This window comes from Ammospiza caudacuta, chromosome 3 (assembly GCF_027887145.1).
Source record: "Ammospiza caudacuta isolate bAmmCau1 chromosome 3, bAmmCau1.pri, whole genome shotgun sequence".
NCBI classification, from domain to species: domain Eukaryota; kingdom Metazoa; phylum Chordata; class Aves; order Passeriformes; family Passerellidae; genus Ammospiza; species Ammospiza caudacuta.
Window position 1 is genome coordinate 77,520,550 of NC_080595.1, and position 143,134 is coordinate 77,663,683.

General features: G+C 41.4%; 5 protein-coding genes across 6 annotated transcripts; 4 read left to right on the plus strand and 1 right to left on the minus strand.

Moving 5' to 3' along the window:
* The first annotated feature begins 4,479 nt into the window (after positions 1-4,479).
* LAPTM4A (lysosomal protein transmembrane 4 alpha) lies at positions 4,480-17,700 on the plus strand. The gene is made up of 7 exons (XM_058801104.1): positions 4,480-4,658; positions 11,184-11,304; positions 13,388-13,464; positions 13,558-13,680; positions 14,820-14,915; positions 16,294-16,392; positions 16,922-17,700. The coding sequence occupies exons 1-7, from the start codon at positions 4,560-4,562 to the stop codon at positions 16,994-16,996; spliced, it is 690 nt and encodes a 229-aa protein (XP_058657087.1). The 5' UTR covers positions 4,480-4,559; the 3' UTR covers positions 16,997-17,700.
* A 2,603-nt stretch (positions 17,701-20,303) lies between these two features.
* Positions 20,304-34,560, plus strand: MATN3 (matrilin 3). Its single transcript, XM_058802688.1, is given in 9 exon segments — positions 20,304-20,433; positions 22,158-22,727; positions 25,296-25,418; positions 25,834-25,956; positions 26,792-26,920; positions 29,490-29,537; positions 29,540-29,599; positions 32,172-32,279; positions 34,117-34,560. Coding segments are annotated over 9 exon segments (1,347 nt in total). The 3' UTR covers positions 34,173-34,560.
* Positions 34,561-39,436: 4,876 nt separating this feature from the next.
* WDR35 (WD repeat domain 35) lies at positions 39,437-82,318 on the plus strand. Its single transcript, XM_058801499.1, has 27 exons — positions 39,437-39,808; positions 40,066-40,183; positions 41,014-41,085; positions 42,407-42,499; positions 43,574-43,702; positions 43,920-44,053; positions 45,679-45,844; positions 45,939-46,084; positions 48,087-48,212; positions 50,705-50,890; positions 53,519-53,579; positions 62,035-62,179; positions 63,458-63,527; positions 64,277-64,330; positions 66,119-66,228; positions 68,178-68,388; positions 68,972-69,052; positions 69,178-69,314; positions 71,550-71,753; positions 73,979-74,125; positions 75,267-75,399; positions 76,062-76,172; positions 77,614-77,778; positions 78,779-78,919; positions 79,694-79,850; positions 80,459-80,699; positions 81,623-82,318. Exons 1-27 carry the CDS (start codon positions 39,437-39,439, stop codon positions 81,771-81,773), a joined length of 3,861 nt encoding a protein of 1,286 aa, XP_058657482.1. The 3' UTR covers positions 81,774-82,318.
* A 1,687-nt stretch (positions 82,319-84,005) lies between these two features.
* Positions 84,006-85,573, plus strand: TTC32 (tetratricopeptide repeat domain 32). The gene is made up of 3 exons (XM_058802656.1): positions 84,006-84,127; positions 84,202-84,362; positions 85,136-85,573. The coding sequence occupies exons 1-3, from the start codon at positions 84,015-84,017 to the stop codon at positions 85,261-85,263; spliced, it is 402 nt and encodes a 133-aa protein (XP_058658639.1). The 5' UTR covers positions 84,006-84,014; the 3' UTR covers positions 85,264-85,573.
* A 4,945-nt stretch (positions 85,574-90,518) lies between these two features.
* Positions 90,519-107,455, minus strand: LOC131556142 (zona pellucida sperm-binding protein 2-like). 2 transcript variants are annotated; one of them, XM_058802559.1, is made up of 23 exons: positions 107,348-107,455; positions 107,189-107,247; positions 106,960-107,052; positions 105,206-105,333; positions 103,702-103,848; positions 102,631-102,702; positions 101,108-101,275; positions 100,919-101,015; positions 99,854-100,071; positions 98,370-98,523; positions 97,312-97,520; positions 96,003-96,120; positions 94,943-95,148; positions 94,189-94,306; positions 93,946-94,112; positions 93,721-93,821; positions 93,508-93,629; positions 93,339-93,389; positions 93,061-93,244; positions 92,856-92,979; positions 91,698-91,794; positions 91,413-91,514; positions 90,519-90,893 (listed from the first exon to the last, which is right to left on the minus strand). In XM_058802559.1, the coding sequence occupies exons 1-22, from the start codon at positions 107,374-107,376 to the stop codon at positions 91,432-91,434; spliced, it is 2,745 nt and encodes a 914-aa protein (XP_058658542.1). In that variant the 5' UTR covers positions 107,377-107,455; the 3' UTR covers positions 90,519-90,893; positions 91,413-91,431. The 2 variants fall into 2 exon arrangements, with proteins under 2 accessions (XP_058658542.1, XP_058658541.1); XM_058802558.1 differs by having other exon boundaries at positions 92,856-93,244.
* Positions 107,456-143,134: the final 35,679 nt, after the last annotated feature.

Below are 143,134 nucleotides of genomic sequence, written 5' to 3' on the forward strand. Positions count from 1 at the left end.
CTTCTGCACCAGTTCTATAGATTTTTCTAAATTCTGCTAAGGGGATACAGTATACTTTATATTGCAGTTTCTATGTAAAGATACTACTTTCTCTGTGATGTTGAAAAACTTTGGTTTTTTTTAGTCTAAAAATGTTTGTTCAGCATGGAAAATAACCGAATTTGAGGACCTAGCTAACCATTTCTCTCTTTTTTTCTTCGGGTTTTTTTTTTGTGTTTCGTTTTTTTTGGTTTTGGTTTGGTTTTGGTTTTTTTGTTGTTGTTGTTTTCTTTTGTTTTTAGTTTTAGAATGCAGAATAGCAGGCACATGCATAAAATTATAGGAAAAAAAATATTTAAAATAGCAGTAGCTTGTTCCTGCCCTCACACTCAAGTGCCCTCCATTTGGGATGGAGGAGGTCCAACATGTCCTGCACTGCACCTTCTATCTCCTGGCAAAGAAGCCAGTGGACAAGATGTTCCTGTAACTTTGACTGACCTGTAGTGGTGTTGGTCAGCTCAGTTCATGTCACTGTGCCTCAGTTTCTCAACCCCCATCAGGACAATATTTTCACTTAAGTGATATGAACTCTGCCTGACATTGCATATGATTATCAGTTCAGAGTCTGTACGTTTCCATTCACCCAACACAGCAAATGCTGAAGCAGAACAGCACCTTATTCTTCAAAATATTGCCATCCTGGCTATAGTTCAGTGTGTGGTTACAGCATTCAAACACCATCTTCTAGCCAAGGATAGGCATAAGAACAGCACAAGAGAGAAAATATGGTATTACAAAAATTAGCAGAAAACAGTCTTAGTGCTGCATTGTTTTGACATCTTGCAAGTGCAGGACTTGAAATTTTGGAAGAAGTTGAAGCATGGTCTCTCATTTACCTGATCCTAGCTCTTTTGCTGTCACCTTATTAAAATCTGATTATTCAAAACTAATTTGTGTTTGGTAAAGCATTGTCAGGCTCTCTCAAGACAGAAGTGCAAATCTCCTGTCTAGACATGGGTTTGAAAGCCCGACTAGTTTGGCTAATGAGGAACACCTCGATATCAATCCCTCCCTACCTGCTGAGAGGGAAGGAGTTAAAACGTCATGCTGGTAAAGGAATCCCAAGCATTCTTTTGCAGCTGCTTCTGGCTCGAAGATCTGTGTGTGGCTTCCTGCTCTTACTGCTGTGGATGCTTTGGTCCTGCATGCCATGGTCTGCTTGTGAGGAAGTTTTATCACTAGCACTCGCTGATTCTCTGAGAGTTTGCTCGGCCTGTCACGACTGTAAGCTGAGCCCAGAGTTTTTAATATATTTAGCCTCAGAAATCCTCTTTGAACTAGCAAAAAGGAGAGAATTAAGGCTCAGCGAGAAGGAAGTCTCTTGCCTGAGGTCATCTGGGCGCTTGTGGCAAGGAAGAACTCGAATCTTTCACAGAGGGTAGGACTAAAATCATTACCCTATCACCTCTTCCCTTAAGTACAAGAAATAATGTCATCATTCTCTTTAAATCGTTCTTTTCCTTTTTTTTTTTTTTAGGGAGGAGAAAGTGGAGAGGGTTTTTTTATGCAAATTCAATAGTTGCACATCAGCTTTTCCTGCTGTGGAAAGCTTCTTTGTGATGTTAAATGAGATTCACATTATTCTTCCCAGTATCTTTGTTGCTGAGTATAACAAGCAGCGTTTGCAGAGTATAACAAGCAGTGAAGCTCAAGGGAATCACATCAATTTTTATTCTGAGTCTGGCTGACAAAGATATGAACACTTAATTAAGATTTCTTTCATCTCATGAAAATAGCCCTGACAATCTGAGCCTGAGGAGAGCTTGATCTTAGCGAAGGCAGTGTCCAACTGCAAGCTCTTAGCTGCAACACTTGCCCTCACAAATCACTTCAACTGGGAGTGGGATCTAAAGGTTTCCAAGTGGATGTCCAAACTTTGAGGGAAGGGCTCCTCCTTTAATTTCTAGCTCATTCTAATCCTGTGAACTCCTGCTTCACACAGGGAGAGACCAACAGGAAGGAGAATCTCTCAGCCCCGCAGAACAATGCAATCAATTCAGGCATGCATGCAGCAGGAACGATTGGTTTAGGCTTCCCAAAGTGCCATCTGTGAGAAAAACGACTTTTTAAATGACTGATTACAACAAAATATACATTCTTTTTTCTGTTTTTTTTTTTACATGGACACGTGTATATTGATTAAAATTAGTCCCTTCTTGCTACATTAAATCAGAGTGTTGATAATTATGCATCTGTGCACAGGGCTGAGAACATCACAGCACTAAAGAAACAGTAGTTTGTAAGAGGATCATTACAGCCATCTTAGCAGCACTTACAACATGTTTATTCAAAAATGAAATATGCCCTAAGGAAGAAAAACACCAACTATGGAACCCTGGGGATTTAAAATAAAAAGGTCACTTTTAAAGCCCTTAAGTAAATAATTTCAAACAACTCAGCAACAGCTCACATTAAAAACAGACTAGGCAGCTAAAGCAATAAAATGTGTTAATTGTACAATCTGGAATGTATCAAAAAGACAACCACTGTCACCCCCATTACCTTCTCATTGTTCAAAGTGAAAAAACTCAATACTGATGTGCATCTTGGTGTATATAGGCACAGCAAATATTTATGGTTCTGTGTCTCAGACTGTGCACTGCCAAGAAGGAAATACTTGCAGCTGCAAGTAGAAGGTTAAATAAACTGTGTGCACTTCTGCATCAACAGCTCAGGTCTCTCCAGAAACCACCGGGTCAGGAGAAGTATACAGGTCCTGCTCCATGTGGGAACAGGAGACTGTGTGTCGCTAAGTGGTGGTGAAAGATATCACATACACAAATGAAAACAGCACTTGGATTTACACACATTATTTCTACTTAATATATTCAAAAGTGCAGCACCCACAGGTTTCAGTGGAACTAATGAAGTATTTCCATTACCCACTCACCAACAGGGGCTTGACTAGGACTTGGGGTCACCAACAAAGTAAAGCACGTCTGTGGACTAAATTTCACCTCTTCTGTTTTCCCTCTAATGGCATATCCTCTTAGCATGTAACACAGTCTTAATATTATTTTTTAAAATTCCTTTAATCCAAGGAATTAAAAGAACAGCGAAATGGTTCATGTGAGCTAAACCTTCAGCAGCAAAATTCAGCGAAAGCCGGGGGATGTTGGCAGCACCTCAAAGCAGACCTCCGCATGCTCTGCCCAGGTGTCATGGTTTAATAATGGTACTTCCCAGTTCAGGACCTCCACTGAGACCTTCCCAAACCAAGCACTGCTCTATCACTCCCCCTTCCCCTCATCTTTGCCGCTGCGTTGGGATGGAGTTGAGAATTAGAAGCACAACAATATAGTGGGGAAATCAGAGAGATAAGAAACCTGTCCCCGCTCCCAATACACAATACTAGTCGGCTCCCTCCTCCACGTTTTCTCCATAGGAAAACCCTTTTCCCCTGCTCCTGGCAATGATCAATGATGTGAGCTGGGACAGAATAACCTCCACATCCGAGCCATGCTCCCTCTTGGCACCTGCAAAAGTTAACACTGCCCCAGCTGGAATCAGGACATCAGGAGACATTACTTACTCATTACTATATTAGAATTAAGGGCTGTGCATAATCACAAAATCAATTAGGTTGGAAAAGACCTGTGAGATCATCGAATCCAAACCATGACCTAACACTATGTCACCCAGACCATGGCACTAAGTGTCACGTCCAGCCTTTCTTTAAACTCCTCCAGGAACACTGACTTCTGTTCCAACATCTAATCACCCTTTCCATGAAGAAATTCCTCCTGATGTCCAGTGTAAACCTCTCTGCCGCAGCTTGAGGCCGTGTCCTCTAAAGCTGTTCCCAGCTGCCTGGGAAGGGGCAGAAGAGCCCGACCCCCACCTGGCTACAGCCTCCTTTCAGGAGTTGTACAGAGCGGTAAGAGTCTCTCTGAACTTTCTTTTCTCCAGGCAAAACACCCTAAGCCGTTCCTCCTTCTCCTCCAGCCGCTTCACCAGCTCTGTTGCCGTTCTCTGGACATTCTCTACAATTTCCATGTCCCTCCTGAACTCGGGGGCTCAGAACTGAGAATTCGAGCCACCTCTCACCCACGCTAAGCACACGGGAACGTCTCTAGACAACGCAGCTTTCCCCATAGGTTTTTCGCTGCCTCCCCGGCTGCCAAGTTCCGGCTCTTCGAACGCCCGGCGAGCTGCTCCCCGTCCGCCAGGCAAGCAGAGCGGGGCAGGACAGGACTTTTCCCCGCCAGACCCGCCTGAGGGCCGGCGGCAGAGGCGGCCAAAGCCCAACATGGCGGAAAGAGGACCACCCCCACCCCAGGTGCGGCCCCCGCCACCGCAGGTGAATGCGGGGCGTCGGTACCAGAGCTACTGTGATTGGTCAGCGGTGCTGTCAATCACCTGTCACCGCGGCAACAAAGGCCCGCCCCACGACACTCTCTCGGCGGTTGATTGGTCAGGGCGGCGGTGACGTGCGCCGGGGGTTTTACGGTGTTCGGTGTCGGGAACTGCTTGGAGAGGGCGGGTGGCGGGTTCGGCGGTTGGAGCTGCGCGCTGCCGCCATGACGTTCAAGCGGAATCGCGACCGCTTCTACAGCACCCGGTGCTGCGGCTGCTGCCATGTGCGCACCGGCACCATCATCCTGGGCACCTGGTACATGGTGAGAGGCGAGGGCGACCGGCCGGCGGCTGGAGGGGCGGCGGTGGGGCCGTGCTCAGCGCGCGTGCGCGGGGTGCTCGGTGGGGCGGGGGAGCGGCGCCCGCGCGGCCGCTCTGAGGGACAGCGCGCGTCCCGCTCCCGTCCCGGGCAGCCCTTCCCGGGCAACCCTTCCCTGTGCCGGGGCGGTCGGGGGACGCTGCACCCGGGGATTTCCTGCGGTCACCCGCCGGGGCTCGAGTCCCTCGTCTTTCCCGAGGTCTCCTTCGTGCTAACGAAGTCCTGCTGCCCCTCGGCAGCCTCCCTCGTCGTGTTTGGAAAAAGAAAGTAAAGAGAAAGTTCAAAGTGTTTTAATCTACGTTTCAGAGAGATTGTGTTACTTTTCTCTTTCTTGGTTTGGAGGGGTTGAGACTTTAATACAGTACTGAGCGTGTAAGGGAGGAGATCGGGGTGTATAATAGGGGGATAAGGTGAGGTACCCGTGAATGCTGTGTAACCTCTGAGAGGAAGATGAGTGTCCCCCACTTTGTGGCAAGGGAAGTTCCTGGTTGTTCCAGATTCTGTTCCTGAAACAGTGATTGAAAAGCAGTGGAAACAAATTTGTCTCCCTAAACACTTCCTTTTTTCTGACTGGTGAGTGCTTTCTCTCCGAGGAAGACCTGTGGTAGTGCGGATGAAATGCTAGAAATAAAATTCTGAACTAGGGCGAAGTAGAAAAGTGAAAACAGTAGCAGCAAGTTAAAGGCCTGGAGCCCTGACTTCCCTTGGTTCGCTTAAAGGGGGCCTGAACTCCCCTTTATTGGAGTAATTTCCTCATCCTTCCTTCCCCTTAACCCTCGTGGGCAGTAAAAATGAGAGGATAGTTTACAAAAGTTGCATCATAGCTTTTCTGTTCTCGTGAAGCTGTAATCATAAGCTGTGTTCTCCTTTGGCCTTCTGCGAATTGTAAGAAACAAAGAATGCCGAATTTTTGTGTTGATATGAAACCATGAAGCCATGCACATAAACTGCCCTTAGAGGCATGGGGGTTTAATTTTGGGGAGTTTATGGTTTATTTCCAACAAGTATGGGGAGATCCTTTATTTTTATGCAGATTGATCCCTCAGTTGGCAAAAAAAATAATGTACAGGCAAAACAAAGTGGCTGGAGAGACAGGACTTGAGGAAAAGGGAGGGTAGGGCGTTGGAAATGTAACAAAAGTTTAGGGAACAGGTATCTCTTTCAAAACGAAACTGGACAAAAGTCTTGGTGCTGATTAAGTTCCATTATTAGTTCATTTCAAAGGAAAAGGTCCATTGTAGTTTTGAGAATCAAACTTCTGGAAACCTGCAAACCAGCCTGTGCTGATGAATGGAGTTCAAGAATGTGCCTCTGGTCCCTGAAGGAAAAGCACAAACCGTGAACGGCGAGGGGGACGGTGATCCTTGTTCCAGAACAAAAGCACCTCGCTGCCTTCCGCACTGCGATTCCTGTTCGCGGGAGTGTCCCTAAACCCAGGAGCTTGCTGGGGCGGGGAACAGGAGATGTTTCCGTGGCCACAGACCTGGTAGCGCTTCCAGTTTCCACCTCTCGTGCTGTGCTTATGTTTCCCCGCGTTGCCTGGATGCGGCGCCTCTCTCTTGTCTCTCAGTGGGTGCTGGGCCGGCGGCGGCTGCCCCGGGCACCCGTGGGGCTGCGGCTGCGGGCGCGGACGGAGCGCGGCTTTGATCTCGTGTTACCGCAGCCTCGGTCGCTGCAGGGAAAAGTAGAGCTGAGGTCAAGGTAGCAGGGGGCATGCAAAGTGCTTTAGAGGTGCGAGTTTTTATTAAAAAAATCCTGTCTATCGAGCACTTTGTTAAGCCGTGCGTTGAATATTTTTATCCAGTTCTCAGCTGTCACCTGGGTAAGGGTGAGAACTTTAAAGTCTGGCAACAGCTGTCTGTTTGAGCTGGAAAGGTTATAACATGGTGGTCTTCCCTAATGCTTCAAAATCAGAATTCAAATATAAATTACTTTTTTTGAGGGTAAAATACACTTTTGACAGTGAAAGTTAAATTTAATTGCTTTCTGCCAAGCTTTAAAAAATTGTCCAGAACATGTCAGATTTTTTAGACATGTTAATTAATGCCCCATTTAAGAATAGCTCTAACTTAGTCTTTCAGGTTCTTATGAGAAGTATTTCTAAATCAATTAAGTAATCTCTGCTTTTAAGTTGCAGTGGGACAAATAGTAATAACTTTATGTGTAGGGTGGTGTTCTTTGGTTTGTGGGTTTGGTGGGGCTTTTTGTGTGTGTTTTGGTTTTGTTGGGGTTTTTTGAAGGATGTAGCTTTTTGGAGGGGGAGAATGTTTCGTTCAAGAATAGTTTTATGTTACTGAAAATCTTGCTATTTACTATATAAACTTTGTTCTCGTGCAGTGCAGTCCTGAAGGAATTTGCTATCAAACTTAAAATGGAGTCTAACAGCAATCTACTCCAGATGTTTTAGTAAGATAAGACTTCTCTACTTAATACATGTGTTATTTTTACATAACCATTTCTTTAGGCATTTTCCTATTCTTTGCTTATTTGTGTACTTTTAAATCATTCCTGTAATTAACTTTGCTCCTCACTGGAACAGTTTTATCACTGTCCTTGCTGTGTGCTTCTGCAAGTCCAGAGAGAACCAGGACTACTTTCTAAAATGTCTGCTTCTGATGCTGTGTGAGCAGAGTGTCTCAAGCACAGTTCTGTCGGTGTGCTGCTGCTGTTTGTGTACATATCAGTACATAAAAGTGTATTTACCAAAAGACAAGTTAAGAACATTTCTGGCAGAATTGTACTTGGGTTCCAGGTCTGATAAAGCTTGGTGAGCTCTGCAACACCCACTGCTGTTCTGTGTAGGAAGGAAAAAGAAACCTCCTGTTCCTCTCTCCATAATTGCAGTCGTGTTGCTTTGAAGTTTGTTTCTTCCTGTGAAGTTTCATATTGGGCACTGCGCTTTCCAGAGACCGGAAGCAGGAACGCTGCCCTGGCAGAAATGGGATCAGAGTTCAGTAAACAGCATGGAAGCCAATAGTATTGTTCTGGAGGGAGGGGCTGCTGCCTTCAGGGCTGCAGGCAGTGATGCAATTGCTGCTGCTGAGCAGGAGCAGGAGCATGAGGGGGATCTCTGCAATTGTGTTCGCTGAACCAGAGCGAGCCTAGTTACACTGGCTCATTTCTGTCAGTCTGGTGCTGGTGCTGCTAGAGGCTCTGAAGTACCCTAGTTAAAATTACTCTTCTTCAGTTTTTACTATTTCAATATGTTAATAAATCAAACCAAATCAGAATCTCCATCTTGATTGTCTTATTGTCTTTTTTTTTTTTTCTTTTTTTTTCCCCGTTTAGAAACATGTCTAGGGAAAAAATACTGGAAAAGTGAAAGGAAAATGAGTGTAGTAGTGCAAGGGAATTTCCCTCTTTCCCCTCATGAAAGGATATAAGCAAATTCTAAGTAGGAAGTCTTGGTTTTGCCCAAGTCCCTCTGAGTGCTTGGGGAAAACTTGACTTCATGTTCGGGCCTCCAGAGAGTTGAAGCACTTACCTGATGAGGCATAAAGTGCACACTGTGGAGATAAAACTCTAACTAATTAAAAAGCTAATGCTGCTTAAGAGTTCCACAGTCTTTTGAGTTCTAATCATATGGGGAGCTCATATTTCTGTAATAAATTATGACTTTCTACTTGAGAATTGGAAATGTCAGCTATTTGAATCTTGATACAAGCTACACCAAACTATTAAACTTAGCTATTCCAGATATGAAAATGTAAAATACACTCCTTAAACTACTACAAAACTAAATTAAGGTTATTTTCATCTTAATGGGATTATTTTTTAAATAAGAACTTGAACATGCATTTTGCAGACTTTTTTTACTACTATTTTTGATTTCTTAGCAAAAAAAAAAACCAAAATGAGGCTGCTGAAATTTCTGAGGTGTTACTTTAGGGTGCTGCAGTATCCACTGAGTGCTGCCTTGCCAGGCTTGGGGTTTTTTTGAGTTTGTTTGTTTTTTTTTTTTTGAGGGGGAGATGGTGATGGGTTTAATCCTCATATTATACTGAGGCATACATGAGTTACATTTTTTCTGACTTCTCTATGTAGACATTTGTGGACATACATTTGATTTGCAGTGAGTATATACTTAAAATCTCTAACAATGTTCTGTGGTCCAAACCATATTCTTGCTGCCTGTTACACTGATTATTTTGAAACTAGTCTTGTGGTCTTGCTGCTGTCAAGCTTCTGGGAAAGAATGAAGTAGTTAAAATAGAGGCTCTGGCTCTGTAGGTCTTGATCACGTTTAATATACGAGTTTCAATTAATTGCTCAGTGTTGTGATGGATTTGTACACGGTAGTAATGGAGCACTGGAAACTCTGAGGTGTTAATTGGTCACGGTTTTGGTTTGTTGTTTGTTTTTGTTTAGATTTGTTTTGGTTTGTAACTATTTTTATTTGGTCTCATTGATTCTAATAGATTGGATTTTGAATGACTCTTATTTTCTGTTTTACTTGGATACCAGTTCAGGTTGAGAAAATAAACCTTTAATACTTGAAACTACATTCAGTAACTAGTGAAATTACCAAAGACTTCGGTACGCTGAATTAGGACAACAGATAAGGTGAAAATAAAAAAGAAAGTGACAGATGGAGAATTACAATCTCAAAATTCTGAGGCATTCAAGTTCTTCAGTACTTCTGTAGTAATTCAGGTGCTGCTTGCTCCTTATCCTGAGGCAGATAGCCTACGATGGCAGTCAAACTCATGACTATGTATAAACAAGAAATGATTTAGTTGTAATTGAGCATGTACTTTTGTGCTTTATAAAGTAGAGATCAATATTTCAGCTGCCAGGGGCATGAACCTTGACTTAGGCTTTTTGAAACAAGTGCAGTACAGAAAGGTATTTTCCAACATTCTCAGTTCACTCACTGAGAGGAGGGAAAAGAGGGTTGAAAATGCAGAGAGCATTGAGAGCAGAAGGCCAGAGTACAGAAGGATGAAGCAGGTGGGAGATGAAAGTGTTCCATATTTTTGATGAATAGTGAAGCAAAATAAGATTTGAAAACAAGGCAGGTGAGCAACTTGACAGTTTGCCCCTTAAGAAGTATCCTGTGAGGGTGAAAATAAGTGCAGTTCTAGGCTAAAGATATTGATGGTTCAACAGAGTTCTTCACTGCCAGCTGTTTTGGCTACAGTGTTTTATATAAAATGCCTTACAGAAATACAAGTGGCTCAAAATAGCTGGAAATTCTAGAAAATTTGTGTAATACATGATGAGATGATTGCATTTCTACAAAGTGAAATGCACTACCAGCTTTAATTCCACTGAAGGGTTCTTTTAGCAGAAAGTGCAAGCAAGCTTATCACCATTTATCTATAAACCCCAGGGGAAAAAGAAGAGAAAAAATTAATAAAAACAATGAGGGGGAAAAAAAGTTATAGGAACTGTGAGTCTCAACATTTTATGAGATTCAGATTTTTTTTTTCCTTTTTGAAATCCTCAGTAATTGTACATAGACTTGCCACCATCATTGACTTCTGGAACCATGCCCATAGAAGAAGAAATACCTGGCAAATATTTTAAAGTTGTTAGAAACTACAAACCAGTTTTCTTTTTATTTTGAGGCTAATTGGAAGGGATCCTGCTGCTGGTGGTGACAGTACTGAATACTGATTGGAAAATGTCTGCAGCTAGAAAAGACCATCATGAGGGGTTTTTTTGTGTGTTATGCAACCTTTGGCTTGTGTCTCCAGATACTAGTAACGGAAACTATGTCCCTGTAAACCTTGGGTACTTATAAATGCTGTCAAGGCAATTTTACTGAGACTTCAGCTACTTCTGATTCTTTGAGATCTTACTGAAGACATTTCTGGTGTGTACCAAAATGGGGCAACAGAAGGAGTCTTTAAGTGTCAGCTTGAGGGAGGAGAAAGACTGGTGAGCACACACTGTGGGGGTTGATCGTTGTGTGAAATTTTTAACTTCCCCTGTGCTTGTGTAGACCTTTTTGATAAGGTGAGGTTTCAGTAAGTGACCTGGGAAGCAGAGGAAGATCTCTCTGGCTTACTAAGGCTGAACTGTGGCAGAAACCCAGTAATTTATTTGTTGTAGAAAGCAGAAATTCTTTCAAAATATTCCTCATTCTGTACCTTTATCTTCCTGACCTTTTTTAACTGTTTCCAGTTTTTCAGCTCACAAACCTGTACATTCATCAGGCAGCGTCAGCTTAATTATGTTATTTGAATCTCTAGGAATCTTACCATCCCCTCAATTTGCAGAGTTATTCAGTGGTGATTCATTGAACCTAGCAAGTGCCTCACACTCTTTGGGTTGTTTTAGTAGTCATTTAATTAAATGAGCTTGAAATTTAACTGTAAGTTGTTCTTTTTTTTTTTTCTTCTTCCACATACATGCAAAGAGAAGAGTTTATTTTTAACTGAAATAAAGTATTATTAGTGGTCATTAAAAAACATCTCAGCTGTTGCAAAGTAATTAACCTTGAGGTAACTGTGATCTCTCTCAGGTGGTGAACTTGCTGATGGGCATCTTGTTGACAGTAGAAGTGACTCATCCAAACATGGTGCCAACTGTTGATATCCAGTATGAAGTCATTGGAAATTACTATGCTTCCGAGAGAATGGCCGGTAGGTTTAGAGCTCTGCTGCCTGATGGGAATATATAGCATGCACTGCCATGGATTTGTCTTACACCAGGTTGTAATATATGCATATGACTTTTCATAAATATGGTTATCTTGTTTTCTGAATTTTTCTTCAGTTACTCTGGGATTGAATTCTTCTACAAGAATAAAAAGAAAGCTTTATGGGTTATAATAATAACTTCATTTTATACTTCATTTTATATCTCAAGTGATGAGATTTCTTGGCCATCTGATGCTTTGAGTGTTGAAGTATGTGTGGGACATCTCTGACTCACTTTCTCCATAAACGTTAATTATCTTTGCTGACTCAGTAAAACAAGCAGCAGAAAACAAGTTTAAAGACTTTTCTTCAGAGTTCTTGGTCATCTTCATAGATCACGAAATACCTTAGAGCTCCTGCATATGAACTTACTGAGAAGAAAGCCATGATACCTTTGAAGAAGAGAGGAACAATTGGGATGCCAAGTATTTGACTGACACCAAAGTGTTTCTCTAAGTTTCACCTGCAGAATAAATGAGAGAAAGCACCATGAGCAGAATTATGCCCACTTTTCACTCTTCCACTAAGTGTATATGTTTACAGCTGTAATTGGTGTCAAGCTTTTTAATTATTGTATCTGTGAACTTGAGCATATGCTTTGCTTCTCTTGGTTTTAAATATGCAGAAATGTGTAGTATGGCACTTCTAATCTACCTCAGTCTGTTGTATTACATGAAAATTTAGGGAGGGTCAGGTTCAGCAAAACAGAACAGCACAAAACTGGTTTGAGCATTTTGGATTAATTGTTCATGACCTGAGTTGAGGATGTGTCAGTTCTGACCTGTGACTGTAACTCACATTTGCTACTAATGAAATGGGAGTGGGAGCAAGGACCAAATTCTTCGTGAGGCTAAGATATTAAATAAAATCACAGCAGAGGTCTGTAAAATGTCATATGATCTGTAAAGGCCCTTGGGGTACTTGGTAGCCTTAAGCTTATATGAGTGAAATATGAAGCTAAAGGTGCTTTCTTCACTCTTTAATGTAAAATCTATCACATTTTACACTATCTATCACAATTTTTTTACCTAAAAATTCTTATTCCTTGTGTTGGGATCTGGGCTGGAGGGCTTTGTGTGTGTGAAAGAACCTTACAGGTATTCTTGTACTAGTGTATATTGTGAGTAATAACTCCTCAGAAGACAGCCACACTCGCTGGTGATTGCTGAGACTTGTGTCTGATCAACACATTTCAGACATGGGGGAGCTCTTCCTTGATGCCATCTGTGTATGTAGATAGTACTTGCAGAGTAGAAAGGGTTCTCAGATAATCTTTTTCAAGCAGGAAAACAAAAAAATTTTGGCTTCAATACTGCTAAAACCCATTTATTTACCATGTCCATAGACTCTCAGGCTGGTTTCTTTGTGTTTAAAAAAGAAGTTTAATCTAACTAGTGGAAAGCAGCTCTGCTTCTGTAATCAGTAACTGTGATGTGCAAGGAGAATCTTTATCATGCAGCTTCCATGAGTGTCCTGGATTTTGCTACAAATTGGTTTCTGTTCAACTGCCTTTTCTTGTAAGTAGTGGGATACCTTCCACACAGTGATTTCCTGTTTTCCTTAGTGTTACTGAAGGAGCAGTGCTGCTCCCACTGCCAATGACCAAATTATGTAACCAAACCATTTTCAAGTGTAAAGGTTGATAGTGTGTTAGCTTCCCTTAAGATTCTGTCCAGTTGTAAAGTTAATCACTCACATAGTTTCAGCACTGACACATATTACAAATCAGCATCATTATGGTGCATTACTGTCAAACTATGTCAGGGTTCTAATTGGTGTTCCTGGACTTCAGTCAGGCTTTTGATTAAGGCAGAGGGATTTTTCCAAGCAGTAGTAGGTTTTCTTGAACCAGATCTTTTTTTGTAAGGAAGGATCTGAATTACTCTATTCTGCTACTGATAGTTGGCATGGATGAGTCAATTGAGAACAGATCATAGTAATGGACAGAGCTTGGGTACCTGTCAGCTGCAGTGTGACAACTCCAGGAAATGACTGATTCTTACTGGTTTTTGTTTTTTTAATGCAGAAAATGCCTGTGTTCTGTTTGCTATCTCCCTCCTCATGTTCACAATCAGCGCAATGATGGTGTATGGTGCCATTGCTGTAAGTATTTTTATAATACATGGTTTTAGAGTTGCTACTTGATTTTTTTTAAACTAAATAATTTATGTACTGCTCCTTTTTTCTATTTTTTAGCATCGTGTAGGCTGGCTGATACCATTTTTCTGTTACCAACTCTTTGACTTTGTGCTCAGTTGTCTGGTTGCCATCAGCTCTCTAACCTACTTGCCCAGAATCAAAGATTACCTGGATCAGTTGGTAAGTATTCAGCTCAAATTGATATTTTACATTTGAAATTAAAGTTTGTTTTTATTGGATCAGTGACCAAGTTACACTTCCCTTTGCATAAGAAAAAGGAATTCAGCCTGCAGCAGCCATAGGTGGTTATTATGGGCATGGTAGCTCATCAGAGGTGGAAGAGTTAAAGTTGTCATTGCTCCCTAAAAGGAAAGCCAAGGAGAGTAAGGAAAGAATTGTGATGGGAACTACTGGTTTAAACTGTGTTGACTACATTTGCCTTGGAAGTGTGTTCTTTAACACACTTAACTGTGCCTTTTAAGCAGTGGAGCTCAGTGGCAAATTTGCTACTGCAGATTAAAAATGTGTTGACTCTTATCTGGTAGGGGACAGGAAGAGAAGTATAGGTGAGGGTTCCCATAGCATTACACATGGAATCCGAGCTTTCCTTTTTACATTCTGTATGTCTCTTCTCAAGTTGCAGCAGCACTTTCTAAGGAAATTGCAGTGGAGTTCTCACTAACACTGCCTGTGTTTTAACTGCAAGAAGAGTCAATGCATAGAATGTAGTGTCTGCATTGACAGACCGTGAGCTCTGGCTGGCTGGTGCTGTGATTTGTTCAAGTAGATGTTTAAAAGCAAGTCCTTTTTAAAACAGATGAAATCTTAGATCGATGTTTGAGAGAGGCTTTGTTACTGTGGTCAGGGAAGGAAGAGAGACAGGTTTGGAGAAGATCTGTTTTTGCTCCCCCAAGTTTGGGGTGACATCTTACACTGCACACCAGTGTGTTACAGGTTGGACTGACAGGATGTAATTAACAGTAAGTCATTAGGTTGTAGAGGACCGTGAGTACAAACACTGTTCTGCAGCTGTGAAGAAGAATCTGTGTTAGCATGAGACTGATGAAGTGACTAGGGACACAGACTGTACTGTAGTGATCTGTTCTTGTGGGACAGAGACAGGATAAATACTCTGCTTTGTGGGAGGATAAAGAGGAAATTTATTAGAAATAGAACTTCTTGTTTCAGAGGAGTAGTTTACACAAGGGTTTGTTTCATTTGGTGTGAAGTTTGGATTTTTTTTTATCATATTTGATTGTGCAGTGTTCATTCTTATCTCTTCCCTTTCTCACCCTTCCCCCATGTTTTTTTTTCACTAGCCGGATTTTCCTTACAAAGAGGATCTCCTTTCTTTGGACTCCAGCTGTCTCTTGTTTATTGTTCTGGTGTTCTTTGTATTATTTATCATTTTAAAGGTAAGTTAAAACTTAATCATGTGTCTGTTGCAAGAGTTAATAAATATTAAGATGGTGTCAGTCTGAGTTAATTCTCAATGCTGAATTCAGAACCCAGCTGCTTTCTTAATGCTGAGGTAAGAACTTCTTTGAGCACAATTGTTGGGATGTTCAGTTCCAGTATGACTTAGGTCTAATCTGTTGTGTACTGGTGTCTTCACCTAACTTGTGTGTGTGCAGTGGGGTGTGCTTATGCAGCTCTGCCCTTCCTAAGTAGAAAGGAGGAATGCAAAAAGACTTTTTGTCTATGTGGGGATAATTATAATATTTGTAATTAAGCTTGTAGTGAAATAATATTGAGTTAATGTATGCAAGTTTCTAAACAAAATGTTTAAAATCTCTCACTAAACCAGATGTTTGAAATCTCTCACTGTGCCTAACAAACCAGAATGCAAGTTTTGGAAGGAAGATGATGGAATGAGGAAATGTATAAGTTAATTTGAGATCATCCTCCCTTCTGAAGAGTAGCAGTTTCTTTCTGAAGATCTAAATAATGAGGCGTTCATTTGGGTTACAAAAACTCTTGTGTAGACAAAGCATATTAGAGAAATGTATTTATAATAGACGTTGGCCATGATACTGTTCCTTTATTGCATTCAGGTTGCATTTCAGAAAAAAATAAAGAATGAAAAATAATTTTACTGATTTTCTATACTTTTTCCAAGAGGAATGTTTAACTGGGGAGAGTGAAAGCCTAATACAGTAGGTAGCACTTGTGTATTGATTGGGAAATTTGGTACCTTAGGTACAACAGTGCTAACTTGTCAGTGAGAGATTTGGAAAAGTTAATGTTACACAAATTAGTAATAAAAAACCCCTAATCCTCATCATATCATGATAATGTTTCTTTCTGCAGCAGTCAGTGTTGACTCGAAGTTCAGGGTTCACTGCTCTACCCTCTCCCTGCTGCCTCAGTTGTGTGTCTGAGCCCTCTCCTTAGCACTGGCAGTTAGTTGGAGCAATAGTGCTAACTGGGGGAGGAGTGGGATTCTACTGTTGGCCTCTCCTCCTCCTGGCAGGCTTGGACTGAGATCCACAGAAGCATCAGCCAGTTGGGGATTAATTTGATTAGCACTGCTCAGGCAGACAGAGATTAGTTGAATGGATCTGTGAATTCTTTTGCTAAAACCTGTGTGGTGCATCCTCTATGAGTCACTGTGAATGCAAAATGGAGAGCAACATAGGTATGTGGCCAGGTCTGTGAAATAGCAACCATTCCTCAGATATGTGTTGTCTAAATTGATGTATGCTCCTCTTTATCATAGGAATGTCATACAACATCTAATTTCTGAATCAGCCAATGCTTATGAGGTGTTTAAAAGAAAAATCTCTCTTTCAGGCATATCTCATTAACTGTGTATGGAACTGCTATAAATACATCATCAGCAGAAATTTGCCAGAGATTGCTGTGTACCCTGCTTTTGAAGCTCCTCCACAGGTAAAATCTTGTTTTAAGATAAAAGGAAGCAGTATCATTAATTTTGAAGTAGAAAATCGCCATATCCATGTATGTTTCCAAGCCTTGTCCATCTTTCTAACGAAAGACTGGAAAGATAAAAAATTATAAAGCAGCTAATTTTATGGTGGGTTATTTCTTAGCTAAATTCTGAGTGTCTAAAAGGAGGGTCTTTAGAGAGAAGTCTTTGAATGTTTTTCTTGTGGTAGAGGGAAGTTTTGATTGCACCAGTCCAAACCTTCCTTGCTGCTTTGCAAAGTCAAGATGCAGTGGGGTGTGGAATAAAGGACCAAGGGTTAGGCTCAGCAGAGCAGTAAACTGCTCCTGCACCTTCTTTCACTTCCTCATTTGCTTACTAGGAACAGCAGTAAATTCTTAAAATAACTTTGCCTGCAACAGAGGATTAAGTTGCTGATGAGCCATGTATGCTTTTGTTCTCTTTTTTCTCTTTTTTTTTTTTTTTCCCTTTGAAATCTCCTGCATTAATCACTTCAAAATGTCTTCTCCTTAGTATGTTCTGCCAACCTATGAAATGGCAGTGAAGATGCCTGAGAAGGAACCTCCACCTCCCTACATACCTGCCTGAAGCAATTTGTATGTTCATTAACGTCTGTACCAGCTTCCTGGGGGTTTTGTCTTTTAATCTTGCAAAACTGCTTAAGTAATAGAAATATTCAGGGCTTTAGGAGCAAACTGTTCTGTTTAAAATATGTTTGATATAAACTTACTAAGCAACACACATCTGAGAGTGATTTCATTCGCTTTAATTTTTGTTCTCCCTAATGCTCTTAAACATTTTATTGCCTTAGGGCCTTACACCTGCAAGAACTTATGCATGTGACTAACTTGTGGCTTTTAATAATACCAATTGAGCCACTCTCATTGAAGTTAGCTGTGATTATAAGTGTCTGCAGGATTATGCCCTTAATTTATATTAATTTTTTGTAAAGTAGTTCATAAAGACAATCTGATCGTGCAGCAAAATGACAGTTTGCCTTTATCCATTTTTTGGAAGGGGAAGGGTTTGAATGTGGTATATATGTGACTTTTTTACTTTGCACTTTTCTCATATGTTATCTTACCTTTTATTGTGGTTTTTTTGGTTATCCTTTGTCTTGAAACAGTATTTTTGAGGAACAAGTGAGGGTGGCACAGGAGTTCTATTACAACGAGCTGGGAATGCAAGAAATATAAACAGAAATGTGGAAGATGGTTGCATGCTTCTAATCTTCTATGTATTTTCCTCTTTGTGATAAATGATACTTAAATAAATCTTTTACAAAATGTTTACCAGTAGTGTTGGTTGATCTTTTTAGTGACTTTTTCATTTAAGTGCTTCAGTGTGCTGCAGACAGTCCAGCATACTTAGTTGCAGGTTTAGTGGTTGATCCATGCTTCAGTAGAAGTCCTTATGTGGCTGGAGAACTTGGATTCTCTCCAGCACACAGTCCTGTGTTAAAGCCTTTGCATTTCAAGTACTTGAATGACTTCCCCTTGTCTGATTGGTACTTACCCATGAACTGGGAAAAGGGAATTGTACTGGAGGCTTAGCCCTTGGGGAAATCTGATGTCTGGTCAGCTCAGGCATTAAAAGCAGGACAGACACCCAGTAGGACTGCAACATTTACATTGGAAAATGTCCAGAGTTGTTGGAGATATGCCATAACTTAGTGATGTTCTTCTACAATCAACAAAAAAAACCAAACCAAAAAACCAAGGTACAAAAAACTTTCCACTCTTCCTCTTTTGTAGCAAGAGCTGTAAAAAGGTAAAAACTTATTTAACGATTCAGTATGGCTGAAGAAATAAAACACTTTACTGCTTTGGAAGAGAAGAGCTACCTGGTGTTAAATTCTGGGAAAATGGATTCAGATTGTTGCAGTGTATAATTTCCGGGGTTATTCCTGTATTTTCAATATGTATCTCTGTACACATTTAAAAATGCTCTGTTAGGGCTGTGCTACCAGCAGTAGTTTCCCCTTTTTAATTAACTCAGGTGCCACCTGTGAGAGCACTTTGAAGTGCAGTGGTCTCAGAGCCTCTCTGCCCTGTTCTGGCAGTGCTGTCCTGGTGGTTACCCCGAGGGGGTACCCAGGGTGGGCCCAGTGCTGCCAGCAGCTGCACTCCTATTTCCAGATTCTGAGGAGCTGCCCTGGATCTGAGCTCCCACAGAGGCTCCAAACCCAGAGCATCTTTAGATGCTGCCACGGCCTGCTTCAGTGTGACTGGAGTGGGATGTGTGTGAAAGACCGCTGTGGTTTCATGCTGTATAAGAAACAGCTGAAACTGGGTATTGCTCAAACGTGGATTCCAGCACACTCTGCTCTGAGTTCCTCTGCAGTGAGGGAGTGTCTGTGTGTCTGATCATGAGTGGGCAAAGAGCTCATGCCAAGGGCTGTTTACTGAGACTGTCCTAGTGGGTGGCTGACCATGTGTGTGAGCAGTATGTGACAGCAGCAGGCACTGCCTGAAATTTGTCTGGGGTGTGTGTGCATGTGCTCTTGCTCAAAAAAGCCGCAGTGTCTTCTGAGAGAGAAAAACCATTATACTCCCCTGGAGCCCTGCCCTGTGGGTTTCTCCTGCTTCCAGGGTGGTGGTCCCTCTTCCCTGCCACTGTTTGCAGCCTTTGGGAATGTGATGGTCGTCTCTTCTACTGTGCGTTCATGGTAGAAGTAGCTGAAGAGAGTCAGTGCCTGCCTGATACTGTACAGCTGGGGGCTCCTCTAGTAAATCAAGGCTTCCTGTTCCCCTGATGGAGGTGATGGCAGAAAAGATGATCCTGCATGTGAAAAATGCCAGTCGCTTGTTTTTAGAACTTTAGAAGTTTAATAGTAATAAAATGGTTATAAAAATAGTAATATAATTAGAGTAATAAAAATTTGAACAATTGGGATTAGGACGAGACAATAAAAACAAAGTTATGGACAGTCTGGCTACCTCTTTCTGGGCAAAATAAGCCCGAAAAAGGACACTTGTTAACTGAGGATTAACCCTTAAAAGCAATAGCCTGTTGCATATTCATACGCCTCATCCATGATGCATAAATTCCATTCAAATACAGGATTCAGTCTGGTCAGTGTCAACTTCTTCCTCTTAATCCTGACGGCGTCTTCATGGCTAAGCGAGGCAGGAAGAAGTTCGTTTCTTCTGATAAGTGAGCAATAAATTCTTTTTCTCTGAAAGATTTTGGTGTCCTGTGGCTATCTCGGTGCGAGTCCTTTCTTTAAAAAAGTATCTAACATAGCATAGTTTCTAGTTTAACATTATGTTATAACTTAAAACTGTATTTAACACACTACTTAAGAAAATTAACACAACATAACTTTCTAACATAGCACATATAATATTTATTTTAAAATTTGCGAAAAGCCAATAATAAAATACGTATTTTTCACACTGCAGTACAACGAGATACAGATTTGGCAAAAGCATCTTCTAAAGCTCTGTGCTGGATATGAGGGTGCCTTTGAGCCTTAAGCCGTGCTTTCCCAAAAGCTCAGTGCAACTTCCTGCAGGAACTGGCCAAAATGTCCTCGGCCACATTTGGCAACAGAGCGGGCAGCTCCTCGTGCCTCGGTGGTCACATTAGGAGCCTTTCCCCACTTCTTTGCAAATACTGTCCTGGAGACCGAAATGCTAAATTAGCCTGGAAGGAGGAACGGTGTGTCAGCTCCCCCTGCGCCCAGGTTTGAGCCCTGCTCGGCCCGGCCGCCCGTTCCCAACGTCTCTCTCCCCGGGGCTGAGCGCCCGTCGGGGCGGGGGAGCGAGGGCTCCCGGCCCGCCCTGCGGAGGAGGGAGCGGCCGATGCCCCCTCGCTGTCCGCTCCCCCTTCCCGCTCCCGGCAGGTTAAAAGGCGGCGCGGCGGGCGCGGGGCCGGCGGCAGCAGCAGCACCATGGGACGGGCGCTCGGCATCCTGCGCTGCTGCCTGGCGCTGGCGCTGGCGCTGCCGCCGCTGCCCGCGGCCCCGCGGGGCCCCGCGCTCCGCCCGCGCCGGCAGCCGCGCCCCGGCGGCCGCTCCGCAGGTACCGCACCGGGACCGGCCCGGCCCGCGCTCCCGCTGCCGCTCCCGCTGCTGCCCCGCGCGGCTCTTCCCTACCTGAACCCCGCGTAGCTGTTCCCTACCTGCGCTCATTGCTCGAAACATCTTTATTTCAGACTCGTGCAAGGACCAGGTTACTGAAAAGGTTTTTTTCCTTTTCAATCTAAAAAAGGGAAGTTTTCTGCCTACAAATACTGCACTGGCTCCACTGGCTCACTGGCTCTTTTTTCTTTCTTATCTTTCTTTTTATGTGGTTTTATTTTTTTTTTTGGACAAACCTTGCTTGTCTTTTTTTTGTCTTTTTTTTTTTTTTTTTTTTTTTCTTCATGTCTTAAGCTATGCATGTATGCGCTAACATTTCTTCATGTTTTTTCAGCTTCCCAAAGGCGAAACTGAGTGAAACTGTTACAGGATGAATATAGAATTATATAGAATATAGCTGGGTGGGATCCTAGATTTGTCTGATCTATTACTCCACCCAAAGGCAAAATAAACTATGCTGCTGTGCTTCCTGAGGAAATTTGTGCAATTTCATTTTTTCCCTCTCTTTTCACTTGAATTAGAGAAAAAAAGTTTCCAGTGCGTTGGGGGCGGGGGGGGGAAGTGCTGTTTTCACCTCTACTTTTAAGATACTTGTGAAGATGTTTTTAAATTTCAGCTGGAATGGAATAATAAAAGTCAACTTGATAGTAGTCAGGAGAGGTGTGTCGGGTTCCCAAAACAGCCCTCAAGGTGTGAATTCAAACTGAACACCTCATATTATGCTATTTAATGCACTGGTGAGCCAGGATGTCTCTTTTATAGAAATACTCTTGTTTTGGGTTTTCCATTTTTCAGCTGCAAATCCAGCCTTGATGATATAAATTAAGTACAAGGTACTGTCTGTGTCAGGATGTGGTATATCAGGACAGGGAGGGGGCATTTCAGTTGCCTGCTGTCACTGTCTTGATTGGTTTTTGTCTTCTAGAAGTGATGTTTGTCTCTGATCTAAGCTATGGCTTTTCTGCTTCTGTCTAGATTTATATGGCAGTGAGGAATTTTGGAAATGTGTGTATAAATGTTTATTTTTACATATAAAATTACTTCATGAGTAATTTCATTTTTCTTTCTCTGCTCTACAAGCCATAAACAATAACAATTTCCAAAGAAGCCTTTTTACAACATCATTTGTGTCTTTATCCTTGTTGGCCTTTATTTGTTCTTGTTGTGTATTTTGGATTGTGATTTACAAACAAGGAATAATTCCTGATTAGCAGTTTATATTGTTACTATCCAAAAATATATAACGATCCATTGCCTATATGATCTAGTCAGATGTTTTGCCATTTTATTTCTTTTTCTTATAAAAACTGGAATTCAAGCATTATGAAAATAAACAGTAAATACATTTATATATAATCGTTTCATCTCTTTGTTGGCTGTTACATGAAAACCACCACCCTTTGTTTCAAGGACAGTTAGACATTTTGAGCGCTCAAATGTGCACCTATCTATTAATGCTTAGAAAAACCCAGTTATTAATTACTTGTCAAAATTAATATTTATGGCCCTCTAATATGTTGCTCACTATAATGTGAAGCCTCTTCATAAAGAATCAACCAGCTTTATGTGGCAGGAGTAGTTTGCCATGACAGCACTCGCTGCCCTTGGGTGAAGCTCCTGTCCCGTGTGGGAGGTGACTGAAGCATTTTCCTTCTCTCTTGGCAGACACTGCCTGTAAGAACCGGCCTCTCGACCTCCTCTTCATCGTAGACAGCTCCCGCAGCGTGCGACCCGAGGAGTTTGAGAAAGTGAAACTCTTCCTGTCAGAAATGATCGATACCCTGGATGTTGGTGAAAGAACGACGCGCGTGGCCGTCGTGAACTACGCCAGCACCGTCAGGGTGGAGTTTCCCCTCCGGACCCACTTTGACAGAGCCTCTCTGAAGGAGGCTGTGTCCCGCATTGCGCCCTTGTCTGCTGGCACCATGACCGGCCTTGCCATCCGAACTGCCATGGAAGAAGTCTTCACAGAGGAAATGGGCGCCCGGCCAGCAACCTTCAGCATCCCCAGGGTGGTCATTGTGGTGACGGACGGGCGGCCGCAGGACCAGGTCCAAGGTGTGGCGGCGAGCGCGCGGACGGCCGGCATCGAGATCTACGCGGTCGGGGTGGGCCGGGCGGACGTGCAGTCCCTGAGGATGATGGCCAGCGAGCCCCTGGATGAACACGTCTTCTATGTGGAGACCTATGGCGTGATCGAAAAGCTGACATCCAGATTCAGGCAGACTTTCTGTGGTAAGGGGAGCAGTCCGAGAGGGCAGTGTAACTTGGCTCCTTTGGACTGCTGCTGTGGTTGCACTCCTTAAGAAAGACGTTTTTCAGAAGTGTTATGTATCACATCTAAATATTTCCTTTACCATCCATTGGGCAAACAAGCCAACCCGCTTTTTCAGTGGAGGCCAAGTAACAGCCTGTCATTTTGAATAGTGACCTCAGTGTAGGTAACAGACCTGACTCGAGTGAACCTCCTTGAGCAGTTGGCCAGATTTAGAGAGAAAGAGAAATTGCAGCAATCTGGACAAGGTTTAATTGTATATATTTACTGAATTACTGAAGGTACACCAGAGCTGTGCAGGCTGCTTGTTTCTTTTTCCATCTCACTGGGAAGCAAGGAGGGTGGGAGTGTGGAGCTGAAGGGATTCCCTGTAGGTTCAGAGTGGGACAATCGGTGTGGCAGGTAAGCCACCACACTGGCTTGAGCAATCTGGTGCAGGATAAAGTGCCCAGATGCAGCAGCAGATCATCTCAGGACAGGCTTTCACTCCTTAGGCACTGCTGGGCTTTTCCAGTGTGCCAGGCTCACATCTCCCTCTGTTTCTCTGCAACTTGATTTAGACAAGGAACTGTGGGATGGGAATAATTAGCTTTGCTTTTTCAGCGCTTATCTTCAAAAAATGCTGTATTTGGTTTAGGCTAGAACTCCACTGACAATGCTAGGCCAGAGTGGGCTGTTACTGTCATTAACAAGGAAAAAAGGTCATCTGGAGTATTTAGAGCTGCCTATAGATAGCTGTGACACAGCCCTACTCACAAAAATCAAATGACAACTTTCTGACAATTAAAAAACTTGTGCAAAATAGATTTTCCTAGTGAATTTCTAAGAAATTTACTTTAAAATAAGTCTCCAGCGGATCATGGGTAAAATAGGTATAAATGACATTGTAAAAGAATGAAAATAACAGCCACTTCCTTGGGAACATGGTTGGCAGTGTGTTACTTTTGTTATTTCAGAGCCTTACTAAAAATTACCACCACATCTTTGGAGTATGTTTAAAGTGAATAAACCTCTTTCTCTAGGTATGAAGTAAACGTGTAAGACCATCTGCAGACAGGACACTTTGCCAATAATTAGCATAGGAAATGCCTTGAGGTTTGGCTTGACAGCACGCTCACCAGATCCTCACAAGTGCTCACCTGGCTGGACAGGTACGTGTGCTGTGAACACAGCACTCGTGTCCACTCATGTTCTCACCAAAGCAGGCCCTTTCATAGCAGCAAAGAAAAATCTCTTGTTCTTAGGAATAAACTGTTTATTGTGCTGAAGCATAGAAATTAGGCCCCTGCAAGGCTGGAGGGTAAATCAGAGAGCTCACACATGTACACTTCCAGTGGAACTCTGAGTTGCCTGCATGCAGTTTGCCAGAATCTGGGATTCATGAAAATAACAGGTTGAAGGAAAACAGTCTTTAAAAAGACTCCTATAAACCAAATGAATCTAAGAGGGTCTTCTAAGACAGTGTGGTAAACTGGGTCTCTTTACAGCTCCAGACTGCTTTTGGTCAGAAATCTGGACTCACCAGTGGCAATTTGGATTTTCTTTCGCTTTGACCAAGGCAATTAATTTATTTGCAGGGTGAACTATAAACAGGGAAAGTAATGTTCAGGGGGAAAATAGTTGGCTAACACCAAGTTCTTGATGCACTGAGAGCATTATTCAGCATGAAGCCATCCCAGAGATGGAAAAGTCTTAGCCTTGAGTAGCTGTCCAAGTCAGTGGACGTTTGACTTTCCTACCACAAAAATCTGACTATTTGAGTCTGAGCTTCTCACTTATGCTTGAAAAGATCACCCAGAGATTTTGTTAATGTAAAATGTAAACACAAGACAATTCTATCAGCCTTTTTTAGAATAATTCTAAATCTTCCTTGTTTTAGAAAATGGGAATGTTGCCATTTTGTTGCCACAAAATTGCCTTATTTTCAGAAACACCTGAGAAGGTTTAAGCACTCTTACTTCTGATTTTTTATCTCACCGGTATTGCTTTGGAGATTGATTTTACCAGTAGTCCATATGCACAATAATACTAATTAATGACTACAAATCTAAGTAAAAATCTCAGGTAAAACCTTCCCCTTCCCCTTCCCCTTCCCCTTCCCCTTCCCCTTCCCCTTCCCCTTCCCCTTCCCCTTCCCCTTCCCCTTCCCCTTCCCCTTCCCCTTCCCATGACAGAAAGGAACTGCATACAAAGAGCTGGAAGAGCTTTTCATGGCTGAGTTCTCCTTTCCCGTGTAATGTTACTGAATACTTAATATCTCTCCTTTTGAACCATCTCATTTTCAGTTCATCTTTTCTCCTGCCACCTCAGGTAATGAGTTATTTCCGTGCCGCTTATGGCCTCTCTCTCCTGGCTATGGAGTGCTGCAAAGGAGGTCTGTAACTTGTTCTGACAGGAACACTGCACTGACATTCACTACCAGTAATCCAGCAAACAGTGCAAGATGTCCGTGTGTAAGCAGGAATGAGTAATGCCTGTTGCTCTCCTCCGGGGTGGCTGAAGCAGCTCTCTGTCACTGCCCTTTGCAGCTGTGAGTGTGTGTGCCCTGGGGAGCCACGGCTGCCAGCAGCTCTGTGTGAGTGCTGGGGCATCCCACCTCTGTGACTGCTATGAGGGATACACCCTGAATCCAGATAAGAGAACCTGCTCAGGTATTATTCCTTTGGATAATGAGTTCAACTAGGAAAAAAACCCCACTGTTCATGGATTTGAGATGCTACTTGTTTGCTTCTGTTGAAACAACAAACATCTATATATTTTCCAATAAGAATTCTAGAAATGAATAATAACTAAAACTCAGCTGCAAGTAATGGTGAGATGTAGTTTGATTCTATCACTGTCCTTTTTATTGTGCCTACGGATCCATTCATTAGGGCCAGATGCTGAAACAAAGTCCTCAGATGTAGACACCATAGATATTTTCTCCTACTTGTTCTAATTCCTTCAATTACTATTGCCATTTCTGAGCTGATTCCAAATCAAAATATATTTAAAAATAGGAGTGTGCACTCCATCCCAAACTGCTTGTTATTAACAATAGGTTGTTTCTCTAACATTCTTACCAAGCTGTGGACCCATGTGCACCTGGGAGGCACGAATGTGACCAGATCTGTGTGAGTAACAACAGCTCCTATGTCTGTGACTGCTATGAAGGCTACACCTTGAATCCAGACAAGAAGACTTGCTCAGGTAATAATTAAAGGCTACTTGAATACATGAAACTCTTGGAGATATGGACATGTTTTCTGTGAGTTACCCTAAAATGAGAACTCAGCTGTCATCTTTTCCTTGTTTCTAATTGTCACCCTGGTGTTTTAAGATTTTCTAAGCCTTCTGATGTTGACATTCTTGTAGTGAACTTTCTCACATACCTTCTGTAAATAACTCATTGTTTTGCATTCCTTTATAGAAGAAGAGAGAGTTAATAGACTGTTAGTTTAACCGGTGTCATTGGAGAGATGTCACTGTCACCCTCCAATCCGCTGTCACTTTTGTAAAACTATAAATATTAAAGTCAGAAAATAAACTTCTCTTTTTTCCTTCACCTTGAAAGCGGTAGTGTGCTTATGTTCTTTCGTATCCTATAGCAACACCAATAACAGTAACATTGCATTTTTCTTTAAATTTGTTGATTAGAAAATGCAGTTTGGCACTTATCTACCATTTTATTTGTTTAGTCTTCACAGAATTCCATAAACACTGTTTAGCGGCTTAGTCTGACACAGGGCAGCTTATTGCTCATCTCATGGGGGTTTTTAGCTTCATCCTTACTGGGGATGTACAAGACTCTTGGGATTGCTGATGCAAGACAGAACTGCATGAGATGTGGTGTAGTCATGTCTTGCAGTATCTGCCTCCTTCATTAAATAATTAATAACTGAATTCACTTGTCTGCAGCATAATATAATAATGCAGTAGGACACTGGTTAAATTGTAAGGAAATTAAAATTTAAAATGTTGAGCATTTAAAATAGTATGTGGGAGGGATTAACAGGTTTCTTTCCTAAACCATGGCTCACCACAGCCATGGACATGTGTGCACCTGGGAGGCATGACTGTGCCCAAGTCTGTCTGAGGAATGATGGATCCTACAGATGTGGCTGCTATGAGGGATACACTCTGAATCCAGACAAGAAGACTTGCTCAGGTAAGATCTGATTAAGGAAAAATTATGTTCCACTAAAAGCAAGCGGCTTTTAAAAATCTGGCTAATTGATGTTATTTTTTCTTATAAAATAACAGAGTTTTTGTACAACTCCTCAAAACTCAGGGCAACTTTGTTTTTCCATATGTACAGTAGTAATATGAGATCCTTGGCTCTTCTGCAGTAGTGTGAAGCCTGTATTTGGTTAAATTAAAATGCCATTTGACATTTCCTTGAGGACTTCACAGTATTTTCACACCCATGGAGAATGAATTGCCATATCCAGTATGTGATGTGGACCATTTCTGTCAGAAAATCTTCAGTAAAGCAGTACAAGGCAATGAGATGAGGGAGAACATGGACTGTGCTGGAAGAATGATTGTTGTCTGTATCATCCTGAGTATGATTGCTCTTTCTGGTGGATGTGTTTGGACCTTAAAAAATATTCCAGCTTTAAAGCTGTAGAAGATGGAGGAAAGTGTTCCTTCTCAGTGCTGAGATGTAAGAGCATAGATGTAGCTGGTACTCAGGGATGTACACATAAGTATATATTATCTACAAATTGTTATCTATTCTATATTATCTTGATTAGGGTTTGATCATCACTCTGAATTTCTTTGGATGTCTCATGATTTATTTAGGCAAAATCCTTTTTTTCCCCCACTTCCACTATAATCCCTTTCCTCACTATATTTTGTGTGACAAACTGTTGAATTTAGGCTTCCAGTTCCAGGAAGCTCCTGGGCAAATCTCTCAAGGTAAGTCACAGGTCTCAAATCTCAAAGAGGTGAAGCCAGAGGGTCTCAGTATTTCTTCCTGCCTAGCTTAGGAGCTGATTTTGTAAATATGGTGCTTAGGATTAGCTCTTAGCTGGCATTACAGAGAGGCAATAAACATATGATGGAATGCAAATTCAGTTAGGCCTCCCCTTTGGGAGTCTAATCCCAAACCTCATTTCATAGCACTGATTCTCCTTCTGCTTACTCAAACTTTAAATTATGTTCTTCACATGCTTGCTTTTTTCCCTTTTGAATCTCATTTTGCAGTATCCTGCTAATGATTTCCCAACCATTCAGGTCTTTGTCTCAATTATATCACAAAGATGTGCAAAACATGATGCAAAAATAGTCTAGGTCTGGGAGAGGGTCTTTTTTTCCTTTTCTTTTACCTTTTCCTTTTTTTCTTCTTTTCATTTGGTTCCTTTCCCTTCTCCTTTCTTTCTCTTTTTCTCACTCTCTTTTCTCTCTCTCTTCCTCTCTTCCTTTCTTTCTCCACTCTATTTTTTCTTGTGCCTTGCTGGGCTCTCTTACTGCAAAGATATCCAAATATAGGAACTCTTTCTCAGCTTGGCCTTTCAGAATTGACGTGTTAAATTTGGCAGAAAACAGCAGCCTCACACAGAAAGTGCCCACTTTGTAACTGGCAGTGGGTGTCACATCTTTTTTAGCAGCCACATATACTTTTCTGTTTATGATCTTTTCACTCCATAAAACAGTGTCTTCTCCAACTCAATTAGAGTTGAAATAACGCCAAATAGTCTCTTAAAATCAAGATATTTGTTCTCTGAAATTCTGTTGGATAATTGTTTTGTAGCTTCTTCACTTTCAGTTCCATTCCTTTTGCCATCTGTTACAGCTGCAAAAAAGTGTTGCCAGCATTCCAAAATTTCCTACTAATTTTGTGATGTTGATAGTCAGATAAAAACACGCTCTGTGCACCCTGCTCTGGTTAGCAGCACGCTGACATGCAGTAAAAACATCCTCATGTGAATGCAAATGAAGATGCATTTGCTAATGGGAATCACTATGACCAGCTCTAAAATCTGGAAATGGATTGATATTCTCTAAAGTTTGGATATGGGTTGATATCGTCTAAAGTTTGGATATGGGTTGATATTCTCTAAAGTTTGGAGCTTTCACCTGCACTCAGTTGTCAAAAAACAGTTCTGTGTCCTCTGCCTCGCCCACTTGAGCAAATGTCAGAGACACAAAGAACTTTATATATAATAATGTTAATAATACTCCCCATGCAGTCTTTGTCAACTTATAAATAAGGCCTTCCCTAATTTATGTAATATTCAGCAAACCCAGAACTGACAAATTGTTGAGAAGAGCTGGGGTTAGTCACACACTTTGCAGTTCTGTGGAATGTGTGTATCACCATGCAAGACACTTTGAGGTGATGTCCTCCCCTCCAGCTGAATTTCATCTTGCTGTTCCTTTCTTTAGCTTCTCAGTGACTTTGTGTCACTGTAAAAATACAACAATTTCAGAAGTGTTTCTTTCCTTCCCAGTCTGCTTACTGTAAAGTTATTGTGTACTGGAAACCTTTCCTAGCGTGCCTTTGGAGCTGATGTGGCACCTCACATCTGGTGGGGTTACACAGCTGGCTCAGAGGGAGCAAGCTCTGAGGTATCCCTTGTATGAATTAATGTATTAATCCCCAGTGAGACAATTGCTGCTCCAAGGTGAGACCAGTTACACATCTCAGCTGTCCCTGATAAGATTCATAGAGGAGAGGCTCCCATCATGGAAAAGCATTGCCATTGGGGAGCATTAAAAATGTTATCTTGGTTTTGGTGTGTGTGCACCAGGAACCTATGGCTGGTACCAGGTCTGTGTGAGTGATCACAGACCTGTGACTGCTATGAAGACTTTATCTTAAATTCAGATGACAAAACATGCTCAGGTAATAACTTAATGTTTGGATTTTTTTCCCTGAATATGTTTATTTATTGAAGCACCTCTTTTTAATGTGTTAAACATTTTTAATCTGTTTGAGAAATGGTCTATCAACTCACAAGCTCTCAGGATGTATAATCCCTTTTCATTATTTTATACCTCTTTCCAAAATATGTTGAGCTAGTTTGGTCCTTCTTCTTTAGTTATAGCAGTTACTGTATTTAAAACTAGTTTAATGTTGTTTCTTATCTGTCATCATACCTTGAAGGACTCACTGTATTTAAAAATACAATCTGTCATAACCTGCATTCCTGAAAGGGGAATAACTGGGGGTGTTGGCAAAGCAGGGTTCTGGGGCACCTGCCTCTGGGATGTGAGTCTCCATTGCCTACCAGCATTTGGAGAATGGCTGGGGGTCCCCAGGGGAGCAATGCTCAGGTCAGAACTGCTGCAATGCTAAACCTTGCATTCTTGGTGTCTCCTCTGAGCTCAGTGGGGCAAGGATGAACTCACCAACTGTTTTCAGATGGGCAGTACTGGGATCAAGTGTTGGCAGAACCTCTCCAGTTTGATGTAGAATGCAAAGTTAAGTTGGGTAGGAAGGGACCTCAGGAGCTGCCTAGCTGAACCCCTGGTTCGGAGTGGCAATAACTTGCCATCACATCAAGTGGCTGAAGATGCTGTGTAAGAGCAGAGTTATAAAATTGGTTGATATAGACAAACACCATCTGCAAAAATAGTTTTTTGTTGGTCTGGACATGACCACAAAGGCAGTGTAAAAACACAGCTTAGCATGCTTTGTGTGTCTTGTTGGGCATCCCAGTGGCAACAGGAATGCCCCAAATTTTGAATATCAAATACTGGAACACTTTCAATTTCACAGTAGGACTGTAGAAGAATTCAGAATATCTTTGGACAATTGCCAGAGCTGGTTGGAAAAATAATTTTGTTAAAAGAGACAAAATCCAAGGAGGATCTGTATCTATCATTGGAGAATTTAAATGCAGACATAAAATGTTAACTGGCAGCTGGTTGGAAACCAACCATGTTGGTGTGATGTTCTGAACTGGCCTTCCTCCAGCTGACTCTTGAACAGCTCTTCTTTGTACTTTGACCATAAAGCCAGTGGAATGTTCCAAAGAGGGGAGCTGAACAAATACAGCCTCAGTGGAATCAAGGAGACACCAATTTCAACATTGGCTTTAAGACAAATGAGTTTCTGCACTGTCAGATCTGCAACCTCATAGATTTTGCAGTTTCCTTTTAAAAGGGGAGTATTAATGGCATGATTAACAAAAAAAAACCAAAACCAAAAACCAAAAACCAAACCAAACCAAAAACACACACACAAAAAAAAGGAGCCAAAACAGTCCAGGAAAAAAGAGAAATGTGCTTTTGTATAATTTACTGTTTGTATAATTTACTTTACTTTTACAAATGCTCACACACATTGTTTGACATTAATCAGCTATGCATTTATATATCAAGAGAAAACAAAATTTATTAATATGCTATTGCTGCCTTTGCAAGTAATGTAAAAAAAATACCAAGAGATGGGTATTTTATACACATAATACTACTTGGTAAGTTATTGAAAATGTATTTGTAGGCTCTCTTTTAAGAAGGCTTTGCTTTTGGAAGCTTATGATTCCAGTCTCAGATATGGATGGTGAACTCACTACAGTACCTGTGCTGCAGTAGCTGTTGATACATTTGTTCTCAGCCTCCAGCAAAGTGGTGCAGCCTTAACTTATTTACTTTATGGAGTAGGTGAGGTTAAATTGCCTTTCATGCAGCCAAGATCTCACAGCCATCTACTGATGCTTGACATTATTATACTACAGTGAAATTGTCATCATTGCTGGTTTTTTCTGTGAATTATGGAGAAAAAGGAATTGTTGAGGACAGCTGAAGCTGGTCCCCTGTAAGTCTGGAAGACTGAGTTCAAGACTTAGGAACAGATTTAAGGAAGCACTCTGGAGTATAGCAATGATCACTTTTCCTTTCTGAAGAGACTGGTAACTCCTGTCATACTAACTGGCTCCTCCAGTTAGATTGCTGTGTCTTTCTGCTAGATGATAAATTCACTTGGGCCTATTTGAATGATGCCATTCCCTCCATCTATATTCATGTGACATTTGAATGGATTTGTGTCCATACTCCCTATGCATGTCGCCAATGTCAGAAACCAAGAGTACTTGTGGGGTAACACAATTAAAGTTGAAGGGGGGGCTGGTTGGTCTCTGCAGCCAGGCCTTTTTTATATTTTTATTTTTTCTCAGTAATGGTCTAATTTAAAGAGTGTAGAGGATCCAGGTAGGCAGGTGAGGAACATCCTGCTCTGCTTCCTTCTTGGTTCGAGTTGAGCTCTCTCTTCCCTGTCCTGGAGTCATTCACACCAGCCCCTGTTCACTGCTGCCCCTCCTTCCCACCTGGCCTGGCTTGCAGTGCTTGCTGTAGTCTCACAGCATGGGTTTGATCCTTCCACAGGATCAAGCATTTTCTTGGGATTTAAATGTTCTAATGTAGTTTAAATGTTCACATGTAGTAATTACAGTAAATGCTGTTTTCTCTCTTAGGAGCCATAACAAGCAGTCTTGTAACTGCTGAAGAATCCTGTAAGTGTGAAGCCATAGCTGCCCTCCAGGACTCAGTGACCTCACGCCTCGAAGCTCTGTCCACAAAATATATCCTTTTTCTGACATGATCACCTTCATTCAGCACTTTCCTGGTATTTTTGAGGTAGCTTCCCTATTAACTAGGGAAGAAATATCCAGGGAAGAAAGTATTTTCAGGATGATTTCAGAAATATTATGGAAAAAAAAGATAGGTTGTTGCAAACACCACTATGTTTTCACATTTCATTGAAGAGCAACATGACACATAAAATAAATGCATATGCCCACACCCCCTAGATTATATCTGCTATGTTGAACATCAAGAACTGTTTATCAAGCTCATAATTCTTCTGGCTGGCTTTTACTGTTACATCAGACACTCAGTTTTGAGTCCTCCTATTATGTCCCAAAACTTTAGGGACAACTTCACAGGCAGTGTGACAACAGTCCCATTAGCTGTGGTATTCCTCAGCATCCCATCTCCATAGGTAGGCACTGTCCCAAGTGATTTTCCAGCACCTTCTTTTCCCTGAAAACGTGTGAGCTTGTTAGTATGCAGGCATGCAGGAGCATGAGGGGGCTGCAAGGCAGGGTGCTGGAGGCTCTGGGCAGGCTGGGTGCCCGTGGAGGACCCAAGGTCCCGGCTGGGGTGGGATTTGCCGGCCGCGTTTGCTGCAGTGCCGTGGCTGCAGCCGGGAAGGGAAACGTGGTCAGCCCCTGGATCAGACATTCCACAAACATGTGGGAGAGAAAAAAACCCCAACCAATAAACAAATAGAAAGTGGTGATCTCTGTGGTACCACAGCAAGCCTGAATGCTGAAATAAATGCCCTCAGATGACATGGCAGGAACTAATAACTGGAAGCTGAAGTTGGACAAGCTGTGGTACGTCATAAGGCATGATTTTTAGAAGTGAGAGTGGTTGATCACTGCTACAATTTACCAAGGAACGTCACAGATTTTCTTCACTGAAAATTTTTGAGACGGAATGCTTTTTTCTGTCAAAGGTGCTCTTATTCAAATAGGAATTGATTTAAAGGAGCATTATGTCTGTGGTTATCATCCCAATCTCTGAGGCTTCAGAGTCAAGGAAGAGTGGATTAGAAAGGAATCAAGGAAGAGTCTATTTAAGATTAAAAAAAAAGGAGAGCAAAGTAGTGATATATATATCACTTATACATCATTTAGATAGATACATGAATTTTTCAGTTTGACAAAGTTTCTGAAAGTCAAATAAACACTTCTGCCAAGGACACAAAACTTTCCCAGTTTTTTAATAAATTCAAAGTTATTTTTATGAGGTCTAATTGCACATCCCTCTTCATGCAGTGTGCTTGGAGTTCAGTTTATCTGCCTGGGAAAAGCAAAGGGAAGAACTCAGATTTTCCTGGATTATAATGTATAATTCTAGGGAATGTAATTAGTTAAATCTGAACACCAAGACATTTAAACCTGTAATGTCATCTCAGTAGTAGTATGTCCTTCAGAGATCAATCTTTCTGCCCCAAGAGCTCATGTTGAACAAGAAAATGTTCTGGGTTTAAGTTAGGAATAGACTTTATACAAAGAACTGAGGCTTTCTTTCAAAGTTTTTCTTTGATGGGCCATTTCTATCCCCAGCATCCTTTCAAGACAATCTGGAAAACATAGCAGAGACCATCACATTGTGCTCCTTGTCCCTGGGTATCACCTGATCCGACACATTATAAGAAATTAGGGTTGTTGAGATTATTTGGGAAGATGCCAAATCTTGACAGAGCTCTAATATGTTTGGAAATCTCTGTTTCAAGCATGTATTGACCTCATCCAGAAACCAGACTGTTTTTTGAAAATGCAGCAATATGAAAGACTGTAAATAAAACAATCCTTATAGTCATCTATGTTATTGCCCTTAACACCTGACCACTAGATGAAGTGTCTGAGAAGCTGCAGGCATATCAAGACAGACAGCAGATTGTCTGAGCTATCATTTTGCTTTATTTTAAAATAATCTTTCAGAATCAAGCCTTTTTATTGTTTTCAGGAAGCTTTATTTCATTGCACAGCTTACAAAACAGCAGTGGTTTATGATTATTGACAAACATGGAGAAGACTTCAGGAAGACAAGAGTCTTGAAAATACAGTGACACTAAGGATCTTCATGTACAGTCACTTTATAGCCATGAAGCTACTCATCCCTGCTGTGCTTCAGTTTCTACTGCAGATACTGCTTTTCTGTAGTAACGGCATTTTTTATTCTCTTACTTCAAAGTAAATGCAGAAAAAAAAAGAATGGATACAGTATATCACATTATATAAAATTTTGAAGTGGCAAGGCAGAATGAAAAAATGTGCCTATGTCTTCTGTCAATTAAATGGGGAAGTTGGGATTGTGTAACTTATTGTAATAAAATATAATATGATATGCATGTTGATGTTGGAAGTTATTTTGTATTCAACCTAAAGGACAGGTGTGATGAAATAAAGGGTTTAAAAAACCCAAGGAAACAAATCTTTAAGGATGAAGGAGGCATACATGGAAGAAATAAACAGAATACTACCCCAAATCAAATGTTTTGAAAAAGAAGTATTTGCTTTTAAAATCTAAATGTTACTGTAAATACAGATAAAATATTGAACAGTAATTTCAAGTATTAATAATGTTTAAAATGTAGAAGAACAAAAAACATCCTAGAATTTAGTATTTTTATCCTGCAAGATTTACTTATGTTCTTAGTTGTTCCTGTTGTCATTACAGACTTTACTGACACTTGTGTCAATCAGGCTTTTGGGATAAAACACACAAGCTAACAATTAAAAAAAATTGTTAAAGGAATCCAAATATACACACTTGGCATTTATAATCCAAATTTTATAGAAATTATATTTAAATTAGGAGTCAAAATGATGTGTTTTTTTAATGGAAAAATCCCATATATTTTCTAGACCCTTGCAATATAATTGCACAAAGTATTCTATGTGGTAACTGGTTTGCCAAGGATGTATGAAACAACATCTGTACTTGTTTCACACCCTGCACACACCACATTCAAGCACATTCAGTTATGTTCACTGCACATGGGAGTGTGACTTCAGGTATGCCTGCACAGTAATGTGAAGCTGGAATATAACACAAAACAGCACAAGTGAACATGGGACACAGCTTCAGCTGTAAGGGCTAAAAATGAGACTATAAAACCTCCAAGAATGCTGGATTTGGCTGTGCTTGGTGTTTTGTGGTGTGTCCCTGTACTGATATTAATTTGCTGTAGTACAATTAAAGTTAGCATGGCACATCCTGGCTATACTACACTTATTTCTTCAAAGTGCTGTGCATGCATTTTTTTTTTTTTTATTTCTTCAAGTCATGGAGTTTTATATCCAGCACTTTACTTTGCTTACTTTCATGTCTTCTGCTTAGGCATGAGTATTATACAGGCATTTATAGGGCCAGAAGTATGCCTTGGCCTCTGTAATTGGTAAGAATAAGCAAATTGTAAATCTAATGCAAGACTTTACAAGTTCTAGGCAATGGGGAGGGGATGACATCAGTCCTATTTACACTAAGGCCAGTTTTCAGATGAGATGTAAAATTTTATAGGATAGTGGAATATTGTCCTGGAGGCCAGATGTATCTTGCAAGCTGTCAGCTGGGCAGGCTTTGATTCATGCACTAGTATTCATAACTTCATTTTGCATTATAAATGATAATATTTACATGCAATTCCTCTGAGCAATCACCTGCCTCACTTTGTGAGTACCAAGTAAAATTCCAAGATTATATAAATGATTTGTTTAAAATAGGACATATTGTTGTTCAGAAAAATTGGATTTATTATCCAGTGTGCTACAAGCCAATAATTACACAATCAAAAGAGACTTGATTGTTCATTTCAGAGTTGTGCACCCAGGTCTGGGTGCTCAGTGGTGTTCTAAAAATCAAGCACATTGCCTATAAAAACTTCTTAAACTTAGTAAAACACAAAAATATAGTAAAATTTCTTCTGAACACAATAAAATTGCACTACAGATTCTGTTTTTGTCCATGTGCACTTCATGAGTCCCAAGTCAAGTTTCAGTTTTGGGGGTCCTTCTGTTAAGATCACCACAAAGTTGGAGGAATACCTTTGGTCTGTGTAATGAATTCATGAGTCCAGTCATTTCAATTCCATGGCTCTGTGTGTGGTTAGCAGTACCTGAAAAGGTCCTTTCCACTTCTCAGCTAGTGGAGATCTTTCCAGGTTTTCAGGTACTCTTGATCTCCATGCTTGAAAGAATATATTGGTGACTTGATTGGGACTGGTGTTCTAAAGAGCAAGTACCTGTGTAATAATTTCAGGTTTTTGTTTAAAGACAAGAGATAATCTGTTAAAGCTTTTTCTCTTACCACATCACCTGGTCAGTTTTTCCTGTCAGTTTCACATCATGTGGTGTACCATATAGAATTTAAAATTTTTCTCAAATTTGTTTTTACAACCTGGCAGACTCCTTCCAATGTATCAAATCAGTGGTTGAAAAGGGAACTTTTACATATACAGGGTTTTAGTGTGCCCAAATTCTGCCTGCAATTGGAATAAATGCATCCCTTAATTCAGTCTTACCATCAGTACTTTCCTGGTCCAAATTATCACTATCCTGATTCTTTCTCAGAGAAACCAACAATTGTGCCCCGTTTTCTTCACTATCCACTTTCAGACACCTTTTCTCTATACTAGAAGCAGAACAGCAACAAGATAATTTCTTTTTCTCTTCCATCATCATTAACACATTTGAATCAAACACCAATTACCTGCATTTCTTTCTTGTTTTATGACCATTTCTCAATGAGAAAAATGAATCCACACACAGGATTTCATCCCACTTATCTAATCTTCTGCAAAATAACAGTTGTAGCATGTTATTATAATTTAATGTTCCCATTTCTGGCCACTTTTTATCACCATCCAATTTATATTTTGGCCACCATTGAGTACAGTATTTATTTAACTACCACTTTGTAAGAAGTTCTCCACCAAACTTGTCCCAGTGATTCAAAATACATCCTAATGGAGAACAAGGAGAAGGTTTAACTGATTGCCCCATTCCACATTGTTACCCAAAAGAGAAAGTTTTTTAACCATTACTTCATACACTCCACTTGTCACTCTCAAGCATGTAAGTGTGAGTTTTCCAAAATTCTACTACACAACACCAATTCCACAATATTACATCAATCCCTCTATTTACTTTATACAGTCTCTTTTCATGTGTTGCATCTTTGTGTCTCTTATCCACTCCTGGGTGAGGAGATACTTGCACAGTCTCTGACCAAAAGGCCAATGGATGCTGGAGTTACATAGTGCTACAAGTTACATAGTTCTTCTGTTAATTAGTGTTCTACCTTCTGTTGGTCAATGATTCTCTTTCTTCTCATGTTAATTACTCCACGTGCTCAGTCTTTCTTTTCTTTTGGGTTGGTGGATTTCTTGGGTCCGATGGTTGCAATGTGCCCCTGCCAGAATTACCTTTTACCCAGTATGAGCTGATTGCCGCACGATGCTGAGTTGACTTTGTTTCTTTCTTATCTTGGGAGTTCTGCCAAATGTGGGCCTTGTGGCCCATAAATTCTCCATTCTTTGTGTCCATTATCAGTGTGACATCCTTCTCCCCAAGCTTTATTAACCTCCCCCTAGGTCTGAGATCATCAAAACTTGTCCAGTTGTAAATTTTAACATGGCAGTATTAGTGAGTAATTTATTTTTCTAATACCTCAGCATCACTGAGAACTTGGCAGTGTGAAATACAACGCTGTGTTTTGTCTCAGGTACATACCAGGCAATGTGTGTATTTGTGATTGTGATATGTGTGGAAACTGACCATGAGACAGTTATAAAGACGAATTCTAATAATAACTGAGGAAAGTAAAGCATGGAAGAAGGCCTTTGAACCTATCTTTTGTTTGCAATTAACCTTAGTTGATTTAGGAACATTTGAATTAAAGTGTTAAGGATGTTGCTCTTTGCTTGTAGTTAAGCCTTAAAGAGTTTTGCAATAATAACCTTCTGAAGTACAATTTTAGAATATTGCTTGTATCCTTGAAACAATAGCTTTGGAATATATATAAAGGAAACATGCTTATCTCACACCTTAACAAAACAGAGAAAAGCAGGTTGAGAAAGGAAGATGAACATCAACTCAAGGATTTATAGTTTCGACCAAGGGAAGCTGGACATCACTGTTATGAGATTTATAGTCCTTGCAATTAAAAGGTGGGCCCACATCTGGGGGAGCTGGACTTCACCAGATGGGATTCTTCCTTCTTTCGGAAACTGCACCACCACCATCTGGGGATACTCCTTTCTGGGATACATCCAGAGAAAAACTAAATCACAACAGTGTATAGAACTGTGACGTAAAAATTGGGAATAGAAACTGATGATGAGTAAAAAGTGTGAATAGAAACTGCTAAGAAAGCTTATAAGTACCCCTATAAATACCTGTAAGCCTCAACTATCGGTGTGCAGTTGGAGGGAAAACTTCCCCCATTGTACCCAGTGCTGTATTGCTCATACTGTACCGTATTAATTAATAAATTGATTGCTGCTTGAATATTAGCCTAGTCAAGCTTCTTATTTATAACATTAGCTGCTCTTTGTTCCAATTAAGTCTCCTTCCTTTTTGATTGGGAATGCCTTTAAGCTGAAGAAGGGCAGGTTTAGGTAATATATTAGGAAGAAATTTGTTACTGTGGGGGTGGTGAGGCTCTGGCACAGAGAAGCAATGGATGCTCCATCCCTGGAAGTGTTCGAGGCCAGGCTGAGTGGGGCTCGGAGCAGCCTGGTCCGTGGAAGGTGTCCTGGCCCATGGCAGGACATGGCAGGGATCTAGATGGCCTTTGGAGTCCCTTCCAACCCAAACCATTCTATGATTCTATTTTGATGTAAGTTACACTACAAACACCGTGCGCAGACAACCTGCGGTTCACAAACTTGGGGATACTTCTTCGTGTAAAAGCAGCGTGACCTTTATTAAGGAACGGGCAGTGCTTTCTAACCGAGCCGAGCACTCCCGAACAGCCTGGGCCGGTCGATGCCCTCATGGCCCAACGCGGGAATCCGGGCCCGCTGCCGGAGCGGGCACACCCTTAATGGCGCCGGCCGCTCCCCCGGAAGCGGCGCCATTTCCGCGGGCGGTTGCCAGGGGGACGCAGCGCCGGCTTGGGCGCGCTGCCGTGAGGGCCGGCCCGCCGGCTCCTGCGCTCCGCCGCGATGTTCATCTACCTGTGCAAGAAGGTGCTGCTGGGGAGGCGCGGGGCGGCGGAGGGCAGGCTGCTCTCGGGCAGGGAGAGCTGCCCTGGGGAGTCCCGGGGATCGGGAGCGCGGAGCCCGCGGGGGCTGAGGGGACCCTCGGGGCTCTCCCGCCGCCCGCGGCTGCTGCGGCACTCCCGGAACGCTGTCCCGCTCTGTCCCGCTCTGTCCCGCTCTGTCCCGCTCTGTCCCGCCGGTTCCCCTGGCCTGGCTTGGGGCTTCTTCAGTGTCCCGCTGCTCCGGCAGCTCCGCAGTGTTTTCCCCGGCAGGCTCTGGACGCGGCTTTTCCGCTGGAGGCCGAAGCTCTGTGCACTGTGTGACCCCTGTCACCTGGTTTTGTTGCTCAGCACACCTTTGCAGGTGTCCTGTTATTATTATTTACTGCATAAGTTCAATTGCTTGAGGGTGGCACAGTTTCTCTTATGCTTACAGTTCTGTCTTCTCTCTTTTTTTGCGTGTACAGGTCTGTTAATAGAAATAAATTTGTCTCTTGTGCTATTGTAGATGTCTCTGAGGTGTTCAGATAAGACGATGTAAAATAAAACGTGGTTATTGCGACTGTGTAGAGATACAAAATACTTCTTTTTCAGATTGCAATTCCCGGTAATATTCGATTAAAATGTATTTCCTGGAATAAGACCCAAGGTTTCATAGCCTGTGGTGGAGAGGATGGATTACTGAAAGTAATAAAATTAGAAACACAAACAGGTAAGTGGGAGAGGTGTGTTAGTTTGTTAGTTTTTGTTTCTTTTTTTTAAAATTTTTTAATTTGTATTTTAACAAAACCTACCACACTTAAGCATAACTTCTTCCCCAAGTTACTTGACAATATTGCATATGTTTTAAATCTGTACATAACTATTATGTATTTCTTGTAACATCAAATTTTTTCATCACTGTCTTATGTGTACAGTTTTTCTCCAGCTGGTCTTATTTAGCACACAAATAATTTGTCTGCCCATTATATCTGCTGAAGTTTTCTTCAGTGCTGCTTCCTTTTTTTTTTTTTTTTAGGGCATATAATTAATTATTTTTGTGTAGGCTCCCTCTTTATTTTGAAACTTACTTTGTTATTTCTTAATTTTATTTTAATGTTTTCTACCATCTTAATTATTTTACAGAGAAAGCTGTGTATTTTCTTTTAAATAAATGTTCCAGGAAAAGTAAAATCCATTTTCAAAAATTTTGAAACTTTTTTTTCTGAATGTAACAAAATGTGATAACCATATATATTGTTGTGGGGTTTGGGGTTTGTTTTTCTTTGGTTGTTGTTGTTTTTCTTTTTTGTTTATTTTGTTGCTTTTTTTCTCTGAAAAACTGCTAGACCATAAGGTGTGTCTCAATTTGGATGACAGATGTGAATGGCAAACACATGGAACTGAGGGGTGGAAATTTCATCCTGCAGTTACTATGTACTTCTTTTTAAGTGGTTCAGTGTATCTATGTAAATTGTGATTAGAGCTTCAGTATTCATAGAAACATGATAACAGGTATGCTTTCTAAGTTTTATTTTCATAGTGAATTCTATTATTTTTTAGATGAGGCAAAGATAAAGGGACTAGCAGCTCCTAACAACATTTCTGTGACTCAAACTCTAGAAGGTCATAGTGGTAAGTGTATTTGGGCATTTGGTCTGCTTTTTGTTAGAATAGAAATACAATATTTTGTGAAGCTGACAGAGTAATTTTGGTATAACTTTTTATTGTAAACCCAAAATAAAGTTTGTGATTATTCAGCATGGTATCTAATAGCTTGGCTGTATATTTTTACCATGACATCTTGGATAAGGCTGTTTGGCTTTTCTTTTTAATAATATCTGTGAGATTACTGTTACAGTAGTTTTCCATTTTCTTCTGAAGAAATGAAAATTGGTTCAGTAAACTTGATTTCTGTGTTAAATATATGACAATTTTCCCCTTTATTGACAAATAACAGAATGTGTATATGCATAGACTGCACTGTACAAAGTTTAGAGAGGTTAGAAAGCAAGCTGGAGAAGTATAATGTGTGAAAGTAAAAACTGAATGCAGCACAAATTAGGGAGGACTTCTCACATGAGAAATGCTGGATGGTCATCAGCCATGGACAATGGGATATGAAGAGGATGCTAAAATCCTTGCATTATTTGAGGAAATGGACTTCTTTGTGAGGACTTGCAGTTGAAATCTGCCAAGAGTCAGGGTATTTTAAGGGCTTAATTAAATAGGATTGGAACAAATTAATTGGGAGCAATTGATTTAGCTGATACTTTGAATGGATGTCTTCAATTCTGAAATAGATTCCTATTACCCTAAAAATCTCTGACAATCAGAATATCTTTGATTGCGTCTGTTGATAATGTTCTTGACTGAAGCACTAAAAATGGAAAGGATACAGAGAAAATGGGTACCCAGCAGTGAGGGGAGGAAAAAGTGTGATACAATTTGATCTGCAGTATGGAACTGATAAAATTTCAAGTGTGTATTTGTGAGTGGGATCCCATATGAAGCTTGAGGATCTGAAGGATTTGTGTGTAGAATGCTCTTTTGGGTAATTGTCAGGGAGATTATGTTTTAAAAGTGCAGCAATAGTGAGGATCAGACTACTAAGAGGAGGAAAAACCCCAAACTTCCTACAGCTGCAAAATTTTGTCAGTGACCCAGAGTGTCAGACGTGGTCAGAAACTGCAAAACCATGATTTGGGCTTTGGGTGTGGAATCAACAATGAGCAGGATTTGGAGAAGATGTTACTCCAGTGGGTGAATACAGAAGCAAAAGGAGCTCTTGAGCAGAATTTTGAAAGAGGAAATAAGTGACACAGAAAGAAACCTACAACTAAATCCAAGTCAGCAATGTAAATTTCTAAAAAGCTCCAGGTTGATTAAGTTAGATGTTGTATTTTTTATTAACTACTTAAATAATGCCAGTAAAAAGCTTTTTATCACTTTCTAGGTTTTGTGCAGGTTGTGACATGGAATGAACAGTATCAAAAATTGACTACCAGCGATCAAAATGGCCTCATCATTGTGTGGATGATGTACAGAGGTATTCTGCAGGATAAACTTGAGATGGCATAATATTCTGTGTCATTAGAAATATTTTTATCCCTCACCTGTAGTTTTTACTGTTGTTTTTCAGAGTTTTTATTTTGCAGATTGTATAGCTCAAAATAGTTTTAAAATTACTTTCAAGTTTTATTGTAATATTTGTCTGTAATTTTATAGTGTAGTCACATGACACAAGGCATTTGTCCTGCAGAGCTACCACAGATGAAGATATCAGTACTTAGCCATGTGCTTGATAAACTGCTCTAATTTTTTTATCTCTGTTGCTTGGAATACAGCATGAAAAATATATTGTGCAGTGAGCACAAGCATATTAGTAGACTACAAGAACTTATCAACACTGCATAAAGCATCAATTAATTACTCTCATAAAACCTATCTTTAGAAATGTTTAAGGTAGTGAACCAATATGACTAACCAGTGTATGACTATAATTATCTTTTATTGCTCTTGACCCTTTCACACACACATATACTGTGGTTCACTGGAATTCATTTAAAAGCCAGCAAACCTCACATCAAGGTAACTGCTTTCCAACACATGTGGGAAAGAAAAAGAAAATAAAAGGATTTCCTATTCTCTTGGGAATTTTAGTTTAATGAAAAATGGAAACAAAATCTTAGCTGTTCTTCTCATTTCAGGAGTAAAGAATAAGTCTTTCTGGCTGATACATGATGGCTGCTGTCACATAAATAATCTGTTAGTTTTGGAAAATAATCAGTAAATTACTTATTACCTATTCCTAGCGAAACCAGTTGTTCCTTCTGTTTATGTTTCCTATTTTATTGTCAGTTCTGAAATTCCTGAAGCACAGAGCTCTTTCTGTAGGCCCCTCTTGGACTTTGGCTCCCCTTTCCGAGTCCTCATTCATCACGGTTGGCTTTGGGAATGAGCAGCTCCCATGGGAGCATTGGGTTTCACAGTAACTGTGTCTGTGCCTTCTGGGGACACTGTGCTGTGGTCTTGCTAGGCTTTTACTGCAAGGGCAGCTCAGTGACTAGCATGTACCTTGAGTCCTCTAGAGGTAACTCAGTTTTTCTTTCACTTCTTATAGGTTCTTGGTATGAAGAGATGATTAACAACAGAAATAAATCAGTGGTTCGAAGTATGAGCTGGAATGCTGATGGCCAGAAGATTTGTATTGTATATGAGGATGGAGCTGTGATTGTTGGATCAGTGGATGGTAAGATTTTAAGCCCTACTAATTGTTGTGCTGGCACACAAATTTGTTTGTAGTGTTATATACACAGTGGCTCTGTTTCTCTAGGTAAATATAATTAATAGTTATTTACTAATTGTTGCTTTGACTTCAGCTGTGTTAGTTTTTACATTGGTAGCTCGCATCCTGTTTTTAAATTTTTGTGGTATATTTTTTAAGTGCGGTCATTGTTTTGTTCCAGGCAATCGCATTTGGGGAAAAGACTTGAAAGGCACCCACCTGTGCCACGTGGCTTGGTCCTCCAATAGCAAAATTTTGCTCTTTGGAATGTCAAATGGAGAGATTCACATTTATGACAATCAGGGAAATTTTATTGTAAGTTCATTGTGGTATAATTAAGGATTATAATTATAATATCAGGGTATAATAATAATAATTATATATAAGGATTATAATTTACTTCAATAGGCATAAAAGCTCACTTCCTTTTAATTTATTAATGTTTATTTAATTGGTGGACATCAGTACTGAGAACTGGACAACCTCCTTGAATAAAAGCACAGAGCTTTTATTCAAGAGTTCTGCAGCTTTTTATTATAATTACTTCTTTTTTGGTAGCTAAATGATTATCACATCAACTAATGCCTTTCAGCCTTGCCATAGTTACTGAAAATGCAAAGTAGGAATGGTCAGACTGGTGAAATGAAGTTAAACTCTTAGGGGCATCTGAAAATCTTTACTTTCAAAGATGTTTGTGGTGATAGGTCAGATTTAATATTTTTTAGCTGTTGTTTTTTTCCTTCTTTCATTATTTGGAGGAACTAATGCTGGCTTAAAGGATATTGATTTATTACAGCTTCTGCTTCCTAAAGTATTAGCACGCTTTTAGAAAAAGCAATAGTTTATTTTCCTATTGCTCCTATCATTCTTTAGAGAGATCCTGGTAATGAGTAGAAAAATAAAAGGAAATAGCTGTAGTATATTGCTGAATTCCTGCAACCTAGATTTATTTATTTATTTATTTATTTATTTATATCTACTTACTTAAAGTATTGGAGTATGACTATAACAAAATGCTAAGTAAAACAATGACTTTAAAATCCGTGTATTTGAGACTGTGTTTTTAACTTTTAGATGCTTAATATGGTGAATTTTCTTCTCCTTTTCATTACCTTCCTAAGAAAGGATCTGCTACCGTTCCCATTTTCTTTTCTTTATCCTCCCACTGTATCTTTCTCTCTTTCCACTGTGTGAGTCATGGTATTTCCAACTGCTACAAATGACTGAAATTCTTGAAATAATTTGCTGTCATTTCCCCCACCATATCAACAATATGCATGGTTGTGCTTTCTCTCCCTCTCCCCCTCTCTCCCATTACTTACCTGGCATTCCTCTTGGAATTCATTCAGGAATTCCCTTATCTTTCAGACAAACCCTTACTTGTGTTACCAGGTGTTCTGGGCTAGTTATTGCAAGAGTTCTCTTAATTGGTGTTCTAATTTGGACATTAGTTTTTTCCAATTTTTTTAATATGTTATTTAGTAAACTTTAGTCAAGAAAAAGCAAACAAAAGTTTTTTTGTTATTTTTGTTGATGTTGTTGGGTTTTCTTTTGTTGCTTTTTAAATTTTGTGCCTATGAATGGTTTGAAACAATGATTATTTTTTGCTGTGTTCCAGGGGGTTTCTCATGGTTATGTACATGTGTCAGTGGTGGCCTTTTTACGTTGCTGGTTTTCTTGAAGTTACTTTTCAAAGAAGAAAAATGCCAACATTGGGGTACTTCTTTGTAGTTAAAAATATATGTTTTTTGTATGTCTGATCTGGCTTTGATTATATAAGGAAGTTTTTCAAACCCATAAAATTCTGAGAACTTCAACATTTTTCTTGGGACAGGAAATCAATTTTGCTTTGACATCTTGTCTTGCAACTGTCAGTAGAGATTTAAATTATTCTTTAAATAACATGTTTTATATTACTTGAATTAACCATTCCTGTGCAGGTGAAAATGAAGTTGAGCTGTTTGGTGAATTTAACTGGAGCTTTCAGCATTGCTGGGATACACTGGTACCACGGTACCCAAGGCTACATTGAGCCCAACTGCCCTTGCCTTGCTGTCTGTTATGACAATGGGAGATGCCAGATCATGAGAGATGAAAATGACTACAGTGAGTACAAAATGTAGAGTGCAAGTTACTGAGCTTCCCTTGACCCAAAATGTCTACTTGTGTTGATATTCTATGTTTATTCCTTAAAAACTAGATCCTGTTTTGATTGATGCTGGTATCAATGTAGTGTGTATTCAGTGGAACTCCAATGGAAGCATTCTGGCACTGGCAGGCTCCCTCAAAGCAGCTTCTCAAGATAAAGATATCAATGTTGTGCAATTCTACACTCCCTTTGGTGAGGTAAAAATATTTGATACATAGCGTAAATATTTGGGGGTTTTCTTCTTTCTAAATTTTATGATGTTTTGCTACAGGGTCATTACCAGTGGAATTTGGAAGCCAAAATGTAGGTGTTCAGTGCTCTGAGCTATCCATCTGGGATATCCACATGGATCTGGGAACTGGACCATGTACCCTTTTAGAACAGCAGCATAGTGGCCAGTGTGAAAATCCTCTCTCAAAACATTAGTGATAGGATAAGTGTGGTGTCTGACTTTGAACACCAGATCTCTGAGATGAGACTATGGAAGATAAGCAGTTTGGAGCTCAGGTAGCAGTCCAGATCTCAACATCTGTGTATCAAATCCAGAAGTAGTTGTCTTTCTATACTGGCTGTGTAAGAGACCTGGGCATCTCTAGATTAGAAGCTGAAAATACAGCAGTGAATGAGTATTGATATTAAATACTTGATATTTGCTCTTTTATATGGAATCAGTAAAAGTGGCAAAAAGGCATCTTGTATCAGTAAAAGCAATGGCTCAGAAACCTCAAAAAAGCTAATTTTTTTTCTAAACTTCTTCATTTCACTGTTGGTGCTGTTGTTTTGTAAATGGTTTTTGTCCATCCTGGCTTTTTATAGTAGATTAAATGTTTGATAGTTGAGAGACAACTGGTCAATTTTATTTTTTTTTGTGCTATTTTTACCTTACCAGGTAATCTCCTGTCCCCTCTTGGTAATACACTGAAAATCAGTGAGTTAATGTTGTGTATCAGAGTGTAATGAAGCTTGTCCCTTGTGCAGAGGAAGTACTGGCCAGCTCTGAGCTGTGCTGTGACAGGGGTTAAGATCCAACATCATCTACAGGGGTTGCCTTAATTGAAAGGATTTAATGAAACCAAAGGTTTTGGCAATAATGTTGCATCTCTGGTTGCTGATGTCCTTTGGATTACCTGAAACTAGTGTTCCAGATTTTCTATTTAGTGTTTAAAGTTTTCAGGTTTTAGAATTGTTTTGTACTCTTTCTGTACTCAGATATGGACTTAGCTTTTTTGGAAGATGGTATTTTCTGTGAATAATGTGTGAGCAATATTTTGACTTGGTATGTGCATCTGATCAAAGGCATGAAATAGGTACTCAAAAGGAACGTTAGAACTGAGCATCAATGTTCAAATATTTTTTTAAAGCCTAAGATTATTCAAAAATGTACAGTAAATAGTAGATAACTGTATCTTTTACTACATACCTCTATATTATTTGCAACTAAAATGGTACCCTTTTAGAAGGATACCCGAAGAAGTGCTCTGTAGGACTTAGGTTATACTTTTGAAAACAGTATTTTTTTTCTAATTGTTTCCTTCATTCAATTTTAATTCTTCAGCAATATAAAATATTTGAAAAAAGATGGAAAGTGTACCAATTGCCTTTCTTAGATTCTTTTGGGAAGGGGATAGAGAAGAGGAAAATGTCCATTGCCTCACTGAAAATTGTGTTCCTTTGCAGCTAATTAATTGCCTGCTCTTGACATTGAGTAGAGATATGTTTTTATTTGTTTAAGCTATCAACTGTAGTTTAGAGTGTTGTATGTGAACTGACTGATACACTGCCAGTGTCAGTGAAACTTCTGAGGCATGTCAGGATCAGTGCTACTGCTGTGTTTTTATTGTGACTGAAATCATAAAGGTGATTCAAATTACCAACCAAACGGAATAATATTTATAATGTCATTCTCTATCTACTGTTTATTTCTTCAAGCTTGAACTATCACTGAGTCCTGTTGTTTCTTTCTCTCTTGAGAAATAAAGTGCAAATGAAAAAACAAACCAAGCCTGAGGTGAAAGAACACATTAGGGTGTACACCTTAAATATCTCTCTTTCTTTGCATATGTATTGCAGTTTGAGAATTGTTATGTAAAGAATATCTATAGGGCTTTTTTCAACAACAATCAAAACAGTAATTTATGTATTTTAGAGTGGCTTTCCTGTGATAAATTCAAATCTTTTTCTTTCCTTGTTCTAACCAAGCACTTACGCACACTGAAGGTTCCTGGCAAACAGGTCTCTTCCTTGTCCTGGGAGGGAGGTGGACTGAAAATTGCCCTGGCTGTTGATCATTACATATATTTTGCAAACATTCGTCCACATTACAAGGTATGTAGTAATGTGAAACTTCATTGTATTAATTAGTTTCCTGTTACTTATTCTCTTTCTGATCAGGCTGAAAAAGTAGCTTGCTCTATTATACGCACATATATTGTGTGTGTATATGTATATATATGAAACTAGTGCTTAACTTATGATTGCAGCTTGATCAGCACTACTGACTTGCAGTTTTAATAGAATGTGGGGGTCTGTCATGGTGATGCAGTGGCTTGATATTGTAAAGCCATTGCCTTTACAATGCATTTGGAGTTTCACTGTCACAATAAGGAAACAACTGGGCATGATTCTAAATTTGGTAGGACTTGAGGATGCCATTAGGTAAGGCTGCTGTGTTTTCAGTGCTGTTTGGTTAACTAGGTTGGGCTGAGTCATATGATGGGAATTGTTTGAGCCTTACTTTATTGCCATTTTTTTTAGTGATGAATTATTCATTTGAGACTGGAAAGTTGAGTAGACACCTGAACAATAGGAGTGAATGCAACCTGACAGATGTACTTCCTGCTTACGTTTCAGTTCCCAATATACTTCTTACAAGTGTGTCTCATCTAATTCTAAATAATGTTTTATCTTGTTTACCCCCTGAGTTTTTTCATTTGTTGTCTTTTTTTTTTTTAGAGTTAGAACTATTTCATTTAAATTTACAGTTTAACAAATAATAGCACTTACTGTCCAGTATAGAGTATTGTATACTTCTTTTCACAGCACAGGATATGTTCTTTAATCATCGGTGTGTAGCCGCTGTAATTACAGAGAGTGCAATGTGAGGAACATCCTGCAGCTATATTGAAATGTATTTTGGTCAGGGAGTTGTAAACATAAGTCTGCTAGGAAGCATTTTCAAATAGTTTGTTGTAAATATTCTGGAAAAGACTTTGGAAATCTGAGCTGGAAATTAGTCTTGCAGGAAATGCTACCTAATGTTTATTCTGGGAGATGTGCAACAGCTGGAACACAGGCCTGTTGCTTTTTCTTAAACTCATCAGTGTCTAGGAGACCATGTGTGTTTCAAGATCTGGCACAGTTAGCAAATTAATAATACTTTGAAACTTTAGTTTTAGGAACTGCATATGTAAGCTCATTTTTTTTCCATTTTGCACAATTGAAAAGGAAAGAGATATGTTCAAATTAATTTATTCCTGCAGCAAATAAACTTAATATGTTGGCAGTATGCTCTATTTCAGTGTTAAATATTTTTATGGTGAATGATAAATGTTTTCCTTCAGTAAATACTTCTGCTGTGTTTTGGTAATATAAGTTACTCCCTTTTAAGAGCTACATATTCGAAAAGGTGATGGTCATTAAATGGGAGTGATTCAAAGCTGTAATTATCTTAGGCTGAATTGGAATTAATGACCTGGAGATGTAGAGTTAATATCACATTACCAATCTACTGAATAATCTGTTTTCTTCTATTTTTCAATAAGCCATAATAAGAGAAAGGGGGCTTTAAATGAATGTGACAGTGAAAACTATGAATTGAGCTGATCTTTTTAAAACTATTCATAGTTTGCATGGAGTTGTAGTACTAGTTTAGAGTCTGTGGGTCTACTCTAGAAGTTCTTCTGTTGATGCTGTAGTTCATCGCTTTGGTTTCATTTCCTGAGGAGTGTGGGAGCCTCTCTTGCCAACACTAATAAGCTTTTTCTTCTCCCTCTCTAGTAGATGCTGATGCAGAGAATTCTATTAGGTTTTCTACAATTGCATCATCATCTTTTGCTTTATGTCTCATTTATTTGACAGATTCACCTCCTTCCTATTTTCAGATTCTGTTGTATTAGAAAGGATTTTCATATTATATTTTGTACTTTAAATCAGTTGAATGCAATAAAATGCATCCTCATGTATGTTCTGTTTCTTTTGCCTTTTTGCCCTTTCTTTTACTTGTTACAGGAATAATTACATTCTTCTGGGAGGAAGGGGGGGGGTTTTCCATGGTACTAATATGGAAGAGGTCGTGTGAGTTATTACAGTGCTCCTGTATAATTGCTTATTTTTGTCTGCCTCTGGAATTGCACTGTTTAAGGTATTTATTGTATGTCCTATGGGAAATGAACTTCAGGTTTCTGAAGTTCACAAAGTAGTCACAAAAGCAAGCAGTAGACACAAAGCAAGCATTTTCATGGCAAAAACCATCATCACTGGCTATTTCTGAATACCTGCTGAACTATATAAATATACTTATATACCTGCTGAACAAGGAGGAAACAGGGCAGAGTGAGATCTTGTCAAATTTTAAGGGTGATCCTTCAGTTCTGATGGTGATAGAAAAAGCTTGCTGTGACAGAAAAGCTACTTTGTCAGTTTATTATTCCAGTATCTTATTATGTGAGCTGTGTTCTCATAATAAATCAGGTTGTCACTTGACAGGTAAGAAGTTTTGAATACTAATTGTGTATTAAAACTCTTTCATGGCTGGGACCATTCATTATTGAATTCTTGTGGTTTCTGATTGGTTTTACCAACATTGTGTTTCTTGGCAGTGGGGTTACTGTTCCAACACCGTTGTTTACGCCTACACCCGAGCAGACCGCCCAGAGTGCTGTGTTGTCTTTTGGGATACAAAAAACAATGAGAAATATGTGAAATATGTCAAGAGCCTTATTTCCATAACAACTTATGGGGACTTCTGTGTTTTAGCAACTAAAGCAGATGAAAATCAGCCTCAGGTAAAATCTGTCTTAATTTTCATTTGAAATGCTCTGTTCCACGTGTCAGTTCTTTACAGCCGGAATACGATGAAATGTAAAAGTTTGAATCTGCCTTAGAATTGTGTCAGTTGTCATTTGGCAGAATGGCATAAATGAGCTCTGTGTTCAAAAACACACAGTCCCAACAAACAAAAAGTAGCTGATTCAAAGTAACTGCATCTACAGATAACTCCTAGCAGCCATTAGTAACCTAAGAAAAACTGCAGACTTCCAGATGAATGTTTCTTCAGAAATATTTGGAACAGTTCTCCAGAGACAAGGTTAAAGCATGAGAAGGGTAATGAATATTTTGTCAGTCAGAAATGGAAAAAATGGGGCAATTTTTTAGTAAGTTACATTTTACTGCAAACTTCTTTGTTTATTAATTTATTTTATGTGTAATCACAATTGATAAATGTATTCTTTGGTTAATGAATGTTCTGTTAGTGTGATACTGTTACATGATTTTTCCTGTGTAATCATTTCAGTATTATTTTCTGTATCACTTATATATTGCTTACAAAGGAGGAGCAGGAGACAGAGTCATTTGGTGCCATGGTAAAAATCCCCAAATGTGCTGTAGTGTTGCTTTGCTTCATTGTGCTATAAATGGTATACTCTCATATGGATTGAAAACATGGGATTGTGGCCATTTGCTGAAGTTGAGTGCTGTAAAATAATTTTTTTTCTGAATTGTAATTTTAAAGGAGGAAACAAACAGTTGAGAGACTTAGTGTAACTCTATTGAGCATAAATAAGAGATTTAATTTTCTCACCTGAAAATTACAGACAGTAAGGACCACCTATCATTTGTTTTGAAATGGCTCCAGTGTAATTATTAACACTGTGAGTTGCCAGGTTTTTGGAAATGAAGTGCACAGGTTTGTGGGTAGCAGTTATTAGTTTGGTTTATAAGAGATTTTGGTCATTAGAATTGTGGTTTCAGGATGGCAGAATTTAAGCAATAGCTAATGGGAAAAAATTACTTAATTTCAGCAGGACTTGTTTAAAGATATTGCAAGTAGATGTGTCAGTAAATTAAGGACTTCGTGTTGATATCCATAACAAGGCTGGATAAATCAGCCAATGGAAACTTCTTTCCCTGGCACCACTGTGTGTGGGTCATGCAGCCTGTCTTGGATACTTTTACTCCATTACTCCTTGACAGGCTCTGATCTGCTGACTTGGAGTCTCAGAAATGACCAGAAAGGACATAAAAGAGAAATTTATTGTAGACTCAATGTGGTGATAATTTACCAGAGAAGAATTAATGTAAACATGATATAAATAAAAAACAAGAGTTAAAAAAGCCATGTGTGTTTTCCTACACAGGCAGAGGCAGAACATTTTTTTTTTTAAATAGAAATCTGAGAATGCTGGTGAAAAGTTTAACTTATGAACAAAGAAAGAAAAGTACTATTTTTGTGAGGTACTTATTGGTGGCCAAACCAGAAAAAAAATAATCAAAAGAAATCCACTTTCAGCTCTCTTTCTTTGGAAGAATGAAGTTCACACAGTAGATGAAAAGCTAAATTGAGTTGCTCCCATGTGATGAATAAGATGTTAATCTATCAGTTTAAAAGGGTAGCTGTACAGTTACTGTAGTCTGCTACCACAATTACATGGATTGTTCAGGAGGTGAAAGAGCCATGAAAAACTAATTATCTTTCATTTCCAAGAGAGTCAGGGTAACAGCTCATGGGTAATTCACATTTTGGTAACCCAAAATATACATTTTGTATATTTTACTTATTTTAAATTTAAAAACTTTACAATAAAAGTTGCTCCTTAACTTCCATACTTCTCAGTCAAGGCATTTCCCTGTGCAATAACCATTCAGATATTTAATCCTTGATTTAGACCTGAAGAAATAAATGCATAAACTACAACAATAAAGCATTATTGTCAAGTGAATTTTTATGTATTTGCATCTTCCTGAATTTAACAGCCCAGTCTCTGAGGTAACTGTGCTATTAAAGCCTTCCTGAGTGAGATTACAAGAAGGGAAAAACTGAAAAAAACCCCCTCATCACTTCTGTAGTACCTGTGATACTGCAGGGCAGAGGGAAAGCCTTGTTGACAATTCTCCCCAGACTGTTACCCTCTTGGAAGTTCAAGGAGGTGGAGATCTGCAAAGCATAGAACAAAGATCCTAAGTTCTGGGAGTTTATTAGATTGTCTTTTGCATGAGCAGCTGATGAGAGCTAAATCCCTGAGTCAGGGCTGTATCATGCCTGTAAATGCTCTCAGTGCAGCCTGTGCCTCACACAGCAGCAGGGGAGATGCTGCCTGTCTTGCCCATGTGTTGTCTTTGGATTTTGCCTGGTAGATTTGCTCCCATGCATAAAACAGCTGGTTACTTGCCTGTTTTGTGCTAGTTCTTAATTTATAGTGCTAATTGGCAAATAGGTCTCATTTACTCTCAATTGCTCTCGTGCTTATGCTGCTTTATATTTGCTACAGTCATGGTCTCTGTGTTTTCTGTTTCTGATGACCATTAAAATGTGTGCTGTGGGTTATGAGATGCACCTCCACAGAAAACTGTGTGCAGCTTACTGATCTACAAAAAGTGTGGTACTAATGACACTTGCTTTCATTTCCATACAGTATGTGCTGGTTCTCTGCAATTCTATTGGCACACCCTTGGACCCAAAATATATTGATATTGGTAAGTAACTTGCAATAGTCTTATTCTGTAATCTGTGTTGGAATTGACCTGTTAGTTATCTTTTAATGAAGATAATGGCTTATCAAACAGCAACATTCCTTGTCAAATTGGCTCAACTTAAACTGATTCTTCCAGTTAATGCAAACTATGAATAACATAATTTAAACATAATTTAAAAAAAATTGCTACTTTTCTTTATTTATTTTTTTTTTAATGGATGTCTTTTGGTACTTCAGGAAAATAGTGGTAATTCAACTTCTTTATAAAAAAATGTACTTTGAACAGGGTCCAGTTGTATCAGAAGAATTGAACTAATTAGATATGGACTTTCATTTAAAAAAACCTTGTTGCTGCTTTCCATATAATTTAAGCATCAACTTCTTGTGTTTCACTGTTGAAAGTATAGTTTCCTTATCTTCATCACAATTGTTTTATCTAAGTAGTTTCAGATTGTAAATTAAAAGTCTATTAAAAAAAATCAGTGGATTATAAGACAAGTATGAAAACACTCCCAAATCCTTACTGGTGCTGAATTCCAGGTTTTCCCTAGTGCTTGTTTGCTGCAGGTGTGGTACAGAACATTGCCAAGTAATTGCATGCCACTGTTTTCTGTGATTTTTCCTTGAGAATAAATATCATTGATTATTTTCCCTTTAAACAGATGAGGGAATTGTAGTCAAACTGACAAATTAATCTTTTTATTTGACAAATGAATCCACTTTTATTTGTTCTAGTTTTTGTTTTATTTTTGGTTTGTTACCCAAATAGATCTGAATTTGGATTCAGAGTAGACACTATGAACCCTGTTTGCAGTTTTCTTTTTGAACCTTGATTCTTTGATTAACTCTGCTGTTTTGTTGTAAGGCTAAATAACTTATTTAAATTTATAAAAATATTTATTTGCTTTTGAATGAGAGGGAAGACTCTATTATGACAAGAAACCTCATGATTTTTTTTTAATGCCTTCTATAGCCGTTTTATCTTCTCTGCAAAAAGAAACTTTTCTGGCTAAATTAGTCTCAGTAGAGAAGTTTTAAGTCATAGTGCTAATACTTGGAGTTAATATTAAACAACAAAGAGCCATTCTCTCTGATAAAATTGATGGGTAAAGTGTCTAGCAAAGTTTTGGTAAGATAGAAATGATGAGGAAAGTAAGGTGAAGAACTACTGGACAAGGAAGTAACAGCAATTTACAGAAGAATATAGGTAGGAAAAAAATCTACCAAGGACTAGAAATAATCAATATCTTAAATGATTATTTTCCTTTGGTCTAAACAGCTTTATTCTTTGTTATATATAAATTAAATTCTAAGTATCATTTTCTAATGTTCAGTTTTTCAGTGATAGCAGGAGGAAATCAGCTTTGAGTCATACATATATTTTGAAATTCGTGCCCTATATTGTAGATCATAATTAAAATTAAGAGTATGCTCTGATGAATGAGTTTGACTACTTTGTCATATGGAAGGTTTATGAAATATTGTGGTAGTTTTAGTCTTGTGAATTCTGGTTCTGTCCCTTTGATGTCCTCTTGCCACCTTTTGCAATAGGGGGGCCATATCAGAGTCTGAAAGACTAACATGTCCAGGAGCTTCAATACCAAAAAGTTTATCAAGACTGGAAGAAAAAACATCAATAAGACAATGTAACAATTCTCTCCACTGCCAAAAAACCCATACAACCCAAAGCAAAAAACCTAAGCCCAAACCAGAATCCCATGAAGTAAGATGATGTGATGGGTGTTAGGGCTGTGAGTTGGGTGCCTGTTTTGTCCCTGTCCCATCTCTGCTCCTGATCAGATGTCTACACTGTATGTGCCCATTGGTTTCCTGGATTTGCTTGGCAGGCAGGATTGGGGTGGTGGGAGAGGGTTCAGGGACTTAGAGGGAGTAGGTCTTCTCATTTCTGCAGCTGACATCTAAAATAAGTTGGGTGAATCATTGATGAAGGGGGTCTTTTTGCTCTCCACTGGGTATGAAGAAGCCCAGGGCAGCCAGCTCATCTCTGTCAGAGATGTCTAAAATTAGGTGAGATGAATCCCACTCACTGTTAAAATTAGCTTTGCATATACATGTCTAACTCTGCATTTAAACTCTTTGCTTTGCATTTTTCTAGTGTTCAGTTTATGTGAACTTTCTGAGTCTGTGAGAGTTTAATAATTTTTTTTAATTATTATAAACAAAGGTTTCTTTATGATTCTGCGAGTAGGACCCATCTCCTACAACTGCCTGTACACAAGAAAAGAATCTTTTTCAGTAACTGGGAACACTTAAAAAGAAAGTCTATTTAATTGAAAAATGCTGTTGTTTTTCCAACTGTACTTGAATTGTCCTGATTAAATAATTTTTTCCTTTAGCATAACGAAGCTTTCTGCAGTCCGCTGCTGTTCCCTCCAGTACTGGAGGACCAGTTTAGTGCATAGATTTGCTCTTTCCTAGAAGTGAGTTCATTTGTGAAAGTGCTGGCATTGTAATGTTCAGCTTCATGGATGGACAAATACCTGAGGTTAGGAATATTTACATTTTTGAGTCCTGAAAAATTTCTGTAGCCTCAATTATAAGCGAGTCTTTCATTACTGTATTACACAGCCAAAGATTCAGCCTTTTTTTTTTTTAAATATATGCATCCTGTAAGACTCCTTTAAATTTTGCTCTCCAAACTTGCAGAAGGATTGAAGGTAAAAATGAAAAGCAAATGCCTATGAATGCAACTCTTTTGGAACACATTGTGCTGGTTTCATCATAGTTACTTTCCTCTTTTTGTAACATTTGAAAATGCAACTTTATAGAACAACTAGAAATATTTACAACATAAGGTCAGTTGGTGTGAGAGGTTGACAGCTGTACATAGTCAAGGTCCTATTGTACAGTATATCATGCTGTTTATCACAGTTGGAGCTTTTTGGCAGTAGGAAGTGTAATTGTTCCAGTTTGACAGCATGCTGAACTTAAGCAGCTGTCTGGCCTTGCAGAAGTCAATAGAGAGAGAAGACCTTGTAAAACCTTAAGGGCAGAAGACCTTTCTGAAAGTTCTCTAAGATTCTGGTTGATACATGATTTCTAACAAAATCGTTGTCCTTTTGTTCTGTTTATAAATGAGGAAAATCAGCATTAATTAAATCAATTATCTGATGAGAGTCATTATTAATAGTTTAAGAAATAAGCAGCTAAACGTTAAAATTAACTTCTCTCTTACACAAGATAATTGGATGAGTGTTACTGACTTATGGAAAATGCTATTATCTGTTTCTAAAATTCTTTTTCCCCTCTTCTTTCTACTAATACAAATTTTCAGCTAATTTCCTTTTAGTAAACTAATAAATTGTTGCATAAAGTTCTGTCAATAAAAAGTTAGGTAATTTTTGTTTTGAACTCTTGCACTTGTTTCAGACTTCTAAGTGCCATCTTTCAGAGTGGCTTAAATACACTTAGGTTGTTACTTTATTTGATTTTCATAAATGCTGGTGAAAAATGATTTGAACATTGTCGAATGTCCTCAACAGAGCAGTTGGTATCTGTGTGCTCCTGCCTTTTCTTGAGTGTGTGCTCTTCACTACCATGAGTCTGAACTGTATTTTTTGACTGGCTGTAACTGTGGTTTCTAGCAGACTGCCCCTTGTTGGAGCAAGAATCACCTGGAACTCTACTGAACATAAAGTGTTTACTCCTCTTTGAGACTTAGGTGCCTTGCAGGGCTCTAGGGCAAAGCCTCTTGGATTTTGTCCTGGTAGGAGATGAATAGTGAAGAAAAAAGGCTGCTCATGTAGGGATGCTAAGTAGCTGACCGAGCATTTAAATAATGTATCTGAGAATGTGTGTTAAGACATAGTTTGTCTGAATTGTCAATTTATAATATTTTATAATACTGTTTCAACAAAGCACTATTAATCTCATAATGACAAAGAAATTGTGACATTATGCAATGTTTCATTCACCCTCAGGAGATGTAAATCTTGTGTTGTTGGGCTCTAAGCCAGTAGCTCAAGTAAGGCTCAAAAAAAGAAGAGCTTATTTCCTTTATTCTGTTGATTTTTTAATTATGTCATTAGCTTTCTAATGTTTGTCTCTGTTAATGGTGGCAATAAAAGATTAATTACTCATTATCTGATGAAGAGCCATCACTTTAGCGTTCTTTAAACATTGATGGGTGGTTGCACTTTCAGCTGTTCCTCATACTGCTTTTTATTTTGTCCAAAGGCATTTTGCTTCCCTTGCTTCCTGTGCCTTGTGTTTGAGGTCCTCCACAATAGCTCGTGTTTGCTAGCCCATAAATTACTCTTTTCTTCATTGTCTAACATTACTGCATTCCATCCTACTCTGGGACAAAAATTAACCAGCACAGTGTCTTGTGTGCATGTTTTACAGGCTCACAGGCTTTCTGTCAAAGTCCTTTGATGAATAACTAAATATAAACTACAGAAGGTTAAATATCTTGTTATATAATATCTTTTTAATGGAAACACAACAGATGGTATCTGCTAAGAAAAGGTCACTCAGGCTGGATTATATCATCTTCTTACATGTGCTTAGGAGCACTGACACAGTGATGTGTTATCTTTCAAGTGTGTGTTAGCACCCAGTGAAATTAATACAACAGCTTGACCAACATACAGGTGGATTAAAGGCAGAGCTGGAGTCCTGCCCAGGTGTCTTGCCTCCCTCCTGGATGCCATAACAGGGATGACTGAACTACATGTGAAAAGCACTTGAATTGCTGTTACTTACTTGATCCTTTTAATGTAAATTGTAATGGATTTTGAATATTTATGTTCTGTAAACTGTGGTTGTTCATGAGTTGTCCCACATGTCCCAACATGTTCAGTTGTCCCTGCTGTTGCCTGACATTTTTTTCCCTTTGTGAGCCAACACTTGTAGAGATATTTGAATCAGGCTCTAAAATAAGGTAGATTTATTGATTAGACTAAGTTCATTCCAGTTTCTCAGGAACAGCCTGTAACAGACTTGTATGAAAACAACAGTTTAATATTGTGTCTGTCAGATTGCTTCCTTTCCATCAGATTTAGGTGGGATCACTCGTCTTTCTTGTTTGTGTATGCTATCTCATAGACTAGAAAGCGTCTCAGCCTTTTCATGTGGTGAACTAATGTAGTCATGCATTAAGTTTGATTTCTGTCTATATTTTTACAAGAAGATTAGACACTGAAGCAGGTGTTTTCTAGCAGCTTTGAAGTGAGATGGAGTGTGTGTGGATGAAATGCAAACGTTGTAGAAGGTTATTCGAGATTCCTGGGTATATAGGAAAGAAAGTTTCTTTCCTTCAGGGAGGAGGCTTTATGAAGGAATAGTGAAGAGAAATGAGGTGAGAAGAGAAAGGAGGGCCAGAAAAAATGTAAAGGGCAGTTATTTCACATGTTGGAGTTGTTTTGATGCGGATGGTGTGTTTACCCTTTTCAGTATTTGGTCAGCATCTGAAAAGTGAAGCACCTGTTTAAATGTTTTTCTCTTTTAAATTAAGTATTAAGACATTAATACTGAAGTTGAGTACTGGGAAAATCAGCAGGAAGAACTCAACAGTGTAAGAAGTTTACATATTGAGCATGGAAAGCTGCTGTGTAGTGGAAATGCTGAGAAGTGTCCAAATTTCTTGCCTTCTTCAGACTTGAGGTGCTTGCATTTCTGTCTGCTTAATAGTCAGAGCACAGGTTCTGTGAAGGGCACTGATGCTCAGCTGAGCAGCACTTGCTGGCAAATCAATGCTGCTGTATAAGATGGTATTTCCCTACCCTAAAGGAAACTTAAGTAGTTAAACCAGCTGCCTGGGAAGGGATTCTAGGTCTTCCTCAGCCTGAAGGGATTGAAATGAGCATATTGTCTTTCCTTCTCTGCCCAGCAACAGCCCAAACTTGAAGAGGCAGGGACATTCTTCCCTCATGTTGAGTTTATGCCATCATGCAGTCAAGAAGGAAAACATTTCAGGAACAGACCATAGCCCAGTGTGGAAGGCTCTGAGGCGAGAAGGTGGAATGGAATACTTTCAGTTGGAGGGGACTGACAAGGATCATCCAGTCCAGGATCACTCCAGGGCTGACCAAAATCATATTGCTAAGGGCATTGTCCAAATGCCTCTTAAACACTGACAGGCTTGGGGCACTGACCACCTCTCCAGGAGGTTGTTCCTGTGAGTGTCTACCCCCTTGTAAAGAAATGTTTCATAGTGTCCAGACTTGCATTTGAATTGCTTTTTCCACAGATTTTTCTGTTTGTGATTTTTTTTTTGTTCAATGACTGACCAATATAAAAAGCTAAAACAGTCCTACAAAAAATGCCATGTGTCCTACTTTTATGTAATTGTTGAAGTTATAAAGGCAATTCTCTAAAAGCATCAGTTACCATGTAGAAATGCTGCTCTCTCAGATGTGGCTCTGCATGGATCTGATCCTGATGATTGTGTCTCTGTGCTGTGCCCTGCAATTTCACATTTGGCTTAAATCCAGTCATTGCTGAGCCTGTTGTTGCAAAGAAGGGAAGGCCCTGCCCTCCATGCTGGCTGCTCATTCCTGCCTGCTCCAGCATTTGTGATTTTCTCTTTAATCCAACTTAATGTAATCTTTTATTTATTTAATTTTGAGGTCAGTTAGATGAATGAACTGATCAAATTTGCTCTGTTGTCCAGCTGCTGCTAGAGCTGATATGAAAGAAGTGGCAGGAAAATGTGTCAGGGGTTGGTGCGTATGTGCTTTTTGGCAGCAACTGTCAGTTTAGTCTGAGGCATGTTCATAACACACCTAATTGATTGTATTCTCGTGGATAAAGCATGGATACTTTGCCATCTTCTTTCTGGTTCACAACAGACCATATGTGAGCAACTTTTTTCCCAGATTCAGGTATTTCAAGGTGTGCACAAATAAGTTTAGGCTCCATGGAAGTTGTAAGTCAAAGGGGGAGTCACCTCTTGAGTGTGAGGAATGCCCATGGCTGCAGAGGTTGGCATGGCATGGCAATGGGATTTAACATTGTCTTGGACCACAAGAACTCAAATGTTGATGAAGTTAAGTTCAAATATGAGGCTTAACACAAGTGTTGTGATTTGAGCAAACCTTATTCCCTCACAGGTCAGGACATTCTCATGTTTAATTTTTAAAGGATAAAAGCATTAGTTGTTATGGCACATACAGCTGGAAGTTAATAAAAAACCAGAGCAAGCACATAGAATTTGTTAATGTTTTTGATGAAACAGGAGACTGTATCCTTCAGTGACTAATTATTGAAATGAATGTGTTATAAATACACGAAATACATGAGTTGCATATAATGAGTAAACAACTATGCTGCTCATGTTAAGCATCATCACTAAGCCTTCTTGCCCAGTATTGTCATTTTTACTAAAAAGTGTGCTGCAGCCATTGGGTAGCTTATATAATCCTCTTGGTTTCAAAGAAATGAAATCTGTTCAACCAATCTTCCCCCATCTGTCTCTTGTAGCACTGCTCTTCTATGTGGCAGGCTTAGAGCTCCCTCCAGAGTTCTGTTCTGTGCTAAAATTAAGAGGAGAAAAATTAAGAGATTCACTGTAAAAGAATTGTATTTTCTACTCACATCATGTTATTTGCATAACTCAGTGTTCCACTACCAGGCTGGTTTGCACAATTCTTTGGAATTTATCTAGCTTTTTTTTTGGTATCATAATGATTTACTTATAGAACTTAAAGACATTGGCTGATTTGCATACTAGGTTTCTTTATTTTTCTATGCCTTCACTGTTTTTTTTTTTTGGGTTTTTTTTTGGTTTTTTTTTTTTTTTCACTGAGCATGGACAGCAGGAATGAAATACTCAATTTGTGCACATATTCTAAGTGGGCTTAGAGCTGAAGTAAAGAAAATGTCCTGCATTCCTACACTGTGATTTTTTTTTGGTATAATAAAGTAAGACTAAGTATGCAGTTAGCTAAATATTTAATTTATTGCCATTCAGATAAAGATTTTATATTTGGCCCAACTATTAACTAAGGTACAAACAGCATTTCTAGGTCTTGTCTAATTTAAAATTTATGAATTTTTTTTAAGAAAAAGAATCTCTTCTATATTGTCAACTTTTGAATAGCCTTAAATAAGTATTTAATGGATCTTGTTAAGGAGATTCAAGATGCTCCTGAGCTGGTCATTAACCTGAAAGTTTGTCTATATGTATTTGCTGTTTTCTGCATCAGTGCATGAAGATTTGCTGAAACAGCAGGGAGCAAAAAGTGTTAATGGTAAAGTCAGAACTGGTAAAGAAGTTCTCTGCTCTTCTGGACAAGTCCACAAGGCCCCTGTGAAATTTGCTACCAGCTTATGAAAAATGCTGTTAGGTTGTGTGTGGGCAGATTTTTTGGTCATTGTTTTTTGCATTTAATGTATGGGTGTATGTTTTCATCCATCTTGGGAAAAATGTACAAATCAGCATCTACTCCAATGCTTGCTGCTGTAATTTTGCAACTCTTTGGGTTTTGTAACAGAGCCATTGTTTGTCACGATGACCAGAACTCATGTGATCGCAGCTTCCAAAGTAGCGTTTTACGTCTGGCAGTACCGGGTGGCCAAGAAGCTCACAGCCATGGAAATCAATCAGCTGGCACGCACCAGGAAAGAAGGCAGGGAAAGGTTTGTCTTCAGGCTTTGTCAATTTTCTTCCTCTGCTCTAGTGTCATTGATAAGGTTGATTCTGCCATGTCTAAAACGCAAACCCTTGTCTTCTCATTTTTCTGATCAGGTTTGTTGAATTTCAGGCCTGTAAGATGATATACTAGTTTTGTATAACAACTATGTGTTTGTTATTCACATCCCTGAGACATTTTTGGATTAGTTTCTGTTCAGTGTCTCCATTTGGTTGCTGCATGTTTTCCCTTATGGAGCTGTGTGTCTTGATGCCTTTTTACCCCTCTGCTGTTTCCCCTCCATGCTGTTAGTTTCAGGCAGTTCCATTCCCTCTCATAACTTGAACTGCTTCTCGTCTGTCATTGCCTGTAAGAACTTAGTCTGTCCAGCTGGCCCTTCTCTAATACACTTGTGTCTGGTTGTGGCTTTGACAACTAATCCTGTATGGACTTTTATCCTCTCAAACTAAACAAGCCAAAGTCAACACCGTTTTGCTTCCAAAATATTTCTTTCCCAGGTGCTCATTTGTGGCATTAACTTTTCTGTCACCTCCACAAAGCTTGCAACTTCGTTATGGCTTTCTTTTTAGTTATTTTGTGTGTTCTTCCATATAATCTCTACACTATATCATCTTTCTATAAACCTACCATCTCCTGTCACCATATATCCCTAATAATGAGTAATTATTTGTGCATGCTATAATAACTTAGATTGTTGTAGGACTTGGATGTCCTAGCCTTGGACAAGATTGTAAATTGATAAAAATATCAAAAAATGTAGACACTTGTAATTCAGCCTTAATGAGGATTTTAGCATTCTAAAATCTTTCCTAATGCTACTTTTTAAGGCAAGAGAGAAGTTATAAGTGTTGAAGAGTACAGTAATACATAAGATTTGTGGATGTGAAGGTGAAGTGCTTCATAGTTATGGAGAAGACCCTGGGGAGATATGGAAGTGCACGTTTGAAAAGGACAACTGAGTGGTTGATGGTTTTCAGCAGGACACTTAACTGTAACAGCAGAAACTTAATGTTACAGGATGAAAGTTTACAGTTCATAGGGAATAGGCCATCAGGGCATGTGAAAGTGAAAGCAACTGCCATATCTGTATATCAATATAAACCACATTTATCAAAGGGGATGCTTTTGAGCGTAAGAACAGGCATAGCTTTTATTCTCTTCTCCAATTCCAATGGTTTCTTCTCCAAGGATGGAACATACTGATGCTACCAAAGCTGATCCTTTCTTTGGACTCACTTTTTCTTCTCACTCTCCTCCTCTACAGGATCTATCATATTGATGACACCTTTTCAGGGTCTGGAGACACTCACCTTGATTACAGCAAAGCTTTTGAAGTGAGTGATGTTATGAACTAGTTTACTGTGGTATCACTGGTAGCTTGAAAGAGCAGTAATTAGTGTTGATTTATTTATTTTCATAAATTTTCATTAGTAGAAGTGGTTGTACTTAAAATTTCTTTTACTTCTACCTTGTTTATGTGTTATGTTTCTTCCCTCTGGTTGGTGTTGTTACTGTGTCATTGTGTATTACTGGAAATACATTGCAAACTATAGTGAACATGGAAAAAGTATATTCTGAGTGTGTACAGTATATTGACATCTGCTGTCTTCCTGGTCAGAAGCAGCTCCCCTTACTTCAACAAAACATAACTTTGTTGAAACTCAATAACCTTTATGATCTTTTCTAGTATTTTTGGCCATTTTCACTCCATGTGTGTGTGCAAGTGCTGTCTGTCCCTATTAATGTACCTGAAATTAATTACTTAACAACCCTCACAAGCCAGGGATTGTTGCTTTCTTGTGTTTTCTGGTGAACACCTGTTACATTTTGGATTTCTTATTTTTCTGGAGGGAGGGGCAGGAAAAGAAAGGAAGCTGTTAATATTATTGTTATGATTGCCATAGCAAAGGCTACTGATACCATCTACAAACTATCCACAGACTGTATGCTGACAAGGTTTGATAGCCTCTTTTCATGTGGATACTTAGCAACACTCTTGTTTATTTAAATAACCTTCTTTCTTTAGCAGGGCATGCTTACCTTTGCAGTAAAACTGATACTGATATCACTTGTTTGCTTTCAGGGAACAAGAGATCCAATTTGTGCAATAACAGCATCTGATAAGATACTGCTTGTGGTAAGCTACATGATTAACAGAACTCCTAATTGCCTCTTGTGCTTGTAGGTATAAGATTCTTCTCTCTATGTTCATAAGCAGTCATAATTTCAAAGCATTTCTGACTTCAGAATTTACACAGACAAAACCTCTTTCCTCTTCTTCAAAGATAACTTTAATGGTTTCTTCTGTTAACTTGGATTCTTTCTTTAGGAGGGCTAATTCACTAAGTACTTGCAATTTAATTATAGAGTAGTTGCCTGAGTTAATACTTACGCATAGGATTTTATAAAGTCTAGATCAGGACTTAATTCTGTAATCTGAGTCCTGAGAAGTCTCTTTGAGACAGTATTTGAGACAGACAAAGGCTTACAAAGTTTGTCTGTTTACATATGAATGGTATAATGCAGAGTACTGTACTATATACAGATGAATACTTTTGGATTATACAGTTGTGTGAGGTATTGAATCATGCCAAAGAGCTGGTGCATTTTTTTGTTCTAAGCTGGAAAGTGATCTCATTAGATGAACAAACTTATATGTGGGCTTTAAAGCAAGCTAACTGAACAGAACAAAGAGAGAGAAAGAACAGTGTTTCTTCATGATATCCACCTTCTAGGAAAGATCTTGTTTTGTCATTTTCTGATTCTGGTGTGGATTTTTGTTTGTTTTTTTTTATTTTTTTTATTTTATCCTTTGACTGCATTTTACAAAATCAGAAGGTCATGGGAGAAAGCATGAACAAATGAAGTTTGATGGTTAATAGGGGACTATGGGATTGTTGCTGCTTGAAGAATATGAAAATGAACTTCTGAAAATAATTAATCTGTGACTTTTTTTAAAAAGGGAAGGAATGAGAGGAAATGCCTTTGAGACCAGATCTGGATAAATGTGATGAAGCTGAATCCAAATGATAGTGGTTCAATTTTCTAATACTTCTGAACTGATCTGCTTTTTAGTCTATAGGGTATGCATATGTGAAAATGTCAAAGATGGTAATTTATGCTGAGGATGTTAGGGACAGCTTTGGGGAAAGAAGGAAAACAAGGAATAAAGTTTTCACTCCTTTGAAATTTAATGTTGACTCATTTTCAACATAAGAGTTGAACAGTAGGCAAACCAAGCTGGATATGTTATTCATTTTACAGAAACCCCATGAGAAAATAGTGGCAGTGATCATTTCATTTCAGGGATGTCACTCCTTTCACCCTGATGGCCTGATGCTGTCTTGACACAGGGAATTGGTGTTTCATTCAGCAAAATAAAGATAAACCACACTGGTACTTAGATTTCTTTCCTGTTACTCAAGGCTGTGAATAACCAGTGTATTTTATAGAATTTCCTTTTAAATCTAGCTCTGGTCTTGCAGTAAGTGGTGAGACTTGTTGGTATGGAGACAGCCCCACATGAGCAGAGCTGTCCTGCTTTCAGACCTGGGCTGGTGCTGCTATTGGAACTCTTTTAGGGGATTTACCAGTGTGGGACAAGAATCTTTTCACACTTCTCCTGTTTTATTGTGTAGACCCTCTCTGGATGGTCATGGCTCCTGAGATTCTGTGTGCTGGATGTGGACTGTAACTGTTTGTTTTAACATCCCTGATTTAAGCAGATTTGTCAATTGTAGCATCTTAGAGTATCTTGTTTGAATACCAGAATTCAGAACTTTTAGGGTGATGATTCTCTCTTTTCACTCATGCTCTGTCACTTATCCCAAGGCTCTTTTGTCTAAACCAGCATATAAATAAGACCATTTTAAAGGGTTTACTGATGGAGAAGTTCTCTCACTAAGGCAGCATTGCTTTCCTCTAGGGAAGAGAATCTGGCATTATTCAGAGGTACAGCCTCCCCAGCGTGACTGTGGTGCAGAGCTACTCCCTGGACCGGCGTGCCTATCAGCTGTCTTTGAACTGCAACTCCAGGTAAGCACAGACCTGTTTCTAACACAGATATCCAATTTCAAAGTGAAGCACTAAAATTTGTGAAAATACTAATTCTGTGAAATCTATAATTCTATAATCATTATGTACTAATTTTCATTTGGTATAAACCATTTATTAATTTTAGCTGCTCTTAATGGTTGTTTAACGATTTATTTATTACTAATTATTTCCATCCGGACAGTCATTGTTCTGAGACACTGTTAGTAAAGGTCTCCTATTTTTCACACCCTGTGTACATGAAAATATCTTTGTTTTATTAGAGGAACCAAACATAACCTTTCTTTGATCATGACACAAATAGATAAAATTATGTCATAACCTGAAATTTCATATCTATGACTTCTTTCTGTTTCTGTGTCCTTCTAAAGCCTGCAAACTTTGTTCATCCCATTTAATTTTCCATGGTTACAGGCTATAACTAGTGGTGGTTTCTAGTAAGTCTGGTTCTCCTGAGCTTCATCTGTGCTAATACTGCAGTTGCTTTCTACTCAACAGCTTTTTTTTTTGCAAGAGAGTGCATGAGAGTGTTGGCAGAAAAGGCAAAAATATACAAGAATTTGCAAGGCAATTTTAATAACTTCAAAATAACATCATAATTTCAAACAAAATTCATAATGCATGTGTAGAGATCTCTTGCTTCTTCAGGTATAGCCCAAAACCAGATTATTTTGCTTAAAAGGCAGCGTGATCTAGTTGGAGCTATATTCATTTTGTTTTGAACCCAAGTTGTTTTCTTGCTAAATTATTTTGTTCTAGGGAAATAAGCTCAGATCCGTAAGCATTTTGAGGTTAATTTTCTAAATTGTGTTTGAAATTTTAATAGGAATTAAGGCTGTCTACCTATCTATGTTTAGAAATACTTTTTAAATGGCCTTGTAGTAAATATAGGTTACTATGATGCACTGAAGACCTATGCAACTGTAAATTTTCAAATGTAGCCTTTTAGAAATTGTATTTTTCCCATCTTTTGTCACTGTGATATTTTATGACAAATCCCTTCACCACAATTTTTCTCCTGAAAAGCTGAGAAGCCTCAGAAAATAAATGTAAACAATAATTATCTGATTGCTGGGAATGTGGTTTGGGGGTTGCTTACCAACAGGTGCATCTTTGATTGGTTCCATGTGAATTGTTTTTAATTAATGGCCAATCACAGCCAGCTGTGTCAGACTCGCTGAGTCTGTCACAGGTTTTTATTCTTCATTCTTTGCTAGCCTGCTGATGTCTCCTTTCTCTTTCTTTAGTATAATTTTAGTATATAGTTTGTTTTAATATAATATTATATAATATCATAAAATAATAAATCAGCCTTCTGAGAACTTGGAGTCAGTTCTCATCTCTCACCTTGTCCTGGGGACCCTCAACAACACCGCAACAATTAACAGCCACAATATTTAAACTATTTCAAAGATGAATTGGATTATACTTAACATTGTTTTTGAAAAAAAGTGAAGAATACTCTTTGTAGAAATGCAGGAAATCACATTTTAGGAATTAACAGTCTGCTTCACCACACTGACTTTCTAATTTAATAATCTGCTTCATTGCCTCCTAGTAAATAAGGAAAACCCATTCTATTCAGTTGTTAATTTGAGTCTTTGTCAAAAAAAGTTTGGTGAGCAACAGACCTGTAATTTATTCAACTTGGTATCTGATGTATCTTCAAAATGCTGGATATAAAAATGGGCATATTTCAGAACCTTTGCAGGGCCAGATCCTGTGTGAGCAGATGAAGAACATCTTTCCATGTGTCTGGTCTCTGCTGTGCAGATACATGGAAACCATATGGATCTGTGCAGGTTCTGGCACACGACAGCATCTCATAGAATCTATAGAATTATACTGTGCCAGGTTAGAGAGCTGTTTCAGATTCACAGCCTTGAGCAGTGTCACTTAGCTGCCTTGTTTCTCTGTGTGCTTTTCTGTAGTCGCCTCGCTATCATTGACCTGTCAGGGGTTCTGACGTTTGTGGAGCTGGAGGCGCGGGCCGCTGACAGCGCGGGGCAGCCGGAGGCAGGCGGGCAGCTCAGGCTGGAGCGCAAGGACGTCTGGGACATGAAATGGGCCAAGGACAACCCAGACCTGTTTGCCATGATGGAGAAAACAAGAATGTATGTCTTCAGAAACTTGGATCCAGAGGTAGATATCAACATACATAAACTACTCATTTAAAAAAGTTCACTCTTAGGTTAATGGCTCTTTCTTGAATAGCATTATTGTTGTGCTTACCGCTCAGTTCTGCAAGTGTTTGTTTATATAAACTGCTTCAGGTTATATAAAGCTCAAAATCTTATCAACTCTCATGTGGGAATGTTGTTTTGGACCATATAGGTAGAATGAATGGTCAGTCCTAGAAACATAAAAATGGTGTCATATTTTTCTTAAATGTATGAGATTTTCAGGGGTGTATTTTTTGTATGCTTTGGAATACATAAATGCAGTTTTAGTAGAGATACTTGTAAAATGGTTCAGTTGAATCTAAATATTGGCAGGTGTTATTCTATTTCTTTGTCATAACTTAGTTGCAGAAAACATGAGGATTTTTAATAATGTCTGTATTTACACACTTGTCAATAATGAATATAGTTAATGAATATAATATTTGTTTCTTGTTGGAAGTGCAATTATATTCTAGTTTGGAGAAGAATGTATCTAAATGTATACTTAGGATTTAGTCAGACAGAGTACAAGTTCATTCCTTTATAATTTATTTAACTTTCAGGAACCTATACAAACATCTGGATATATTTGCAGCTTTGAAGATTTAGAAATCAAGTCTGTTCTTCTGGATGAAATATTAAAGGTCAGTATAACTAGTTTTATTTTGTAGGAAAAGTCGGTGTCTTTCTTAATGATAGATATCTGTTTTGTTGGGTGAGAATAAAAGTCACCAGGAATAAAAATATGTTTCTTTATCCATTATGTTAGAATCCTGAACACCCTAACAAAGATTACATCATCAATTTCGAGATTCGGTCATTACGAGACAGTCGAGCATTGATTGAAAAAGTTGGCATTGAGGAATCTTCCCAATTCATAGAAGACAATCCACATCCCAGACTTTGGTAAAATCTCCTATAAGCCAAATTTGTTTAAATTTGTCTACTTTTCTATTCTTTTCCTGTTCAGACAGATCCAGTATGAAAATAAAAACCCTCAAAACCAGCCAAAGCAGTATACATTTTACACACAATGATTAAAGATTTAATGAATGTTGGAGTACCTAGAATGTCAGGCAGGTGCTGTATCATGATAGTGGGTATAAAATGTAGGCTCAGGACACCTTTTTGCTCTGTGCTATATGGGCCCCAAAACACAGTGTTCCTTGTGTCTTGGAGGGAATTTAAAGGAAATTAAAAGCTAACAGCAAGTTAACCAAGTTGGTTAAATTAAAAATAAAATTTATATATTGAACATTAAAGTGCTTAAAACCTGGTAAAAGGAATACATCAGACTGATAGTAGGGTAAAAGTAGTTTGAACAATCTTGTAGCATTTGGACAGGGCTTGAAGGACAGAAAGAAGGGCTGGGTGTGTTGTGTTCCCATGCAGCATCTCAAAAGTAATCTGAAAAATGGAGACAGTGGCATGCTTAAACTAAACATGGCTCAGCTATTAAACTAAAGTTGAAAAGCCTGCAGACTAAACATGTGAGAGTAAATCTGTGAAAACAGGAGTGCTGGAAATCTGTTTAATATCCCAACTTGTAAGGGCTGGAAGAGTAAAGGCCTCTACTGATAATTTAATGAAAAGGCAGTGCAGAACCTAAAACTTCATTGACAAGTTCCTTGATGCAGGAGACCAATTCTCCTTAACTCTCTGGAGACTGTTTACTTACCTGTGCCTTTCTTTAGTAATTTTGGCTCTGTTTAGAAGCTAATGGTCTCTTGCAGCATTGGATGCTTAGCTTGCATCAAGGGGGTTGGAGAGTTCACTGTTAGTTGTGATGGTTCAGAGATGAATTTAGAGTTGATGAAAGACTGGGCAAGACACCTTGCTTTAAAAGTTTGTCACAAAACCCATTATTTTCTATCTAGTTATTCCTTTGTCTCCAGAATGTTAATTTTGAAAAACAGTTATATATTGAAAGTTTCTGTAATACCATAATTTTATTAGCTTGAGTGCATAGGGTGAAATGTTAGTGTTTCGAGTCTTCATTTTTACAAATGTCTTGAACTGGCTGAAGATTTTTGGAGCTTTCAAATTGTTCATGTGGTTTTTTGCTAGTCCTGTCTGTTCCCTTAATAAAAAATTACTATTAGTTTTGCAAGTCTGTGTCTCAGTAAAAGTTCTATATCATAAAAGCACAAAATATAGGTGAAATTCTGTTCGCTTTGCTCTGGAATTGCCATGAATTTTATTTTATTATGAGAGAAAACATGTCACATATTTCTGAAGAGATTCATTAGAAGTGCTGGATATAAAGCCAATATATTCCAGATCAGAACAAAACAGTGACCTTGCTTCTAGAATGCAACAAACAGGGTGATGTGTAGATCAATTGGTTTCTTTGATGTCTGTGCTGAGTACTTGAGTTTAAGTGATCCAGCCTTCTCAAATTGATTGAGAGATACCCAGCTGATACTGCCTAAGCATGGCTTGGGTCACTGAATACAGCAATAATATTAGTGGTTTTGTCAGTGCCTCACTGCACTGAGTCTGCTTCACAGTGCAAATCAGTCAGTTTAAATTTTAAATAGCCTTACTTTTGCAGAAAATTCTGGAGCTCATTCAAGCACCTGATACACACAGGTTGGCCTGAATTCCCTATTTGCAGAACTAACCAATAGGGCAGTACCAATCATAAAGCTCCCCAAAGGTTTTCCCTGCTGTCCCAAGCTGCTGTCCTAACAGGACCAGGAACATCCAGAGGATCAGAAGGATAATTTATTTGTCGTGGCCAACGGAGCTGGAGGCACTTAGATAGAGGCTGCCATCAAGGCTTAAAGTTTCCACAAATGCACAGGGAGAAATAAATAAATAAATGGAACTGCACTGAGACCAGCAACACATTTCACGTAAGTGTAACAGTCAAATCTTGCCCATTCCTCCCAAGCCAGTGTCCCTCTGAACAGCTGAACTAAATAATATTAGCAATTATTTGAACATCTCTCCCTGACCAAGTACCAGGCAGATCACAGAATGTTTTAGGAATAAACAAACGACTGTATTAAGATTACCTAGTAAACAATAAATTGCAACAATTTGTATGTCTTCTTTAAATGATTACTGGTTAAATATACCCTCATTTAATTGACTCCATGGCTGCTCTTCCATCTGCTATGTTTGTTTTTCACACAGGCGACTCCTGGCTGAAGCTGCTCTTCAGAAGCTGGATCTGCAGACAGCTGAACAAGCTTTTGTGCGTTGCAAAGATTATCAAGGCATTAAGTTTGTGAAGCGCCTGGGCAATCTGCAGAGCGAGTCCATGAAGCAAGCAGAAGTGGCAGCCTATTTCAGCAGATTTGAAGAAGCTGAAAGAATGTATCTGGATATGGACAGAAGGTAACTGCATGTAAACATCTCAGCAGTAGAGAAGTCTGGGGAAAAAAAAAGCATTCCTTAATCAGGAATGGCTGTTTTCTCTGGAGAGTCTTTACCAGTTTCTGCAAAAACATAAAAGGATCAAATTGAGAGAATTTTGGTTTATCCATAGATAACCAGTTCTGTATGTAAACCAGTGCATTCCAAACTGTTTACAAAACCTTGGCTGCTCTAGGTAATGCTATGTTTTAATAGATGGTTTTTTTACAAGTATTTTGTTGGTATTTCAACTGGGATTCCAAAAATACAAACAATCTTAAATAATGTTTAATTTATGTGGTGTTGCTCTGTGCTAGTAGCCAAGTACACATTCTTCTCAATTACATATACAAACAACAGAGTTTTTAATGAACTGTAATCTTTGGAGAGACAGAAAGACTCTGGATGAAACTGTGAAACATTGAAGCCAATCAGTGTAATTTTTGCTCAGGAATGAAAACAAACAAAGCAAAATTTTAGTATTGCTGGGAATATAAGTTAACATTAAATAATTAGCCAGAGCATTGTCTCTGCTGAAAAAGGATAATGAGAAATCACCAGCAGCAGTTGTGCAATGTAGCCTGTAGATGGTGGTCAAACATGGAGAAACGTGAATCACTTATGCACATGAGAAATTTTTAAGCTTTGATTAATGGAGCCATGAAAAACAGTAGGGAATGATGGAGAAAAAAAATAGTTATTATTTCATGCTGTAAGAATGAAAGTAAGGGGGACAGGCTGGCAGGGGAGAGAGACGGCAGGAGCTGGGGAGAGATGCCCAATAGTGCCTGGTAATGAAAACTTCCTTGCATGTCATTAATTAGTTGCTGGCAGTTGGGTGGTGTGGGGATGTGGGCTGCCTCCTCAGCACTTCAGTCACACTGCAACACCCAGTTTTAGATATGGCATATTCATTTTCACATGGCCGAAGAGAAGTTTGGACATAGAATTGCAGAAGTCAAAAACTTACTTTTTTGTTTACTGGTTTCAACTTTCACAACTAGAAAAATCCTGATAAGGATATCTACCATAAATCACAATGAAATAAATCTATTTTTCAAATAAATTCTAATGTTTTTAGATAGATGCTCTTACTTAGCTGACTGCATTGACTTTCTCATGCCTTCCTTAATTTACTTGTAAGTTGAGGGCATTTTTAAAAGGGCATAGGTCTCTCCCATTTATTTTCTATGCACCTGCAGAATTCTTTTATATGAGGTAATATAGAATTATTCTGTTTGGTGGAAAAAACATGCCAGACAGACACACAGTGAGTCATATGTATGCATGAATAATAAAAAGGAAAAACTACTGCTGAGTCCTTTCTCCTTTATCCAAAATCACCCTTCATCTGGAAAATAAGTCTCTGAGATCCATTTTATTACATCTCAGCTTTAGTCTCCATTATTCATATTTGTTGCTTCTTGGTCTTTCCCCTCACCTTCCTTCTGCTTTTAGCCTTTTGCAGCTGCTGCCATCTCTTGTAGTGGGTCAGCAGTGAAAGATGCAGAACAGAGTAAGAGGGAACCTGAAGTAACATGAGCCCAACTGTATCACTCGTTTAACTCCTCACACAGGAGTGTGGCTGATAAGGAAGCGCATACTGTTGTATTTGCAGGGATGCCCTGACGAAGGCAGGAATGATGCATCTGGCTCCATGTTCTCAGAAGGCTAATTTATTACTTTATTATACTATATTATATTAAAGAATACTATACTATACAAAACAGAAAAGATACTTACTGAATGCTCAAAAGATAATAATGAAAACTCATGACTCTTTCCAGAGTCCTTACACAGCTTGGCCATAATTGGCCAATGAATCAAAACAACTCACACCAGAATCCAATCAGGCAATCACCTTTGGATAAACAATCTCCAAACACATTCCACATGAGCAAAACACAGGAGAAGCAAATGAGATAAGAATTGTTTTTCTTTTCTCTGAGGCTTCTAAGCTTCCCAGCAGAAAAATCCTGGGCGAAGGGATTTTTTCAGAGTGTGTGAATGCCACATGCATATGTGTGATATAATCTGGGAGCTCTCTTGAGTATTTGCTTTAATGGAATAGTGTTGAAATTGTAAACAAGTTATCTGGGATCACTCTGATACCTGCATTGCATGTGAAAACACTTTTGGATGCTTTGCTCGAGATGTTTGTTACCTCTTTTGCTGTGCTTGACTTTTCCCTGCTGGTTCCTGTTCAGAGACCTTGCCATCGGGCTGCGGATCAAGCTGGGCGATTGGTTCCGCGTGCTGCAGCTGCTGAAGACGGGCTCGGGGGACTCGGACGATGCCCTCCTGGAGCAGGCACACAACGCCATCGGAGACTACTTTGCAGACCGACAGAAATGGTAGGGCCTGCAGAGGAATCAACAGAGGAAGCAGCAAGGAACTTACAGAGGATATTATTAAACTGATGACAAGACTTAATTTATGAGGAGGGACAGGTATAAGGAAAGTCAGGATGCAATACATTGGATAATTTTGGAATAATGAGATTTTGCTCATATCTTTATGGTTCCATTATATGATAAACAGAGAGCTGTTGATCAGCTACCGAAAGGGTGAAGGTCATAGAAATCTCTGCTTTGCCAGAAGTCTGTCTGCTTCAAAGGAAGGCAAGGAAAGAGAAATACCTGTGAAGTTATATTAGGGTGGATATAGAACATATTAGAAAAAACCCCAAAAGGGATTAAAAGGAGTACATAATTACTAACTACCAGTGAATTTTCTAAAATGCTTCAAGTCACAAATATTTGGTAAGGTCCAGAGTTCTCTGAGCTGCATCTGTCTCCCAAACTGGGCACCCAAGGAAGATTTTAAGGGCAGTGCACACCTGTAATGGTATTTCTCCAGAACACATTTTGCAGTCGGGTGCTTACTGAGCCAGAGGTAATGTCTTCATAGCTAATAACTTAACAGGGAATGTTTTTCATGAACGTTTGTTGTTGCCTTCTAAGCCCATGTCTTAGTTCCACAGCTCCGCTATGTGTTGCCATTATCCAAACTTTATTGTCCCAATGCAGCTGAAAACTTGTGATTAGATTAGATTTTGAAAGTTGACTTTTAGATGCTTTAGGTAACTTTGGAGAATGGTCTTGGAGGTCTCGGTGTTTGCATTTTAAAATACAGACACGCAACAATAAAGCCTTTTTCTGGAAGTTTAGATGTAAGTTGTCCATTGTCTGCCCCCATCTCTACAAGCGTGGGAATAAAGCTTTAAGAATTCTTTGACTTCCTAATCTTATGCTAGTCAGAGGATCAATATTGCTACACTTTTAATATAATGATCTGTGAAAATTAAAAAAAAATTGAGTGCATTTTGTGTGCTGTTTTTTGGAAAAAACAGTGAAATTCTAACTATGAAAGTTTTTCAGGCAAAGTTACCTATTTAAAATAATGTGATTTGAATTTACAAATGCAAAAGACTTACAGAATTAAAAACTTCTCTGTGTTTATACATCAGGAGCCACCACTTTTTTGTCTTATTAGGTTAAATGCTGTACAGTACTATGTCCAAGGACAAAACCAGGAACGTTTAGCTGAATGTTACTACATGCTAGAAGACTACCAAGGACTGGAGAATTTGGCCAACTCACTTCCAGAGAATCATAAATTGCTTCCTGTAAGCAAAAAGCACCTTTATTGTTCATTGTCTTATACCAAACTATTTATTTGAAATTTCCCATCTTGGGAGGGTTAAGAACAAGAGAATGAATGCAGTGTATGACCTACTCACTTAACTGCAGTGGTGTTCCTGTGGTATTGATCTCTAGTATTACTGTTACTTTCACACTCCATCACTCTTCCTTTCCCTTATTGTCCCAGTTCCCCAGAAAGACCTGACTGACAATACTTTAAAAGGAGGGAAAGTAGATGGGATAGGGTGTGTAGGATAAATAGGTGCACAGGGTATAGGTCTGAATATGTAGCAGGAAATTACTACTAAACAATAGCTACTTTAAAACTATGCTGTGGTTGACTTAATCCAAAATGCCTGAAAAATGCAAATCATGCTCCTTTAATGCCTTTTCCAGTAAATCAAGACATAGCATTTTCTTTTAACCTCATTGTAATGGCTTTCTTGAATTCAGAAGCAGTGTGTGAGCCTAGCACACTGTTCTAAAGATTTACAGCAATGCCTAGTGCCTTCACAGAGTCCATGAAGCAAACAACCCGTTCCCCACCCTCTTGGACTTAAATTAGCCAAACAGGAGCACTGCTGTTGGTGCATAATGTACTAAAAATGCAGAACTGAGTTTAATACAGTGCTGATGCTTTTTGCAGGATATAGCTTATATGTTTGTGAGAGTGGGGATGTGTGAACAAGCTGTGTCAGCCTTTCTGAAATGTAATCGACCAAAGGATGCCGTGGATACCTGTGTGCATCTCAACCAGGTAAAACAGCAGGAGATAATCTGTAATAATACCAGGTTAACAGTGAGATTTCTATCCTAATACCCAGTGGAATACAAATCCATGTTAAGTGTCAGATGATTTGTCATAATTTCTGGAAAATTCATACTTCGGTGCTTAAACCATTTCTCTGAGATTAAGATTAAACCACTGGAGGGGCTACATGCAAAGCTACATGCAGGGTATGTGGGCAGCATGCTCAGCACAGACATTTGCAGCCTCTGTGGAGCTAGGCTGTGCTGCCTCCTGATGGAATGGGACAAGACTGGAGAAGAGATAGGTGTCCATTCTGGATATTTTCCACATCCCCCTCCTTTGTATAGATGCAGATGGATTTGTGACTGCATGAGGATGTAGCTGGAAAAAGCAGAGCTGGAAACTGATCTGCATGTTCATAACTAGAGTTGTTTCCTGGTATGACTTAACCTGTGCAAATGTCTGTGTCAATACAAATAGGGGAGAAACTGAGGATGGCTATGAGGAACTCAGTGTATGGGAATGGCAGGACTGCCTAGGGCTGGCTTTTTGTGAACAATTTTAGTTTATGGATCTGAAGAGCTATAAGGTGTGAGATTCAGTTGAGATCTCAGTCCTGCCAAACTTTTCATCTGGGGCAAACACAGTAGCCAAACCACTGAAGATGAGGCAAATTCACAGGCAAAATGAGGGGTATAGAAGGATAAGTAAAGTGTTACTGTGTGCTTTAAGCTTCTGGGCTGAGGTCCTCTTTCAGACATGCTTTTGAGAGTCTGGTTTAGACTTTTCTGGGTCGAAATCCCCATGTCCAGCTACGAGCTACAATGAAAGGATTTTGCATAGCTTCATAAAAGTAGAAGCAACTGTTTTATATGTGGTTTTGGACAGAAGTCTGTCAGCGATGAAGGAAGACGGGGAAGATTTTGAGAAGGTCAAAGAATCCGATTTTATTGTGGACTACAAATGTTTATATACTGTTTTAGGAAAGCTAGTAATGTTTTACTACAATGACTGGGTTAAAGATCACATAAACAAACTTATAGATTTTAAACATCTCTAGATTCCAGAAGTCTGATGTAATTTTATTTTTTCCGGTAACACCATCTGATTTGATCTTCTTGCAATCTTGATTTAATTCTCAAAGTCCTGTTTGCGCTGGCCAAGGCATCCTGTTATCAAATCTCTTATGCTAATAAGGTCCAAAGTAATCTCTGTTTTGGGTACCCCAACATCGATCCAGAATTTTTTTCAGTACTGCAGCATCACGTGATTGGCAATGATGTAAGCATTTGTATTCTCTTGCTTTTTATATTAATTTATAGTAGTGTGGCTCAAAATGGTGATGAAATATTGCACACAGATGCTGCAGTCTGTTCATGGATAACTGGTTTGTTCTGAGAGTATATTTGAAAAAATGAGATTAATAATTGTCTCCTTTAATTTCTAGTGGAATAAAGCTGTGGAGCTGGCCAAAAATCACAATATGAAAGAGATCGGATCCTTGTTAGCCAGATATGCAAGTCATTTACTGGAAAAGAACAAAATCCTTGATGCTATAGAACTCTATCGTAAAGCAAATTATTTCTTTGAAGCTGCTAAGCTCATGTTCAAGGTATCCAGGTTTTATTTTTATGTTGAATGACTGGGGTTTTTGGACTAGTTCTTAGTACGTCTGTGCTACTTTTATTCCCTTGGGGTTATTTTAGTTTTAACAATGTCTAGGCAATAAGCAGATGTCATCATACAGGATATGGCAAAGATGAACCCAACTCCCAGAGTTTAGATATCTCTATGTGTAATAGTTACCCTGGGTGTCCTCTATAGCTAGTGAAAAGGAGACTTTGGGGACAAAAGCCATCAATTTACTTATTTTGAGACTTTCACTTCAGTAGGAGATGAACTGCACCTCAGGAAAAGTCCTGATGCCCTGCATTGCCTAGTAAAAGAGTATAGTAGACTGGCCTGGGGTGCAATGTCCACATTATTTTAGATGTCATGGGAGTTCTTTTTATCTCCTTTAAAAAAAACCCAAACCAGCAATGTAAATAACTGGAAGCTAAATTTTGGTATTTCTTCAATTAATTCCTTCAATTAGAAATGGCTGTGGTGTGCTTTTAAGATAAAGATGTTGCTTAGATTTGGTTTGGCTGCAGAAATTTCTCTACATAGCTTAAAGTCTTGTAGGACTGATATGTAATTTTTACAGCAAATATTTATAGCAGTATATATATATATATATATATATATATATATATAAAAAATATAGGTTACTTCAAAAGTCATTCTTCTTTTCTGGGAAAACCATCAGACCTTATTGAAAGCTATGTATGTGTTTAAAAATTGCTATTTTTTTAGTTTATTTTTATACTAGATCACTACCCTTATACATGGTTACACTGATTTATCCTTCCTGAGAATCTGGCTTTATATACATGTTAGCTAAATAAATATAAAATAACGTGCATACTTCACTTTGACATTTTCATTTATAGTTCTGTTTGCAGTCTAAATTATTACATTTAAAGGGAGAATCATTTTTTGGCATGATTTCCTAGGTTTGTACAAGCATGCAATTGTCCAAGAGAATTAAATCTCTTTGTTTTTTTTTTAAGATTGCAGATGAAGAGTCAAAGAAAAGGACGAAGCCTTTGCGAGTTAAAAAGCTTTATGTGCTATCAGCCTTACTTATGGAACAGTGTCATGAACAAATGCAAAATGCACAAAGGGGAAAAGTTAAAGAGAAAAGTTCAGAGGTAATGTCTTTTTTTCCCCCTTCCTGAGTTCTGGTATCTGCTAGCTAGTCAGAATAAAGCAAGCCATCTTCATGGGAGCCTATAATGTTTTTTTTAATAACCCTTTTTCCTGCTAAGAACAAAGCTTTCCTTCAAGCAAGTCCCCCGTGAAAACATATTGTTTTAGGTATTATTTTAAAACATTTGAATCGTATGTATTAGTAGATATTTTGCTTCCTAAGTTTAACATGGTTTTCTTAATATTTTCACTTTAACAATGAAAACCATACTAAGAAACTTCCTGCAAGACTCTTGTGTCATTTAGGAGTAAGAATTGATCCCAAAGGGTGATTTGTGATTAGATCAAGCTATGTTGCCTGTAATTCAGCAGGGAGATGGCTCCAGATACAGGGGAAGCAAATGGAAGAATTTTTTTTTCTCTGCTTACACATTCATCTTCATATCCACAAATGAAATAGTTTAAACAAATTTTTAAGACCTCTGGTGTTCAAATGCAGTATTAATCCAAACTATGAAACCAGTCTGCAGATGTGCACAAAATATATTTGTATACACACATATATGATATTTATCTTAGAAAATCTGCACCAGATGTTGTGCCTGTGCTCTGTACAGAACGCCTGACAATGCTCACTGTAGGTCCATTTGTATTTTGCCTACTTAGCACGGACAGTGGTGTAATCACTAAGTATAGAAAAGCTCTTTTCATATATCCCCATTTCCTGCTGTATCTGTTTCATGTAAAAAGTACTTGTGATACTGGTTTGTTTTCAGAGTGCTTCAGCTTTGGCTGGTTTGCTGGAAGAAGATGTTCTTTCTTCAACGAATCGCTTTGCAGACAATGCCTGGCGAGGAGCTGAGGCTTACCACTTCTTCATACTTGCACAAAAACAGCTCTACAAAGGTTCTGTAGATGCAGCACTTAAAACAGGTAAGAATTAATTTTCAACCCTGTAAAGACAACACATATCTTCATTTATAGCTGCCACATTTTTCAGTTCTTAATAAATCCATGGAATTTAAACCAAAATCATATAATGAATTGAATATGGCTGCAGTCACAATACCTAAAAGGACTCCACTGAAGAAAATGCAAATCTTTCCAAATATTACCTGGTAAATTGGTTAATCTCTGTAGATGTTCTGCTGACTGTTTTGTTTCTCTCCCTAAATTATAAGGCATGCCTGAATTTACATCAGACCTCCTTGTAGAGCTTCACAAAAAATCTGTGCGAATTAAGAGAAACAAATAGCACCTTGTACTCTGTCCAAGTAATGAAGATTTCAAATCCTTCTAATATTTTTAGAACCAACCAACCAAAATAAAGTGTTTTAAGAAGACACCAATTTCCAAGTGAAATCTGCTAGTTTGTTTTTTAGAGCAATGCTTCAGTAATGTCAATAAAGAGACTGTGGTTCCTTTTGTCCTATTTTTAGAATTAATACTCTCGTCTAGTAGTAACTATTTCATACAGATGCTTGCACTTCTAAGAAGATGTGTAATAATTTCCTTGGATTTCTTTTTTTCATTTTTTGTAGCTCTTCATTTGCGAGATTATGAAGACATTATACCTGCAGTTGAAATCTATTCCCTTTTGGCACTCTGTGCGTGTGCAAACAGAGCATTTGATACTTGTTCAAAAGCCTTTGTTAAATTAGAATCCTTGGAAACTCTTCAGCCAGAGCAGAGGCAACAATATGAAGAGCTTGCTCTAGAGATATTCACAAGATACAGACCAAAGTATAACAAAACAGCTGATCTGGATGATGTTCTTGAGAGGTGGGTTTATTTTTATATGATACTATTATAATACTGTCACTTTTTTCTGCTGTTTGCTGTGTTTTTGGTTTTAGCAGTTTTGTGTGTGACCAAATTAATTAAGTGCTTTGCTGCTTAAACCAGATACTGGTCAAGAAAGAGGCAGGAGTTAGCCAGTTTGGAGGAAGGTAATACAGCACTGTGTTTGGGAAAATAGACACTGACTGCATTTGAGGATCTGGGCATAAAGATGTAACTTCATCTCAATTTGAAATGCAAGTAGACAAAGCACAGGAGTCTTAAGACCTTTGAGACTGTGTCATGTGACATTAAAGAATGTTACTGTTTGCATCTCCATGGTGGAGTGCTGAAAGTATCAACAAGGGACTGTTTAAACATTATTAACGAACAGGTCTCCAGTGTTTCGTGAATTACCTAAATCTACTTGGTGTGAAAAGAGCAATATGTGAAGTTAATGTGAAGGGCACATTTTTAAGGGGTAAATCCTTGGAGTGGCTGTACCCACAACAGTGTGTTTGACGTTTCCTGCTGAGAGCATGAAACTTAGTAAATATGGAAATCAATTTTCTTTTAGCAAACAGGATTTTAACCCGTCTTGATTGATCCTACTGTGCAGCTGTACAGAATCTCAGTAGCAGCTGTGATTCTGTTGACCCTTCAGACGTCAGAGGACAGAGTATAATAGCAGTGCAGGTGTCTGATCAGGCCTTACTTTTATATGGCCTTCACTGCTTCTTTTCACCCCATCTTTTGGATCTGCTGGTCCTGATTTGTGACTGTATGGTTCTGGGGGTGGGCATTCTCTGGTGTGAAGATTTATATACTTGGTTACATGAACAGTGAAGTGTTACATGAGCTAATAACTTCTAATCAACAACTGGCCCACCGCATTTTTATTCTTTCTCTTTTCTCTTTTTTTATAGTGGAGATGGTAAACTTCCTGTATGTGTTGCAACAGGAGCCCCTATCCTGGAGTATCAGTTCTGGATGTGCAGTGTGTGTAAGCATTGCATGAAAGCCAAAGAAGCAGGCCATTATAACGCCTGTCCTCTGTGCCACAGCACAGTAAGCTGAGGATAAAGACTCTGTATCTGCATTTATGACTGCTAAGAGCAGCCTCTAAAATGTTACTATCTTTTGAAATACAACTCAGGTACTGTATTGTAGCAGTTAGTGCTGCTATTAGAGGAAGATTAAAAAAAAAAAAAAAGCAAAACCAAAACAGAAAACCCACAAGAGAAACCTTTACTGCTTCCATTTAGCTGAAGAAATTACCATGGAAATAGACTCCATTTTTTTTCTACACTTTTTAAAAAAGATTTAAGGTAAAAGCATTCTTTTTGAATTGTAGATTGAGCCATGTGAGTTGAATGTAGGCTCATATCAATATGTTCTACTCTGAGCAGGCTCAATTTTTTTGTCTTAATTCCATAGGAAATTACTGGGTTTTCTCAGAATTCACAGTTTTTTGAGGGAAGTGATTCCCAAGTTGAAATAACATCACAATAATTTTGATAATATTACCATATATGTTTTTGTACTACTGTTAAGAGTTACTAGAGTGATGATACCAGTATAAGCATACATTAGTGCTGGTTTCTTTTATTAAGTGTATTTAAACCCACCATAAAATAAAGGGCTTGAAAACACGCAGCAGTCAGTGTGTCGCTTGGGTTCCTGAGCTTGGGTGATGTCATCTTCAACAGCTTAAGGAAACCTCTATGAACTTGCAACCTGGAACCTGGCATTTTCACGTAGCTTGGGAGAGCAGCCTGCATCTGTTGAACAGATTTCAGGAGCTGAATTGTCACCCTTGTTACACACAAAGGTCCAAGGAACAATGTCTCGGTGTCCCACCTTACTGCTGGTTTGTGCTCTGGCAGTGCTGCAGGGCCTTGAGCACGGAGTCAGCTGTGCCCAGGCCAGCACCTGGCTGCCTGACAAGAGCTGTGACGTTCACATTGTGCCTTGGCATGTTTGAGAGGAGAGCAGAGGAGGAGCTTCTGTCTGTCACCTAAGCTTAGGCCAGGTAAGGATAAGCCCCATCTCCATAGAATCACAGAGCAGTAGAACAGCCTGGGTTGGAAGGGACCTTAAAGACCATCTTGCTTTAAACCTGCTGACACGGGCTGTGACACCTTCCACTAGACCAGGTAACACAAAGCCCATCCAACCTGTTCTTGAGTATTTCCAGGGATGGGGCATCTACAGCTTCTCTGGGCAACCTCTTCCAGCGTCTTACCACCCTCACAGTAAAGAATTCCTTCCTTATGTTTAACCTAAACCTTCTTCATCTTAAAGCCATTCTCCCTTCTCCTATTGCTTTATGCCCTTGTAAACTGACCCTTTCCAGCTCTCTTAGAGCCCCGTTAGGTACTGGAAGGTGCTCTGAGGTTCCCACCAAGCCCTCTCCAGGTCGGACATCCCCAGCTCTCCCAGCCTGTCTCCCCAGGAAAGGTGCTCCAGCTCTCTGATCGTCTTGCTCTCCTCTGGCCTCGCTCCAGCGGCTCCACACCGTGCCTGCGCTGCGGCCCCGAGCTGGGCGCTGCACTGCGGGTGGGGGCTCGGGAGAGCGGAGCAGAGGGATCCGTGGCCCGGTGGTGTTACTGACACCATTGCCGTATTGCTGTGCTCTGTGGGCAGCTCTCCCCGGCCCAGCACCTTGTAAACGGGTAAAAAAGAGTCAATTTACAAGGCCATAAAGGGATAGGAGAAGGGAGAATGGCTTTAAGATGAAGGAGAGGTTTAGGTTAAACACCGTCTCTCCGTGGCCCTGCTGTTGTTAGTGACACTATTGCCGTGTTTCTGTGCTCTGTGGGCAGCTCCTACCGGCCCAGCAGAGTCTCTACGCAGCCCGCTGTTGTCATTGTCACCACTGCCGTATTGCTGCGCTCTGTGGGCAGCTCCTGCTCTGTGGGCAGCTCTCTCCGGCTCAGCACCATCCCTCCGTGACCCTGCTGTTGTTACAGACACTATTGCCATACTGCTGCGCTCTGTGGGCAGCTCTCTCCGGCCCAGCACCATCCCTCCGTGACCCTGCTGTTGTTACAGACACTATTGCCATACTGCTGCGCTCTGTGGGCAGCTCTCTCCGGCTCAGCACCATCCCTCCGTGACCCTGCTGTTGTTACAGACACTATTGCCATACTGCTGCGCTCTGTGGGCAGCTCTCTCCGGCCCAGCACCATCCCTCCGTGACCCTGCTGTTGTTACAGACACTATTGCCATACTGCTGCGCTCTGTGGGCAGCTCTTCCCAGCCCAGCGCCGTCTCTGACGTGGCCGCGCGCGCCGGCGTGCCCGTGACGTCACCGCGATGGCGGGGGAGGCGGCGGCGCTGCTGGCGGCGGCGCGGGCGGAGCTGCGGGCGCGGCGGCTCTCGGCGGCCGAGGAGCTCTTCAGCCGCTTCATCGCCCGCAGCCCCGCGGGGTAACGCCGGGGCCGGGAGCGGGGCGGGCGCGCCGGGCCGGGCCCCGCTAACGCCGCTCCCTCTGTCCCCGCAGTGCCAGCAGCGACCTCGCCACGGCGCTCAACGACCGCGGGCAGGTGCGGTACCTGCGAGTGGAGTTCGCCGCCGCCGTGCGGGACTTCACGGCCGCCATCGAGTGCCAACCCGGCTTCGAGGTGCCCTACTACAACCGCGGGCTGGTGCGCTACCGGCTGGGTACGACCCGGGCACGGCAGGGCCGGGCAGCCCCGGGTCACGGGCGGGGCGAGGGCGGGCATCGCTGCGGGACCGGCGCCGCACGCGGTGCCAGCAGTGACAGCGCCTGCTTGCCCCCCGTGTGCGCTTACACCCCTCTTGCAGGCTATGCTGCTGTCATTCGAAACGCTGCTCCCTGGAGAATGGGAGGAAAGGTGTAGTTGACTTGTGGAGAAATTTGCATTGGAGTGAAACAAGCCAGTTCCAAATACTGCCATTAAACCTGAGCTAATGCATCTCCCAAGCACCTGTAGCACAGCCTTCTCGATTTCCAGTGGGCTGCCGGCCACCTCTGGGGAATTTCCTGCCCCGTTTTTGGTGATGCCATCCCAAAATTACAGCCCAGTGCCTTCTGTTAGAGCTTGGCCGTTGCAGAGGTCGAGGCACTGGAGAATGGAGCCGGGCCATGGGCACCCGCTGGAAGCTCTGTGCCTGTGTGCCAGCTTTAGGGCAGCCTCATTATTGGTGTGTGCCTTTTGTCTCCTCCTCTTGGGAACAAACTGGCTGAACTGAGCCTTAAGTGCATTTGAGTCCATTCTTGATGTGAAACTCTGACTCCCAGTTGGGCCTGTGGAGAATCCAAATGCCATGGGTCCAGGAAGCAGCTGCTGCTTTGTGGGTGAAAGAAAGTATTGGAGGTGTTCTTGAGTTGTCAGAGGTTTGTGAGCGTGAGCAGTTACAGAAAGATAATTTTACTTTTCTTTTTTTTTTTTTTTTTTTCTTTTTTGGGACAGGAGACTTTGATGAGGCCTTGAAAGATTTCAGGAAAGTATTAGAGTTAAACCCCCAATTTGAAGATGCTGCATTGAGTCTAAAACAGGCTATGCTTGATAAAGAAGAAAAAGAGAAGCGGGGTTATTGAAAATTCAGGTTGTGATGTGATGTGAAAATATTTCGCTAAACATGTGATTTTTGTCATTGATGGGTGAAACACAAGATCATTTACATCTCTTATGTCCTGCTGAAGAACTTCATTCTTAGGTAAATAAGTTAAAAATTTATTATGATTGCAAAATAATCCGGATTTGGGATTTTTATTCTTGAGGGAAGGTGTAATGTTGATCTCTGTGAGACACATGTACAGATTTTGTACAGAAATGCTTTGTAATTCTGTTATAAATGTACTGTCCAGATTAATTGAAAATAAAAATGAACATGTACTTTTTATCTCATGATTGTCTGAAGAGTTTACCATAGAAAATATTCACAGGAGGAACTGTGGCTTTCTCTTCCTTATTAAAGAGATCATTTCCCTGAAAAATGCAGCGTGAAATCCATCTGATGGAGCTGGCTGTGAACACCCAGGCAGCTTCATTTCTCACAGGGTAGGAGGGACCATTACTGAAATCTGTAAATCATCAGCAAGGAACACCCTTCCAAATTCATAGCAACACAATTTCTAATAAAAGAAATACTCTCTGATTGCTGAAATGAGCATTAGGATTTTGTTTTTTTAAATTATGCCAGTGACATTTCTGCTTCTTGTGGCAAGTTCCTCCATGCACGAGCTGGGAGCTTGCAGAAGCACAGGGCTCACTGAACATGGTGGGACCACTGGGGCGAGTGGTGAGAGCAGACTGGAGCCTCTGGACATCCTTCCCAGCAGCCTCACCAAAATCACTTTCTGTGTGGGGATGAAACTGCAGCAGCCACAATGAGTAAATTTGAAACAGGGCTGAGAGAATGCTGCATTTACCTCTCATGCTCTTGACATTTGACTGCAGCCATTTGAAGTTACAGAAATAAGATATGTAGTACCAGGATGTGACCATTCACAGTTTGAGAAATAGGCAATGCCCATTTTTCCCCCTCAGAAGTCTTCATTTTGGACTTGATATGTTAAGCACATGCTTTGCTACCATTTATCTGGGTGTTCTGTCTCTAAAACACAGATTATTCAATGACTTGATACACTTAATGCCACCTCAGTCTTAAAAAATCCTACCAACTCTTGACTGATGGTGAGAAGGTGAGCTAGAACTAGACATGTTCTTGAGTGACCTTGCCAAGATAATTAAAAAAGCAGTAATGAACAATTGGATGTGACTTAGGAAGTTTTACTGTGAGAAGAGAGATCACAGATGTGATTCTGCACAGAACACTTAAAATGACAGGATATAGATCAAAATACTAACAGTGAACAAGCATTTTAGAAAACAAAGATGCTAGAGATAATATTCCAGCTTGTGTTGTTTTGTGACTGTTGCTTAATTACTTCTCATGCAATTGCTGGCACAGAAATAGTGCACAGGGCTGGGGAGCAATTGCCAATTCTCCACAGTATTTCCTTGTTTCTCCTGTGAAAGGATGAACTGTCATCATGCATTTCAGCTTAATCTGGAATTCTTTCAAGGTAATTTTGGCCAGTAGGGTTTTCACATTTTCCTCTTTCACATGCACACAAGTCACTTAGCTCTCTGGCTTTCAGGTTTTCAGCCTGAAATTATTAAACAGCCCTGCTCGTTTCAACTGAGGTAGAGTTAGTTTTCTTCACAGTGGCTGGAATGGGGCTGTGTTTTGGATTTGTGCTGAACACAGGGCTGATAATATGGAAATGTTTTTGTTATTGCTGAGCAGGGCTCACACAGAGCTGAGGCCTTTTCTGATTTTTGTACTGCCATGGTGGGGAGGAAGTTGGGGATGCCTGGGAGCATGGGAGGAGACACAGCCAGGACAGGTGATTAGGGCATAATGTTCAGTATATAAAATGTATAAAAAACCCCCAAAACTTGAAGAGGAGGATGTATTTAGTAACTCCCCTTGTCCTGCAAAGTTTCCTGTTATAAAAGTTTAAGAATTAAAAGCCTAATGGAGGGTAATAAAATTCTTTTGTGTAATGTTTTGTGAAATTCAGGCAACATCTCAGCCTGTAAAAGGAGCAGGGTTGTGTGCTTTGGGTGCTTTGCAATGTGAGGTGCTGCAGCTTTATACCTTCACTGGGCTTTAGGGGTTGTCTCTGCATGAGAATTCCACACCTCTGTGGAGCTCCTGGGTCAGTCCTGCCCATTCCACTGCCCTTGTCAAAGTCATGGGGTTGCACCAGTAAGTCACACAGATGGTTGCTGCTAATGCACTGTGACTCTCTTTACTCTGGCCAGAAATATTTCAGGTGTGGATAATTCTCAGCTGCTTTCCCAAGGTTTCCTACCTATAAACCTCCTCTCCCAAACCCTTGACTTTCCTTCCACAGCCATCACTGGCAGTCCCTCTGCTTGGCTTGTTCCCTGTAGGCAGGGTTAATTTGGCAATGAGTAACTGTTCTCACCTGATGATTTACCTCTAAACTTAGGAAAAACCCTGTGAATTCCATGGTGCATTACAGAATCTCAAAGAGTAACATCACTGCCTTACAGAACAAGGCAAAGAGTAACATCATCATCCTGTGCTTTTCCTAGGACTCCATTTGTCCTGCTGAAACACGGGAGGAGTTGTTGTCACACAACTCTCAGTGCTGCAAGGCCTTTCCCTTGCTTTTGCAGAAAGGTGGGGAAAGCTGACAGAATGCCAAGGTTAGCAGGGCACTGAGCAGTGTGACAAGGGTTTCATGCATATTTAGTGTGAGTGCAGCATGGGGAACAGGGAGAGCCTTTCCAATTGGAAAGCTGTGGCATGTTGAGGCCAAAGGGTTTGGTTGTCAGGTTGCCAGAATAAAGTCCCTCTTCCAGATGCCATCTGAGTGAGCAAGGGAGGTTTGGTCAGCATGGAAAGCCTGAAACTTCTGGGCTGTTGCAAGTGAGGGCTGCGCTGTGCACTTCTCATCTAGTAGGTAACCTTGTTAAAAGTGACTGAGGAGAGAAAGGTGCACTATTCCACTTGTGTGGGGACTGAACACCTCTGTCTCAGTCAAACTCAGCTATGCAGGTCATGCTCTCTGTTGCCTGTCGGGATTCAGAAAAGCAAAACCAATGTTCAAACCAAAGACTGCGAGCGGGAGGGTAATATCCAAAATTCTTTTATGTCAGCAGATGTTCATCTGCCTCATCCTTTTAACAGACATGGGCTGGATCAGTGAAACAGATTTGACCCCAGCCTATGGCTTTCATGCAGAATGGAAGGTCTGGTTGCTCTGTATGAAAACAGTGCTGAGAGATCTGGTCAGGTTGGAGGCCTCACTTCCAGCATGTTGTGAGCATTTGAGCTGAACACTGGTCTGTTTCCTAAGATTATTTCCAGGACTCTCCTTGTAGGATCCCTTTAGTGCATGAGCAGGGAGGGATTGGATTGGAAGCAGTCCAGAGCATTGCTTCCTACAGCTCCTGGTGATCAGTTCTTTTATCACTTGTGTTTGTGCTGTACAAGAAGCATGTGAAATGGGCCTGAAGGATGATATCCTTGTCTCCCAGCAAGGAATAGCTGGTCCAGCTGTGTCCCAGTTCACAACAGTAGGTTTCAGCCTAACTCTGTTGCTATGGAAAAGGCTGATCAGTGCTTTCCAGGCTTGGGACTCCCCAGCATGGGGACTCAGTTATTTTTAAAGCATCTGTCTGTGCATTAAAAATAACTTCTCTCCCAATTCCTTTTCTCCACTTTGGCTGAATAATGAAGGCTTGTTCAACTACAGTGGTGTGTCCAGAGTGCTTCCTGAAAGCTAATCCAAGGAACCATTTAAGCCAACAGGCCTGAAAATGCAATCTAGGACAGGAGTTAGGTGCTGAAGTTCCCTCTGCAACACCTGAGAGGTAGGAATAATCCCAGGAGAATGGAGTTGCAGAGCAGTACACCCGTGCAATAGCATGGCTGAATCATACCTTGGGAAAGACACCCTCAAAGGCAAACAAGGAATGCCTAACCCAAAACCACCATGAGCTTTGGTGTGAAAATCATCATCTACACCATGAACAGCTACCAAGGTGGGAGAAAGAGACCAAGAATTGGAATTGCTCTGGCTTGTCTTTGGGAAGGGGGAAACCTGAAATCCCTGTTGAAATGGGTATGCACATCTGTCTCTTCTTTTCCATCTCCCTCCCAGTGTATGTGGAAAAGTCTCCTCATCTGTCAGGTGGTGGGGGAAGGGTATGGAATGCTCCTGTACCTCTTCCTGGTTTTCCGGGCAAAAGGGGAGGATCTGGGATAGCCCACTTACTGCAGACAAGTTTATGTAAATATACTCTGCAAAGCTGCAAGACAAAGTGAACCTTAGTTACACCAGACCAGACCTGATGCTCCCCTGTGTGGCCTGAGAGTGCTGAGAGGAGCATTTGGTCATTATTATGTTCCCTTCATCGCAGTCTACAAATTTCTAGAGGGCTGCTTTTTAGATTAACAGAAAGGTACCCTAAAATTATAAATTTGCTGCTGTTGTTAGAAACAGGGAGTGTGCTCTCCTGGCAGATGCAGTAACTAGCTGGGCTCTGCAGTGTGGGCTGTGGACGGCAGAGTGCACTGCTCATGCAGCAGATGAAGGCAGCAGCACCCAGGCAGCTGCTGGGGGTGCTGGGGCCACAGCACCCTCCCGTTCCTTTTCACTGATCTTACTCCTTCAGCAGGTACAGCCTTAAGAGGGCATTTATTCAGCAATCATCTCAGGCAGGACTGCATCTTTTGGGAAGTGGGCCAGGTGTGTGCACTGACCAGCCAGGCTGGGAATGCAGGGGCTGCAGGAGCTGGGAAACCCTCTGGAGAGCACACATAGTGTGCCATCAGCACGAGTGTGCCATCTGCCCCCTCTCACTGCTGCTGAACATCTACATGTGCTGCTGCCACATCTGCAGGTACACTGTAGGCACATCCTGAGGGTGATTACAGCTGGTCATGCGGCAGGTTTGATCTCTAAAAAATAATAATTAAAAAAAAGCTTTCTGTGTGCACAGAAACAAAAAATAAGAGGTGTCATTTTTGCTCATACTACAGTATCCATCTGCTCACATTTAGTTAGCTTTTTCCATACAGGGGCAGATGAGAGAAAATGAGGAACTAACAGGTTTCCAGGAAGGTCAGGTTCATGTCATGATACAAAGCTCTGCATTAGTGGAAAGAAGTGTGTGCCCTGGTGTTGCATGCTGGAGGGGCACTGGCAGTGACTGCTTGGCTCTTTGTTGGTACAGCAGATGATTGCTGTTGCACATTAGCAAGCAGATGTTCTGTGCTTACATTGCTCTGGTGCATTTTTATTTGACTTTTCAGATTTGCACTTTACATTCAGATGGGAGAATTGGCAGCTACTTTATGAAGTATGACAAGAAGCAGCCATAATTAGGGCTGGAATAATTTTAGTGATCTGCAAGTCCATATTTGAGCATCTGGAAGAAACACAAAGTGTTATTTTGCAGCCTTGGGTCGTTTTCTGCTAAGTTTTCTTCTGTAGTCACGTCAGAGAGGCAACAGGTTGCAAGATTTACTGATGCTGTCAGCAGACTCAAGAACTTTCCTGTGCTGTCCCACCATCTGGTCTTTAAACTTCATGCAAATAGTTCTGGTGGTTCCTGGAAGCAGTAGCTCCTGTGTCCAGTGGCACCATTTGGAAAGCAGCCAACACAGCAGAGCCTTCAGGTGCTGTTGGAGACACACACAGAGGCTGAAGTGAGGAGTGATGCTGGAACTTCAGCAGCTCTGGTTGTCCAAGGGTGGATGAAGCTATAGGAGAAACCCTGCTCTTTGGAGGATTTGAACCATTCAAAAGCATTTGGAATATTGCAGCGTGCCTTAGTGCCTTAGTGTTTGTTTCTAAAATTTGGATCTGTTTTCTCTCAGACTGGGGGCAGTCCTGTTGAAAACCTGCTGAAATAATACCTGGCTCCAAAACTGCCTGCTATGGCCCAAGTCCAGCATGCCCTGCTCTGCTGCTGGCATCTGCTCCAGAGCCACACCAGCTGTGTTTGGCTTGGCAGGGAGCTCTCCTTCTTCCCTCTCTCATGGGCTCAAGCTGAGACCATGGGACTGCAAACCACGTCCATTCCCTGTTCTTGTCTCAGAACTTTTATTTTTGAGGTTCTCAAGGACAGGCTCTGCATTGCTGGTGTCACAAAGCATGGTGACCTGTCGGGGTGAGTACACAGGGCCTGGTGTTCTTACCAAATCCAGTTTCTCTGTGTCATCTTCGATCTGGAGCAACAATCCATACTGGTCCAGCAAGTACATAGCCCTGGAGACTGTCAGAAGGGTGACCTGGAAAGCCTGAGAAGGATACACAGTGTGTTTGTGTAGTTTTTAAAGAATACCTACATGCTTAAAGCTGACATCAACGTTCACAGTCCATGCTCGAGGCATTTCAGATGCCAAAGTCAGAGCTCCTAAATCTCTGAGAAACATCAGGTCAGGGGTGCATCGTAATGGTTTCTTTCCTCCTTTTCAACCTACCCTTTCTCTCCCTGCTTGAGATGCACTGTCCTCTGCAGGTGCTGCCAGGTTGTGCGTTGGTAGGAGAGCACGCTGCCACCAAGCAGTGCACATACACCTGAGAAGGAGAAAAAGTGCCATTTGATCCCTGTCAAATCCCACTTTGCAGAGCATTATTTTGTCCTTGTCTTTTGCAGAAACTACATCTGATTAGACTTATTCTTCTCTGGACACCTCCTTGTGTCACCTTCTAGCTGAACCTGCCTTGAATTTAAAGTTGGTGTCAAGGAAGCCCTCAGGCAGTTTGGTAATTCGGAGGCTGAGACAGGAGAAGTTAAAACCTCACGTGCTGCAGAATATCAAAACTAGACAGAAACTCAATCCGGTGCCTGCTGCAGCTGCACACTTAGGAAGCAGCACAAGCTAGAATTGCATCATGTTCATTTCTAGCAAGTTCAAGAGTTGAGGTGCCTATGAAAGGCTGAGTAAATAACAGTGCAGTTGCTTGAGCTGCCCAGGCAGGGTGAGCACACCATGGCTGGTATCAGTACACATCAGGACAGGCAGTTCACTCAGCTGGAGCAAAGCACCCTCAGGTGACTGTCCTGGGTTTTTCTCTGCTCTCCTTAGTCTGTAGAGGGGAACAGGATCTCAAACTTTAAGACCAAACCCACATGCCTCTGCTTCTCTGACCCCCGAGGAGATGGATGACTGGCTAGGACAGGAGACAACAGAGCTGTACTTTGTGTGGATATTGGGACACATAAGTTGATTTTTCTCTCTAGACATTTTGAGCTGAAGTGATATGAATCTGAACTTATTCAAAGCCAGAATCACCGTATAAAAATCATTTTTACATACAACATTCTTTTGTTTAGTCCAGCCTGTCCAATCTCAAATTAGCTAGGTGGCAGAGGAGATTTAAGAAGAGAACAGAATTAAACCTGCACACAGGGTATTTGAGTTGAATGTGAGGTGCCTAATTAAGTCTGTGAAGTGCCTAAATCTATTTCTCGAGGCATAGAGTCACAGAATATCTCAGGTTAGAAGGGATCCATATGGATCAAGTCCAACTTCCTGCTCCTTGCTACCTCCAACTAAACCACATGACAAAGAGCATCATCCAGACTTCTAGGATAGGGTCCACGAGTTGGAGGTGAGCCTTTCACTCAATCCTACCTGTTCCAGTTGCTGTGCCAGGGTCCTTACTGCCAGCCTTTTAAAGTGAGGAGGGTGTCTCACCCGGGGGCTAACAGGCACCGGGCAGAACTCTGCAGCAAACTCCCTGCCATTAATCTCACACCTATTTGAGAGAAAGAACAACAGATATAAATAGAAATTAGGGCTTTGCTGATGAGTTAATTGGACAGTTAATACTACTTGCCCATCCACAGTGATGTTCCATCTTGGGTTGCTGTTGAAGTCTGGAGATGAGGCTACCCAGCAGTTTTCCAGGTATAACTCAACACTGGGGCTCTTGTCCTGCAGCTCCACCTCAAGGAACACAGACTCCATGGGTTGTTTGAGTATTGCCGTGCTGGGCCCATAGAACTCCATGAAGGATTCATCTTGAGAAAATGTCAGGTGGTTTTGTTGTTGTTTAATATTATTTAAACTAAAACATACTTGGAAATTATCTGATTTCCATAGCAGGAGATTTACCTTTGGACACTCTTGAAACTACATTCAGAGCTTGTCTTACCCTCCTGTAAGCTGCAGAGAAGGAAATTCTAGTGAGGTTCTTTAGGCAAAAGTAAGGCATGTCTTAACAAGGGAACTTAGGATTGAAAGAGTTAGAGAGGTTTAAAAATGGAGGAAGAGAATTGCACACCTGCAGTATTTGAACGTGGAAACATCGTCCCAGAGCCAAAGGGAGGGGATGTGGCTGGGTCCCTGGAGAAGGCACCAAGCACTAGGGTCTCTTTGGCTTGGTAGTAGCACAAGACTGTTAGTCTAGAATAGAAGAAACAGCAATTGTTGTGTTCACATCTGTTTCCCAGCAGCTGTACAGAAGTGAGCAGTGTCAGCCAGCAGCAGCTCCTACCTGTAGTCTGGATCTCTTGTGATTGTTGGTATGCTCTGTCTTGGAAGAGTCTCTTTCTCATAAGAGATTTCATTCTCATAAATAATGTGGTCACCTTCAAACTGTGCATATGGGAAGCTCATTGTAAATTGACTCTTCTCAGGAGCTGGGGCAGGGGACCAAGGGAGAAAATGCAGGAGAGGCAGAGAATTCCAGCAGGTGTATCTGCTCTGGACATGGACTTACCCTTACAGAAGTGCCACAGGTAGTGACATGGAACTTGAAGAAGGCATGGGCTTCATTATACTCCTTAGGCTTGCAGGAGCTGTCCCTTAGCTTGGTTTTACTCATGTCAATGGCAGGAACTGTCTTCATTTGGGCAGATACCATTATGGTACCATCTGGGTGGCATACTGAGAAAGGCAGAAAGTTAGTTTGAGATCAAGAAAGAATCACACGTTTTTGTTGATTGATCAGTGCATAACTTACTTATAAATGCTGAAGAATTAAAACTGCAGCTAATGGAGAACATCTGTAAGGTCTCCATAGTTCTCACTTTCCTTAGGGCAACATCAAACCTTGCTTTGATTTTCTGAAAGGACACTTCCTGCAAAGGAGGAGATGGAAGAGATCTGTTATCTCTTTTACATCATCCACGTGTACCAAGCTTTGCTCCATAGCCTGTGCCACTTGAATATTAACAAGTGACAAGAGATAAGTCAGTGTGAAGGCTCAAGCCTGAAGCAACATGAGGGCAGAACTACAAGTACAAGTTTTCTTGTATGAATTTATCAGTCACTGTCACAGAGATAAATTTGGGCTGATTATTGTGGAATAGTTCAAATTATCACAGTATCAATTTCCCCCTGCCATGTCTTAAAATTTCAGCAAAATTTCCTTTAAAAGAGCTTCTTTCATAAAAGCTATATTGAAATATTATTTCTGGCTCAGTGCAGATGTGACATTTTGCCTCATCTTACTAAAAACACTGAGGAGTTTGTTTTTGAAGACTTGGTGCATATCTTTTAGAGACAAATGGGGACTGCAGATTGCACAATACATGGCATTACCATAACGGTCCATGTCTAATGCCTCTTATCCTACTTGCTCTGTCTCAGAGTCCTTCCCTCTGGAGGTTTTCCAATATGTGCAATACCTCAGCACTACAGGCTGTGACTGCAGGACTCTGGGAGCAAACAGTCCTATGCGCTTTAGAAAAGGCATTGCTGAACAGCTCTTGTACCTCATAGATGAGTCCCCCAGCAAACAGAGGTATTTGCAGGATCAGGTGTGTGGAGTTGGTGGCTGCAAGGTACCCATTGGTGAGGGCAAGGTGCCGGTTCAGGAGCTTGTTACCAAGGTACAGGTCCCAGTACTGGTGCAAGCCAAAAGTGGGCAGGGTCAGATACAGGTTATCTTCATCACAGGAACCAACTGCTTCTGGAACTACTGTGGGAAGAAGGTGGGATGAAGAGTTAGCAATGAAGGAAGGTTTGATGGTGAGGTTTGGCCCAGGCAGGGATTTCTGTCACAGGTAGGAAACCCCAGCAGCCTGTTATGTGCATGCTGGCACTGTCTGCAGGGCTTGGCTGTGTTGCAGGGGTGTACCAGATGACATCTGGTGGGATGGGAGTCCTGCTTCAGCAGTGGCCTGCCAGCTTCCTTCCAGCACTGTTCCCTGTTTCAGTAAGGCAAGCTGAGCTATGTATGTAAATACATTTTTTGATCTGCCTTCTTTGAGCTGAACCAAGAGCTATTTCAGAGACAAAATAGGACAGTGAGGAGACTGTCATCTTTGTGGCATGCAAAAAGCTAATAAATTTGAGAAAATACCAAACAGACCTCCTGACTGTTTCAGCAACCTGGTAAATACAGCTCTTAGTGGATGATTTCTCCTTATAGAAATACTGTCTTTGGAGATTAGAGCAATGTTTTTGAGTCATTTAAGTTCTGCCCTGGATGCAGAGGCAGAATTGTGTTTGAGGACAAACTGAAACTTGTAGCAATGTCTGAAAGTTTTGCCAGTAGATGTATGTTCACGTTCTGAGGCATCTTGTTCAGAGTTTGCAAGCCAACTTCTTCTACACACTTGTTTTATTGCTCTCAGTGTCTCGGGGGCAGACCGTCTTGCCAGCATGCAGAAGAGCTGCCATCAGCGGAGCAGCAACTTGGCTGTTAACAACAATGAGCTGTGGAGGGGTGGGGTTTTCTCCAAAGCTCTCACCCTCTCTCTGATGCTCTCACTGAATTCAGTGACAGCCATGCTGTTGATGCAAACCAGTTAATGTCAGGGGAAAGCTTACCAATATCAGCAATCACACACTCCACCTCTGCTGAGTGATAGTAGAGCATCATCTCCAGACCCACACTAAGGGTGTAGTTGACTAGGAGGGTGTATTTTGTTTCATTTCTATTCACATACTGAAAGAGAGAGAAGAGTAAGGCTGCAGCAGCTTTTGGAATAGGCAGGCATGTATATTCTGAACAGCACTAAATAATTATTCCAACACCCTCCTCTCCCCTGCAAATAGCTCAGGCTCCAAAAGCATCGCTTCAGCTGGCCTAAAGCTATTCAGAAATCTGGCCTGGATTCAACTGCTCTTTCAGCCAAATATAAATGTTCTGCCTTTTTCAGAAAATGAAGACATTGAAAATGAACACAGTGGTGGTTCCTCTGTGGTAGTCCAATGGTGAAAGAACTCAGAGGGAGATCCAGGTCCAAATCCTTATTCTTCTTTACTCAGAGTGTGGGCTGAAACCAGGAGAGTAAATAATGGGTTGCATGGAAGGTTAGAGGAGATGCTGTGAGAGTTCTCTCTTAACATCCTCTTTTCCTTCACTGAAAGTGTTCCCAAAGCAAAACCTAGTGTTCAACCTGAAAGAAATACTTCTGGAATTTTTTTTTCTTGCTTTGATCCTTCATGCAATTTGACTGTGGTTTGACTGCAGCCTGAAAACTATTTGCACAAATCCTCTGCGTTCACAATGTTGTTCCTTGTAACAGCATCACAGCCTTGCGTGGTTTGGTTGAAAGAGTGGTAGAGGACTTGCAGTTACACATCCTCCCACTGAAATGAGAGGTTGAAATCCCTCTGTGAGTATATACCTTTTACAAATATTTAGATTACAAATGGTCTGAAGCTTAGCAAAATTACATTTAGAGTCTCTGAGCCTGCCCGTAGCATGCTCACATGGGGCATGGCCTGTGCCAGCAGCCACACAGTGGGCCCAGGAGTTACTGGATTTTTGAAACTGGTGTTTGCCAGCATTGCAATAATTGATTCCAAGACACTCCTGTTTCAAAGGGCAGCATCTAATACAGACTTGACAGACCTCTTCCTGCTGGATGTGCACTCAGACATTAGCCATCCTGACAGGCACTACAGGAAGTAACATTTCATCCCATCTAATTACACTTGATACTGATCTCCTGGAGATCTGTGGAGAGCAAGGTGGGGACATAAAAGCCTCTGATCTTAACTCAGATGATCTCAGACTCACTGACACCTTTATGATCAAGGAACTGTTGGCTTATAAAAGCTAGATCATGCTCTGCAAAGGGACTGCCCCACCTCCTCCACTCTGCTGCTGAAGTGACCTGCTGTATCCTACCTCTCTCAGAACATATGGATCATCAAAAGAGACTTCCAGGATAAATGCTTTTGTTCCATTAGAAAAGGGAGTTTCATAAATCTTGAAGCCGTGGTGCTGTGCTTCCCTCAGGGAAAATGGCACATTTCCTACTGTGATTGCCACCAGAGAGACATCGGGAAGAAAGTGTCCAAGTGCAACATTAAATTGCCTTTCCTCTGGCGCAGTGTCTGCAGGGAGAGAGCATCAAATTACTGCTGATGTGGATCAAATAAGGAGGACGGTTGGGGTGGCCTCCCATTCAAATTCCAGGAAACTTAGCCAGCAGCCATCTCTTTAATGGCCCTGATTAATGAGTGTTTGTGTTCCAGTCAGATCTGAAATACTCTGAGTACATGAGAATTGCTTCAAGCTGCAGGGGATTAACAACAAATACATAGAACTTTATAGAAAGTGGGTTCAGTGACTTTCTAGAGGTGCACTATGATGTGCAATACCTTTAAAGAAATCTAGAATCTACTTCAGTCACATAAAATTTGAAAAAAATTATCATAATGTATGGTAAGAGGCTTCTTTTTCTTTTTATATCACTTATACAGACAATTCCAAGTATCATTAGTGCCTTAATGCATTGGAACATTAAATTTAAAAACCATGACTGCAGCACTGGGTGGCACAATGATTTCAGTATGCTCCCAAGGTATCAAATGCAGCAATCTGGGGGAGAAAATACAGTCAATGAATGCTGTCCTCAGACAGTTCTTCCCAGTGTGATAACTGCACATCTGCACATCACGAAATCTTTATTCCAGTGCTCACTGGAAAAATCCAGGCATTAACATGAAAGGAATGTTTACATTTTTATCAGCAACTTATAAGTTAAGCCTAAAGGGTTTTTGCTCATTTTTTGTTTGTTTGTTTGTTTGCTTTACTATAGTACTTGAATCTTGACTTTGCCTAGAAAATTGTAAGTGGGAGTTGAGAACATTCTGGTGAATGTAGATGTGTGGCACAGGTTGGGTGGAGCAACGTGTAGCACAGCAGAAGATTGGTAAGGGTCAATGAGAGGAATGACTTACTGTTGATAACAGTTGGCATTTGTGGCATGAAAGGGGTGGTGATGGATTTGATGACTGTATACTTCGTGGTTTGCCAATCTGCATCCATCCATGTGTGCTCCAGAAACAGGTCAATGCAGTAAGTGACTCCATATACACCACCAGATATGGAGCTCTAGGAGGTAAAATGTGGGATTAAGTCTTAATGCTCAGTGGCTTAATGAAGAGATGACTGAATATGGTTAAAATTCTCACACTACGAAGAGAAAATGGTATTCTAGTACAGCTTGGGATGGATTTTGCTTGTTTGTTTGGTAGCTTGGCCCATTAGTCTGGTCCATGTGTGGCTCAGATACTGCTGAGGTCCTTAATAAGGAAGTATCAGGGGTGTCCTCATTGAGTTTAGCACATCACCATGTTTGTTTTGTTGGGATTTTTTTTACCATTCCTGGATTGCCAGTCATGTCCCTTGTTCTGTCTGTTGCACAAATAGGGAACTTGTAGGGGGATAGAACATAAGTAAATAAAGGTATAAAAGTATATAATAGTTTACATTAGATTACATTTACAAAAGATTACATTCTATATAAAAGTATAGAATGTAATCTTACCCCCTAAAGAGTTGCAGCTGAGCCAATTACTAAGGATTAGGAGCAGGCCTGATGTTAACAGGCCGCAGCTGCAGCCAGTCAGCAGAGTGTTATAAAAGAGTGGGTTGGGTGGCTGAGGGGAACTGGAGTCAGTGCTTGGAGGAGCTGCCTACAAGAACCATCAAGGAGGTATGGAACTCTGGCAATATGGAACCCTTGCAATGTAATGACAATAGAACTCCTGAAGAGGATAAGTAAAAATCACACCAATTCCATCTTGTAGGAATATTGCCAATTCCTTTCTAGGTGTTCAAGTTGGGTGGAGTTTTGAGCAACCTGATGTACTGAAGGATGTGTCTGCCCATGGCAGTGGAGTCTGGAGTAAATTGTAAAGTGCTCTCCAGCCCAAACTAGTCTATTCTATGGAGCATTCCTTTTGACATTGCCTCTGTATCTGTAAATTATGTATTGGTGAGGAATAAATTGTGTTCAAAGCAGGTGACTGCACCCCAACAACATGCAGAGAACATGTCCCTTGCTAAATCATTCTGTCTTGGAAATTGACAGGGAAATTACTCATTGAACCAGACCAGAAGTTTACCAGGACTAGTTTCATTATTGAGCAACATTAGACAATTAAATTCCAATGTCCAGAGATCCCTTCACTCTTAATGTATTAGTATGCCTTATAGATTATTAACAAAAGGCAGACTCTTGTTTTGACCATGTTTTGTCATTATAAATTCCCAGTTTCTGAGTAAGTGCTTTCAAAACACAGAGAAGAATCTAGCTCTTCAAATTTATTGTATCTGCAAATTTTAAGCAGCAGTCAATCAGTATTTGGATTTATCGTGATTTGACACATCTGTAGTACAGGCCCTCAAATGTATTTGTGTGTGACAGGTTTGTACTAACCTCTAGCTTGCCCCCTTCTGCTCCAGTAGGGATGGTTATTCTGATGTGTGTCTCGTTGTACTCCAGTAAGTAGTTCATCTCCTCTGGATTCACTATGACTTGATCATCCACTCCCATTACAATGCTTTTAGACAGGAAGGTGGATTCCTGGACCACTAGTGTGGGGATAACTCTTGGCACAGTCCATGTTAGTGTGGTATTGGTGAAGCTGATGCCATCTGTGGAGTTAGATAGACAGTTCCAGAGAGGGGGCAATTGGAGTTACCACTCAGTCCTGTCTCTGCCTTTCCCTGATTCCATTTCACCAGGATATCTGTACAGCTGTCACTGATGCAACACCTTGTAGGACATTAGCCAAAGGATGGCTATTTTGTCACAGAGACCCTGGCACTCGAAGCAGACCTGAATCACCAGTTTCAGGTGAATCATTAATTTATTCAGAAGAACTGGCAGCTATGGTCCCAGCTACCTGCTCTGTTGTTCCAGGGCTTACTGGCAGAAGAAAGAGGGCACAGAGCAACCTGTTTGCACCTTCTTGAAATATTGGCTTCAAGGTCTCATCAACTTAAAACCTCATGCTTCCTCACCACTTGTTCACATTAATGATCTCTGTGAGATTATAAATGGCTGTGAGAGCCAGGTGCAGCCACCACGTTTCTGCGAAAAGCCAGGCCAGTCCTGCCTCTCCAGAGGAAAGGATTACGTGAGTTTCAAGGATGCAGAGCTGCATGCCTTGCATGGAATGGTATGAAAAAGAGGAGCCAAGGCTGTGGGATTAGTCCAGGGGAGGCTCCCTGGCTCTTCTATAGCAGTTTTTCTTGTTTCCAGTTCCCTGCATCTAATGTGGGGATTTGAGAAACCAGAGACATGACACTGCACTGGGAACACAAGTAATGTAGTGTCACAGCAGGGACTGTGTTTGTCCAGGACCAAAGCCACAGACTCTTAGCTCATGTTGTTCTGAGAGAAGCTTGTAAACCTCTTCTCTTAGTGAGAATGGGAAGACTGTGTTTTCTGCTACCTCTTTCAGTGGTTATTTTTAGTGAACAAGTAAGAGATCCTTACCAACAGGACAGGAGACAGTTGTGTCAATCAGCAAAAGCAGCCACCGCTGCCTGTACATGGAAGTGGAAGTGATCATGTTCATAGTTACACCACTGACCTGTTTGAGCCCAGGCAGAAAAAGAGAGCTGATGTTCTGGAGAGGCAGTGGGAACAGCAGAGCTTTGTGTCTGGCTGGGACCAACAACTCACCACGCTGACATCAGACTCGTTGCTGTGGTAGGGCGCTCGCAGGTACACCCGGGACAGGCTGTTATTGAAGCTGTAGCCCAGTTTTACTGCATCACTTACTGTTATTCTCTTTCTCCCTGATGGAGAAACAAACATCAGTTGCCATTGCTGGTATGCAACATTTTGAGTCTGCAAGAGAGAGATGATCTATATCAGTTCTGTGTCTCTTAAAAAGCTGAGTAGTGATACTGTGGTGGCAGTTTCCCTGTTAGAAGTGAAAGTAACTGGAATGATACTAGGAGCTCATCTCAGGCAAGAAATACCCTTGAGATATATATGTGTATATATATGAATATGTAAAGATGAGGAATTCTATAGCTCTTTAAGGCATCTTTAGAGATACTCTTCTGGCATCCCTGGAAGAAATGTAGACAGGTGGCCTTGAAAAAATCCACTGTGGACAAAATATCTGTGCTGTTAAGAAACTGATTGTCCCCATGTCTGTTGATTGCTGGAGCAGTCCAGAGGCCAAATGTCAGACTACCATTTATAGTGTGTAGCCATACTGTGTCAAAGATAAGGAGAGAGCAATGGCTGTACTGGCCTAGAACAGAGTCCCCTGCACTGCCCACTGTGATGGGCACATGGGAGCACAGTCAAAAGGAAAATGGGCATCAGGAGCAAGTAAGACATGAGAAACATGGGACAAGCATTTATATTTGACAGAATCACAGAATGGTTAAGGTTGGAAGGAGCCACTGGAGGCCATCTAGTCCAACCTCCTGGCTTAAGCAGGTTCCCCATGAGCATGGTACTCAGGATTGTGTCCAGGCAGCTTTTGAATTTCTCCAGATGAGACTCCACACCTTCTCTGGGCAATCTGAATTCTTCCTCGCATTCAGGTGGAACTTCCAGTGGATCAGTTTCTGTCTGATCTCTTGTCCTGCTGCTGGGCACCACTGAGGAGAACCTGTCTCCATCCTCTTGATGCCCTTCCTTCAGATACTTGTGTGCTAAGATTCTCTCCTACTCTTTCCCAGTCTAAACAGGCCCAACTCCCTCAGCTTTTCCTCATAAGATAGATGCTCCTGTCATCATTTCCCACTCATTCTTTCCAGCCTCAAATATTTTTCATCTCAGAGACTCCTGAGCTATCTGTACCTTCTTTGTATTTTGTGTGTCTTATTGGATTTCTCTTCAGTCAACTTTTCCAGACTTTCCTTGGGATCAAGTAAGGTTTTAGCAGCCACAACATCTTTTGGTGGTGAGTTTGACAGTTTCATTACCCATTGTGTGAAGAACCACCTACCTTTGTTTGTCTTGAGCTCAGTTTCCACTAATGGAACAAGTGTATGACTGTTCTCCCACCTAAATGTCTTTTTTGCAGTCTAGAGGTCTAAAAATACTTGAGAGGTTTTCAGTACTTGACGGCAAATTTGTCATCTCCCTTTTTTTGTCGGAGATGGAGCTATGCCCCAAGAATGACTCATAGGAGCAGAGAGAAGAGGCAGGCTAGAACTGTTAGGAAAAACTCCCCTTCATACCTCTGGCAGTGCTGACATCCATGCTACAGTGTAGTCATTTGAAACTGCTGGGACATCAGTCTTCACTGACACCTGGGGACACAGGAGATTCTTTGGGAGTAATGGGAGCAAACAGATCTTCAGTATTATTACAGGCATGGGGAATAGTATCTCTCAGGATTTAGCAGTTTGCATTCATTAGAGGCAATTAAAGTGTTTGCATGGCGGTTCTTGATGGCACTAATTTTGTGGCCTTGAAATGAAAGTAAGTTGGCCTGGGTCTCTCCACTGGAGGTGTAGGAAAGCAGGTTATTGGCATTTAGAGGACTGGTTCTCTCTTCCCATGCAGGCTGAACACCTGAAAATGCAGGATCCCCAGTACCTAAGGTAGGTGCTGTGGTGTAAATCCTTCCCACACGTGCTGCAGAGTGAGGCAAGGAAACAGGACAGTCAGAAGACACCTGTACCATGGTTTAATTGTGTTGCAACCCAGACATGACTGCACAGCCTTGAGTTCTGACAGGAGAAATATGTTTTCTTTCTCCTGCCTGTTGCAGGCGTGCACAGAAAGCAATGAAATTTGGATTGTTTGCTGCCTCATTTCTACACTGGTGTGTAGGTGATGGCAGCAGGCTGAGCAGTCCAATTGCATCACAGGACAGGAGGCAGCTCCTATCTCACAATCATGTCCTGTGAGTTGTGTGATTCAGCAGAGATGCAGCTCTGCAAACTCTAGGTTTTATTATTTCAGATATGAGGATGACATTCTCACTGCTGCAGCACTTTATGACCAAAAGGGACTCTCATGAGCTTAAGAGCTTGGCCTTAAGCCTCTCTGTTAATTTTCTTGCAGAGGCTTGCATCTGTACAGTTTACAGACTTCATCTGTACAGTTTACTGAGTTTCACTGCATACAAAATATTTATGGCATGTAAATGTGTTACTAATCAGATCTGCAGCTACACACTATGCTAAATATCAGCAGGTTGCTATTTTGCCTGGTACATGGGGTACAATCAACTTCTGACAGGAATTTGTGGAGGTTGATGTTCCTGCCAGGAACAGCCTCTCCTTCAGAGGGAAGGTTTTTACCTCCATGTAGTTTTCTTCACACACAATTTCTCTTGAAGCCCAGGATGCATAGGAGCAGTACATAGGGTAGGTGTAGGTGACAGCTGCCCTCATGCTTGAAAATGAGGAGACTTTGATGTTCACAGTCAGTGAAAACAGCTCATCTGCCTGGGAAGAAAAACTGGCAATTCAGCAGCTGGTGTGGAAGGTTCCAGCAGTGGCTGCATGGGACCATGCAGCCCAGTGTTCTGTTTCTGAGAGATTTTATAGTGATGAGAACAGCTTGAGAACTGCAGTAACAGCTCCTACAACCAACATACCACCCTGTCTGCAATGGTTTGTATGCAGGGTCTTACTGAGCCAGGGACATTGCCTCAGCACTCACAGCCTTTGGCTCAGGCCCCATCTCAGCTCTGTTCTTGCCACACTGTAAAGGAGCAGCTGGTCAAGGGCAGACCTGACCTACCTTACTGTGAGATTCATGTTTCTCCTCTTTGTGACTCTGTGTGTCTCCACATAGAGAAAGTACTGGAACTTTTGTTTTGATCTAAGTAGTTCAAACCTAATCTACAAATTAATGTTTAACACCAGACTAAGTCCAGTAAAAAAAATCCTTTTGGTTCTTCAGCTCCCCAGAAGCCACACACAAAGCCATGGATTGTCCTTCTATCTGACATAGATGTGTATTTTTTACAGAAGAAGGCAAAACCTTTACAGAGAAATTTCCAGCCTGGAAATCCAGGTCATTGCACAGAACACTGTACACCCCCATTCTTGTTAGCTAACTCTGCCTATAAAGTTTTACCATATTTTTTCTGTGGGGCTTCCAGGACTAACCAGACTAAACATGGACAAGCAATGAAGTTTCTACTCTGATTTGTTCTGGTTTTGGGTACATTTCATTTCAACTAACATTTAGAAATTAGAAATCCAGGCTACACTTTTACACATATTTTTGGAAGGGGTGAATCACCTTCTGGAGATGCCTGCTTCTCTCCATTGACTATTGTGGAAGAGCAAACAACTAGTTTAGACTAGACATTATCTTTTAGATGGCTAAAGTTACGTGAGGCAAATCTGGGTCTAATAGACATGTGTGATCTACGTTCCTAGGCATGTGTTAACAGGCACATTACCACACAAATTAGGCCAGGAAATGATCTGCCAGAATCACACTGCAAACATTGCTTTTTCAAGCAGATGCCTACTTCTTTCCAGAGAGGCTTTCAAGAAACTCTCTGGCAAATCAGCAGCTACAAGGATATGCTTGAGAACTGGCAGCTACTCAGCAGCATTAGGATAAGTGTCATTCCACGGAGAGAGGAAATCCCATGTCAGTCACACTGAACAAACCTCCCAGCAGAGAGCCGTTGCCTATTCATTTCCACGCTACACTCCCAACACTAGTTCCTTGAGTTCAGTATTCTCAAAACATGCCATTAGAATGCCATATACTATCTCAAATTTGTGTTTTTGGAGAAGATGTACTGCCTGAGCTGCTTCCCAGCCCGTGTCTGGGCCTTACCTCATTGGCCACGTGACAGCCGAGCACCGAGGCGCGGAACACGGGATTGCCCCACACGTCCTCTGACAGCACATAGCCACAGCGAGAGGCCAGCTGCTCATCCAGCAGAACTGGGCCAGAGTAGGGATCTGCAGGAAAAAGGGAGAGACATGGAGGATGTAAAGCTCAAGGCAAGTCTTGGGGCAGAGTGGTGCTGAGGCCCTCTCACACAGCTCTTCGTGTGGGTTGGGAGCTCTCCAGTGACATGGCTGCTAAGGAGCTGGTGACACTGGGCTGGCATGAGACAGCTTGGCATGACTCAAGCTCACACACATAATGTGCACTTCAATGCCTGTTTCCTTGCATCCAGAAGCTTGTGCCATTGCCACTTTGAAGTGCTATTAGGTGAGTTTCTCTGAAGCATCACCTTCATTTCTCCCTCCCTGATTTTGGTCTCTAGAAAAGAGTTATGGGCTATTAAACCCATCTGTTTCTAAAAATCATCAAGGTGGGATAATCTGCTGCCCACTCTGCTCAAAGGATGTGGTCACAGGTCTGTTTTGGGCGGGCACTTTTACATATTGATCAGGTTTGCTGCTTCTCTCTGTGTGCTGTGAGGCCTATGGGGGAGCCAACAAGAGACATGACAGGGACTGGCCGTGCTCAGCTCTTGATGATGGTAGAATTAGTAACAGCATATTTTGTTAACCAATCTGATTAAGGAGCCATTTTAGTCTTGGGTTAGATACAAAAATCTGTACAAACAGATAGGGTTTAACTAGCTGCCACTGCAATTTCTAGAATTGTCTGTCATGCCTATATGTTGGACAGTTCTAGAACTGTTGTTTCAGTAGATGGATGCCTGCAGGCAGGATAGGCTCGGGAGATAAGTGGGAATAATTTTGGAAGAAGAAAGAATAGCTTTTATGAGACCAGCTGATAGAGCTGGAAGAAACAAACAGCATTTTGTGCCTGAAGGCTGGTCTGTTTTTTCCAGCAGTATCAGTTACTCTCATAAATGCTATCCCTTCTGCCCACACCCTTTCCATACTCAATTTTTTCAGTTCTGCCTTCAAATCAAATGAAAAAAAAACATAACCCAGAAAAGAGTGCGCTGATCTCAAGAGAAATTAATTAGATTTGGGGTGAAATCACATACTTTTCACAATCTGATGTGAACATTTTCTGGTTTTCATTTTGGTTCCGAAGGTTTTTGTTTTCTGCAGAAGATGGAACCCCTTTGTCCAATCTGAATCATGGTATTTAAATGCCCCTGTGGTGCTAAATAAAAAGGAAATAAAGATACCCTCCTAAGTGCTTTAATTGCTGCAGCACTCACTCAGCCCTCATTGAGAGTGTGTTTTCTGGGTACTACCAAGCCTCCACTGCTGTTGTCATTGTGCTGTTCAGGGCATATCCAATGTGCAATGTTGCCTTTGTTTTCCTTGCTGGACATGTGTAAGGGCTCAGCAGAGGGAAGAATGAAAGCCAAATGTCAGTCCTTCCTCCTCAGACCATCCTCTCTCCTTTCCCAGCACTGTAGCAGCACGGGGCAGAGGGGCTGTGGCTGTAGTTACCAACTTTACTCCTCTGCAGGGTTAGTGCCCAAATTGAGGTGGGAGAGGCTGGCTCAGGGTGACAAGGATCTGCTGCACGTTCCTTGGGTCAGTTACCAATTATCAATAGATGGCAGCAGCATCCAGATCACAGACTCTGGGATGTCTTAGGTGATTCCCCAGCCTTCATGCTATTCGGGGCTGCCACTTGTAACTCACCATAGATTTCCAGCTGGAAGAACTTTCCCTGGAGCAAGAGTTTATTCAGTTTCATCCAAAAAATTCTGGAGCGGCAACTGCTCTCCACAAAACCTAGTGGGAGCACATGTAGAGCTGATGAGTCAGTGGGACTGGAGGGCAGAGAGGAGGCACATTGTGTTACAAGCAAAATAACTGAGTTCTCATCCTTGCCTCTCTCCCCACTCTGCTTTTATCATGTTTCACCAACCTGGGGGAGCCATCCGCCTCCCTTGTCCCAGCCAGAACAGGAAGAAAAACAGCCAGATCCTGCAGTATAAGCACATGAGCTAATAATAGGGAGAACAGAGAGAAAAAAATAAAAGATCAAAATGGAAAATTAAGGAGGTGGAAACCAAAGTCTTGTTACCTGTGCAGCAAGTGACCCACAGCCTCCATCTGTCCCCAGGGACCTGTGCATGGGCAGCAAAGTCCTCCTCCCTGTGAAGTAAAGCAGACCCAGGTGTGCAGGTGGAACTTGGTCAGACCCAGGAGCAGGGGTACAGGTTACCTTTCACAGACTGTGCTGTCTTCTCCAAACCTTGTGTGTGGACCAGGAGAGGCCAGTGGCTTCTGTTGTGGAAGGACACCTGGGTGGAATCCTGCAGTGCCCTCCAACGTTATCAGAGCTCACTCCCAGCAGGGGAGGCAGCTCCCTCTCTCTGGGAGGGCACAGCACCCTCCTGCCAGAAATCTGCAAGGTCAGAGGCTGCTGCTGAGCCTAATTGTAATGAGTACAGCAGACCTGGTGCTTTCCATCAACCCCTGGGAAGTATTCTCATTCCTTACAAGCCAGTTGGGTAGCTCTAGCTTCAGGTCTTTAGAACACATGAAACATTTCTCCAGAGGTGTTTTAATGTGGTCTACACAGGAAATATATTTTTGTTTCTGTGAAATGTCTCAGTGACCCAGCCATGCCAGAGATAACAGCAGTACTTTGGCAGCTGCACATTTTGCTTTTGTGGATCCAGTTAGGTTGCCCTTTGATTTGTTTGATTATCAGAGAGTGTTTTGGTGAAAACATCTTGTTTTCAGAAGTGCTGCAATATCTCTGTATCAGTCAGACTATGTGCAGGTCTGTAAATGGCCAAGCATCTTGCCTGGGAAAGTCTTTGCTCATAATGGGAGTTGTTTCTCTGAGACTGCAAGTGACCCAGGAAAGAAAGGCCGAGAAGCTTGGACAGCTAAAAATACAGCTTGTGTGGCATGGATGAGACAGGGCAGGGTGAGGAGTACAAGAGATTTAGGTTGACATTTTAGCCATTTCAACCCAGAGCTCAATTTCCTTTTTGCCCCCATTTTGGGCCATTGACCAAATGTTCTTACCTTACTTTGTTTCACAGGCATGAGCAGAGCTGTGCTGTAGCGCAGATTGTTTTTGCTGTGCACTTCACACCACTGTGGGATAAACAAAAGCCAGTGGGCCCTGTGTCCCAGGACACAGTGCAATCAGTGTGATTTCTGCCTCTCCCAGAGGACCTGTGCAGTAACAGCAGTGCCCCACCACTGCCCTGCCAGACAGGCTCACTTTGCACAGCAGCAGGGAACAGTGGCACACATCTTGTGTGAGTGCTCTGGAGTGGAGCCCCAGGGCTTTAGTAATCTCCTAATTAATGTCCTTCGGACACAAGACCCTTTCTCATTCAGTGGGAGCTGAAGTCCGGCTTCTGCCACAACTTCTCATGAGCCCAGGCAGGACTGGCTGCGTGATCCTGGCCCCGTTACTCTGCGTCCGAGTGACTCCTCATTGGATCCAGCTGGAGCTGGAATTCTGCTGGAAATGGCCGTACTCAGATACCACAGTGATGAGTGTGGTGTAACAATGAGATTTTGAATTTTGAGTGAAAACTTCAGTATATTTGGATAGCAAACAGTTCCAATTTTGATAAGCCACTTCCAAGAGACGTGTAGCATCTCCCTGAGATACTGTGAGTCAGGGTCTGAGGGAGCCATGTTAGACAGAGCATGATCACAATTTATTAATTAGCAGTCAACTGTCAGGGCAGGTACACAACTGCAATTAGCTGCCACAAGCAGTGAGACAAGTTTCTGCATATTTGGACAACTCAGGCCATCGTGATTACTGTGCTTCTGGCATTAATTTAGTTCTAAGTGTGACAGAAGTGACTTTGGATGTGACATAGAAATTGTGGTCGGTGTGTAATAGCCAGCTCTTGGCCTCACTGTCAACCAAGCAAAGCAAAGCATGTTCAGGTCAAATGCTTTTGGCTTCCAAGGATCCCTTAAGTGCTGTGGAAAGCATTGTTAGCACTGGGCGTCTGGAAGCATCAGCTGCTCGTGGTCCCTAAAGTTCCTCTGGTACTCATTATGAAGGTAGGGAGGATAGGCCTATGTGTTCCAGGTTGTTTTATTTGTCTACTCAGTTTTCCTCTCTGTTTTGGCTGCACAGGAGCACCCATCTTAATGTTCTTGCAGGGTAATAAACAGCTGCTCCATTTCAGCTTCGAAGTGATGGCATTCTGCGGTGGATAAAATGATTCATGGCTTGGGTTCTTTTGAGCTGAAAGGTACTGTTTGAATGTAATGTTTTGGTTTCTCTTTTTTTTCCTGCATGGGTCTGGACCTGGGCTTTGTATTATATAATGTGTTAGAAGGTTTAAAACCAGCCACTTGGAGCAGCACCTCTCCCAGTGAGGCTTGCTTTCAGCGGTGGAAAAGGCTCCAGCCCTTTGAGTCACGGTGTTTGTGTCTGTTTTTCTGTGGCACTGAAATCCCCAGGTTACATGAATACTACACAAAAAGTGTTTAAAATTTTTCTGTACCAGGTCTTTTAATGATAACTTTATTTCTACAATTGGTTAAAATGCAAGGAGGTTGTTTTTGGTGGGTTTTTTTCTTTGTTTGTTCTGGTTTTTTTATTTTGTTTTTTTTCCACTATGTCATGTGTGTTGATCTGAAGTAAGCTTCATCATTATTGGACAAAAAACCCAACAAACTAGTGAGCAATGGGAGAGGGAATGGGTCAAAGTCCTGTTTTAATGTATCAGAAGCAGATTCACAGAATCATTAAATCACAGAATGGTTTGGGTTGGAAGGGACCATAAAGATAATCTGATTCCAACCCCTCTGCTGTGGGCAGGGACACCTTTCACTGGATCAGGTTGCCCAGGGCTCCATCCCACTTGGCCTTGAACAATTCCAGAGATGGGGCAGCCACGACTTCTCTGAGCAACAGTCTTTGCTTATATAGAATCTTCACTTATGAGTTGGGAAAAGCCAACATAAGGAATCTTTGCCCTCCTCGCCATCTTCCAACTGCAGGACTGGCAAACATGAAGTAGACATAGAAATATTTTCATGTCAGTATTTCTAAACCTAGAAGTGGCTGCCCAAGAAGGGAAGATGTGGCTGTCAACTAGAGACAGCCTCTAGATAATCTTCAAGGAGATACTAGAAGAGATGTTTCTCCATGGGAAAAGATATGCCTTTGAGTAAGATGAGAATTAGATAAGCAGGTTATGAGTTCAGAAGGTGAGAAATGTGAATGGTGTAAAGCTTTATCTCTGAGAAGGGTTTCTCAGGGTGTCTGTGAGACAGAGATGTGCAAGTGGCCTCCACCTGCAGGGCAGCATTCTGTTCTGGAACCAGCTTGGTCACCTTGTCAGGAACATGAGCCTGAGCTCTGCTCTCACCCACATGCACCAGGAGCTTGTAAATGCATTCAAAAGGCTCTTGAATTCCCAGGGTAAAATAGCATAGAAAAATTGCTCTGCTTGAACTTCATACTGTGGCACAAGATAATCTCAGTGACTGATGTCACTGCTCTGTCTTCATATGCACATTCTTGTTTCAGAGGGTTGAGACCACACTCTTCTGTGCAGATGGCGCAGGGAAAAATATACCTGTAAGAAGCAACTTTAGAAAAATCAGCTGAAAGAGGAAATTTCTTCCTATCCCCATGAGCAAGTAGTTGGTTTATGCTCTGGACTATGAGAGTTTACATTCCTCATCTGTTATCATTAAAGTATTATAATAATAATTATTATTATTGTTTGTATAATGTGTATTTAGAAATTGCCCTTGTGTTTATACCATTTTTATCTTTAAAACATACCACACTTAAATGCAAATGAATTCCAAAAAGCAACTGTTGCTATCATTGCATGCCACTAAGCCGTTAAAGTGGTGGAAAAAGCACAAATAAGCAGACTTGTACCTTGATGGGCTTTTAATTTTTTTTTTTTTTAACATGCAATTGGTGTTAATTTCTCTGTGTCTGCAATGTTTGTGTTCACTATAACTGAACAATAGAACTTTGTTTTTGTTCTTTGTGTAAATTAAAAACATCTGTTCTCTTTATACGAAAAGTTGTTTTTTAAAAGAAGCTGGTCTGATCTAACTAAATACCAATGCTGTGTCCACAATGAGTTACTATTAATATTTGGGAAAGGCAACCATCCAAAGCAAGTGTAATGTCAAATCACTGGCGGGAGTGCATATTTATTGCTCGAAGTGACAGATAAAAATGCAGAGGTTACAAAAACAAAATTCTTGCAGATGACTAATGATGCATATATATGCCCCCAGTGCCCCATCACCACATTTGCAATTGGCAGGGTGTTCTCCACTGCCTCCTGCTCTCCAGGATTAATCACCTAGAGACTGGTAGCTTGGCACCCTCCTTGGAGGAGCGACGCTGCTCCCACCTTCCCTCCGGCAGGCCCTGCATGGAGTGACCTTTGGGGCATGCTGGAATCTGATCCATCGATTTCATTTGTCTGACTTTTCCCCCACCTCTCTCTGGTATTTGACTGCATGGGTTTATTTTCTGCTGAAGGCACATGATTTTTTTCTGTGCAGGTGGAGGAGGTGGACCATGCACTGCATGTTTCTGTGGCGCCTGTGACACCAGCACGGTGGTGGTCTTCAGAGTTGACTGTTGTGGTATGAAGGAGTTGGAATCCAAAGACCAGACTGTCATCTTACTCAGCAGGAGTAGTCCTGCATTAAGCAGGACTGAAGTAGCTATTGAGGATGTTATTTCAGATTAAAAAACCCCAACACTATTTGTCATGATCTGCAGTAGCAGAACTGGGATTTGAGAGGTTCAGCACTCTCACTGCCCAGGTGACCATGGAGCCTTGTCACTATTGTATTTGAGCATCTCAGAGATGATGAAATTGTCCTCACAGGCAGATGTCTTCAGAAGGACATACATCTAATCAACATTTCTTGATGAAGGGCCTGATTCAAGAAAACATCTCTGTTGAGTGCAGTAGTTAAGCCCTTGCTTAAATCTCATTTATTTCAGTAAGATTTAAGTGCAAGTAAACCCTTCCCAGACCCTGGGCATGCCAAGCTCAGACCTGTGTCTTACCTTGCTGCTACCTCTGGTGTCCTGTGCTAAGGGTGACATGCCTTTCACAGGCAGGAACCAAGAAAAAAGCTTGACTGTGCTAAAGAACTAGATATTTTGTTGATATGCTTATTGCAGTCAGTTCCACAATAGGTATTGGCCTATAATCACCGTAATTTCCTGGTTCCTTCTTAGTGGGACATCTGTGACTATGTCCTTCCCCTCTCCTGTTCTCCTGTAGAAGAGCCCTGTGCTCCTTTCTTTCTCTTACCCTTTTCCCTGACTACCCCTAATACCTGTATTATTCACCTGCATGTCTTTCTACAGCACCTCTGCTCTCTCTGCCATGCACTGTGGCATCCCCATCCTGCTCCCCACAGGTACCTGCACCAGTGGGCAGCCGTGTCCCACGGAGCTGTCAGCAGCCTGTTGGTGGCATTTCACCTCCATCTCAGGCACCCACGGCTTCCTGCAGGATCCGGCTGAGCACAGAACTTGCTGAGTCACATTTTCACCACAAAAACACTCATGTGCTTCCCCAGAGTCACACAGTTATAGGCACAGCTTGGCCAGAGAGGAGCAGAGAGCTTTCACCCTGAAGTACATCCAGGAATACTGGCAAGAACTCACTTTTATTTCCTATCTCGGGTTACCACAACGTGGGTTAGGACTACAAAAGCTTGGAATCCCTGGCAAACAAACGCTGTACATCTGTCTGAGATGATGGCCAGCATGGACAGCCATGGGCTTCAGCCCATGACCAGTGTGAAGCACTTTGTTCCTTGCTTAGCAGCTGTCATTAACAATGATCTGTGAGGTTTCTTCCCAGTTTCACTTGGTGGCTTTCATGGCTGCTCTCTTCTCTGTGAGTTCTCCACGCTTGCCTGTGTGGCTGTGGAAGTGATCTACTGCCCAGCCTCACTGATTCTTCTTGCCATGTTGCTGTCAGGGGGATGAATGCTGTTTCCATCACTCTGATGAGCTGCAGCCCCTCTCATGCTTGGGGATGTAAAACCTGTGAAATGGGAACAGTACTTGCTCCCAGGGACTCTTGCAAGGGATTAGTAGGGGATATTTGCTAGGTAACTCGAGAATATCTATAACTCACCAGGCTCAGCCTCCCTGGGAGTGGAGGTCTGTTTGGGAAAATGATCTATGGGGTCACTGCCTCATATCACTGGTACCTTATGTGCTCTTTCTACTGCCAGAAATCGGTGAATTAATTTAGTGCTGCGCTACAGGAATTGAGCCTTTGTGTCCCGTGGGACCTGTCACACTTCCCCACCTCTCAGTAGGACCTGGTGCTCATGGCCCGCAGTGAAGGGGAAAGCAGGGTGCAGAGTCCTTTTGTTCTCTTGAGGGAAACAGTTTTGATGCCGATTGTCCCAGGTATCCAGGCTGATCTGGTGCACGATGCTGCTGTCGCCTACAGGCATGATATTTTAATGGTGTGGGTGTGTGAACAACAGCCCAGCCGGGTGGATATCTTTCCAAAAGCAGCGCTCAGAGCGGTAGTTGCCCAGCCGTTCCCGAGCCCCTGGACCTCGCTGTCCCCGCCGGTTCCCATTAGGTGTCTCCCTTCCCCTCCGCAAGGCGGGCTCGGTCCGTGCCGCAGGGATGGATGGAGGGTTCCCAGCGCCGCTCCGGGGCTCGATCCGGCCCCGGCACCGCAGCCGCCGGCAGGCTCTGCCTCAGGGCGCCTCGATGGATGCTGTGCCGGGAGTTTTGCTCAGGAAATTTCCTTGGCACGGGAAGGCAGCTGCATCCTGCTGCCGGCACTGCTGTCAGGGCAGAGTGCGCCCTGTTCCAACCTCTCAGGGCCCACAGCGATCCTTGGGGATCCCTGGGGTGTTGGTCCCTGTCTGTTCGGGGCAGACAGCATCCCTGCTCTGGACAGGTGTCCCGGCAGGCAAGGACAAACAGTGCTGATCATCACAGAATAACAGAATGGTTTGGGTTAGAAGGGACCTTAAAGATCATCTTGTTCCATCCCTGCCATGGGGTGGGACACGTTCCAGTAGACCAAGGTAAAACCTTAAACACCCCCAGGGATAGGGCATCCACAGCTTCTCTGGGCAACCTGTTGCAGAGCCTCACCACCCTCAAAGAAAATAATTTCTTCCTAGTATCTAATCTGAGTCTCTCCTCTTTTCGTTTAAAACCATTCTCCCTTGCCCTATCACTATCTGCCAGTGTAAACTTTGCCTTCCCTCTATTTTATAAGTAGTTTTTAGTGGTTAAGTTTCCCCTTTAAGTACTGGAAGGCTGCTAGGATGTCTCTGTTTGGAGACCTTCCTGCTCAGAGATTTCACCTGAGCCTTCTCTGCTCCAGGGGTCTCAGCCTGTCTCCACACGAGAGGTGCTCTAGCTCTCTCATCACCTATGTGGCCCCCTCTGGCCCCTCTCTAATACATCCATATCCTTCTTGTGCTGGGGATCCCAGAGCTGGATGCAGCACTGCAGGTGAGCTCTGATAAGAGCAGAATCATGGGGCAGAATCCCCCTCCTCAGCTTGGAGCCCACAATGCTTTGGATGTAGCCCAGGACATGATTGGCTTTCTGGGCTGTAAGGGCACTCGTGTCATGTCCAGCTTTTTGTCCACCAGATCCCCCAGATACAGAGCTCTGTCTTTGTTGTATTCATGCAACTTTGCAGCTTCATGGAGTTTCAGGCTGAACCCAGATTTCCTGGTGTCAGGAAAGCAGGCCAGTCAGGTGGAGGGAGGCTTAGAGAAGGGCTGTTGCCCAGTCACAGGTGCTATGAGGTGCTACACAGGTGCTGTCCTGTTTGGGACCTAGGATGTTCCCCTGTGTTACCACTGTGTGAAGAGAACACATGCAAAGCAGGATGCATGATAGCAAGCCATGCACTAACGTGTGCCTGCCTCCCTCCCTGAATCCTAATATGAAATCCTGACAATGATGTTCTGGAGACTTTCTGTGGTGAGAAAAAGGCCCTTTTTGGCAATGGGGTAGCTTTTGCCTCCCTTTCTGCAGTGCTTTCTGATCCTACTTCTGCTCTAATAAGTTAGGCTCCTGTGTAGTCCTTGTGATATCCCATGGAGCTGTCTAAAATTAATCAAGTTTTGTGCATCTTGATACTGGACATGAATTTCTGCTGATCCAATATTATTTGGTACTCAAAATAGAGCAGGTTGTGAAGGCAATAGCAATAGAGCACCCTGCATGTTGCAGCCTTCACAGAAATCATCTAGTCACTGCCATAGTTTCTCCTCATCTGAAATCATCTTGCAAGGGATTTTTGTGGCACTAAAAGTTTTATAGCTGATGGCATATTTTATTCTTTATTCACATGCATTGAAGTGCCATCAGTGGCACTCCTGCAGCATATGAGTTTAGGTCATCTTGTCACTATTTTGTGGAGAGGAGGACTTAAGCTTGAGCCTAAAACATTATGCTAAGATTTAAATGCCAGAGCGGAAGGTCTTTACAGAAGTATGTTTAAAAATTTTATTTTTGTTTTAATTTATTTATTAATTCTGGGCATGAGCTCCTGTTGTTGGCAGAGATGTTAGTTCAGCTGTCTCACAAACAGAGTTTTGCCCCAGATGCAGCTGCAGCTACAATCTGTGGCATAGGCTGACTTATTTAAACAACATGTAGCATCTGGTCTCTGTGGCTTGGGCCACTTACTGAAGGTCACACAGCAGAGACTGGGAAACAGCCCAGCTCTCCTGCCTCTGATCTCTGCACTCGAATGTTCACAATGCTTCCTCAACCACAGAACAGCACTAATGTCCACAGGCAAGAGAGGTGCTGTAGCCAAACCTGGGAGATGTGGAATTCAAGGTGGCTGAAAATCTGTCTGGGCTTGGAGGTGAGTGGTTAATGAGCTGGAGTCTGGCTGGTGGTCAGTGCTGAGTGGCAGCTCTCAGCTGTGTTGCTGGCCTGGATGGGGTCACACACCTTCACCACTGCCCTGGGTGACGGTCTGGCAGGCACCTCTGTGGATAATGCCAGCTGGGGGGAGTTCTGAGTGTGCTGGAGGTTTGACTGCCATCCAGAGAGACTTGACAAGCTGGGGGAACAGGCCTACAGGAACCTCAGAGAGCTCAACAAACAGGAATGTGAGGTCCTGAACCTGGGATGGAGCAAACACATGAACCACTGCTGGCTGGGGAGTGATTGAGTGCTGGGAAGGAGCCTTGCAACAAAGGACATAGGTAGGGGTCCTGGTGGACTCCAAATGGGACAGAAGTCCCCAGTGGGCCCCTGTGCCAGCAAGGCCACTGTCCCCTGGCTGTATCAGCCAAAGCACAGCCAGAGGCTGAGGGAAATGGTGATTCCATCCTGACTGTTGTGTGCCCCTCGGTACAAACATGACATGGACATCCTCAAATGAGCTCAGCCAAGGCCACTGAGCTGGCTGGGGGCTGCAGCACATGATGAAATAAGAGGAGACACCGAGATGTCTGGGCTTTCTCAGCGTGAGGAGCATCTACTCACTGTTGTGTCCAGCTGCCTAAAGGAGGGTTGCAGAGAAGACAGAACTGAACTTTCTCAGATGTTCATAGCAAAAGAACACAAGGTAATAGTCACAATATGTAGCAAGGAAAATCCTGACTGAATGTAAGGAAAAACCATTCACAATCAGTGGTTAACCGCTGGTATGATTGCCCAGAGATGCTGTGCAACCTCCACCCCTAAAGATTTTCAAAACATGACTGAACAAAGCCCAGAGCAATCTGATCTAATTTTGAAGTTTTGAGTACAAGTTTGGACCAGATGACTCCAGAGGTCTCTTTCAACCTCATTTATTCCACGACTTTACAATAGCTGGATACCTTTAGTATAATTCCTGTTTTATTCCTGGGTGAACTGAATAGGTCTCTTTGTCAGTATTGTTTTCACAGGCACACCTTTCATAACCACCACATATATCACAAAAGAGAAAAAAGAAGTCCAACACTGAGAGGAAAAAATTGAAGCAAAACAATGTTCAAGAGCTGCACAAAACCTCCAGTGTCTCAAAGCTGCTGGTTGTTGCTAGTGTTGGCATGAGAGGAAGTATAAAGTGGATTAAGTGCAAGGACAAACAATCTGAGGCATCCTGCTAGCAGATTCTCCTGTCATCCTTCTGCCTCCCAACATGAAATGGTGATCCAAGCAGTGCAGACTCTTGGATGAGGCTCCAAGCACTGAATCACTTTGACTGCCCTCCCTCCTCTGCAATGATCACACACAGAAAACATACGTGACTGAGAGAGGCTTGGGCTCAGTTTCTGAAGGAAAGCCACTTTTCAGCACAGCCCTCATGAAACAGGATTGCTTAGTTTTGTCCCTTAACAACCTAATGGCCTGATGAGGACTATACTTGTCAGGCTGAGTTTCCTTCCTCAGGCTCAAGGAAGGTGAGTTTAGAAAGCTCTTGTTGCTGCAAAAAGGTGATGGTAGCCTTGAGATGGAATCTGTCCCTTGATGGCCTTCCTCCCCCGTGGCCCCAATCATATTTAATGAAGGAGATGCAATGAAGTGACAAACATATCTTCGTGCTGCCAGAAAAGTGCATTGATAATATAATGTCTAGATGGTATGAAACCTTTTGCATTTGAAGAATATTAAGGCTCTAAAGTGAAACTCCCATTAGTGTAACAGTAACTTTATCCTCTCCTTATTATGAATGAGGACATGGGCCTCTGTGTATATGGGAAATGGACTCCAGGCTTGATCAGTCAGGTAACACAAGAAATGGTTAGTGAATTGTGTGAAGTCTTTGGGCACATCCACATTGGTATCTTAAACCATCTGGATATCTAGGGCATGGGTACAGGTCACCTGCACACTTCTATCATGGGCAAACTTGTGCAACTCAGTCTGAGAGTTAGCACAGGCAGGCAGGAGATCTGCAGTCAGAGACAGGAGTGTTTCATGAGATTCATACAACCAGAGAAAGTGTAAGTTTACAGGTGTAAATGTATTTCTGTGCTTGGCTCCTAGTGCTACACATCCCTGAGCCTTAGACCTCGTTCTTAGCCTGGGTCACATCTTCCTTGACCTGTGCCTTCTCACCAGATTGTCAGGTCTCACCAGACCCTTTGCTCCCCTTCCACAGCGTGTTCCTGCCCAGTGTGTTCTGCATTGATCCACTCCCCTCCATCCCTGGCATTTCCCCATCTGGTCTTTTAAATATGGTTAAATCATCTACTTGACTTATGGGCTTTCCCTATATTCTGCAGTCATGATCTTACTGCATTGCTCTTCATTTCCCTGACCTCATTTTGCCTTCATTTCTACCACTGACTTCAGACTGAGCAAACTAGTAGGCAGATCCATGTTTTTACAGTAAAGGTGTTTTCTTTGGGCTGCAAATCAGAGAAACACTTTGGTGTGTTGTTAAACCAATCCTTGGTGTGCTGAAATGTGTTCTCCCATTGCCCTGAGCAAGGAGTATGCCTGCTGGTGAGTGAGGTGGGATTGGGCTCCTGAGCTGTGTGGAGCAGTCCAGAGCCTGTGCAAGACTGATGTTAAAGCACAGATGAAAACAGCGATTTGCCAGCAGTGCTCTTCTTGTTGCTGTTGTGGCCCAGACAGTTGTGCCGCTGAAAGGCTAAAAGTGACAAATGTGAAGAATAAAAGACCAGTAAAGAGAGGTCAAGGAGACTATTCAGTATTCTGTAATCTAACCAGTAAACACTGGGAAAAAAGGGTGCAGGCTTTACTGGGATGAGCCCTAGAAATCAATGATGTGGTACAACCTGGGAAAAACGTGTGGAAGTGGTCATGCTTAAAGCTGGAATTAACCTTGCTCACTCAAGGTTATCCTTACTTGGACTTAGTATCATACTGAATCTAAGATCTGCATCAAAACTCTTTCAGCTGTGTTGGCCAGAATGAGAACTTGCTAATCTTGTTTCCTGCTTTGCACCTCAGGAGTTCACCTTTTGTTGCTTGAGGCTGTTTTCCTTTACATTTGCACAATTTGAAACAAAACAAACCCCAACAAAACCCAGCATAACCCAGAATTTCAGAGCAATTTTTTGAGGAGTTTGAGAATATTGTCTCTTCTGGTGTGATCCCATGTGAAGCTGTATTAGTTCAGTAGTTCCCTTGGCAAGGGAGAAATCCCTATAATGACTGGCCATGTTCCCCCTGTTCCTTGAATCTGGACAGCTTCAGGCAATGGCAGGCAGTTGGCAGCTTCCTGGGTAGCAAGAACAGTTTCAAGAAGCAATTGCAATCATTTCTCTTTCCTCTCACCTAGAGGAACTGAGCTGCTGCTGCCTCCTGCCTCTCTGTTTTGAAAGCCTCTGGCCTTTTCTTGGGCATCACCATTTTGAAGTCCTGCTCATTACACGCATGCCAAGTAATGCCACTTTAGAGAGCCAAGTCCATGGACTTCAGAAGAACCACTCGTGTACTTCGGCTTCTGTGTGTTTACAAACCAAGGTTTTACCTTGGGTTACTACCACAGAGATTGATGGGAAATCTGCTCAGAGGGTAAAAAAAATAATGGAGTGTATGTCTAGCAGGATTTCATTCCAGGCTTAAATTATATAAACACTCCTATAATAAGCATCTTTGGCAAAATCCATGACCCAGCTGTGCCACTTTTCTTGCAGTACTTCTATTCCTGGATCCATTTTGCCGAGCTGTTGGAAATTTCTTGAAATGCCTAAGTAAGCATCTCCTCAGGTTGTGCTCCCGCAGCAGCCAACAGACAGAGGTCAGCTTCTCCAGACGGCGTGTCCAGCCTTAGCTCTGCTCTGGAAGCAGAGATGGAGCCAGCCTTTCTTCCAGGACCCTACTGAGAATTTACAGCGACTGGACTCCAAACTAGCCTCAGTTAGATCCCTAAAGCTGGGGGATGGAGGGGATACCCTCAGCTCTTAATGTCTGTGAGGTTATTTCTCAAGTCCTTGTACCCCTGACCTGGGGTGGGCTGTGGAGGGTTGTCGTAGACATCTTTTTGTGAAAATCCTTTCTTAGGATTTTTTTTCTCTTCTGAGAAGCTGAGGCCTCAGAAACAAAATGTAAACAATGGTTATCTGCTGCTGTGGAATGCATCACGTAGATTTTTGATTGGCCCATCTTAGATGTTTATAATTAATAGCCAATCAAGGCCGAGCTATCTCATCAGAGTCTAAGAGAGCTGTCTTTTGTTATCATTCTTTTCTACTGTATTCTTAGCTAGCCTTCTGAGATGAACCTTTTCCTTCTATTTCTTTCTTGTATAGTTATAATGTAATATATATATATCATAAAATAATAAATTCAGTCTTCTAAACATAGAATCAACATTTTTGTCTCTTCCCTTATCCAAGAACCCCTGTGACCACTGTCACAGAGGGTGATGGAGCTGGTCCTGCTGCTGTGGCCGGAGCCACGGGTGGCCACAGCCACCATCCTCTGTGCCCAGAGCAGGATGTGTGGGATCAGAGGATCTGTGAGACCAGATGACCTGTGAGACCAGAGTCTGAGCATCCACACCTGCAGGGCTCTCCACCACACGGACGAGCTGTTTGCAGTGGAGAATCATGTATCACGCAGCAAGTTCAAAAAAACAAGAAACTTGCCCTTCAGGAATTATTTTCTGGCTAAGGAAAGCAACAGATAACATGGATCCATGACAAGAAAAACCCTGTAGAAAATAACCTCAAGGGTTAAATCTGATGAATATAAAATACTGCAAAAACTATAACTATAGAACTATAACTCGGGATATTCACTATGCTTGCTAAATCTCTCTCACGCAGCATTTTAAAAGACCAACATTTTTTGAAGTAATCTTTCCCCAGCTATTCTATATTAATGACTATTTACATAATAAGTTATTTTAAAAGATATATGCATAGCATACTTCTTTGAAGATATGCATTGGATAACTTGGAATAAATCCTACCTCATTTAATACAGATTTTCTGAAATGTGTAGAAAAATGAGAGTCTTGGAAAACCTGGAAAGAATTCACATCTGATGAAAAAGAAAATATTATATGTGATTAAATTTTCCAACCAGCTTTAATAAATACACTGATATTTAAACCAGAGCAAAACAGAACAGTGAGGTATGTCAACATTTTTCAAGGCTTCTAATCATTTTTCAGAGCATGAATACTGAAAAGTTATATCCAATTATCATTACTCCTTTTTCTTCTATAAATGTCTGTAAAGTAATTGAGAAGGTAAGACAGGATTGGAACATGCTGCTAAAAGTTACTAGAACACCTAAATCCTCTGAATTACAAACAAAATAAAATGGCAATCACTGTAATGATCAAGCTATTTAAATTAAACCAAAACACAGTAAAAAAAGTATTTTTTAATAGCAGGGAAGTGAAAAGTTAAAAATAACGTTTTCTGTATGAGATTGAGGTTCATTAATGAGACCTGCAATACTTTTGCCTCTTAAACCCATATCACATATAAAGTACTCTAACACTTCTGGGTTTTAAAATCCTTTTTTTTTGTGTGTGCATATGTCTTTCAACATTTGAATGTATCTCCTACACGTACAAATCAGTCCTTCATGGTGAATGAACGTTTTTAAGATGCAGTACCTGAAGTTCTGGAAATATTTCATTATTTATCTCAGAACACTCTTTCTAGCCTGCCACTCATACTTTCAAAATTTAAACAGAGCCGAAATAATGAAACTAAAGCAAAACAGAAAAGAAACTGTAACTTGAGTCTGTTCAGCTGCAGCACAGCCTGCCTGTGAGAGGAGATCTGAACACTAATCTCATTGTTGATTTACATCAGATTCCTTTAACTTTTGTCTGAGTCTTTACTGAGGCTGTTCAAATCAGTTTGTAAATGTAGATTGAAGGAGCAATTTGTACCATTATCTTGACAGGCAACTCAATCAGGATAATTCGTTAAAAATATCTATTTAGAACTCATCATGGAGGCAGAGCATTTAATGCTTCCCTTTTTCAAAAAAGTAAGGACGATTTGCTAAGGAAATAGGGAATTGAAACGCTTAAAAAATAATTTTACTTTCTAGAAAACAGATGTACTTAAGCTCTTATTAGCTCTCTTTGCATTGATGTGATAATGCAGGACGCTTTCCAAGTCATGAAGGAGCCTTAACCTAGAAAAATTACTTGCAAATTGTATAATCCAACTTTTAATAAATAAATGTTTACCAAGTTATAGTAAGGGAAACAGTGTTCACAGTAACAGAAATTTATTACTTTAGAACACAGGTCCCTATTCAGTAAATCAATAAACACGTAGCTAGCAGATGAACAATTCCCCTAAATTAAATCTGTAAGGAACTCTGTTGTTGACGTGAAGTTCAGACATCTAAACCAGGAATCTTTCCAGCAATTAATGAGTAAGGTGCTCAATTTCCCACATGCTTCAAATTTAGGATAGGAAGGCAGGCTATCTGAACTGGCTCTTACCTATTTGAGGGATAGATTTTTTCCTGATAATTTTACTGCTCAGGAGGCCTTATTTGCAATTCTTAGGTGTAACTTCTCACCAGTTTGTAACCCCAGGAAGGGCCAGCAGGCTCATAGACTCTAAGAGCACAGCAGGATCCCCTAACTTTGTGGGAACAGGTCTTTGCAGGGATGCAGGTTTTGCCAGATTTTGTAGCTGCTCCCTGCTCAGAATCTGATGGGCTGGCAGTGAGGTGCAGGCAGGAGGCTTATGAAAGATGCTTGTGAAGAGCAGAAAGCTGCTACAAGGGGCTTCTGTACATTGGTATGGAAGTGAAACCCTGATTGCTTGGAAAAACTTGCCTAAAAAACCAAAATACTTCTTTATAGAAGTCCCCAGATGTTTTTTCAAACAAAAGTCCTATGAAAGAGTTAATATGTTGTAATTTCACACACAAAACAAAGGCACAGATAACTTTTCTTCTTTGTATCACAGAGGCAGCCAGTAATAGAAAGACTCCTCTCTGGTTCTGTATTGCTACCACTGGGGCATATTCTCATTGCTTCTTCTTTTCTTGAGGACTTATTAACATATTTATATCTCATAATAAAGAGATATCTACGCAATATCCAAATATGCTAGGGAGGAAAATGAGAGCGGCACATAAAAAATAATGTATTTTTTATTGGTTATGAGAGCAGACTTTGTTTTTAAATGTATGAAAAAATGGATAGATGGAAGAAACAGTGGATTTTGGGTGGCAAGGGGCTCTCCTTGTGTCCAGTAATACACCTGACTCCAGCAGGGTTGTCTGGGATGTCCAAAGTGCCATTAACTCTGTAAGCCTAATCTATTTTTTGAGGAAATTTAAGCAGATAAGAGCTGTTTAAGCCTTTTCAATTGAAAGGGCTGCAATACAGCAGAGAATGAAAATGGAATGTTTTCCAAATGGTGAGATACAATTACAAAGTTGCACAGCAGCACTGGAGAATAAATACAAGCATTTCAGGCTGATAAGCATCGGGGTGCAAACTGAGTATGAAGATAATTTATATTTGTTTTTCTTTGGCTATTATGAACTTTGATGATTTTCATCCTAATTTAATAGCACGATAAATCATTTTCATGAACGTCATGCACTTTCATTGCTTTCTTGTTAAAATGTGAGCTAATTGTCCTTGGTCTTCAGGGAAAATAAAATACTTTACTGAACAACCCGAGTCTCTTAAGTTCAACAGAGTTGCCTTAAAGTGCAAATGTCAGAGCAGCCTGCCGTCGTGTTCCTCGCGGGAAGAGATAAAATCGGAGCGCGCTGCCGTGTGCTCATCGTGCTGCTGGGTGAAGGAAGGTCTGTGGCTGAGGGAATTCCAGAGCTAGGCTTGCCTCTGACCCCTTGAGCCTTTCCAGACTGTGCCAATGGCTAACACCAAAATCCCACTGGCCTGGGCACCTGCACTGGACTTGGCAGTGCTGTGCTCGCACTGACTTTCTGTAGGGAAAGAGCTTTGCTGCTCCAAAACCCCTATGCCTGCTCCTTGGGAATGACACCAAAGAATACCTTATAAATGAAGTATGCTTCCCATTAGGGATTACAGCATTGTTTGATCAAAGTCCACTGGAAATAGCTCTTGGCAGCACAGACATTCTCTGTAACTCTTCACTCACTTGAGTCTGATTGGCAAAGTTGGGAAAAGCAATGCTGACTGGAAGGCTAGAGGAGACAAGGACATGACAGGGGTTCTATTGTTGTTTTTGTTGTCCTTCTCCTTGGTTAAGGAATGCCTGTGTGAAATTGGTTTTATGGATGCAAAGAAAACATTGGCAATGGTTTTATTCTTCTGGGGAGCTGATCGTGCCCTACACACTGGCTTAACTTGTAAAAGTAATGCAATACAGGCATCGCTTAAAATTAAACAATTTTTTGGCAACTCTGGTGAAATATATTGTCATCGGCTGTAGAGCACCGACACACTTGATAGAGTTAAAGAATGTTTGGAAGACTTCAAGACTTCTGGTTTGAGTTTAACGAAATCTGGGCAATCAAAATGTCTACCTGGCAGCTCACAAGAGGCACTTCATGTTCATTATTTTGTAGTTAAGCTATTTATCTATCCTGATGTGCAAGGATACAATTTGTATACATTTTTAAATCATCTATTTCCATTGTAAATTACCCATAAATTAGATACAGACATTTAGGCACCTCTGAGGGGTTTTTCGATCTCTATTTTAGTATTAGGAATACATGTTGCTGAGTTTCGTACATTGGTTCCTCTCTGGAGAAGATCAGTGTTTGCAGCTGGGAGAAAAATACACCCCTCCACTGCCTCTTCTTTCCATTCTATGGGCCATAAATCATAACCTTTAAAAAGATGAAATACTGGTGCAGTGCTGTTTTTTATGGCTTTTGTTTGAAGACTGCAGAGCATCTGACAAATGTAAATTGATCCTGACAAAACCTCAGTGAGTTATTATAGAGCTAAACCTGTCCTTCATGGAGATGACAAAACATAAGTAATATGATTTATAAAAACCTCCATACCCCAGATAGGTTGTGAGCATAGTCCTAGTTAAACACGTTTGAGTCAGTTTTCCTGTTGCACGTAAATCTATAACACCTTTAAGAAAAAAGGCAGAGATAGATGAAGGAGCAAGTCCTTTTTTTCCTGCCATATTGTGCCTCAGTGTTTGCACTTCAATGTAAGAAAATTAAGAACTAGTTCATTCTATTCCTACAAATTTGTCCTGATCTCAAGTGCTGGTACCCAGATAATTTGGACATCAAGATGAGTACGCATTTGTTTTACACCATCAGTGGAGAAGACACAAAGTTCTCCTCCCAGCTTACTCCCCATATGTGAAAATTGTCCTATTGTTAGTGAATGTGCAATTATATAAAAAACCAACCAAAAACCCCTGAAAAAATAGGGTTTGTACAGAGCAAGAGAGAATGGAAGATACCAGCGCTTTCCTGCTAAAACAGGTTCTACATTCCTCTGAGTGGTCTTCAGGCCTTTCTCACCCCTTTTTTCTCCAGACACACATGTTCCAGTTCATTTTACTTTTATTTCCTTTTTGTGAGTGTAATGTGCAGATTACGCAGCTGTCTTTTTGGTTATTAAATGGGTTTTTATAGTTCAAATATATCTCATGTCTGTGCATATAATGGTCCCAACATGTTTATGACAGGTTATGTCATTGGTTCCCTTGTTAGTGAAGCTAACAAAGCTTCTCCATTAGTTTAAGAGGCCTGGGAATTTTGTGCATCCTGTTCTTGTTGCTGTATGTCAGTGCTGGGCGAATTGCCATTGTACCTCGGTGCACAGTTCACTGGTTAAGAACATGTGAGTGTGTCTCCCTCTAATGTGTGGCTCCAACAACAACCTGCTCATTCCCCAAAGCCAGCAAAGGCAATCTTGCCAATTCTTGAGATTTTATTGTGAGTCCCTTGACATTTGGTGTGTGCCTTAAAAAACATAGCTCCTGGAGTTAAGATGACTACATAAGAACCTCAGCTTTCATTTGAAAAATAGCATAAAATAACATATTCTGAGCCTTCCTGTTGTGGAAGTGTTTGGAAGTAGACCCCAGTGGTTAAAAAAAAACCCTAGACAGCAAATGCAATCAACCCCTAATGTGTTATTAAAATCATATATTGCGGTGTGATTTTTAGCTAAAGACAAGTTCATGAGCATGGGAACATGTCTGCAACTTTTGGATGGCTTGAGCTGGCAGTGTAAGAGATGCTGTTCCTGTTCAAGTGCTGGGCTTTTGTACTTTTGATGCTGGAATTCCCATGCTTTTTCCCAATGACAAATATAGTGCTGATCTGTGTGCTGCTCAGGATTTGACTCATCTGCAGCCAGCAGCCTGGAGCTGCTTGGAACTGAAACTCAGGTATGTTGCACTTAGTCAAGGACAACTCTGCTTTAGCTCACTCTCCTGGAAGAAAGATCAGACCTGTGCAGGTGCTAAGCAAATTCCTCCCTGGTTACATTCCCATGGTTCTGAGAGCCCTCAGCCCCTTTGGTCTTGGCTCCAGAAACCACACAGCCATGTGAATATTGCTAATAAATATTGCTAATATTGCAGTGGTCTCTGCTTTCCAGTGTGGTACCCTGGAAAGCACCAGCACCCTGCTACACCAGCACAGAGATACAACTCCCAGACAGGAGCAGCTTGGAATTTGGGATGAATGCATTGGCCTGTTCACATCATTATAAGGAGAGCTACGTTAGCAGTGCTTGGGGAATCACTTCTTAGTGGTCAATTGCCCAAAAGAGGCCCTGTGCCATCAAAGCTGTGCTTTCCAGCACCTGTGCTCACATGTGTTTGACAACTTTTGTGCTCATATACGTGTGAAAATGGAGCATCCCAAGCTGGATTTACATTTTGTATGTTGGGCTTTTAAATATCTGCCCATGCATGTATCTAAAAGCACCCTCTTCATTGGACTGGAATTTCTAAAGATCACAGTCCTTTCACCAGAAATTGCCTTGTAGCAACTTCAGCACTGGCTTGACAATACTCACTGCTTGAGATATTGATACTCTTCTGCATTTTCCCATCTATTTCCTCCTCGGGTTGAGCCAACCCCTGTGGTCCCATATGGGCAAATTTGGCAGGTGCAGGGGATGGATAACAAGCTCTGGAATATATTTTTCCAAGTGTGTCATCTGGCTTATAGGAGAACTCTGGCTTAGCTGTACTGCCAGTACTGGAATGACTCTGGAGCTGTCTCCCAGTCAAATGGTCATAGAGCTGGCTGGCTTGCTTTGTTTTCCTGGACAGAGCATTGTCTTCCTTTATTAAAAAAAATATTATATACATATATATATATATATATATATATATATATATATATATATATATATATATTCCCTTTTCACTGTGAGAAATATGGCCCACATGAAATATCTGACATTAAACCCCTTTTTAAAATTCCTTCTGCAATCTGTGTACTAGGTCCATTAAGATAAAGGGAAGTATTTTTCCAATGTCCATAGATGTTTGTGTTATAGCTGGGAGAGGAATTATAGGAACTACATGTGTTTCTGCTTCTGAAATCCAAATTTCATCTCCGAGAGCGAGTGCAGAATTCTTTGCTTGCAAAACCATAGCTATGGTTGATGACCATAATGGAGATGAAGCAGCACATTTTCTTGCAAACATGAATAACTCCTGTGCACATAGTCCACATTTTGCAACCACATTTTCAAACCATGGCATGTTTTTCAGAGGACAGCTGCTTGAGGAAAGCCTTTCTTGCTACCAAATGCTGGCACTTGGTTGCAAAGGTCTGCTCTCGATTTGAAGAGTAGGAATACAACAGGACTGGTGGCCCAGGACTCGAAAAATCAACGACTAAATAAATCTGCTAGCTATTATTGATCTTCATTTCCCCCCAAATGGTATCAGAATTCAGCATTCCTCAGGCTGAAGGGAATGAGGAGTTCATTTTTGAGTACTTGCCATAGTGCATATGTCAGTACTTGCCACTGACTTTCCCCCATTGCAGCCATCTGCAGCCCTCCTGAACAAAATCATGTGCAGCATTGTGTTTAATGTTCCTGAAAGAAAAGGGAACATGTAATAATTATTTTAAAATAAACACCAAAGGGACAAGTACTGTGTTCTTTGGCTTAATTCATACACGGATGAAATCATTTCTCCAAGCAGTCCTGCCAATGTCTTGTTTCAAAGTCTGAGCCTTGGAGGAGGGCTGCAATCACTGAATGAAGTGTCGGCCATCCCTCCCTCCTCCCACCCTGCTCCCAGCTCCACGGCAGCCCAGCGAGCTCAGCCACTGCTGCACCATGTCCAGGGAGAGAAGCCATGGAATACCTGCTCAGGATGAGTGTATAGCACCGTATCCAGGGAGAGGAGGCATGGAATACCTGCTCAGGATAGGAGTATAGCATAGGCATTGAGTGTGAACTCAATGAGCCCAGGTGCCGTGTGGCAGCCAGCTCAGGTGCCCTGGCACTGGGGTCCCCATGTCACCTCAGCATGGAGCAAACACAAGTCCAATGGCACTGTCCATTGCGGGCTCAATGCCTCCAAGAAGCTGGGATCAGCCTGGTCCCTGTGGTGGGTGGGGATGAGTGGGTTCCTCTGTGGATGCCACGTGTGCTGCCCTCCTGGCTGACACTGAAGGGCTGTGGCTGTGGCACTGGGGCCGTGCTGAGGGAGGTGCAGCTACTGCTGTGTCCAACTCCAGTGTTGGTGTCCAGCTCCAGCTCCTGGTGTGGGCAATATTAGACAACTCTGCAGGCTTAAAATTTGTTTTGTCTGTATTAGATAAGAGTGCTTGTTCTCTCTCTCTTGCTCTCTCTCATGCTCTCTTCCTCCCAATCCGTCTCCCTTCATTTGCAGCACTTGATGGCAGTGGTACAGAGAAGGGGTCCAAGTTCAACATGTGGCTTTAGCCCATCCTGAAAATCCCACTGCTCTGTCTGGCTCTCAGCCCACAAGAGAAGGGGACATTAGGCTGAATGTATGCAGATGCTGGGATACCCATGGGTTATTCATAGTCACCTGAGATCGGGTGTGGTGAAGTCCAGAGTAATGTCTAGCTCACATGTATTTCAAATATATTTTGCTTTTTTTTCATTTCTGTGATGGGCACAGAAAGAATTGGCACTTGTGTGATGGTGTGGAGCTACAGAAGTTGGGGCACGATGACCTCTGCAGTGTCATGGCCAGGGCTGTGCTCCTCTGCTGCCAACATGCCAGGACAGAGCACCAGGGACTTGGCAAGGGCATTTACCACCTCTTGGCAACCACTGTCCAGTTTAATTTTTAATTACCTTCAAGGACAATCTCAAGATATTACCAATGCCCTCAGAGGGAGTTGCGTCAGTCTGTATTCAGAAATCACAGTGAAAACTCAAACTTTGCTTTGGCATTCATTCTGAGGAACATTTTAAAACTTTAGTATAATTGAGATGAGACCCTGTAACAAACCTGTGTTTTGTTTTAATTTCCAAACTGTTATTTGATTTCTCTGAGATGGTGTCTATCTTGTCAAACAGAACATGATAATGACACTTTATTTATTGTTTATAGGAAAATCTTCAAAACCTTCAGCCAGGACTCCATAATTCCCACTTAGTGACAACTGAAAAAAGTGGGCTTCATCTTGTCTGCATGAGGCTGGCTTTCCCCCATCAGTATCATTGCTTTAGCTCTGAACCAGAACCAGGATCATTCCCACAATGAATGCTGTGCCAGCACGAGGGACGTTTGCAGACAAACCATCCTGCACTAGCAGACAGCTCAGAGTCAGAACACAAATGCTTCAAAGGCTTGCAGCCATCTCAGTGCGAAGATGCTGATCCTGTGAGCAACATCCTGCACAGATGTCTGCTCTGTAACTGCTTGTGTGCATGTTAACACTAGCAGGTGATGACCTGACCACCGGGCTGGGGGTGCAGGGCTGTGTGTGGGTGTGCAGGGGGTCAGTGTGCGTTAAAGAGGAGATTTTCTGGATGCTCATCTTGATGCACGGTAGCCTTTGATGAAATGCATCGTTTACCCTAAAGAGGAGCCTGATCAATCACAACAGGTTGAGCTCTATCTGCCTAGTCCTAGCCATGTGAGTCGGTGGCTAGGGAGGAAATTGTTACTCTCCAGCTCAAGTGAAATGAGTCATGAAGAAGCAAAGATCCTGTGTGAGTTTGATACAATGTTCACTATGTCTTGGAAGAGCTATTTTAAGAAGAATTTGGCCAGAATCCTCGACTTTTGATTATTCTTCTTTCCTTCTCCTTGCATTTTACTGTTTCCCTGTAGCATGTTCTAAATGTTGTGTCTTGATTTATATCTGTAAATAAATCTCCTTATTTATGAGGATGTAATGTCCCTGGGGTCCAGGAGGCCCCAGCCATTCCATGGAGCTGAAAGAGACGTTACCTAAGTGGGCCATGAATCAGAAGTGGGGCAGACAGGGAGAACTATTTTTACCAACCCTCTTGACTTGTGAGGGGGTCTGCCCAAAAGGCAAGTGGGGGCAGCTGTTGTGGGGGACTGGGAAGGTGTTAGGAATGATACCCTGGGGAATGACTTCTGAGCATTACAAGGTGGTGTGCTGAATTATGGAACAGTGGAAGGAAGCAGGAGGGACTGCGGGAAAGCTGTTCGTGTGCAATCCAAGCAATAGCCAGGGCATTCTTGACAGAGGAAGAAAGGTAGAAATTGTGGTAGCTGCTAAAATGAATAAGTTACTTTCTGCTGCTTGCTTGCCAGAAGCAACCTGATAGAAAATGTGTAGCAGCTGGAGTTGGGTTGGTCACAGTACAGTTATGATGGAGCTTTTCTTGCAGCCTTGTAGGCTTTACTTCCATTCCTGCATTGCCCTCTGACAACATGAAATCAAACCTAGTGTCAGCAGTGCCATTGCTGGTCAGTGCCCACAGAGGAGCTACATTTCCATTCTATATCTTTGAGTGAGAAACTTACAGGAGGTTTCTGCTTCTTTTGGGAGAAAAATCCCTTCCATCTTTTTCTGGACAGGTTCTGGTTGGAGAGATGTGGTGTTATCCACAGTAAAAATTCAGGTTGTGAGGAATGCCAGTATCTGTCACCTGACTTTTCTGTGTTTATGGCCTTTTTCGGTAGGGTAGAAACTTTGTCCTAACACAAGTATAATTTCCATTGCCTTCACTGAGAGATTTCACAGACTAGGGATCAAAAATCTTTCCTTGATTTTTTTTTAAATTAATCTGTCTTTATTTTTCAGGATTTTTTTTACCCATTTATCTTGCTAATAATACTCTGCTTGCTCATCTCAGTGAACTGGAGATGAAGAATGGCTCTATGTACTTTTACAGATAGCTTTATTGTTGCTAGTAGGGTCCTGATCTATGATTAGAAAAGTAACTGTCTTAGAAATGCCATCTTATCACTCAAAATATATGTTCTGGCCTGACTTTGAGTCTAGGCTTTTACTGTGAGTGATTACTGAAGATAATGTGTTTATTTTAATAAACTAACAAATGTTCTACTAGCACATCATGTTTAAAAACATTTTCATTGAGTCCTTCATTAAAAGGCTCTAATTTCATGGGAAGATTGAGTCTTCTGCATGAAAAATAGAAAGGTTTGGGTAAAACCAAGAAATATTTCAGGTGAAAAACATTATTAGAAAGTTCTATGTCAGGCCATCTTCATGTCCACAGTTTCTCATATGAACTGACCCCATCTCTCTGTCCTGATATAGTCACAGAATTGCCACTTTGCACTGCTTCCCTTTGGAAGCTGGGAGATGCAGTTCAGCCAACTATTTTCATGAAACTAGAAGCATAGCATTTAAAGATTAAAAAATTGGTTTATATTTCCCCCCTCCACCCCCACAAAAAAACCCCAAAACAAAAAAACCCTAAAACCCCCCAGGATTTCTGTAAAACAAGGGAAAAGTGCTGGCATAGGCAGGAGACTGACTGAATTCCTCTACATGTCACTTCAACACACTTATTGGCTTAGAAATGATGACAATGTCCTCTTGCTAGTAGTGAGGTAAGTGGCAGAAAGCAGCCAGTACTCTTATCAACTCCCTTGAGGAGTTTGGGGAGTGACAAAGAAGAAAAATCATCTTTTGTCTTGCACATAGACCAACTATGATATGTAATCACAGAAATAAAGAGCACACAACCAGCCACTCTTTGTCAGCTGTCTAATTATAGCTACAGCCAACTAAATAGCCAGCAGCATGCAGTCCTCATTAAATCTGCTGTGAGCAGAAATTGCTGTTAGGGTCCAGAGAAGCTGGGATAGTGAGAGGCTGGACAGAAGTCATGCAGGGAGAAATGACTTGGGGAGAGGAATGGCTCTGTGGTCCCCCAACTTTGGAGACTGAGGAACAGAAACACTAATATTAAGAGGACATGACTTTTTTTTGAGAAATTGAGTGTGTGAGTGACCCAGAGATGCTGAAGATGATTATTCAGCTGCTGTGATACTTTTGAATGAAAACTATAAACTTTTTTGCTGAAAACTTCCCTTTCAACCTTTTAATGACTGAGTTTTCCTTTGCTTTAGCCTCATTTATGTTGTTTTAACACTGGTAGGGCATGAGGTTGCCACTCTTGTCAAAACACGGAAACAAAAAACCTAATAAATAAACAACCCTTCTCTGCTTTTATTACAAAAGAATGCTGGTTGTGTGTGGGCAGCTGTGATCAGAATAACAACACTGAAAACATAACATAAATGCATGAAAAAGCTGGCTAAAATGTCCAGGAGGTGTCCAGGTGGCAATATTAATAGGGGGCCTCAGAGACTCGTTGAAAAACCTTGAAATCTAAGTTAGAGAACACTTTGATAACTCTTTTTAAACCATGAACAGTACATTTTCTTTTCCTTCTTTCCATGTGTCCATTCTCTCTTCTTCTGTGGACAAAATCCCTTCCTGAACTCTTGCTATGATCATCTGTGGTCTGCTTCATTTCTGAGCAGGTGCACAGCAGAGCCACAGGCTGTATTAATGGTTTGATTCAGCAGCAAGAACTGAATGATAGGAGAATAGATAAGATCAGCTTTTTCCACCTGAAGCATGATTCTCTAGGGAATCAAGAGTTCAAAAAGGAATGAGGTCTTCCTCATAAAAAAATTCAAACACCTCATGGTCTTGGGGATATTTAAATGCAACCTGGAAAATCCCCTGATTTTTTCTACCAGCAGCAGCAGCAGCAGCAGCAGAGTTTGTGCAGCCAGAGCTGCTGGGAGCTGTGCAGCCGGAGCTGGTGGCACTGGGAAGATGCTGCCAGGTGGAGAAGGGAAAGGAGCTCCTCTCTGCTCCCTCACCTCCACCTCCCTCCTGGCTCTGCTGGGTCAACCGTGAGGAGTGAAGGGAAGGGCTTCATCTGCTGCCATCTTTTCTTTTTCATTAGGAGCCTGGCAACCATTGCTTCTAGACCAAAATGCTTTCAGCTTAAGACTGACCCCCTCAATACACACCTCTGAGCAGAGGGGTGGTGTATACAGGCCCATCACTCACAGCTAAAGGGCATCCACAGCAGCCTTTAGGCCTAGAAAGGCATAGATGCACAAAACTGAAGACATGTTACTGCTGATTTGCTTCTATTTATTCTCAAAGACCGGTGTAAAGGAGTTTAAGGTCTGAATTAATTCTTAGCCATGCACTGAAGTTGACAGAGTTAGATCAGGACTGTGTTTGGCAGGATTTCCATATCCTGCAATTCAACATGGAATATGTAATCATCTGACAGAAGGTTCAGTATGTTTAGTTGTATAACTGTTAGAACAGATAAAGGATCAGCCAGGCAAACAGTGAAATATGAAAACGGTTCTCGTAAAAACATCCCAGCCTTGGGGCGTGCATCTGCCAAAACTACTCCGTGGTGACATGAATGGACACAGCATTTAACTACTCTCCAAGAGCAGAGAGGATTACAAGGAGGTGGGGAAAGCAGAAGAAGCCAGAGCAAGCCTGCCAACAATAGCAGGTTGCAATACTTAATCTCAGTGCTTGTGTGCCAATGAGCTTCGAAGCTGCTGTTGTTTTTATGAGGAAAAATGCAGAAAAGACTAATCTGTGTATTTATGTCTGTCTGGAAATGTTATAAGTGCCGTGTGGTCATTTTGATTCCAGAACCAATGGGGTCGGTATTCCCAGGATGGGGAGACTTGGACAGGGTGCCAGAACTCAGCCACTACATGTGGGACTGCAAGAAGAGAGAGTGAGTAAATGGAGAGATTCAGCAAAGCAGAAAACAAACCACAAACTCTACCCACACTTCCAAATAATCAATCTTTTTGGGGCTGTTTCAGCTCAGGGCTACAGCTTGTATGCCCTTGAGAAGTTCTAGAATATTGTCTTCAGTCCTCTCAAATAACAAAGCCACCTAAATTGCTCATTTGTTTTCTGCTGTGAATATATCTGTTATTTTGTGGGAGTTTATGCTGGTGAGGTGAGCTAGAGCGAGCATCCTGTGTGCTGCAAGCTCCAATGAACACAGGCAAGTGCAATAGAGGGGCAGTGCTTGCCTTCCAGTGACAATATTTCCCTGTATTTACCAGTATAATGTTTCACAGAACGAGGGTCTCTGGCTTATTATCAACTTGTCTTTCCATTCTCAATGGAAACAGAGCATTTCTTGACAAAATAGATTGGGTTTTAATTGGTGGCTACTCTGTTTTGGTTTTTGGTTCCATGCAATTCTTTTGACAGTGGCAGCAGAAGTTGTCAATACAGCACTGACTTTTTGTGGGCAGTATGGTCTGTATGCAGGTGGCAGGCACATCACATAGGTTATTGATCAGTATTGGCACAGGGCAGGCTTAACATGACAGAAATTTGTGTCCTTTTTGGTTACCACTGTGGTTACCACAGGCTGCCTGGGGGCTTTGGGGTCAGGTTTTGTTACTGGTGACAGTGCAAGGAGGAAGCAGGCTTTCTGTGGGTTGTTTGAAAGATCTGCAGAAGTGGATTTGGATTCACTGGGCATTCCCTGAGGAGGGTGGAGGAATAACACAGATGATTTGCTGCTACTTCATACTACTCTTTGGTTGCACAAAAGCCTAATACACTGATCTGTCTTTCCTATCTGATCCTGCCATGGTAGTCTCCATGCTGTCTAAGGGTTTGTTTGATAATGTGTCTCTGGTGGTTTGTGCAGTTTTGCTTTAATCCAGCTAAAGCTTAGCTCTGTTTGACTGGTAAAAGACAGTGACACGTAGGAGTGGAGCTTCTTTGGCTTTCTTTGTTGGGTAGGACAGATACTTGGCAGCTGAGTTTCCCAGGGACCGAGGGATTAAAGTGAACCTTGAGTTTCTTTCTTACTTGAAAGTCTCCATCACTCCAAATTTAACATTTTTCTTCTATATAAGCTGTAAACTACTGCAGGGAAGAAACGTTTTCCAGATGACACTGCGCCATAAATGGTGTTGTAGGATATCAATTAACTGTGATGGGAGCTGCACATCTCCAGAGAACTCACGAGATCTCTTTCGACAATGAAGTGTCATTTTGGAGATAAATGAAACATGTGTGGACAGGTAAGAAGTTGAAAATTAGCATAATCTTTGTCTAAAATTGATTTATGTGAGCTTCAGGAATGATTTCTTGGCGAACTGGACAAAACTGAGGCTAGCCTGAGCCTAAAAGGGTGTACTGCTTCTGTAAAAACTTTATCTTTCAATGTCTTTGTATCTGTTAGTGTTACTATAATTTTTTTAAGGAATGGAAAGAGAATTTCCACCACAATGGTGTCATACTTTGATGTTCACCAAAGTTTGTGACCTTCCAGATCTAAATCTGAATGTCTAACATGATAGCCTTACACAGTATAAATGAGAAGTTGCTGTGCAAATGGGAGTTTCAGCTGAGGTGGAAGACTGAACAATTTCCTTTGGAAAAGGAGGAGATAACAAGGAAAATGGATGTTCAGCAATGTGGGTACTTCAAATACAGATTCCCACATGCCTTGCTGTAATTTGTCTTGATAATTCTGTGGAAAGCAATTTTTCCTCCTGTTATCCTGGATCAGATCTCTCAAAGATATGAGATGGAGACAAGGAGAAACTGTCCTTCAGATTGAAAAAAAAACCAGATCAAGCAGCAAATAAATAAACTTTGTGTAGTCAGACACTGTTGCTGCATACCTAAATCTGTAATATCATGTGAAGTTTATCAGAGGGGTTGGAACGTTTACACCAGTGTCGTGGCCAAATTTCTCCTGGGTGAATTGTCATCCATCTTCCTAAATCCTTTTGGCAGTTTCTACTGGAGAAAGAAAAAGGGTTTGCCACGTGCTGAGGCCCTGGACTGCACTTGGGTGGGGGGGTCATGCCCTGTCCCTGTGCATGCGCCTATCTGAAAGGGGTAACTTTGTCATGTGCTGTGGGTCAGTTGCCCCCTGGGATGATAACTCGGGATGGGAGATCATGGAATGAATTCCAGGGAGGCTTGGAGCCCCTTTGGTGAGGTGGGACTTAGCAGATGAGTGTGTTCCTCACGCCCTGCTCCAGACACCTGTGTGCTGCTCCTGTAACAGCTCCAAGCCTCACTGCCTTTGATCCTTGGAGGCAATTGCCTTTCCCTGGCATGGTGGGTGGGTGAAATGACTCTTGCAAGCACGTAGCACAAATGAGCTGTACGAGTTCCATAGTACACGGGAGAAATGTGAGTCATAAATCATCCTTAACATCTGCTGGAAAACATATTTGTGCCCCAACACAGTACCCATGATTGGTGTTATTTGGTATGTTTGGGTCACAAATCCATAAAGATTGAGACTAACGGCTGCTTTAACAGGCGTGTCAGTTTGGGCTTAATGAATTTGTTAATATCAAGCAACTTTCTCCCCCCAAACAATGGTGTTGGTAATTCACAAGCTGTTATTCTTGGAGCCCCACTCTAACAAAAGCCAGCCTCTCTGTCTGAATGTTGCTGCTTTCATATTTTATTGCAGAAATTACACAAAAATATTTGGCTTGTCTAATGAGGGCTTGACAATATAGTATATATTGCTGAAAATGTGTCATCACATTATTCCTACAAAAACAAATTTTGTGGTTTTTTTCCTTGTCCGCTGGCATTTTGCTAGCTCAAACTGGGGAACAGGGGATGTCTGTGTAACTTGTCTAATAATACAAAACAAATGATATGGTGTAATGCTGGCATTATCGTGGATATATAGATTGTTCCTTTGCACTTACACTTGTTCTCCTTCTTTAGATCCATAGGTTTAAACTGCTCATGGCATCTGGAGTTTAAAAGGCTTTAGGAACATGTGGTTTGTCCTCCCTGAATGTCCTTATTAATCCATGTTCTTATGTGCTAGATCATGCAATTTGTTTTGCAGGAGGCCTTTAGGGCCAGGAAAGCTTATTGTGGTTATCTAATCTGACCTATTTCATTATGGAGGTCACTGAATAGCCCCCTCAGGATTTCCTGCAGCTGGGAGAGAGAGTACTTGAAAAAAGTTTTCCATTGTAATCAGAGATGGCTGAAGGCTTTTTGGCAGTGTAGGCAAAAATTTCTTTTCAGGGCAGCAGCAGGATGGGTTGTGAGAGTAGAAGGGCTGGAAGGGGCCAGGGGATTTCAGGAGATGGGGATGAGAATGCTGGGATGGGTCAGGAGGACTCCAGTAGGCAAGTGTGAGATTAGCAAGCTTTGGGAGACCACAAGTGTCAAAAAGGCTCAAGAAATATCACAAACAACTGCAGAAAAGATATGGAAGTGATTAAGCTTATTTTTTGGAAGGTGAGTGCTTCAGGAGGAGGTCACAGGGCCAGGCAGTTTAAAATTGAAGCTTTAAAGGCTGGAAATAGAGAAGAAAAGTCATGGATTCCAGAGAGGGAATGGAAGTGATGGAACTGTTGAGAGAGGTATGAGTGGAGGGTGGAAGGGATTTGGGAGACATGGGTAGTTTGGGAGCTGTCATTTGAAGATGGGATTCTCACCTGATCAAACCCTTTCCCCTCTGGATTTACAGCTCCTATACTTCAGAGGAGAGTGAGCCCCACAGCCTGAGCCCCTCCTGACCCCCTCAGGCAAGAAACACCCCCTGATTTGTGCTGCTCCTCTTTGTTCTACCATGCATCAGGGGACTAACACAAATGGATGGGAAGAGAGCTACATGCAGGCAAGGGTCTTGAGGGGGGACACCTGGTCAACAGTCCTTTCTGCTGCCAGGAGTAGCAGGAGACACCATAAGCTGCTGCCCACTCCACCTGTGCCCTGGCACAATTCCCAATCCTTCCCTTGGGGTAGGATCAGGGCGTTACCTTGGTGCACACATATGCTATGGATCAGAGGGGTCCTCCACCTCTTTCCTGGCACTGCACAAGAAGGCAGCTTGTGGATCTCCCTTCCCACTGCTCTGGGCTCAGCTCCTCTCACCTGTGCTGTGATTTGGCTCTGATCTTATATAAAAGCCACACAAGTGGTGGAGAGTCTACCAAGGGTCTTGGTAAGCCAGTTCAACGAGTGATGCTAAAACCATACACCTCTTTACTGGCTTGAATCTATTTATCATCACAAGCATGGGACAAAACAAACAGAGCAGAAGAGAAGTGCAAATTTTGCAAGGCTGGTCAACAGTTTGAGAAAAAAGGATAGCAAAGACAGCTTTTCTCTAGGTGCAAGGTTAGAAACACAGGGCAGAATGAAAGAGAAGAAGCTGACATGAATTGGATTAGGCAGCTAATGAAGGATTGAAGCAATTAATTATATTGCTACTGTGGAGGAAAACAAATACCTTCCTCCCAGAGATGAGAGATGAGGAAAGAAGTGGATATTTGTTCAGTGCAGAGTGCAAAAAGCTAGCAGTTGTCATGTCAGAATACAGCATCATTGGCTCTGTGAGGGGGAAAGTGTGGAAGAGTTAAGACTTCCAAACCTGAACTGAAGATTTATAAACTCTTCCTGAAAAATGAAAGCAGAATTTTCCTTTGAAAAACAGAATTTGTCAAATACTGTATCTTTAGTGTCCAGTTTGGTATTCCCTCTCTGACAGTGCCCAGATCTGATTTGTCAGAGGGAGACAGTGTGTTTTGTGTAACACACACACACAAAGGGAGTAGCTCAATCTTATGGAGGGGAATCAGGCCACACATGGATGCCTAAGTCCCATTTTGTTTTCTTGACAACCTCTAATCCAGCCGTGGGCTGTGCACTCTCTCCTTTTTCAGCAGCCACACTACTTAACCTATGGCTGGAAGCAAAGTTAGTCCACTGAGGAATTTCTGAAAGGCTGTTCATTTCATGACATAGAGGAAACCCCACAGAATAAGGGGGCAGGAAAATCAGACTATACTGTTCCTGGCTGAATGCTGGCCTGAGTGAGCCAGAGAAAAGGGATATAACCTAAGAAGTAGGGCAGAACAAAAGAGGATGCTCCTGAATCTGCTTACCTAGTTTATTATCATAGAACTATAGAATATTCTGAGTTGGAAAAGACCCACAAGAATCATTGAGACCAACTCCTGGGCCTCCGCAGGACAACCTCAAGACACACCACGTGCCTGAGAGGATTGTCCAAATTCTTCTTGAGCTGTGTCAGGCTTGGTGCTGTGACCACTTCATGGGGAGCCTGTTACAGTGCCCAACCACTCTCTGGCTAAAGAATCTTATTCTAATATTCAGCCTAAACCTCCCCTGAAACAACTTCAGGCTGTTCCCTGAGGTCCTGTCACTGTCACTACAGAGAAGAGATCAGTGCCTAATCCTCCACTTCTCCTCATAAGGAAGCTGTAGACTGTGATTGAGTCTCTTCTTTTACTTCTCCCTGTTACTAACAGAGAAAAACAGACACACCACTTTCTAAATGGAAATGAAAATCAAAATGGCTTTTTTGAGAACTGATCCAGGTCCTGGGAGAATATTTGCCTAGATCCATCTCACAGAAAATTGCTTCTGGTGGCAGAGTTTTTATTTCAGTGACTGAAGGAAAGGGGTGTAATGGAGAAATCTGGTCATTGCTGGTGGGGAGTGGGGGTCCAGGCAGCTGTTCCAGGTGTGCTGTGGGGCTAGTACACATCTGGATGCACTAGGTGGCAGGATCTGTCTGCAGCAGTGAAACATGCTGTGGGAATGGTGTTTGCACTGGACAGAGAGCAGGTGGAGAGCATATTTCCTCGGAGATGCCAAAAACGAGTCCAAAAGATCTCTATCTAAAGATGGTATGCAATTCATTACCAAATGCAAAACAGTCTGCTCCAGCATAGCTCACTGATGAGCAAGAGACTTACATTTTGTTGACTGAAAAGGAAAAAGAGGAGTTTTGCTATCAAAATATCTAGAAGCCCTGTTTTCAGGTAGAGAGAGAACACCATGGAAAACCGCTCAGTGTCCTCTTTCTCTACCTGTTTGATATTCAATAAATTTAGAACTGAATTGCTTGTTACATCTTGGGCAGACAGGGATTCATGTCTGCTCTTACTTGCTGCTCTTGGCCTGACAGAATCCTAATTTGATTCTTGCCTGGAAACTGTGCTCAAGAGCAGCAAACAGCAGGTGTGTGAGGAGATCTGAGGTGTTCTCCAATGAAAGCCTTGTTTGAGAAGCCCTGGTCCAGGGGAGGGCTCTCTGTGAAGAGAGGTTTGTTAGAGGTGCTGGTAGCAGCTGTGGTGGCAGAGATATGAGCAAAAGGAGAAATCACATCCTTGCTTCTGTGGAGGGGGATATTGATTTGATGCGATTTGGCTGAAACTACATGGAAAGTTAATAACAGGGCCAAGACTGGTGCCAAATGAGCTCCCTGGAGCCCCGAGTTTGGATGTGCAACCATGTCTGGTGTGAAAGCAGGTGTTAGCTGCTTTCTGAGTTATGGGCTAAAGATGTTGATGTTGTCTGACAAAAAGATGATAAAGCTTGGGAATAGCCAAAAACCTTGACCACAATATTGCAATTTTGTCAGCTTGAAAGTGGAGTTTGGTGAAGGGACAGATCCTGTTTTTCCCCAGTGTTGAGCATTTGGGGTTCAGCCTGCTCTCTGCAGATTCCAACAGGTCACACATTAAGTATGTGTTTCCTAGATGAGAGCCACAGGATCTCTCCTGTGAAAGATCTCCTTGTCACAAAAACTTGGAAACTGTTAGTGTGGTTGTAGACTTCTCCCTTTGTACTTCAGAGGCATAAACATAAAAGATAGACCCACACCAAAAGGGGAATCTTCATGCTCTCTCCTTGTGAGGGATTCTGAAAAGTATATTTTTTTTTTTTTCAGAATAACAGCATGAATACAACTTGGCATTTTAAATTTTAAGCAATGACTAAATGAACTTTAGGTCATGCCTTCATATGGAAGTCAGTTGTTTTGGCTCCTCTCTGACAAGCAAATAGTGAAAACCAGGTGGTGGACAACACTGACATACTGTACCTTTATGTGTCCTTCTGATGAATGCACCAGTGATAAGGCAATACAGTTTCTTTTCTCCCAGATTTGCAGAATATGCTTTCTATATTGTGCAAGTTGCAGGGCATATTTGCTCATTTTTTCCTATGGCAGCCTCTGGTCAATTGGTCATGTTGCACATAATTAATTTTGACAATCATCATCTGATCCCTCTTCCCACATCACTTGCTGCTTATACCACTGTATTTACAGCCCTTGCTTAACTTCTTCTGATCTACAAAATGTTGAAAGAAAGTATCATTTTGCCTTCAAGATCCATCCAGACCAAAACCTATGTTTGATTTGATATACTTGGACTGACAAATAAAACCGCAGGTAAGAAAAATAAACCTGTGGAATCTATGCCAGGTAGAACACGGAGGAAAGTAAAGCTGCCCTGTTCCCTGCTTTCCTTTTCTTGTGACTGAAAAGTAACCTGGCAGAGGGAAGCATCCTATGGCATACGGTCAAAGGGGCAATTTCATTGCCCTGTCTGTACTTGAGGACCATGGAAAGGGATATCAGCTTCCAGGGGTGATATGGAGCCAGCTGTGGTGTTTGCTTTTGATGGAGAACAGAGTAGAGAACGCACTCCTGGCTGTCCTTGGAGCAGCAAGAGTGTGGGGCTGCTGCTTCCCCCTCAGGTCTGGCTCCCTGTGGAGCATCTCCAGCTGGGGATGGCAGCACACAGGGACATGCAGGTCCCTCAGTCCCACCCTGAGCGCTTCCAGTACCGTGAGATTTTACTGCTTGGAGGCCATAAAAGTGCCTTAACAAAAGCTGACATAAAATTTGGGCAATCTTCCAGAACAAAGGCATGAAAATCCTCCCAAGCTGAAGAGCTGCATTTCAATTTTGTGCAACCAATTGTGTATTAACCCTAAACCTCTGGCTTTTTCATTGCTTCACCAGATCCTCCTTCCATTGGCAATTATCCCCTCTCTCCTCTCCGCTTTCCCCAGTTAGTCATGCCTTCTTTTCTTTTATCGGCTGATCCCACTTTCCCCACCTCCTCCTGCCCATGTTTTTTCTTCCCATCTTTCCTCTCCAGAGCTTTACCAAGATCCTTTGCCAGTTAGAGTGCTCTCTTGCATTAGCTAAGCCCAAGACTCATTCTGCCTCCTTCCAGCAGACAAACCTTGAAGAGGCCAAGGCAAGACCAGGAATGGAAATCCAAATGCACCAGCAAAACACACAAAACTGGCACATATGGGTCAGTGAATATCACTTTGGGCACAGGAACAAGAGAACTCTGGTAATCATGGGAAACAGTGGTTTTGGCAGTGTAGGGGAATGACATCTAGTCAGGACTTTCCAGGTGCAGCTTTATTTCCATTTCTGAAAAAAAGGCACTGAGAAGGGAACATGGATAGCCTAGGATGAAGCACGTCTGTCTGTGAAGGGCACAAGCAGGATTTCTAGCCCAAGTTTGTGATGGTCTATCAAGTTTGAGAAGCGGTCTGCAGCCCCAGGAGTGGCCTGAACTGGTATCCAAGTACAGCAGGTGGACTTTCCTCTTATAAACACTTATTTGTTTCCAACAATGGTTCCACCAGACACCAGTCAGCCTTGACCAGGCTGAGTTCACTCAGCAAGTACCTCAACTCAATCACTTGTTTTTGGTTTGTCTGGGA

Coding starts and splice junctions, on each gene's coding strand:
- LAPTM4A (XM_058801104.1), top strand. CDS start 4,560: ATGACGTTCAAGCGGAATCGCGACCGCTTCTACAGCACCCGGTGCTGC. Junction 11,305..13,387: donor TGCTTCCGAGAGAATGGCCG/GTAGGTTTAGAG, acceptor TTTTTAATGCAG/AAAATGCCTGTGTTCTGTTT. Junction 14,916..16,293: donor TATTATTTATCATTTTAAAG/GTAAGTTAAAAC, acceptor TCTCTCTTTCAG/GCATATCTCATTAACTGTGT.
- WDR35 (XM_058801499.1), top strand. CDS start 39,437: ATGTTCATCTACCTGTGCAAGAAGGTGCTGCTGGGGAGGCGCGGGGCG. Junction 50,891..53,518: donor CAGATGAAAATCAGCCTCAG/GTAAAATCTGTC, acceptor ATTTCCATACAG/TATGTGCTGGTTCTCTGCAA. Junction 64,331..66,118: donor CTGATAAGATACTGCTTGTG/GTAAGCTACATG, acceptor GCTTTCCTCTAG/GGAAGAGAATCTGGCATTAT.
- TTC32 (XM_058802656.1), top strand. CDS start 84,015: ATGGCGGGGGAGGCGGCGGCGCTGCTGGCGGCGGCGCGGGCGGAGCTG. Junction 84,128..84,201: donor ATCGCCCGCAGCCCCGCGGG/GTAACGCCGGGG, acceptor CTGTCCCCGCAG/TGCCAGCAGCGACCTCGCCA. Junction 84,363..85,135: donor GCTGGTGCGCTACCGGCTGG/GTACGACCCGGG, acceptor TTTTTGGGACAG/GAGACTTTGATGAGGCCTTG.
- LOC131556142 (XM_058802558.1), bottom strand. CDS start 107,376: ATGGAGGCTGTGGGTCACTTGCTGCACAG. Junction 98,524..99,853: donor CAGAAGGGGGCAAGCTAGAG/GTTAGTACAAAC, acceptor TTTACCTCCTAG/AGCTCCATATCTGGTGGTGT. Junction 93,245..93,338: donor AGTTTCAAGAGTGTCCAAAG/GTAAATCTCCTG, acceptor CATTTTCTCAAG/ATGAATCCTTCATGGAGTTC.